Source organism: Pelecanus crispus, chromosome 1 (genome assembly GCF_030463565.1).
Source record: "Pelecanus crispus isolate bPelCri1 chromosome 1, bPelCri1.pri, whole genome shotgun sequence".
In the NCBI taxonomy this organism is placed as follows: Eukaryota; Metazoa; Chordata; class Aves; order Pelecaniformes; family Pelecanidae; genus Pelecanus; species Pelecanus crispus.
In genome coordinates, this window is record NC_134643.1 from 146,161,294 (window position 1) to 146,305,472 (window position 144,179).

The window sequence follows — 144,179 nt, forward strand, 5'->3', positions numbered from 1 at the left end:
CGCAACCCTCAAGAGATGGGTTTGCACACCATTACCTTACTCTTTCCTCACAGTTTTACACAGATTTGCACCTTTTTGTTTATGGCTCCAACTACGATCCAGCAATGGTATTATCCCTGTAAACCTCTACGCAGGCACGCAAAAGTTCTGCGAGGAAACGCTCTCTAAAACGTCAAAACGCGAGCAACTCCCCAGTCTCTCCCGCAAGCAGTACCGAGCGGGATTTAAAAAGAGAACTCCTCCACGAGAAGAGGCCCGCGAAAAGCGACTTTGCTTTAGAAATAAGGGACAACGAAACGCACACACCGCAAACGCTCCTCCGGCCGCCGGCCCGCCCCAGGCCGCTCCCGGCACGAACGGGGCCGCTCGCAGCCGCCTCACGGCTCCGGCCCCCCCGCGCCCGGCCCGGCCCGGCCTCGCCCCGCGGCGGCACCGCTCCCGCTCGGCCCCTGCCGCCGCGGCGGAGCGCGCTTGCGCCGCTGCCACACAGGGGCTGCCGGCTGCGCTGGCCTCGCCATGTCCGCTTCCTCCTCCGCGGCCGAGCTGCGGCCGGTCACCCACCTGATCTTTGACATGGACGGCCTCCTGCTGGGTGCGTAGCCTTCGCCCCTCTCCCCTGCCGCGGCCTGATCCCCACCCCGCGCTGGCCGGGCCCACTGCACCGCGGGGCCCGGACCGGCCCGGACCGGCCGTGGCTGGCGGCGAGGGGCCGTGGCTGGCGGCGGGCAGCCCCCTCCCCGCCCGGACGCGCCGCCCCTCCGCCGAGGCGCCTCCCGGGGCCGGCGGGAGCGGGCCGGGCCGCCTGCCTCCTGCGGCCGCTCCTTCGCGGTCTCCTCGCTCCGGGCGGGCAGCCAGGGAGCCCCGGGCGGCGTTGCTTAAACGCGGCTGAAGGGATTAAAACAACAGGAAACGATTTATATCTCTAGTTCTCCTCCTCCCGCCACCCCCTGCCTTTCGTGGGCAAATTTCGCCTGAATGAAAAGATCCGGGGCTGAGATTGAAAAGGGCGCTTGTCCTTAAGGGTGGAGGCCTGAAGGAGGTTAGGGCGGCTGTGGGGAGAGGGGTGAGGAGTAGATTGGGGTTACGAGCCAGGGAAAGCGGGTGCTTTCCCGCCAAAAAAAATGTGCTTCGCGTTTCCAGAGCTGGAGCCCGAGGGCCGCGATCCTCCCCCGGCGCCTGGAGGGCTGCAAGAGGCGGCCGAGAGCAGCCAGTCCCGTACCCTGGGGCTGCTTGTGCTGTGCAGGGTACAGGAGGGCATTTTTAAGCATTTCGAGTGGCAGTCTCCAGCTGAAAAGTCTCGAAGCTACCGTGGTAGCCATCTCCCAGTTTTTTATATCAGTGGACTCTCACCTTTGCAGGGTTATTCTGAAATCTGTCGGTCCTTCATGCTACAGCTAGATTGGATCTTGAGGTTTGAATAGTCCCTGTGACTAGAACAGTATCTGCTCTTAATTATTTGCTGAATCAGTGCCTTCTGCTGCCTGTCTCCTGTAGAATAATGGAGTATTTTTGTATGTGACTTGGTTTTTTAAATAGTCTGTGTGGACAATCGCACAGGAAGCAGCTTTGGCTGTGGGTGAATTCTTAAAAAGTGTGGACTTGAGGCACCTGCCTGCCTTCTGCAAAACTCAAATTGTTGTAGTTTCTGGAAATACTGCTGTGAAGTTTAATGAGTTACTCTGTTTCCAAGAAACAGGCACTTTTCCCTCCTTCATGCCTATAACAGGTGAAGACAATTCGGTTATCATGGTTTAAAACAAAACCGACTTTACTCACACTCTCACAAATAGTTTCTAGCATTTTAGAGCCTTTGGTTTCTGTTTCATCTGCACTCTTAATATGCTATGCAAAACAGTGATCCAGTGAGTTATTTCACTTTCGTTTTCAGTTTCACCACTGGAGTCTCAAATAGCCCGGGGTTATGTTTTGTTTTCTTTTGTTTTTTAAATCCAGAACCAATTATTTTAATTTCATTCTTATTTAGGAGTTTCAGGAAAGCTTCTTTAGTTACTGCTGCTTTTTAGCATAATTTGAAAATCTGCTTCACGCTGAATATTTACCTGAGCAGGACAGTCTAGGTGAACCAATATAAATATTTAGGCATTGATATGGATACGTAAGATTATGGATACGTAAGATTTCTGTATCAGTTTTAAGTGAATTTATTATGCACAGGTATTTACAGGATAAGTGCTTCAGGTTTGGACAGTATTCTAGGAACTAAAGACATTTTTCTCAGATGCTATCCTGTCTTATGTTTAGAAATTGCCTTTCTGTCACATTCCAAACAGGCAAAACCAATACCATTTGAGGTTCTGAGTCATGTGTAGTTCTCCAAACTCCTGGGCTTCGTACAGTGAAGAAACATTAAAAATACTCTAGATTATGAACTGTACCTCATACTGGGAAAGTAATTATAAAGGATCCATAATGCTTGGACCTAAGTTTGCCAAGATTGAGACACTCAAGATACAAACCTACTCCTTGCTGTTACATAAATTTATCTGTTGTAAAGTACAGCTCCAGAGAAATACTTTGTCACTTTCTGGATTCAAATAAAATAACAGACATAAATTATGGCATTTTGTGTGCCTATATATAAAATATACTTACAGTAAGAGTTTATGCATGCTAGTATAATTTATTTTTATCCCTATATATGAGGCATCCTTTGCACTGATAAATATTTGTTTTGTTGTGCTTCCATTCCCCTAGTTACAGTTATGCTACAACGTGGATGTGAGTTCTTCTATTTAAAAAAGTTGCACAGCAAGAATGTGTTGTATTTCAGTAATCTTTAAGCTGTGATGAAAGCCATAAATATGTATAAAATTAAACTGAAAATACTCTTAAGTATCTTCCAGTACAGAGGCATAAAAGGGATACCACCGTAATGATTTTCATAATGTACACTTCCTTTCAGAGGAGCTGTAGTATGTTTCAGCCTCTAAATACTTTGGGTTCTGTCACAACTTTAACCTAATTTTCGGTGACCCTGTTTGTTTCATGATGAGTTGTGACCTTTAGGAGGCAAAAAGGCAGTCAGGAGACTGGTTGGACTTCTCCAAGTTTCCTAAAAGTTTCAACAAATTTGGAATAATTTTTGGGAAGGAATTAAATAGGGGATGCACAGGTTAGATGCTTTCTGCCCAGCGTGTCTGCTGTAAATCTTCTGAATGAGACAAACGGTTATATTGATGTAAACCTACATAAGAAATAAGATCCTTATCTTTAATCTTCTTACAAAATATTTTGTGTGTCACATAGTGCTTATTGAAGATGATAAAATGAATTACATCCATATTTCTAGAAGCTATAGAAATCTGCATAAAATTACTTCTTTTGAAAGAGCACAAACAAAATTTTTGGTATTGGATATCTATAACTACACTTTTGTAACTTTTTAAAGTACCTCCATAGCTGGTTGCATTTTTCAGAATCTAAAGTGTTAGGTATTGCAATAATTTTCACAACAAGATAGTGTGTGAAAAACGTATGTGACTTGACTGGTTTTGGAAGTTTTCATCTAAACATTGCCGACTTTATAGAACAAATAATAATTGATCTATAAATGATGAAAAATTGAACATTAGGTTGATCTAATATAATGTACCCTGAACTTGCTTTCTATAGCTCACAGACTTGCTTCTGATTAAAGAAGATAGGATATCTTCTCATAGGAAGATTTGCAAAATATTCGTGAATACATCATAACTGTGAGTGTAAAATCCTTGTATGAGGTCTCGGGTTCTTGACTTTGGAACCTGCATCCATGTGCTGTAGTGGCTAACGCTAGGCTATGTGAAAGTGCTGCTGAGTCTGATCTTCTGTAACTTTATCTCCCTCATCTCTTTAATGTAATTGAGGTTGATTAAGTTGTCCTTGAGTCCCACCTTGATATACCTTCAGTAGGGAAGTTCTTGCCCCTGAACTGCCAGTGGAAGTATTTCATCCCTTTTATTTGGAGTCCTTCTGTATCATTATTTTAATTGTTATCTAACATCCTTTTTTCAGCATTTACAATCAATGCGGTTCACCCTTCTTCTGGAGTTTTCTTCTTTCGTATTACCTTCTCTTTCCCTTTGAGCTGTTGGATGAAATCTTAGGTTTTTTTGTCTGTCATTCCAATTGCCAGGAAGTTAGCACGCTGGAAAATAGTGCTCTCATTTAGTAAGTAAAATATATGAACAGCACCTTTAGACAGCTTGTTATTTAATAGGTAAAATTAATTGAAGGATTTCTTTTTGGTAGGAAACTCCAGCTGTAATAGAAAAAACAGCCTTTGTGCTGCTGTACTACAGTTACATCCTGCTTTTATACATATGCAGCAAGATTTAGTTAACATAGTTTATAAATGGTGCTCACTTCACTGTGCAGTATAACGCAGAGGAAAAGGAATAACTAAATTTTAATTTTTGGTGCACTGTTGTACTTTTAAAATGTATTTATTTATTTTTAAACCCAACACTTTCATAGTGTTAAATTTCTACTTTTTTCCTACAGCAAGTCCCCATGATAAATGATCAGAACTTGTACAGTAGATTGCTTTTTCTTAAAATGCTTTAGTCTTTTCCTACAGTAGACTACTGTTCTAACCGCTAGTATGTAGTATAATTAAAACTATTAAACCTACTTATGTGTGCACTTATCCGACACATACAGTACAGGGTTAGCTGACTAAAAGAAGAACAGAAGCTAGAGATCTTTGATACCTAAATAAATGTTATAGTTGTACTGTTTAATATCTGATCTGGGCTTTTTAGCATATTGGAAAAACATACAAAACCAATGCTGAGGATACAGAAGGAAAAATCTGTTGAATTTGTACAAACTATACAATTAGAGTAATGTCCCCTAGGATCTATCTTCTCAGTTTACTGCATAGGTTGTATTTTGAGCTATGACAAGTGGTTCTGCTACGTAATTGTAGCCAATAGCTGCCCTACCACCAGAACACAGATAGGATTGAATGTTGCCTTTGTTGATATGTGCCTAAACTTGTAGGGGGCTGAAAATACTTTAAATTAGAAATTATATTCTGTACAAGCTGTGTGTATAATATTAACGTTTCCTATCTGAAAAATTAACTTAGGAAATTTGCTGCAAAGATAAGATGGTTCTTAGCATTATGCTTAAAGCTGAACTAAAGCTAAATTGACATGCAGAGAACATGACACTTTAGTATAGAAAGTTTAGTCATGTATTTATTTTTGTTTACATTTTTGTTAGGAGTAGTGATTGTTTTATGCAAATTATTAACCTTTCCCGTGTCCCTTAGTATTGTGAAACACCATCTTTGCATAAGATAAGTCAGTATATTCAAGTAGATCTAAAAGAGAGATGGTTTCTAAAGCAGCTTAGATTTGCAAGATACCTTCACCATGACTCAAAGTCATGTTGGACTGTACAGGCACAGTTATGCCAGCTTGTTCTGACCATTTGCAGAGGGCCAAGAAGTAGTTTAGGCAACTGGGATCAGAAGTTGCTGCTTTTGCACCAGCTGTCTCCTTTGTATGGAGAAGACTGCTGGTTCTTGTGTGCCACTTCTAAGCAACTCCTGCACGGCTAGTCATACAGGTAATCTCTGGCCTATGCTATAGAAGAAATTAACTTGCAGTTAAATTCATTGCAGTGTTGTGAAATTCACAAGAGTTTTGGCATGTTTTCTTTCTCCCCAGTGCTACCTACCTGTTGTCATAAGGTCAGAAGTAAAAAATGCACTCTTACTTTCATTTCATTGCACAAGTTGCCTAGGAGATTGCTGTTACGAGAAAACTGGTAAGAGTTCTATGCTGGAGTTTGCTTATGTGCATGCTGTCTTTTATTTTACAGCGTGAATGGGAGGTTAAAACAGCTTCCTATTTCTTCTGCATCAGAGCAAATAGCACCAATTCAACTAAACATCAGTCCTCTCTAGATTGTCCTCTATTATGGCTTAAGTGCAGGAATTAATCTTCTTAGGCTATAAACTGGCAATCTTGTAAGCCTATTTTCTGCTTCTAGGTAGTGGAAGCTTACTTTCTTGTCATTCTCCATTTCTGTCTGATTTGGGGGAACAAAGAAGGAAACAAAAATGCTATCTTGCCTCTGCGTTCTGTACTTTTATCTTCTTGCAAAAACAAAGAGATTAAGGATATTATTAGATTAAAATACCTCATAGATGCTTCATGAGGAAATTTTGGAGATAAGTAAAAAAGCTCCTCATTAAGAATTAACTAACCATAAATAGAGTAAATAAGATTTGTCATATGCTTGAAAGCTAACATTTTAATTTAACAGCAAGGAAAATTTTGGCAAGGACATAACAAGCATACTAACCTTGAGTCTAACTTCTAATATTCCCATGACTGACTTGCAAATTGTCCACATGATTGCCTGTTGTTTGTGGTTAGAATAATCCAGAATTGGAGTTTAGTTCAGCATCTGTAGAACAGGGTTTTTTTTCATTTCTGTAATGGTTACCACATTTCAAAATGTCATGGGCAGCATTAGCAATGATCTTTTTTTCTCCCTGGGGAATTAACGGAGGAATGCTCCCAAGCTGAAAGATCCATGATTTGATTTTAATATTGCACATAAATTACACACAAATGCAATCCATTTTTGGTGCTTATTTATTTATTTATTAGTTGCACCAGACGCAAAGCATTTGGTTTTAAAAGAAAAAAAAAACCAAAACATGCTAAATAAATTAATCCCAAGAGATTTCAAATTTCCACTGTTAATAATGTGGCTTTTGTTTTCTGACTATTACACACATTCAGTTGTATAGAGGGCCTTTAGCAAGTGGAGAGGTATGTTTTGCAGGTGCTGGGAGTCTAAAGGTTCTGTTTAGTGATTTTAAAGACACACACAGCAGTTTGACTCTTTATAAAAATTAGTCTCTTTCTGTGCCTAAATGCAGATTTTCAAATCTATTGTAGATGATAAGGTTTTACATTTGTCAGCTACATACACTGTTTTGTGTATGAAGTTCCAATTATTTTGCTTTGAATGTAAATAATAAGGTGTTATAAATGGAACAGAATTTCACAGAAAGAAAAGATGCATAGAGTTTTCCCTTATAATAACACTATTTCCAGCTGCTGCATTCCAATTTTCTTTTTACTGAAGAAGAAAAACAACATTAACAACCCTGGATTTCTTATTCTGCATACTGGCAGTAGTTACACTATATGCCATCTTGGGCCCAATTCTGCATGTTCTGAGGAGTTGTAATCCATTCATGCAGCCTTGTTGTGAGTTGGGTAATTGAACTCTTGAAAGTGGAATTTTTACAGACACCTTAATTTGTCTGGGTAGGACAGTTTACCAGCTGAATTCTGCTCTGAGTTCTGCTGGTGTATTTTCTCCAAGAGACAATCTTATTCTTGAATACTGGCATTTATACTTCTAATGTTGGGGGGAGGGCTGTTGGTTGTTGTTATTATTTTTAACTAATTTTTTTCTTCTTGTATTTATTTATATTTATTGGCAACAGACCTTAATGATGATGATAATTTTCACAATATGATCATTGCTCTTTTGAAGACCAGGAACTATGTTAACTAACAACACAAAAGCAATTAAGCTAAATATCTTCTCCCTTCAAGCTTGATATCTGTTGCTTTCATTATGGGCAACTGATTTTCTTTTGCACAATGTAGAGACTGCTAGTGATTGTTGCTGCTTCTGTTATGTGTTTCCGTACCTCTCTGTATTGATCCTCATTTCTTTCACAAGATTACTGAGAAGTACTTAACCAAGATCATTTTTGTAACTTATAATGGTTCTGACAGAGACTCGTGACCTTGATTTATCCTTTTCTTCACCCTTAATAATAATAATAAAATCAGTGTTCTGACGTGAAGTTCACTCAGATACTGCCAACCTTTATCAAGATTTCTATTTATCTCACTTTTTATTTCCTTTCCTTCAATAACCAGTAGGGAATGATTGTCTCTGTTTCTTGTGGCTCTTTTTTGATGGCTAGCAACCTTTTTTTTTTTTTTTGGCAATATTTTGCTTCCTGAAGGGTTGCACACCTATTGGCAGTTATCAATGTTTGCTGTCTCTGTATGCTTTCTGTTCTCTTTTAATAATTTTTAATTCCTCTTACAATGAATACCATTTTCCATAGTAGTTTGGCAATAAATCTGATGTTGTAATTTGGAAAAACTTGCATCTAAGTCAACAATGCCTTTCCCAAGTATGGTTTTGCTGTTGTTATATATAATAGCTGGTTTCTTTTTAAAATGTATTCTTACTTATTTTCTTCCTTCCCTTTTGAGGTATATGAGGTATTTTTGTAAAAGTCATCAAATAAGTCCTACTTCTAGTAGATAGTGTGTCTCTGATGGAACAGGTTTAATTCTAGTTCTTGAAATCTTTCCTTTGGGCACCAGTTATGTATCAGCACTCCATATATTACTTTTCCCCTCTGCTGTTGTCATCTCTGCTGTGTGGTTCTTTTGGGCAAGTTTCATGTTGAGTTTGTCTCAGGATATCGCAAGACAACTGAGAGGAAAGCCCAGTTTATTATTTGTCAGCCCAGTCTTTCTGTCTAACATCTGTAGGAATTTACTCATGACCTCTGTCTTTGTAGAATATGTATGGCATTATACAGTGTCTCATTCTCACAGCTCATTAATACGTGTTCTCTGACCTGGTGTAACAGTTCCAGCAGCCCCTGTGTAACCTTTGCTCTTTGAAGGATAGATACGTGCTAGTCCTTCGCAGCAGTCCTGTGCTTGTGGGTGCTGAATGATTTGGTTTGCTGCCAAACAGCTTAGCCCTCTTGTTCACTCCTGGGCATTGATCGTCTGCTCTGCATAAATATTAGTTCATCCAGGTTCTCTTTCACAGTGTCACCATATACTGCAAATTGCCCGCTCATGTTAGGGCATCTTTTTGAATATTATGTCTTTAAAATTGTGTTCTGCTTTAGTTGGTCCATTTGGGTGTAATGTAAACTGCCACAGAGTTGTATGTAAACTAATAGACCCTTATTTGGTTACTGACCAGTCCTGAGGGGAAGTGTTTTTGTTAGATTGGGATGTTTTATGAGTTTGATGCTGGTACTGTTCATTTGGGAACATTCCTAAGGAAGAGGAAAGAATTTGCACTAATACTGGAAGAAGAATGGAATGAAAGATAATGTGTGTTTAATGAAAAAATTTGGATTACAGTGTATCAGAAGGGCTGCAGTGAGAGAAATTAATGGGTATAAAGTGGAGCATGAGTATTATGGAGACATTTAATTTGAATAAATTGTTCCATGGTAAAGATTTTTTTTGTTTGTTTTGTAATTTACATACAGAAAGCTCCTTTGACTTGTCTCTTCAGGGCAAAAGAGGAGACCCATGTATGTCTGTAAAGTGACATAACCTTGGATAATGTCATCATTCTGCTACAAGACCATTACTGCAAAAAATTACACCGTGTGAAATGGTGGGTCTTTTTATGCTAGGACTGAATCCTCTCTATAGCATTATATTATTATTGGACTAACAAAACATTCTTTGCTTTGTGGCTCAGGGGAGATGGAGCCACAAAGAACGTATCACAATGCAATAAATTTCTAGTCTTTAAAAATTAAAACCAGCCTTTCATAGGGAACATATCTCAGGAAAATGAAAATATGTTGGCCTCTAAGGTATTGTAGTATATCTAATTGCTACTCCACTGCCTAATAACTTGCATTGTTATTATTGTTGTAGATCATATTTTTATGATATTTATCCTTCTCCCATTTTTAATTTGAACATCTTCATGTTCCATGAATGAAGATATCTAAGAGTAAAGAGAAGGAATTAGTGTTGCTATTCTGGTTTTGTGTGTTCTAGAACTTTAAACTTTTTATGTAGCAGTTGATTGCAAATTGTACAGCATTGTAAAATTTAGTGTCTGAAAATGTCTGACTCACCGTTGACTTTGCATAGTTTACTGTTTATCATGGCTTTGCATTTTTCAAAAAGGAAGTGAACTATTCCCTTTCCCTCTTTTGGAACTTGTTACAAAGAGCAGGTAATTAGCATATGGACTTGGAAACACTGTAGAATAACAAGATAAAATTGAAGTTCTGGATTCTAAGGGTTAAGTTTAAAAAAAAAAAAAGTTTTGCATGTTTATACCACTTGTTACACTAATGCCAGTTCTACCATTTTTTTTCATCAAAAAGCCCTAGAGTTCTCTCTTACAGATGAAAAAAACAAAAGGTTTTGGTTTCACCTGCTAATTTTATTCAAAGTTTTGAAGAACTTTCGGCATGTTTTTTAGCTTCCTATTACCTGAGTCTTCATGCCTTCAGAAAAAGCTGCATCTCCTAAAAGCCTCACACTATACCACTGCAAAATTTCTGGGTGGCTGTGATCAGTCACACAAAACCTCCCCTGTCCATGCTAGTCCTTGAACTACCCTGAGAGGAGAGCTTTCTGGAGTCTGCTGTAGCACCATTACTGCTGTCCAGACCATTATTCTCCTGTGGAAAGCAGGATGGTGGAGAGAGGAGGCAGTGTACACATATGTTGGGACAAGATTTGAAATAACATACGGCCTGAGCGCTTCTAGGTTCCAGAGTTTAGAAATAGCCTATGATTTCCAAAATGTATACGTTGGACCTACAGAATTAACTGTACTTATTAATGGCAGTGTTAACAACAGGTAAGAGTTTATCCCAATACTTATGTGTATATGCAAATATACTTTGTATAGCAGTCTTCATGTGGCATCTTGGTCTCTGAGAAAATGTCTGAATTTTGGTGGCATCTTGGGAACTGTCATAGCATTAGGAATTTTAATCTTTTATGTTTATTTTTGTTGTTAAGGTTTTTCTAATAGTATGCTCTAAATTCTGCAGTTATTCCTTGGATATATTATGTTAGCATTGCTTTTATCTCAAATATATTTCAGAAACAGAAGAAAGTCTGTGAAGTGTTCATCATAGTATTAGGCTTTCTGTATATGCTTGCTTTTTTTTTTCCCCCCTAGGTATCTGTTTGTTTTACAGACTTCAGAATCTTTCAAATAATATTCTTTCAGTTTGGCAATTTCCAGTGCTTTACAAAACCCTACAATTCCTGGATAAAGCTTTAGAGATACAGGGGATGTCTTTTCATGTATGTGTATGTATGCAAAGGAGAGGATTTCTTCCATTTAAAATAACTATTAAGATAATGAGCAGCTTTTCTGTAACTCTGAAGTTGTCAAAGAAAAATGCCATAAAAATATGTAAAAATTTTTTTGAAGAAGTCCCTTTGCATAGCAGAGAGTTAACAATAAAAATGGATTATATGGTTTATGAATTAACTAGGCCTTGTTTTTCCCTAATCAAAGCTCTTGGCTTTAAGAGTTGGCATTTCAGGATTGTCCTGGTTTTGGCTGGGATAGTGTTAATTTTCTTCCTAGTAGCAGGCATAGTGCTGTGTTTTGGATTTAGTAGGAGAAGAATGTTGATAACACACTGATGGTTTAGTTGTTGCTAAGTACTGCTTATGCTGGTCAAGGACTTTTCAGCTTCCCATGCTCTGCCAGGTGCACAAGAAACTGGGAGGGGGCACAGCCAGGACAGCTGACCCAAACTGCCCCAAGGGCTATTCCATACCATATGACGTCATGCTCAGTATAGAAACTGGCGGGGGTTGGCCAGGGAGCAGCTATTGCTGCTCAGGAACTGTCTGGGTATCGGTCGGTGGGTGGTGAGCAGTTGCCTTGTGCATCACTTGCTTTATATATTATTATTATTATCATGATTATATTGTTATTATTATCATTACTATTTTACTTTATTTCAATTATTAAACTGTTCTTATCTCAACCCAGGAGTGTTTCTCACTCTTACTCCTCCAATTCTCTCCCCCATCCCATCGGGGTAGGGGGAGTGAGCGAGCGGCTGTGTGGTGCTTAGTTGCTGGCTGGGGCTAAACCACGAGAAGGATCTGTAGCTGGTACTTAATACCGGTTAAAGCTGCTCTCTACATAAATCTTTCTGTGTTTCCCCCCCGCCTCTCCCCCAGGCAATAATAAAAGATGATTGTGTGTTAACATGGTTTTTCTCTCCTCATTGCCCTGGTCAACTGACAAATGGCTATATGTTCTTAGAAGTTTCTACTAAGAGGGGGAAAAAGAAAAGCCATATTCTAAGATTTATAGCAAAACCATGGAAGTTATTCCCAGCTTCATCCATTCCCTTTTCTAATACTGTGGTTCAACATGGAATAGATTCATGTTTTCTTTTTCTTCTTCTTCCTTCTGTTATAATTGCAGCTTTCAGGGGACTAAAACAAATATTCCTGTTTGACCCAAATGTTTCTGTATTTGTATATAAAGAAAAGGAAGGCAGAAAACTATTTTTCCTCTGTGTACTCTTCAGCAGATATTTAGTTTACCTTTCTCTTCATAGGATCTTGCATACTGAAATTTTGAGCTTCAGTTCTCTACTTTATATTCTAATTGTATGTACAAGAAATTATGTTTCATCTAACACCATGATCTAACATTATTCCCTGGTGTATCTCAAAAGAGATACAATAAGAAAAATACTTCCAGTACCCATTCATTCTTTCTGGGTTGGATCCTACATTTACCTTTCTTCTCTCCTCCTATTTCTTTAAAGTAGTTGTCTTGTGCTGTGAATTAAAACCAGACTTGCTTTTGAAAAAAAGTACTCTGTAAGTTTAGGCCCAACTGAGATTTGATCTGATTTTCCTAGAAATTGTTCTCACTAAAGTCTTGAAATCCTCATCTTATCTGAGTCTTCTTGACTTGGCAGCTGATTTGATAGCTCTTATCAATAACTTTTCCCCAAAACCTTGTTCTTTCATGCCATTCTTTTTTTAGAGATGAGCGCAGCATGGAAACACATCATTCAGAAAGATGATATTTGTACTCATGAGTGGTTACAAGGTGCCCAATATATAGGTGTTGTACCATATCAGAGGTGTAATAAGGTACAGATATCACTCTTCCCTTGGATAGAAGTAAAGGAGTTGACACAGACGTTACAAAATCCTACAGTTCTGTTGAAATAACAGTACCTACTCCTTTCCTCCAAGCTATGAAAGTTGTTATCGATAATATAGACCCAGAAGCATAAATCAAATATTCAATGAAATCGTTTACAAAGATCAATGATTACAGGTATTGTATAACTGTACTTAATGGCAGTCTAAGTTTCAAAAATGTATTACCCACTTGAATAGTCTCTAGTGGAGCCTTTGAGACAATTATAGACTAGCAAGGAAATTATTTTTTTCACAGAGTGATGATGATGCATTTTAATGGCTTCAGTACTGACAATGTAGATGTTTCCCATTTCCCATTCAAGACCTACTTAAGCTCCTCTGACAGTCCATGGAAGGGAGTTAAATTCTCAAGAGACATGCTAGATTTTCTATAATCAATAATAATAATAAGGTACTGCCAGAAGAAATCCCTTTCCTGAAGAAAACAGCTTTAATTCTTGTATAATTTCATTTTATTTTTTTGTTACCGGTGAAGTTTTAAAGCTCTAGAAAATACAAGTTCATAACAGAAGTGATGACAGGCCGACAGCCCTGTAGCAATACCACCATGAACCGTGTCAACCTAACACAAGAAAAAAACCCTCCAACCTCTTTGCTTATGACAAGCTCAGTGACTAAAGTTGCCCTTTACATTTTAGAGGGTAGACTGCAGCCATGTTCAACAGTGTTCAGCTCTGTTTTCTTTGATTGCAACATTTCACACAATTGGATTCTTATATTAATCGTTAGATTTGCTCTTCAGACAACAGAAAAAAACAAAAGGCTCTTCAGCTTGTTGATGGAATATCACATTTGCATTTTTGTGCAAAGTTTTCAATCTCTTTGAAAACTCCTATCCAGAGGCTATTAGAAAGATGTGTTCTATGGTGCGTTTACCTCTTTTCAGAAGAGAAAGGCCTTTGGTGACCAGCTGTTTTATTATTATTGCAACTGGTATACGTTCTAATTCTCTTTTCTTTACATTTAGGAAGCATGTAAGTTACCCTGTTTAACTGGATATGCAGCTTTAGCTATATGCCTGGGACATGGTACTCCTAACAGTTTCAAAGCATAAGGGTCAAAAGGTATGGCCTTAGGACTTAATCTTTTTGTGTAAAAGTCATTTAAGTTCAAGTGGCTCAGTTCAGTGTATTCAACAAATGAAGCAGACACTTTATTTTGCTGATTGTAAGCTTGATTTTAGATCAAGCAAAAGGAAATTAACAGAATGGGGTCAGGGAAGCTATTGAACAGCATCTGTTACAAATGGCATTTTTCAGAGTTATTTCATATTCAGGTGTTAGTAACTTCTACTTCATTCTAGATTTTGTGTGTCAGATCTGTTTGGATACTGCTGAATATGGCTGTTCATAATCGTTTTCATAGTTACTATATATAGGGTTGCATAAGTGATGCTTATATTAGTGGTTTCTAGCTATTATTTTTGCCACACCTTGTCAGGTGTTAATCAGAGAGACTAATTATTTTCCTAATCTCCTCCTATCACCCCTTTCTAACTATGAAGCTGTCTGCAATGCACCTTCAAAAACAATTTTCCCATTTACAAGCAGAATGATAGCAAATTGTTGCTATGGAGCAAATACATTTTTGTTGTAAATCTAATTTCAGGTTAGTTACTGGGGAATTTGAAATGTGTACCTTCTGTCACGTACTTATATTCAGAAACTGTGAGCTTGATTGTCTCTTGCTTGTACCATTGTGACTTAATCGATTTCAGTAGATTTGTACCTAATTCTGAGTAGTGAGAGAAAGGCAACTGTATTTTTTATTTTTCTTCTTTAGTTTTTGGTTGGAGGGAAGGAAGTTGGGGCTGGTTTTGGAAATAAAGTAAAAACCCTCCTCTTATCTGCTTATTGAGCCCATACTTTGCCAGCCTGTCTTTTGCAAGTGCTGTTGCAGTAGAACTAAGCACACCCCGGCGAAGTAACTCCTGTGTCAGGCTTATTGATTCCAGCCACAGGAGAGTGAAGCTGCTTGTGTCTCAGGATGTAAACTTTGACCTTGGCTTGCAGAACTGAGGCAGAAGGGAAGAAAGATTGAGTGAAAGTAGAATGACTCCTAGTTCATTTCACAATATCTGTTTTTATTTTTAGCACATTAATCATACAGAAGAATGAAATGACGGACTAAAGTTTCTTGCACTCTTTGAGTCTCTGAACGCATATTTTTTATTTCATTTAGTAAGATACACAGCAGTGTTTCTTGTAACTCTAAGCTGTCATACTCAAAACAAAGTCATAACATAACATTTCCATTATGCCCAGAACCACTCTCTAGCAAAATAAGATTCAGCCTCTCCCCTTTGAGATAGCTGAAAATATAACCTTAATAGCTACCGTCAGAGAGACTTCTTCCAACTTTCTGTTTCTCCTGCAGTCCTCGTGTGAATTGGGTTCACTGATGTGTTAGTGAGATTCTCTGCCTGAAAGTTTTTGTAATCACTGTATTCTTCCAGGATTGTAGTATGGATAAGTTTTATGTCTCTTTATAAAACATTCCTGGTACTGTTTTGTTATTTCTCCCCTGTTTTAAACAAGAGATAATAGAATTTAGGTTAAGTGGATTTTGATGTTTGAAGACCTGATGCTAGTTTAGAATTATTATAATGTGCTAAAATAATACTAGGTCAGTTTGATCAAGCGCAGGACTTAAGAGGCAGATCTGTTCGCAATCACCTCCTCTCTGCCAGGGAGTGCCACTCTTAGAAAAGCTTTAAAAGCTAAAACATTTTACCTGAAAGTTGGGACTGGATCCAGTACATCTGCCTTTAGGTACCTGATGTGTGCCAAATTTTTAAGTGTTGTCTATAGCACTTCTACTAAAATGAAATAATTTTTGTGTGCAGTGAAGAGATTGATGCTTTTTTTTCCAGATGGAGGTCCCTGGAATGGTTTCAAACTGAGGTGGTTTGAAACCCTTTCACAGGTATATTGCATCAAATATTTAATTTTGAAATGTCTCCTCCACGTCTTACAGGAACTGTAGTAGTTGATGCCTCGTATTTACATTTCGTTTTGAGGCTTCCCAATCAGTCTGCATCTGCCAAATTAAGTAGAGGCTTTGTATGATGGGAGATAGCTTTCTTGGGCAGATCACACAACCTTGTACAACAATTTTCACAACAGAAGCCTAGCTCAAAATGTGCTGATAAGATTTTCTAGTTAATAAAGGCTAACATATTCTCTATTTTTAGTGTGATTGTATATACTAGTATTACTAGGTAGACTTCATCTTCTATGCAGAGAGGCCAAAGATTTTCAGCAAAATTTTAAATACGTACTGGGAGGAAAACTATACAGCTCTTCAGGAGCAGGACTGAGGATTAGTGTGTAAATATTCATGATGAAAATAAAAGGAATCCTGTTAACAACTGTTACTGCATACTGAATTCTGTAAGTGGCAGTTTATTGGGGTGTATAATACAGAGATCTAGTACTAATACAGTCCAACTGTAGTTGAGTAGCAGGCTGGCTTCATTTCTTGGGAATAGGAGAAGTTCCTTTTGCCATACGAGGTGTCCTCAGCACACAGGATCTGCTGTTCAGGTGCTGGAGTGCAAATGGTATTTGAGCTCAGAAGCACAGAAGCAGCATTGTGGGTTGGATGGTGCTTTGAACAACCTGATCTAGTGAAAGATGTCCCTGCCTGTGGCATGGGGGTTGGACTAGATGATCTTTAAAGGTTCCTTCCAACCCAAACCATTCTATGATTTAGGTGCCTATCTCTCAGTGGGTTCAGTGGGGCTTAGTTAAAAGCTTCTATGGCCGAGTATAAGTTTTTATTTCACCATGCCAATTACAAGCAAGCTGATTATAGTCTAAAACAAATTACAGTCTTCCAGTAGTTCTGTGCTTCTACCCACGGTGTTAGGAAACAAAAAGAGCTCATGTACAGTCAGTTGTGATAGTCCACTAACTTTGAGTGGTCCTGCTCTGGGCTGCAGGCTGTATTTGACCTAGGAGTCAGTGTCCTGGTTTCAGGTGGGATAGAGTTAATTTTCTTCCTAGCAGCAGGCATAGTGCTGTGTTTTGGATTTAGTAGGAGAAGAATGTTGATAACACACTGATGGTTTAGTTGTTGCTAAGTACTGCTTATGCTAGTCAAGGACTTTTCAGCTTCCCATGCTCTGCCAGGGGCACAAGAAACTGGGAGGGGGCACAGCCAGAAGAATTGATGCAAACTGACCAAAGGGCTATTCCACACCATATGACTTCATGCTCAGTATGTAAACGGGGGGAGGGTTGGCTGGGGGATAGCGATCAGTGCTCGGGAACTGTCTGGGTATCGGTTGGTGGGTGGTGAGCAATTGCATTGTGCATCACTTGCTTTATATATTATTATTATTATTATCATGATTATATTGTTATTATTATCATTACTATTTTACTTTATTTCAATTATTAAAGTGTTCTTATCTCAACCCAGGAGTGTTTCTCACTCTTACTCCTCCGATTTTCTCCCCCATCCCATCGGGGTAGGGGGAGTGAGCAAGCGGCTGCGTGGTGCTGAGCTGCTGGCTGGGGCTAAACCCCGACGGTCAGTCAGGACCTGCCTCTGGGTTACTGCTGAGTCTGGAGGTAGGACAGCTCTTGCTGTTGCCACATGAGGTTTTTCAGTGCTCTGTGAGAATAGCCCTCTACACTGATCCTCAGCCCCAGGTGGGAGGTGAGGGCTGTGGTCATGTGACTTCAGAGAAGCCTGTAGCTTGCCTGAGTAGAAGTCCACACTTACCACGTGGTGTTGGAAGTCCCTTAAATTCGTATCTATACCATGGTTTTGAGGTTTCATCTACAGTTTTTAAACAGTGATTACAGCTCATAAAATGTAATTTTCACTTTGCTGTATCACATTTGTCTCCTGAATCTCGAAGGTCTGATTCTTTTTGTATTTGAGATTGTAGTTAGGATTAGGGCGTCTTGGTATATGATTATTGAAGAGATACTGTGATGAGGTCTTGCAGTATTTCTGACACTTTCCCCTTGACTGTAGGCAGTCAGCCATGATGAAATGTCCTCTCTCTTGGAAAACCAAGTGTATTGATGATGTTTGGTTTTCTCCTCTTAGTGTTACCACCATGGAGAAATTACTCCATCAGCAGATTTACTTCAAAAATTTTAGGCACTCTTGAGTGGACAGAAGAGATTAGCTTTATTAATCTGTAGTTCTTTACGCTTCCTTTGTGGTAGTATGTTTGACATATTGCTGCAATTAAGTTTAGAACATTGTCCGAGGCCACACTGGAAAAATAATGTTTTTCTTTTCTGTTAAAGTCACTCTGTCTTTTGAAATGTTTCCACTGTTTAGGAAACTGACTTCTTGGACAGTATTACAGAAAGTGATTTAGAAACATGTAACACAAAGTCAAACAACTTGAATTTGCAGCTCACCTAAGTCTTTACAGCTGTGTAGTCTCCTGGGCAAGCAAAAGCTTTCTGAGAAAAAGGAAATTGGTATTAGAAGAGAACTGTGGCATGCTGAAGAGAATTTTCTCTTTGGTCTCAATTTGTTGTATTTTTTTTGAGGGAGGAATAAAGTTTTCTGACTCTCTTTACCCCTCTCCTGACTATTTTTTTTCCATTGTTGCTGTTTTAGGTTGTGGGTTAAACAGAACAGCTCTGGGATGTCTGTTCAGGGAAGGTTATGTTTTTTATAGCTTTTCCTGGAGAAAGTATATCTTAATTAAGAAGAAATATTTGGAGTTGTTCTGCTGACTTTGTTAACATAGTGACCCTTTTGGTTTCATCTACCTTGTGTGGTAATTTTAGCCAAGTGCCTTGGAACATCTCATTTCAAAACAACTTTTTAAACCCTGTTTTGCATTCCTGAGGTCAGTGAACTGCTGCTATGCGTTGTCAGCAATGTATCGAGAAGGAGAGATACCCCCTTGGTGAAAGGCTAACTTCCTTGTGAACATGCTATAATTGGTTCTTCCCAGAGCTAGCAATTGCTCCTCTGGGTGAGAACAGTCCTTGTATAATACTGTTGCCTTGTTATAGTAGCTCATATGCTAATGGCAGTGTAACTGTTACCTGACTTGGGCCTTGTCATACACATTTTAAGAAGCTGCGTCTCTGTTAGCCATAGGTTTCGTCCCAACAAGTGAGATGGTGTAGGCACCAGATCAACTCCTGTTTGCATAGTTCTATTTTTAATGGTTAAGGGCCTGCGTGAATGCCTAAGAAAGCATATCAGGCAGTTTCTATGAATCAGTAGCTTTTCTATTTTTAAACTGATGAGATGCTGTCACATAGTTGATGTTTAATAAGTACAGTTTTAGTATGTTTTGAATTAACTCATGTATATTCCCTGCTATTTCAAAGTTGGGTTCTCTCATGCTCCGGAATTGAGATACAGACTTCTCTTTACTTTTTCATGTGCTATTTTGTATTGGTGGTGGAGTATTTGTTTACAGCTCCACATCAGAAGAGTGTTTGCGTGGTTTCTTCACGAACTGTTTCTTTGACTTCCCTGTGACATTAAAAAGAAGGATAAGGTGTATATGTGAATACAAGATAGTGTTAAGATAAGTCTGCTGTATTAATGTAAACTAAAAGCCGTTTGAATTTGTTCAGAAGCTTCTTCCCCTCCCCACAGAAGCAAAATGTTTCTATGCATATAAAATGAGAAATTGGCTTTCTCTGTAGCTGCCATTGAAGAATTCTCCCAGTAATACAAGCCCAGAAGGGCAAATGTGTAATACTCATTTGGGAATAGTTGTATGCAGCTATTATTTTTTGGGCACCAAAATTACTTTCTTTTTAAGCCTGTTAGCAATAACTTCAATTCATGGTAGGATGTCTCATTTCAGAGAAGGGCAAACAGACAGACAGCGCTTTGAGTGAGTTAGCCAGTGGCAGTGTGTTTCTCTGGACTTAGTGAAGTAATCACTGTGTAGCATATTCATACATCTTGGAGTGTACATATATTCATATTCTAGTACAACAGAAAAAAAGAAATAGATTTGCAAAAATTAAAGCTCCGGAACAGCCTTCTACCTGCTTCCTACTAAAATGAATAATGGATTATTTCAGTGAATTTTTTTAAGCGCTAATCAAAAATATAATGATTTGCAAATCATTACTCAATTAAATTGGAAGCAGTAATTTTAATTTTCAGCAATTATAGTAATTATTTTTTCTTTATCTTTGGAAGTTACGGTTTATCAATCACATGAAATGGTTTACCAAATAACTTGCTCTTTATAATTAGCTTATGATTTTGAAGTAGCCGTTATTTGGTGCTTGCTATTTATTTTAATAGAGGCTTTACCTTCCTTTAACTTCCAGGTAACAGTAAGATGAACTTAAATAGTACTGGTTATGAGAGTAGATCAGTCGAAAGGTAGAAGACATGAATACTGCAGCAGCATTTCCTTTGGCTTGATGGGCCAGACTGTGTTTAGGTTCAGCCTGCCTGGTTGGGTACATCAGCACCACATGCCCTGAAATTTAGGCATGGCTCAGATATTTTGGTTGAGCATGCATAAAAACAGTGCTTATTTCCTCCTGTGACAGTGACTTAAGTGGGTGTCTCTGTAAGGTGATAAATTTAGATTTCATTTTTCTTCATAAGCAAGTTCATTTGGAAGGAATGGGGGAATACTACAGCAAAGAATAGGACATTTCTGTTTCTCACCTCCTCAGGAGGCCGCCTTTGCTAACGGGTTTGAACCAACATCCCTTCAATGAGCCCTTAAGTCAACAGGCTCCAGGTTGATTTGTATTCACTGGCTAGCATTCATCTGAGTTTTATTCTTTAAAAGGCAGCTTTTGCCATTAAAACACAATACTATACACACACACACACACAGAGTATATCTGTATATATATAAAAATGTTTATATGCTTTTTTATATATATATATACACAAGCACATAAATGGTTTATATGTATATATATGTATATAATATAATAGCATACAAAAACCTCACGGGATGTTAGAGAAGTAGGCTCAGGCCCTAAGGGTAGATTGAAAGGCTGAGTCTCCTTTTCTGGAATAGTGCTGTAACACTTAAGCTATTGGGCAAAAACTAATTTCTGTTGCCTGCCTTCCTCATCCCCACTCTTGCTAAGCTGCTGTAAGTGATTTTGAGGTCAGCTGTTAAACTGCTGGTTTTTCCTCCTCGTAGCCATCATGGGTATCCATAGACATGCATTTTTAAACTAGGTTTCACAGTAGTGAAAGTGTGAATGGAAGGATGTTGGGAGGGACCTGCAAGACCGACCTTTTGCCACAAATTACAAGATAGCTGTCTACTAAAAATCTTCTTTTTTTTAAAAATCTTCAAATTCTCCTTTCCCTTTTTCTGATTGTTTTGCTAACTTAGGAGCTTTCAGCTCTAACTCTTCAGTGGTTCTGCATGGTTTAAACTAATTTTTGCAATTTCAGACCTATTCCAGTGACAGTTGTATAGTTGCTAGTCTTTTGCATTGCTTATACTGGTTTTGTCTGTCTTGTTTGACTGCTGATATCTCAAGGGGAAAGTCTCAAACTCCCACTGAAAGAAATGGTAAGGATAGAAAAAGAATGGGGGATGAATTAAGCACCATGCCTTATTGAGTGGCATATTGGCATAGTCTGTTGCTCCCTCAGTGACTGTTTTTTGTAACACTGTTGTATTTTTGTGTTTCGGTAGTTTGTCATAATGTATTATTCCTTCTTTCTTTTTTTGAGATGGAGCTGTAATTGATAAACTGTGGATAGTAATATCTTGAATTATTCTTTGGGTCGAGAGGATGTTCCTTTTTCCATTCTAAGTTTGCTGTTCAGAGGCCATTGGTTTCCCACTCTTTTCTTCTTTCCTGCTTACCAAAACCATAAGCAGGATCTTGCAAGTTTTGTGGATAGTTATGTGGGTTTTATCTTGGCCATGGTGTTTCTGAAACTCTGTGATAGTCCACATACCATTTGGAAATACGGTGAACGTACCACTGTTTGATGTTTATGTCCTCAGTTACATGGATTTTTCAAGAAATGGTTCACTTCTGTAATCGGACAAGCTAAGAGCAATGTACTGCCTGTGGGGAGAGGTGTTGTAGAAGCGTGGGCTTAATGATGGGTCTCTTTAGAGCACAGAGCCTTACTGAGAGACATCCATACCCTGGGCTTCATGCAGTGTTGCAGCATTTGTTATACTCCTGAGTCTCATAGACTTGACACAACCGGTCAGTGAGCTGATTAGCTGTGTCTTTTGTATGCTGGAGACAGTGGGAAGGGAACCGTTGAGTTCATGGTTTTGCAGATGTTGGAGTAGGTGGGCATGAAGCTTGGAGGACCATTCGCTGAATTCTGCATGTGATATTCAAGACTTGACAAAGTTAGTCTTTCTGATGGGAAATCTGTCACTATTTTGTTTTTGCCCTTACCGTGTTTAAATCTTGTGTTCTTTAACACAGTTCAGTTGATACGGTGGGAGAATAAACATACAAAGGCCTGTGTTACACTTAAATTCAGAAATGAGAGAAAATGTAAATGTAATTAGCACTACTACAACTCCATGAGTAGAAGAAACATCTCATACTCCTGGAATGTTGATTGCCCCCACCATTTCAACAATTGCATAGATTTGTTTGCAACACTTTATGCTCTGCTAAATGCCACCAATTGAGTTGCAAAAAGCAAGGCAAAAATTTCCACTTCTGTAATTCTATGATAAGAAGAATGAATGGTTAAGATGAGATATGGCTAAGATGAGCTTTCATGCCTACTAACCTGACCTCCTTGATAAACTATAGATTATTTTAGAATTATAGTAAAATAATTTTAATAAATTCAGAAGGTGTATAACCTTCTGAAAAAAATCAAGTTCCATATTCATTCATGAAGTCATAATCTTCAGTCTTAGGCTGTCTTCATGTGTGAGTGGTTGACAAAGCTGAGGTTTAGATACTGCATTTATGCTTGCTATATCCCCAACCTGTATAGATCTGTGCTTCTAATTCTGACTCTCTAGTGATTTGAGCAGATCATACACTGCAGTTGTGCACTGTGGTCTCATGCCAAGTGACCTGCAGGTCAGCATATTTTTGGGCCAGATCACAAATTGAGTAATCCAGTCTTCTGTCATTCTTGTCACTTTATTTGTATGTATTGTGACTGGCTTTTACACACTGTAAACAGCACCAGTGGAGTGACTGTGCTTGTTATATAGAAGAAGGGTTGCTATAAAAATGACTAGAAGATGATATGTGGCTAGGGAATGAATATCACTCATTCCCAGTGAAGTGTAGTGCATGGATGGACAGTGCGTCATGCTGATAATGTCCATGTAAAAGATGTATCAAGGGATGAGAGCTAGAAAGATGAAGAGTATTTTGAAAGGCAGAGGAGAATGAAGCTGAGGTTATACATTTACTGCAAATTCCGGGAGCTAAGGAGTCTTGCTTTTCCTTACTGCTGTTAGAACAGGCCACTGCCACCTGTGTCCTGCTGTGTTCTTAGCTTGTATTCCTGATGGGAGTGAGCAGCTGGGGCTGGATTCACTTGCTGAAATGTATGTGTTTACTACCACTTGGGATGCTGCAGGGCATCTGGCTGCTCATGCAGTAAGGTTTGAGTCTCGCCCAGATTACTTTTTTTAATGTCAGCTGTGTGTGGATGTCTTGGATGTACTAGGGTGTCTAAGATACCAGTAAGTGCCTATAATTTGGCACTTGAACTTCTAGTTCCTCGCTTGTTTTATTTCATTGATGTGTTATATTCATGTGTGTGCATCAGATTTAATTTCTTATTGTATTGCAGATTTATAGTAGTTTGAAATTATGATTCTTTGCTATGCTTAAACTCTGATCAGTCAGTTATGCTATGGTTTATTTCTTGTTACAATGGTGAAAAAGCTAGCGTACCTTGTATTTGTTAAGCAAGTTTTTTGAGATTCCTCCATTTCAATGGGAATAAGAAATCTTGAAGTTGTATCGTTATTTAGTATTTATTTACTGCTAATTATAAGGGGGACATACAGATTTTCCTTTGTCTTCAATCAGAAGGAATGTATGTCCTTACCTGTTCCATATGCATGTAGGAAGTGCAGCTTTTTCAGCAATACTCTCCTCAAATTCTGATTGGAGATTTTGCTCTGTGTGTGTGTGTGTGCTCGTGTGTGTGTAATTTTTTTCCCCAGATTTCAGTTTTTATTCACGTGCTGTAGTGAAACGTGTCTGTTTGAGCCAGTAAAATGTCCACATCTGTTCTTTTGTCATCCAGTTATGAGAATTAAAATCATGTTGTTTCTCAAGAATTACAAATATGTAGAATATTACAAGAGGTAATGAATCTTGAGATGATAATAATTTTCATTGCAACCTGATGTCCAGGGTCCAAATGCTATGACTTCAGGCAGATTGAAAGTGATCTCTTTGAAAGAAAAGTTGAGGTTTTGTAAGCCAATTCTTTTGATGGATAATTAATGAGGAGAGGAAAGGAAGGCAGGCTTTCTGACATCCTGCTTAGTTAAGCATTTATGTTGCTTTAAACACTTGAGTACTATGTGAGTAACTCACATTTAAATTAAATGTATGCAGTGATCAGTTGTGGCGTGTTGACCAGTTTGAGGTTTGTTTTTTGTTTCTTTTGTGGTTTGTTTAGTTTTTTTTTTCCCCCTCAGCACTAAGAAAACTAAATTGTAACAAAATACGAATAACATAACAATTAACTGTTTTAATAGATTTGGCTCAAATGTGTTCATGAGTGCTCTTCGGTTGGCAAACTGCAACATAGCATAACATTATTTTTAGGTCCACAATTGGGACATTATTAAGCATTTCTTTTAGAAGAAAAAGAAAATTCCGTTCACAAGTATGGTGTGTGATATTTAAAAAGCAGGAGGCTATTAAAATTAGGTATCTTTAGCTATACAGTTGAGTCTTTCACTTTCAAATAGATTAACATGTAATTATCGTAGAGACCTCTAGGAAAATTTTCATATTCTACAATTATACTTTTTGATTCCTTGTTTTGTTTTATTTCTGCTTAGTTTGCTATGTATTACTTAATAGGGTGAGGATTAATTTTCAGTTTCAATTTTAAACTTAGGGTAATAATTTTATGTCCTTCACCTGCTGAGTCTGAGATATAGAATAAAAGTATCAGAAAAAAGGAAAGAGAGAACTGTGGAAATTTTAAACACTGTGTTCTTAATTCACCTTCTCAGCTCGCAGAGAGTACCACCTGGCAGTATCAAGCAAACTGGAGGATTTTTTTGTTGCTTTTTTTTTCCCCTGGTGTTAGCCAGATTAACACTTTCCAAAGCCCAATGGCTTGTCTTTCTGCTGTAATACCTTTCTTGTGTGTTTTACAGGTCTCCAGGTTTATTCAACTTTTTTCCATAAGTGTCATTGTTCAAGAAGCCTTTGCAAAGAGTAGTACAGGTGCTTTATTTTGTTTGTTTTCTTTCATTTTTAAGCTAAGAGGTTTTTGTGAACCATTTGCTGCCCTGTTAAGCAGTCCAGACAAGTAAGTAGGGTCTTTAGCTGATGTTATGGCTCAGCATCCCTTCTAGTTACTGAAGGGGAACATGGAGGAGAGTGTTCTGGCAGGTGGCAGAGCATGTCTTCTGCATCGCTGTGTGTTCACATGATGGTAGGTGCAATGATGGGAAACGGCCCCTATGTATCTCATTTGATTTCAGATCGGAATCATCTGCTGACCTCAGGACAAGCAGATTTCTGTGATTAAGTGGCAAGCATTTGTCAGACTGCAGGGGAGATCTTCACATACATTGTAGTCATGGGTTCTCCTTTCTTCAGTCTTTCTTCATAGTATCTATGTTAAAGCTTGAAGTTTAAACTCTGTTGCATACTTCTTACAAATTCAGAAAGTGAGGCTACAAATTCAGAAAGTGAGGCAATGTCTGCATGAATAATTTTGCTATTTTATTGTCACTATAAAGAATATTTTTACATGGCAAAGGACATGTTGATAAGTGAAGTCCCTAATTTCTCTTAATAAATCTCATAAGACCAACTACGTTCTTTCCTCACTTTAGCCTTTTGTTGCTAAACTAATAATAACAAACATACCTTTAGAGATATAGAAGGTAAAGACATGCATGAGAAGGAAATTAAGGCATGGTTAACAGCAGTAGCTAGCGTTTCAAAGGAGACTACTTAAAAAGATAAATAGACTGGTAGAAAAGCCTCTGTTCAAGATCTTTGCTGAAATGAAGCCAAGAGTTGAAAGGACTTTTCTCCCCCATTTTAGTGTTAGATTAAATGTTACTGACCTTCTTTTTTCAAATATTTGTCTGGGGGAAAGACAGGAAGGATTGTTTGTTTGTATTATAAAAAAAAAAAAAAAAAAATTAGCCTGAAAACTAAAACCACCTTTGACATAGAAGCTGATAGTTTCACTGGCAAAATTCAGCCTGAAGTTTACTCTTGCCAGAAACTCCCTGGAAATACAAGTGGGTGTGTTCTGCTTGAGTAATCACATGTAAATGCAGAGGTGCCAGCGGCACTATAATAATGACTATAGTGTCTTTGAAGGCACTCTGAAGTTTCTGTTCAAAGACACTCTTAAATAATTAAATCTTTTTTTTTTTTTTCCAATTTACATGGAATATGTAATGACATCCCCCAAGTACCAGATTTCCTTCCCTTCTTTTCTTTATCATGCAAAGAATAAATAGAGTATTTTAATTAAGACACTGCTTGCTAACCTGTATAGTAAAGAAAAGTGATGAAAGAGCAGGTCCAGGTAGGTCTCTGTTGTGACCCTCAGTAACCTTTTCTTAATACAGAAGTGACAGCTTGAAAAACCTAGGTACCTCTGAGGTGATCTTAGAAGTCTGGCTTCCCCTCTGCAAATAAAGAGAGGCAATTTTGTTAACTTTGATATGCCCTCTGGCAGTTCACTCTGTGACCATTTATGTGGTCCTCCTTGTAAGATTGGCTGCTCAGCTGGCTGTATATGGTTTTAATCTTTTTTTTTTTTTTTTGGCAGATACTGAGCATCTCTATACAGTAGTGTTTGAAGAGATCTGCGGGCGTTTTGGAAAGACCTATACCTGGGATGTGAAATCATTGGTCATGGGTAAAAAAGCTCTAGAAGGGGCACAGATTATTCGAGATGTTCTAGATCTTCCAATAACCAAAGAAGAGTTATTACATGAAAGTAAAATGAAGCAGGAGAAGATATTCCCTACTGCTGAACTGATGCCAGGTGTGTTTCTTTTCAGTATGTATAAACTGTTTATGGAATTACTTAAAGGCTAACCAAGGTCTAAATTTTTAATCTGCCTTCCACAAAAAACAATTTCTCTTACAGATTCAGTTTTGTCACTCTTGTTTTAGCAAGTTTTACTCAAATCTACCTGTTATTTACCTGTTAAAGAGATATTTTACCTGTTAAAGGTTACTGAAAACTTTTTTTTCTTGTTTACTTGGAGAATAACTTTTTTTTTCTATACATTTTAAAAGAAGGAAAAAGACTAGGTAAACATGCATCAATTCTGTTTTGTAAACCAGATATTCTTTATAACTGTTGTTGGCAGCTGTGTAACTCAACAAGTTAATTTTCTTTGGCTATGAGCGTAGTCCGACTTTGTTAAGCACAAATACACTTTTAAATGTGCAGGCAAATGTATGAGCCCCTGGGTTCTTTCAGCTGTGCTTCGTCTCGCCTAACCTGAACATTGAAACTTAAGCATGGTGTCTGAGCCATCTGTGTGTCAAAGGAGAGGGAGGGTTTCTCAGATTACCTGTCCTAAGACAGGAAAGTTTCATCACCTTCTGAAGATACATGTCTTACCAGTGATTGCACAGGAAGCCCAAATGAATAGCTTAAACCAGGTACCGCAAGATAAACAAGTGGATGAATCTCATCTGTGGTGTGAACTCATACTTTTATATTCCATTACATTTACATCTGGAATGCTTAGAGAAGAATCCTCAGCCATGCAAAGACAGGCAATACCTAAAGCTAGGATTGCTGTTAACTTTTTGTACGATGTTAAACTTCCTGGAGCAAATATCAATAATTTATGAAGGAAAAGAAAAAGAGGAGGAGGGAGGAGAGGGGGAGGAATAAAAAAAAAGTATTAAAAGTGAAATAACCACGTCACTGTAACAAGTCTAACTGTTATAATTTTTTCTCTTTGAATGTGTGCTTGTTTGTTCTGACAATCTCTACAGCGCATTAATGATGTTTTAATTTTTAGATGCTTTTTTTATACCTAGTTTCATAATGCATTAAAAGGATGAAAGTTAAAAATACGTGATATGTTAGGAATAAATAACAAGCAGCAAAAGTAAAAAGTGTCATTTTTTTAGGCAGCTTAAAAACTTGAGCATTTTGTGCAGCCAACTTAGTTATCTCTCTGATGTCTTTTATATGCAAGATTTTTCAGATTGCATCTTTCTCACTTATAGATCCCCCTAAAACTGTAAGCCTAGTTAAACTCTCCAGGAAAACAAGAATGATGGAGGCATGTCTTTTTCATTTTTCATGTCAAACTTCTGGGACTAACTTTGCAGCTATATTTTTTGCAAGACAAGCAAAAAAAAACATAGTCTGGTCTTAGAAAATGCCAGATGGACAGACTGGGTGAAATGTTACGAAGCACAGGGAAGAGTCGCTGTAATGTAACAGCACAGGTAATAGATGCCATTAAGTGGATATTCTGTGCCTGCTGAGGATTGTGATAATGTGGCTGAGCTGGCTTGAACAGAGTTGCAGAGAGGTGATGGAACAGATTAGCTGAAGGAAACACGAAGTTTTGCACTGTTCCTTTCTTCAAAAAGTGAATTCTGGGCTCACTGAAGCTGGGCTATTATACATGAAACAAGCAAAATTCTTACTGGGACAAGCAAGTAAACATTTTTATCATCACTAAAATTGTTCAACTGATTATCTTTTCAGTTAAACTAAATATATTAACTCTATCCCAGCCAAAACCAGGACAATGTGATAACTTTCTTCAGGCTATTTACTAAAGCAGAATTGATGTGAACTTAAATACCTCATGTTCACTGGCCATTGTGGGGAGGAAAGGCAGCCTTCGTCACTGAAGTAATAGGATCTGTGCTTTACTTGGTAGCAGCATATGAGATACAAGCTGAATTGCTATGAATTTTGAGAAAGCCGGGTTGATGTTTAATCTAGAAAGAAGTGGCTCCAGATACCTACTATTTAGTTTCTTTAAGGACTGATCTGTTCTTTAATCTGATAACCAGATTTTTTAATCTGATACTTTTCTTCTGTACTTTTGTATCTTCTGAGGATATTTATTAATGTAATCCTCATGGATTTTTTCTACAGCCTCTTCATGTTCTTTAATTAAGAATGGGCTTCATGCAGATGTTGTGTAAGATGTGAGACTGTGGTGACATTTTGAGTTTACACTGTTCTCTGACTAAACTGATCTTTGAGGTAGTTAGAGGTAAATGCAGGAAAGTGAAAGTTAATTGTAATATTTATTAACTGTGTAAGATGACACTGACATGCTGAGTCTCTCGCCATCTTTTGACAGTTAATAGGCAGGTGAGGTTCTATTTTTCAATCAATTTCTACAGTTTTTCCAAAAAGTAAGATTCAAATTTGGTTTGGTGGAGAGAAGTTCTGAATGATGACCAACGATATTTGAAAGTTACTCAAGCAAAGCAGCACTTGTTTTTGGACATAGAATGAGCTATGCACATGTTTTTGCCAGCAATGATGACTTTGTTGATTCCCAAATCAAGTAACTGACAGGTATGTCGGTGATGGTTAAGCACGGTGTGGAAGTCGTATGAATATACAATTGGCAAAGCAGTTCTTTGCCTGACAGGCTGTATCACAGCCATGGCACTTAGTGTATGACAGTTCTGAGACATTAGTGGCTGAAGATGGAATTTTGACTATTTCAGTATGGCTGAACTGACTGATAAGTTTCAATACATTGGGCTGTGGTCAAAATACAGATTTCATCTATGAAGAGGATATATCTATTTCTACAATGGAATTTTCCAGTAACTATTTGAGAGTTTTTCACAGATAGATTTATTTTCAGTTCTGAAAGAGTCTTAGGGAAGGCTAGTTTTGATTTGGTGGAGACAGGAATTAATCCAAGACAGTGCTGACAAAATGACAGGGCTGCCACTTGTGCTGCTTTTCTAAATATTTCTGTCAGAGAACAGACATTATCTGCAAGACTAACATAGTAGGCTTTCTGTTTCTGCAAATGCAGTACTACATTGCAGGGAAGTGGGTCTTCAGAAGAATAAGGAGTGCTGTTTACCTATGCATGTATAGGTGTGCTTTTGCTTAATATAAACCCACAATGTACACAGAGACAGAAACAGTTACACAGCTCCCAACGGTTACTGTAATCATGTCAAAGTTATAAAATTAATGTAATTCTTTCATAGCAGTCTCTGTTTCTTGGCTCATCATGTCACAAAACACAGATCCTTAAGGATTGTGTGGCTGTGTATGCCTTTCAGATGTTTTCCATTCCTGGGTCATTTTCATGATAACTGGGATTTCTTTGTTGCAGCTCCTGTTCAGCCAGTGCAGAATGTGATGTGCAAACTATTTTCCAGTTCAAGTACAGTTGACTGTCTCTTGCCAACATGAGGAGGTAGTTTCATATCTGAGTTTTAGTACCAAATGAAGCCAGTCAGAAATCAGAAGAAGAGAAGAAAGAAAAAGTTCAAGTTCCAATGGCAACTGACTCTAAAGTCATATATAATTTTTTCTTGAATGGTTCCATTCAACCAGCAGGCTAGTTTGCTTAGCTATTGTTTCCTTGATTCATGTTGTGCCCTTAACAGTTAAACAGACTTCCTGCCATGTTATCTTTTCTTTTCCTTGCTATTATTGTTTTAATGGTAGGAAAATCTAGTGAGTCCATGCTGGGCTCAGTGAGCCTGTAACCCCTAGAGATCAGTCAATTAGCTGCAAACTCAGAATGATGCTGTCTGTTTGGCTGATTTCAAACATTTGGCCTTTGCATTAAGTCCTAAAGGATTGCAACCCAAAAATGCTTCTACCAGGAAGTCAGCAACACAGTTTACAGAGGTTGTGAATTGTGTAAAATTTAGTACTCATATTTTTTCCATGGCCATGCATGTGTCAGTATATCCAGACTAAAATGAGATTATCGATTTGGTGAACAGGGAGTCTCTGCCACCAGAAGGAACTTTGGTACTTTTTGGAGAGCAATGAGATGAGAAGATAGAATTCTTTATTAATAGCCAATTACCTTCCAAATTTGGGAGTAGCTTATTAGTTTCCACCTCCACTTGTAACTCAGTGAAAGGATAACGTACCATTGCAGACAGCATTTTTCAACAATGTCTCAGAACTAAAAAGAAACGGGTGGATCTGAGAGTTATGTTTCCATAGTCTCATGAAATTCAGAAATAGAATAGAATAGACTATTTCAGTCGGAAGGGACCTACAGCAATCATCTAGTCCAACTGCCTGACCAATTCAGGGCTGACCAAGTTAAAGTATTCATGGCAATTACACCAAGTGGTGGATAGCTCCACCTCTGTCATGCTGTCACCTTCACAACAGCAATGCTGACTTCGCTTGAGGATTGAGAGCAAGTGCAGATAATGAATAGTGCTGTGCTGATGGGCTTGCAACTGTTGTAGCACACCAGACTACACAAAAAACATTTTTAAATCAGTTTGTAACTTAAGTGAGCAGACAGATGCTTCTTCTTCTAAGTGTGATTATTTTTTTTTCTTTCTTTCTTGGGTGCTTTTAGTGTTCAGAGGCTGCTGAGGTCTTTTACCATAGAATTCCTTTTATGAACTTGAAGGATTATCATCAAATTGGCTAGAAATCCAGCCAACTTGATAAAGTTCTGAGTGGTAATGTTAGCTTTTCTTTAATCAAAGAGAGTGATGAAATCTTGAAGAGCTTTAAGTTTGGTCTGATATCTCATTCAATGTAGGAACTGTAAATGATTTTGAAAAAGATGAGCATTCTTTTCATACAGAGGCTATATTTATCCTTAAGATTTCCATTTGTGCACAACTGGACATAAATCATGAAGACATGCATAATGCATATACACAGTTAATTTAAACAATGCATGGAGCACTTTGGTTTCCTTTAAGTCTTTTTTTCTCAGCAGTAAATCTTTTCTTCCAAATACACACTGAACGCTCTCCGACAGCTTGTTTTGTGTAACGTTACAGCAAAATGAAGTGGACTTGAATATGGGTGTCTGAAGAGCCTTGATTCTAGTGCCCCAGAGGTCAGGTGTCCTCTGTTCTTATGCTGTTACTGTGAGCAGGAAGCTAACTGTGTCTGTGCAGTGGTGAATGAAGAGCAGCACTGTGATAAACGTATATGAAGATCTTACAGGGAGTGCTGAAAGTCTGCAAAAAGAGTTCGAAGTTGTATTTGGGCTCATAATATATGTGCAAGCTATGTGAATAAAGACCATCATGATCAGTATAGTTCTTCCAACAAAAATTTCAGTGCACAGGGCAAAAGTCTGTTGATCAAGGCAGCGTTCTCTAAAAAAGTCTGTAGCCATGTTGTTTCTTCTGCAGAACGTGCTGCATCTCAGCTACAAGACTTAGCAAGTATAGTTATATTAGGACGGGCTACATAGTGTAGATGAGTTCCAAAAGCAGGGAAAGAGAAACAAAACATGCACATACACCAGTGAAGGAGAAGGGAAACAGGATAAAAGAGGTAGTAGATTAACTGACTAGTAAAACATGATACGAAAAGGAAAACAAAAATGAGTATTTTTTTTGACGAGCGTAAGTAGCCCAGATTAAATAAATAAATAAATAAATTGCTACTGTCACCCCCACCCCCCACCCCAAAAACTCAAGCACATATAGACACAACAAAAATACATAGGGAAAGATTTGGTTGCCCATGAAGTACAGGGGTTTTTCTCCATTAAAAAGAACTTTGTGGCATGTTTCAATACCCCATCCCATTTTTCAAAGAAGCACATTTCTTATAAAAAAATTTAGGGAGAGAATTGTTCCTTTGGCTTATAATTACAGTTGAGAATAACATAAATGAGACTAATAGTACTCATGATTAAATTGTCAAATGAGAGTGGCCTGTATAGCTTATTGAAGTAAGGAGAATGAGTGTCTTTTCAACAATTAAAATTAACTGGAGACCAAATTACATATTACGATTACAAAATACAGACAAAACATAAGAATAGCATAGGAATTTAACTGGGTAAATTATCAAATAAACAGTAACTAACTGGGGAGGGGGTAAGACAATTTAATAAGTAAAATGTCCTAAATAACTCACTTTTTCTAAAGTATTTCTGTAATCCCCAAAACTGTATCAAAGGATACACAGCAGTTGTAGATAGCAGTGATGATGTTACTATAATCATAATTATTTGAGGCCTATGTGAGAGAAGGTTTTAAATGAGAAGTAAAAGTAATATCTTTCATTAAATTAACTGAACTGTGGAGAATCTTTGGGGCATAGAAAGTCATCTTCATATCAGTTTTAAAATACCCATTTGCTATTTTGGGGTTTTTTAAGAGTTCACATGTGTTTGCTGTCTAAAAAAGCAACTATGAAGAGGAAGGCACAAAATAATCATTTTAAGTCTATCCGAAACTGTTATCATTTCCGTACATGTAGCTTTTAGCTTTCTGTAATAGTTTAGCTTGAACTTTCACTTGAATCTGAAAAGTGAATCTATGGAAACTCTACAATATAACCTGATTTCATTGGCTACTTGATGTTTGCATTTAATTAGTATAAAGACTATGCTGTATTTGTGGTGTTTTGTTTGTTTTGGGTTTTTTTCCCCATTATTTACTATCTTGAACTAAAGTAATCCTATGTTATACTATTTCTCTGATTATTAGATGTCCGACAGTGTAATTGTTTAAATAAGGACAACACTCATTTGGAAGAATATAAAGTATTAATGTATATGATAGCTCTCTGTTCCAGCCTGCTCAAAATGGTCTTAAATTGGTTAACACCATAGCTAAATTAGTTGGAAACTATAAAGGAATATTATCTATGATGCTTGGTGCAGAACTGAAACCCCTGTGAGCTGTTTGGGTTTTGTTTGAGGGTGGAAAAAATGGGGATGTGTCTGCTAAATGTCCTTCCTAGCAGAACATTTTAGCTTTCAAATAACAATTTTTTAAAAAGACATAACACACACACACTGTCTTCTCTACTGCCTGCTGATTTCCTGGTTCTCTTCCTGGGATTGCATAATGGTTAATGGTTAAAATACTATTAATTAGAAATTAGATGTAATTAGTACCTAGGTGGCACCCAAGGAAGGACTAAAGAAATGCAGGAGAGATATGGTACCCTGGATGTTCATGAAAGGATTTGCCACTGAAAATGCCACTGTTTGTTTATTTGAGGCCTTCTCAGCCAGGTAGGACCTCCTGTAATGTAATTTCATAAAAGCTACCTTGTAAATTTTAGGATACTAACTTCTGTGGTCCTATTTACAATGTATGCTTTTGCTTAAGAGAAGGCCTTGGGGAGTTCTGTTCATTTTTTAAGGCCTTTTTCTTAAATAGCTTATATTAATCTTTTTAGGATTGAAACAGACATTAGAAAAGACAGTGGGACTGTCTGTGTAGGCCTGGGCATTTATGTCACCTTGTTCCCGCACTCTGTGCTGGCAGTACACAAGCCAGCTGTGTTCCTGAAGCCGTAAGACTGCAGGACTTTGCCTGTGCTTATAAGACCATCAAACAGTGGATTTCCAGGTTAAGGTACTGGCAGAGTTTGGTGTGTGATTGTCTGCCTGATGGTGTGTTTATGCCTTCAAATGAATCAACTGCAAGCAGAAATATGAACACCAGAAATCATTCAACTGGTGAGCAGAGGAAACTGAAATTATGGTTCAGCGCTGAAGCGGCATGAATAATTCTCTTCCCTATCTCAGATGTTTGCCCAGTTTGTGATGGAGATCACTTTCTTTTGTATCTGAAAAACATTCTTATAGTCTACTAAAACATGTTCATAGAAACTTCACTTTAGGAAAAGAGAAAAATAAAAAAATGTTTTGTAAGACAAAAGTTTGGTCAGAGACCTATAGTAGAAAAAAAATAGAAGAGCTTTATATTATTTCCTTATTTGTCTGGAGGCATTTCACAAGAAATAGGTCTGGATCTGGAGTTCCAGAAGTGATATAAGTTAAGAACAGCATTCTCTTCGGTGGTAGACAAACACAAGAAAAGGGATGGTACAAAAATTTGAAAGTATATCAAATAAAATGTAGCACAAAGGTATGTGTTGTTCGCTGTTCTAAAGTATTCTGTGTGACACAGAGCTCATGTTTGTATAAAGCTAAAAGGAAAATAAAAATTCCCTTTGTTTTCCATTAATTTGAATTAGCTCTCAGGAGTTATTTCTTGTTAATTTTTACTTCATAATGAATAATGCATTTTGATTATAAAATGTGATAACTGAAAAAAAAATAATGTAGAAAACAGTGTTGTAGTAGCATATAAATAATTAGATAGGGACTATCATTAGATCATTTTAGCATAGCATTATTTGGTTTCCTGAAGTCTTGCTGTACATGTTTGTATTAGTCAATGAAAAGGAAAATGCAAGAGTTAGCCCAAGGGTTTTGTTGTTTGGTATAAATCTTAATTTTAGTTTGTCAGTTGATCCAATGTATTAGTCACCGTGGTTTCAGCTGAATCTAAGGAGAACAAACACCACATTGGGAGTCTAATAGAGGAATAATACTTCCTTTTAAAAAAAAAAATATATATATTATATATGTTTTTCTGCAATTTTCAGAATAAAAGTGCTGATCTCTTCCTTTAAAATATGTCTGTGGTTTCAGAAGAAATAACTCCTTTCTGTTGGTTTAGTTTTTTTCTTTTCCCAAAGTTGTCAACTTCATTGATGTTTGTGATTAATGAAGTTTTAAAGACGCTGACATTTAAAGTTGATCCTTCTTCTTTTCAGCTTCTGGAACTAAACCCAGCTTACAGTTCTTTTCACCTATTTTTCTTTCCAACAGTCACCGGTAGTTAACTATTACATTTAGAATATGGTAAGCTTCTGTGTCTCTTCTAAAACTTAACATTTAAAGAGAGAGGAAAGAAACAGTATTTACCTTTTTCATTATTTGAAATGAAAGAGTACATTTGGAAATAAAGCATAGCAATGTGCGATATTTGTTCCTGATTTTTTTTTATGATTACTTGAAGAATTTATGTTGTACTGCCTAAGATTGTTAATGCATGTGTACCACATTAGAAGTGTACCCTTATGCTGGAAAAACAGAGATCCTTATTTCTTTTGATCTTTTTTTTTTTTTTTTTAATCAAAGATGCTAAAAGAAAAAAAAAAGGAAAAAAAAAAAGAGAACTTGCTGCATGTGGCTACACTTTCAGTAGGACAGGTGGAAGATGGTCCCAGGAAGTCTAGCAGATAGGTCCCTCTGTGATGGATGGGCCTCGATCCCTTACATGGTAGCTACAAGTAAATTAGAAGTTAGCAAGTTCACAGGAATTTTCACCATACTTCTTCACAGCCATTGAGTTTTTAATTGGTTGGTTTCTGATGTATCTGAAGTCTTCATTTGGATTGAAAAATCTATGTAGCTATAGGGGATATAATAACAAAGGATATGGCAGGGGAAGTTCCTTACAGATCTTTAAAGCAGTTCCCCACTTCCCCTTCTGTTGACTTTTTCAAAAAAGCACAAGAAAGATACTAAGAAAGATATCTTCCTAATGAATAATCATATGCTGAATTAGTACAATAATTGTGTCAGTAATTTGATGTGGTGGCAAAGTGTCTAGAGCTATACTGGTGGTAATTGATGCAAACAAAAGTGGATTTTGTTGATCTATAGGTTTTACAAAGAAATAACAAACCTGGAATGAAAATGTTTTTTCAGCTGCTACTGTCTTTAGCTTGTTAAGCTATGCTAGCTATTCTTCTGTATGAAATTTAATTTTTTTCCATGCAGCTGAATTTCCCCTTGTTTTGTTTTTTTTTTTTCTCATCTATCTTGCTACATTTACTCATACACAAATAATAATTTTTTAAATGGCATATTTTTATTAAAGTGCATTTTCTGAATAATGTAAATCTTTGCTCTCTGGAGTTATTAGGGACAGCTGCATTTTAGCTCCCTCATAGCGAGGGGAGCCAAAAAGAGAAAGTAAACACACACATGCACACATTTACACACAGAAATCATGACGTGTGCTGGAGGAGTATAAGAGAGAACCCTGAAGAAATAATCTTTCTGCAATGGTGCTTTTCTGTGGCTGGCTACCTCCAATAGAAACATAGAATAAACATACCCTGTGACAGATGAACTGAAGCTGTGATGCAATGGGACTTAAGAAAATCAGCTATTTGAAAAGAGCATAACTTTAGAGAAAACTAACTATATCATAGCAAGGGCATAGGAGATAGGAAAAGTCTTCTTACTTGTGTATATTTAGACTTCTTTGTATTACTACACACATGATATGCTAGCCTTGCTAAATGTTGCAGATTATTTAGAATAAATTCATTTGAATGGATGCATTTTATTTTAAAAAAAGACATTTAGGCTACTGCTTGACATTAAGAGATCTTCATACTTCCATTATTTTAATAGGGACTTACTTCACATATTTCAGAATGAAGACATAATCTGTATCTGAAATAAAAAGTTACTTGTATTTAGCATCATATTTCAGTGAGAGGACAGAGTATAGCATCGTTTGGGAAAAAATGCACTTGCTTATTATTAGTATAACCGTTTAAGGGGGCATAGGAAGGCTTTTAAATGGGTGGTGCATTGACATTAGAGGAAGAGCAACACTTACTTCTGTCCAACTGGAAATCTAACATCACAGAAGTACATGCATTTATAGCTTAAAGGCTGTCTTCAAATACAAGCATGGTTCTGGAAATGACAGTTATTAATTGGTTGATTTGATTCTGGAGAATAGGGAAGAAATCTGCGGAGGGCCACATCTACAGGTCGTATTTCCAGATAGATGGGTTAGCTAATGCACCTCTTTACTATCTATGCACTTTATTATCAGTAGTAATTATAACTTCTCAAAGTTGGACATATGACTATACTTGGGAAAAATGTATTGCAGATAAGATTGTTGTTTATACCGTTGTCAAAATGGAGTAATGGAGCAGAAAGGCTGGATCACACTGAAATGCAAATCAGAGCTGCTGGGGTGGCAAAGGCAAGAATTAAATGGACATGAGGAGTAGGGATGTTTTGAGGGAGCAGGAACCAGACATAAGTATGACAGTGAATCGGGAGGAAGGCAATACGATTACTTTAGTATAGCCAGGTGTGAAAAGTAGAATAAGAATTCATGCAGTTGGAAGATGAAAACAAAGAATTGTTCTCAAGTTGGTTCAAAGAGCCAAAAGTCAACTGGAGGCTTATCTACCTGAAACAAATATCCTGTGTCCAGCACAGTTTGGATTCTTGCCAAGAAGCAGAACTGAAATGATTTTGCAGATATGGAGGGATTTTCATTTGTGTCTTGGTAAAGACTGGATGTCCACTCTGATTCACCATTAGACACTGCTAATTGTTTTGTCATTTAGAATGCTGCAGTGAAGAAGAATTGAAACCTCTGCATAGGAAACTTAAAACTTGCACTGAATAATGAAGTATGTTTCCCTCTTACACACTTACGCAGACTGCTGTGTTTTCACTGTTCCCTGCATTAACCTTCCCTAGAAGACTAGATCAGATTGGAGTTTCTACCCATTAGGCTCGAGGTGTTCATTACTCTGCGTTCACAGCATCAATAGATAAAGCTCTGGTATTGACAACTGTGACTGACAGCTCCCCTCCTCTGCCCAGTGTTGCTTGCTTTAGTAATTGCAAAAGAGAGAAACTGAGCTCTCTCAGGGGCTTGTTTAAGCCAGTTGGACACCTGCTTCAGAAATTAAAACTCTACCATTCAGTGAGAAGAGTATATTTCTTTGACTTTGATTCCCCCCACCCCCCCTCCCCAGGAGCATAAGTCTGTGTATAAAAGAAAATGTTCCCCTTTGTGCTTTTCTCTCACTTACAGAGAGTTTGAAATAATAAACATACATAATGTTGGGGACATTGCTTAATGAGTTTCTAGTGGGTGTACTTATGTGATGATGTTGAACCCATTTTTGGCATATTTTGAGAAAAGCATCATTTGATGGCAGAACAAGTATATACCTTGAGGAATGTTCCATGATTTTTGTGTGGAGAAGGAATGTTTCAGATATAGCAAGAATTTTCTTCTACACTAACTGATTGAAATAGGTTGCTATATTCCATAAGACAACATTGTTGAAAAACTGCTAAATATATTCTAAGTAATTGTAAGTAGGTATAAACCTTAATACATATACCTATATATTTACACATATATATAAAAAATAAAATATATATATATATTTGTCTTGCAGGGGTTGATAAGCTGATCCGTCATTTATACAAACACAACATACCCATAGCTGTTGCCACCAGCTCAGCTGAAGTGACATTTCAGATGAAAACAGCCAGACACAAAGACTTCTTTGGTCTTTTTCATCATATTGTGTTGGGAGATGACCCTGAGGTGAAGTGTGGCAAGCCACAGCCTGATGCATTTCTAGTTTGTGCAAAGAGATTTCAGCCTCCTGCACCTCCAGAAAAGGTAAGAAGGGGAGGGAACAAATTAACTGGAAAGGTAGGAGTATCCTGTTTGGGTATTTTTTTTTTTAATGTGATAAATACTTAGATTAAGATTCAATATAAACATAAAAATCAGCAACCTCTGTTTTCAAAGATGTTTATACTGTTGAAGCAAGAGGTTGTTGGAAAGCATCACTTCCCCCCACTACATATAATATTTGTAGTGCAGGTTGCTCTGATTTACTACAGGGTAGTGTGCAGTAAGAGGAAAGTGTAATGATTTTCCTCTCTACGCATAAATCTGCAAACTTAACTTCACTACTCAAAGTTTGGAAACAGTTATTTAAACATAGATCAGTTTGTTTTTCATACATTCATGGCTGATTTACCTCTTAAGTGTCTAAACACTAAAGATACTTCTTTGTAAAGAGGGCATATATTTTTCCTAAGCCATCTCTTTCCTCTTGCATTCTAAATCTCTGAAGTCATAATTCTTGTTTTCTGATTTAAAACCGATCAGTTTGAGCAATGTTTCTCAAATAGTAGAGGCGTTTAGTTTCTCTCTCTGATATATAATGTTCCAAACTTGATTCTGAAATAGAAATCTCTAGGTACAATATTTGAAAGATAAATTGAGAGTTAGTTAAAATAATGTTTTTGCTTTTATTTTAAATTAAATTGCCTTTCTCCTTAAAATACTTTTCTCACTTGTCCATCCTGTGTGGAACTTAAGTTCTGAAGTTTTGGAGTTTAATTACTGCAGAAAAATGCATTACATACTAATTTTTAAGGAACAACTTTAGGTGGATTAGACTGCGATTGCTGTTTTCTCAGCAGGATTATCAAGGAAAAAATGACTACACAAATACATTCAGAATGATTAGCTAAGATTCTTCAGCCTTTCATAATTCAAGTTCTCACCCAGAGTCTAAATGCTATTTGTGTTGCCTGGGGATACAAAATGAAATAAGTTTGATGCAATGTGGTATACTATGAACAGTGCTAACCAAACTGGTTTTGGTTTTTGTTTTTGTTTGGGTTTTTTTTCTGTTGCAAGTTCTCCTGACACTCTGTGTATGTGCGTCAACTTCATTTGGAAACATAGAAGTTCAGAAAAGATACACCAAATGTATGGTATGCATACATAATCATGTTCATGCAGATGGCAGTTGTATGGACATGTTAGGTACTTCTGTGAGTAGGCCTTGTATGTATGGTACGTTCCAAATGTTGAAGAGTCTGAGCAGCAAAGCTGTAAATCTCACCTTAAAGTCAAGTCATTATGAATTTTGAACATGTTAATACTCAGTTGAGAGCAAATATTGGAAAGCAGCCCAGGGTTTTGAAGGAATTAAGAGGAGAGTTGAAAACAAGCTTAAACCACAGCTTAATGTTGCTTTCATATAAAATTATTCTTTCTTGCTTGATTATACGTCTAGGGAACAAAAAATCAAGGTATGTTCCTATAATGTTGTATGGTGTGGTTTTTGTGAAACGGGATGAGAGGTATGTAACACATACTTTTCAATTGGATGGAGGTGTGGCTGTAAGCTGCTCTGCAATTCTGAAAGTAAAAGAGCATAAAGTATTGAGAATTTATATAAAGCTGGGTCATGACTGGTATTGTATCTGAAGGAGAGGTAAGGAAATTGAATGTCAGAAGTGTTAATGACAAATTAAACTATTATTTCGTGTGAGGAGCCTAATAGTAATATCCAGAGGGACAGCTTTGCCAAAGCTCTTAGTTTATTTGGCTCTATTTCATAAAAGTCACAAGGTGGTAATAATTAAAAAGGACAAAAACATTAAAAAACCAAACCAAAACCAAACAACAACCAATAAAACAGTGACACTGTGTTGTAGATACTTTTATTTATTCAGCAGTAAGTAGCCTTAGCTGTGTTAACAATGAAAAAATATTTGAAGATAATAGTAGCATCTGTATTACACCTAATAATTTTAAACTTTAAAGGTATGTTAGACAAACAAAATTTGAGTGTTCATCGTAGTTTTGTATAGTTATTTTCTTTAACCTTTCTTTGGAGAAGAGCATAAATGTTTGAACCCATGCTTTTCCTTTATATGAAGTTTAACAGCATTCAGAGTTCCCTTAGTGCAGATAATTCAGCTGAACTTTTTTTGTTGTTGCATCTACAAAAGTCACAAATGTCAAAGTGTGGGAATTTAGCACAAGCACAGAACTCCCAAGAAGAAGAAAATCAAAACAGTATATGTGAAACTATCTGAAACATTCAAGACCAATTGCAGTGTAGTGATGGCATCTGCAGTGTTTAGTCCCAAGTGGTGAACTAATAGAACTAAAAGTTTGGATTTCATGTTAAAAATCAGTAACATGCAAGTTTGCAGCAAAATATCAGGAGGCGTAGGCAATGTCTGCATAAGCAAGTAATTGGACTCAAGAGAAACAGATTATTAAAGCAATGTATTTGGTGCTTAGGCCCATACATCTATGCTATGTCTGATTTGAATGTTTTCTGTTGGATTAGATTTACTCTTATCCCTGGCTGAAAGCTGTATAAGGAGCTTTATGTCCACTTAAGCATTGGTTGATATGCACCTGGAGAGGACTTCCACTTTAGCATCCTGCTAAAGCAACCTGCTACACACCAGAACTACTTAGTAGCAACTGAGGACTGTTAGATTTGCTTCAAGACTTCACTGCTGCTTCAAGCAAAAAATACAGTGTAGCCATAGAAGGCCAAATGGAGAATTCACTGTAGTGGCCATTCCAGCCTAACTGTTGCTGTGCAGGCATACTTCTACAAATAGGCAGTTCTAAAAATGGATATGATGTCTGCTTTACTGTCATTGAAGGATGTCATAATTGTCCATCTGGGAATTTCTTAAGTGTTGACCTTTTGGTTTGCAGTCTTTGGTTAACTAGGAACTTAATAAGCATAATGCTGAAACCATAGCACAGGAATTTTGAGGAAGACACACCCTGCAAATTCAGCCTAGGTCTTACTGTCTGTGGTGCCTGAAGTTTCATATGAACTTCCAACACAATGACAATGCACTGTCATATGAGTAATTAATTAAATCATTCAGGTAATCAAAATGTGATCTGCAAATTAAATACTAGAAATTTGGTCTTTTACTAAAATTTTTATTTTTCTTTTTAAATATATGCCAATTTCTGCTCTGAAATACGCAGATGCAACTCATAAGAAAACCAGCTGGAGCTGTACATATGTAGAAACAATGTGTGTTTGAATATTGTAGAATTTTCAAGCCACAATGTTCAAAACACTGTGTTCTTTTCCATACATTTTATTTAAACAATTGAAAAAAAAATGTTTCAAAGCATTATTTTTATTTGGGATTTTTTATTATTTTCCTACCTTTATATGATCATAATTTTGAAAATAAATCATTCCATATTTTTCTAGAATTAGTTACTTAGCATTTTACGATATTTCAGATTTTCACAACAGGAGTTCCTTTTAGGGGAACCTTTAAAATGTGCTGCAGAGGCAAAATTAGAGTTTCATTAGTGACACTACTGTGAAATTTGATAAATTCAGCTATATGTGCCGAGGGATGTCAAAGGCAACAAGAAGGGCATCTACAAGTACACAGGAGACAAAAGGAAGACTAGGGAACATGTGGGCCCATTACTGAATGAGATGGGGGACTTGGTTACCCAGGACACGAAAAAAGCTGAAGTACTGAATGTAGCAAGTCAGGAATGCCAGGTCCCAGCGATGAGGGAGAAGGGTTGGAGCAAGGAAGATGTACCCTTGCTGGGAGAGGATCAGGTCAGGGAATATGTAAGCAAACTGGACATGAATAAGTCGATCGGCCCTGATGAGATACACCCACAAGTGCTGAGGGAGCTGGCAGATGTCATTGCGAGGCCACCTTTGATAATCTTTGATCGATCATGGCCACTGGGAGAAGTGCCTGAAAGGCACTGGAGGAAAGAAAATGTCACTGCTATCTTCAACAAGGGCATGAAGGAGGACTGAGAGAACTACAGAATGCTCAGCCTCACTTCAATCCCTGGGAAGGTGATGGAGCAACTAGTCCTGAAAACCATTTCCAGGCACAGTAAGGACAAGCAAATCATCCGGAGTAGTCAGCATGGCTTCACCAAGGGGAAGTCATGCTTGACCAGTTTGATAAATTTCTACGATGAAAGGCCTGGCAGATGAGGGGAGAGCAGTGCCTGTTGTCTACCTGGACTACAGTAAGGCCTTTGACACTCTCTCCCATAAGATCCTCATAGAGAAGCTGTTGATGTATGGGCCAGATGAGCAGTGAGGTGGGTTGAAAACTGTCTCAACAGCTGAGCCCAGAGGGTGGTAATCACCAGCACAAAGTCTAGTTGGATGCCAGTGACTAGCAGTATGCTCCAGGGGTAAATACTGAGTCCAGTCCTGTTTATCATCTTCATTAATGACCTGATTGATAGGACGCTTGGCTGATGAAGAGAAAAGAATGCTCAGGAGGATCTTACTAATGTATATACATACCTGAAGGGAGAGTGTAAAGAAGACAGAGACAGGCTTTTTTCAGTGGTGCTTAGTGACAGAAGGAGAGGTAATGGGCAGAAACACAGGAGGCTCTGAGCACAAGGAAACACTTTTTTACTGAGGGTGACTGAGCACTGGCAGAGGTTGCCCAGAGAGATGGTGGAGTCTCCCATGTTGGAGATATTCAAAAGCCATCTGGACATGGTCCTGGGCAACAACCTCCAAGTGTTCCTGCTTGAGCAGGGGGGTTGAACCAGATGAGCTCCAGAGGTCCCTTCCAACCTCAATCATCCTGTGATTCAGTGATACACTTCACAGATTTGATTTGAAAAGATTTGAAAGAAAAATAAGGAAACAAAAGTGCTTTTGCTAAACAATATTTTTCTGTTCCATTTTGATTTAAAGGGCTCAAATTATTTAAAATCATGCTTTTGGAATTTATAAATATGTATGTACAAGGTTTCAATAGCAGGGGGACTACAGGGGTGGCTTCTGTGAGAAGCTGCTAGAAGCTTCCCCTATGTCCAATAGAGCCAATGCCCGACAGCTCCAAGACAGGCCCGCTGCTGGCCAAGGCTGAGCCCGTCAGTGACAGCAGTATAAGATATTTAAGAAGGGGAAATGGGAAAAAAAAAACCCAAAACAACAGGACACAAACTGCAGCTGGAGTGAGGAGTAAGCATATGTGAGAGGAACGACTCTGCAGACACCAAGGTCAGTGAAGAAGGAGGGGGAGAAGGTGCTCCAGGCACCAGAGCAGAGATTCCCCTGCAGCCCCTGGTGAAGCCCATGGTGAGGCAGCTGTGCCCCTGCAGCCCATGGAGGTCCATGGTGGAGCAGATATCCACCTGCAGCCCGGGGGGGACCCCACACCAGAGCAGGTGGATGTGCCCAAAGGAGGCTGTGACCCCATGGGAAGCCCACACTGGAGCAGGCTCCTGGCAGGACCTGTGGACCCATGGAGAGAGGAGAGCCCACGCTGGAGCAGGTTTGCTGGCAGGGCTTGTGACTCCATGGGGGACCCACACTGGAGCAGTCTGCTCCTGAAGGGCTGCACCCCATGGAAGGCACCCATGCTGGAGCAGTTCATGAAGAACTGTAGCCCGTGGGAAGGGCCCACGTTGGAGGAGTTTGTGGAGGACTGTCTCCCATGGGAGGGACCTCACGCTGGAGCAGGGGAAGAGTGCGAGGAGTCCTCCCCTGAGGAGGAAGGAGCGGCAGAGACAACGTGTGATGAACTGACCACAACCCCCATTCCCCATCCCCTTGCACTGCTCAGGGGGAGGAGGTAGAGAAATCGGGAGTAAAGTTGAGCCCAGGAAGAAGGGAGGCGTGGGAGGCAGGTGTTTTAGGATTTGGGTTTATTTCTTATTACCCTACTCAGTTTTGATTGGGAATAAATTAAACTGATTTTCCCCAAATCAAGTCTGTTTTGCCCATGATGGTAATAGCTGAGTGATCTCCCTGTCCTTATCTCAACTCATGAACTTTTTCATTATATTTTCTCTCTCCTGTCCAGTTGAGAAGGAGAGTGACAGAGCGGCTATGTGGCATTTAGCTGCCTGCCGGGAGTCCAGCCAGGGTCAACCCACCACAAAATATTAGCATATTAATTTTTGCTTTAAAAGAGTTTGTAAAAACCTTGCTGTTTGTTTGTTTCTGTGTGTATTTGTATATAAGATATATATATCAACTATAACTTTTCAGTGTTATCTTGAAACAATTTTGTTTCATAGTAACAAAAATGTTATTCTACTAAATTTATTTCAAATATGGCTCTAACTCAGAGGGTTTCAGACATTCCCATGCAAACATTTATACATACTTCCAATATACTGATGTCATTATAACCACATTAATTAATTATTTACCTACCTGAGGATGTTGCAGGTCAAGGCCTTTCTTTCCAGTATTTTGGTTGTTTTGCCTATAGCTTTTCTGTAAAATAAAGGACCTTGCTAGCAGTGTAATATAAAAACAAACAAATACCATTTATATCTATTGTTTAAAAAGAGGAAGAGGTTGTAGTAATACAAATGTTCATAACTCTCTTATGAAGAATCAGTCTGTTCTATTTAAAAAGTTCCAAGTGATGTAAATCATTGCCTTAATTTAAAACACTATTTCTTCACAGTTTCTTCCATTTGTAATTAATTAATTGATCCCATAGTTACGAATAATCTCTGTACCAAATCTAGTGAGAGCTCATTAAAATTTTTCAGACTGATTAAATGGCATTAGGATTTATGAGTCTCAGGGGACTTTTTATGTCATAGAAAAGAGAAGTTCAAAGAGAAATTTTTTGAGACTTTTTTGCTACAAAAGATGTAGTGGAAGAGTAATAGAGATTCAGAACATTATGACCATTTTGTAAGTTCAGTCTATATTGTACAAGGAAAACAGGGTGAAGGAGGCTGATTTAGCACTTAATGTGGCCATCATTATTGTGAGCTTGTGTAAAAAGGATGCCAAAAATCTATTTTTTATTTCTCATCCCTTCTCATTTTTTTCCTTTTTCTACTTCCCCCCCTCAACTGCATGACTTTTAGTGTATGCATGTAGCGTATGTATTTCACTTGCCATGGTTTTCAGATAAACAGTTGTTTTACTAGTGATGTTTCTGTTATTCCTTACATATACGTGGAGGTTGAATTTATTAAGTGCTTTAAATAAGGTACAGAAATTACAAAGGCATGAACAGCCATTCTAGGTAGTGTATTGAGCTATAAATTGGAATCCCTGCTGTTGAAATCATGTATTTTAGTCATCATAAATCTGCCCTTTCTCCATTTTATTAAGAAATTGACTTGCACTCTTTCCTGAATGCTTACAATTCACAAATCAGACATTTCATTTTAGAAATAACAAAAGCATTAAATGTAAAAATGTATAGACATTTTTCAGCTTAGTTCAAACCTACATCAATGGCTGCCTTTTCAACCTTGGCTCTAGTCTGTCCTTTGAATAGGCCTACATTCCCAATTTTTTCTCAGCTGAAACACTCTTCTAAACAGCTGTTCATGGTATAAACCATTCTGATTTACCCATGCTCTACTGTCTTATCTCCTTGGACTCACAATTTTTACCCGTTATTGTAGCATATTGCTGGATACTTGCTTCTCCCAGTGGTATAGCCTGCAATCATAATGGTCATAGTACACCTGACTTTTAAAACGTTAGGCTGCATTCAGTGGGACACATGAAGTAGAGTTTGTAGTAGATCACTGTTGTTCACATACACTGCGGTCTGTATGCAAGCAGATACAGCACATGCGAGCGGCCACTTACTGTGTGAAAAGGGATCAGTGTCACTCCACGACTCTAGCTGCCCGTGTGTTTTGAGATAGAAGGCAGAATTTGGGCTTTGTTTTCGGAAGCCACTTGACTTTTCTTGTCTGTACTGGTGTAATTATGGTTCATTCATTAATTCAAATTAGGCAGTTGATGGGTTAGAGCCAAAAAAGAACTCCTGTGTCACCTGAGTTGTTGGTGCCAATGCCTGTATAGACAGGCAGTTAGTACACTGACTGAAGATCTGGGACGTTTGAGTGTTTCTGGTTTGTGTGCTTTCTTGTTGGGCTTTTTTGGAGATAATTTCCTTGCTGCTTGCACAGAGTGCGCCTTTGGAGTCCCTTATCTGCAAGGTTGTGCTCCCTCAGTGTTCCTGTTAGCCTCATATCCTGTGCTGCACAGTGGCCAACTTCCAAACAGAGCAGAGGAGACTCTCTCTTGGCAACAGTGTCTTGTGTGGTGGGGATGGTGCTCCCTGGGAGGTGGTGGGACTGCTGAGCAACTGGTTCAGTGCCACGAGAGCTTGAAACCACTGCTGCTGCATACACATGGTGTGCTTAAGTTTTCAGCAAAAGCAGAGTTCACTCACTTGATGAGTTTAGATTACATATGGCAGATTTTACTGCTACTGTACGTGGGGTGATTGGGAGGTGAATCAAGTATGTAGCGTCATTTGTGTGTACCTAGATTGGTTTCGTTGTTCCATGCAGACATCGCCTTAAGTGTTGAGAGTGGATAGCAAGTGAAATCTGAAAGGGTATATCTGTTGGCTTGAGAACAGGACATTTCCACTTGTCTGCCTTCTAACTGAGATGAGGTGCCAAATTCAGTAGGAACCTCCCTTTCTGACTTCATAGTTTTTTGACAAATTAGGTTTTTGCTTTCATGTGTGCATCCAAAATTGCCCAATCTCAACAGCTTGTGTCTATTTCTCAGGAACTAAACATCTCTTGCAGTTAATCTTTTGTAAAGCATAATTGGAAAAGTAGTCCCAGCACATTCCTAAAATGTCAAGAAAAATTGGCTCCATAGAGAATATAACAGCAACCTGGGACTTCTGTTTTCTTTTTAAAGCAGATCATAGAATCACAGAACCGTTTAGGTTGGAAAAGACCTTTAAGATCATCCAGGTCAACCATTAACTTACACTACCAAGTCCACACTAAACCAATTAAGGGTAGACTAAACTAAACCGTGTCCCAAAGTGCCATGTCTACCCGTTTTTTGAATGCTTCCAGGGATGGTGACTCCACCACCTCTCTGGGCAGTCTGTTCCAATGCTTGACTACCCTTTCCATGAAGAAATTTTTCCTAATATCCAATGTAAACCTCCCCTGGCGCAGAGAGAAGAGAGGGTTGTCCTTATCTTGTCCACTGTGTGGAATACTTCCTCAAAAAATTGGGGAAAACAGCTTTTTGAGCACTCTTCGACTTGAGGAGTGCAGTCTTCCAGTTTTTGGGTTTCCATGGGGATTGTCCTAGTTACCACACGGTACACTAGCTGTTTGCTCAGGAAGGTTCTTGACTAGAACTTTTTCCTGAATTCATAAAGGCTTTACTTTTCTTGTTCTACAATGTGACTGAAGACTTATTTCTAAGTGGCAAGTTGTGATTTGAATATTTACTATGTGTTTCTGGCCTAGCTCTTGAATTCCTGCTACTGTGGGGCAGCACAAAATAATGAACAGCATAACTTTTTCTTACATTTTTTTCCCCCCTGCTGGAGAAGCTATTGATTGCAGGCAGACACTGGAGAAATTTAAAGGAATAAATTATTAATAAGTTATACCTTTAAATTGCCTATTAGTCAATTTAAAGTAAGTAGGTATTGAACAATGTCTTATGTGTTAAGACCTCCATCTTGAGGTAGTGCTAGAAGCTTACAGCTTGGGATGCAAAGATCACAGCACTCTAATGGAATGTACTTTTTATGTGACATGCTGCTGGACAGTCTGTTGGCTGAATCCTACACTTTCCTCAGCTTCTACAGAGCCTAAGCAGGTAGCCCCTAGTTGTGTCTATCAGGCTGGATCATGAAGTCTATGATTATGAAGCTCAGCTTCCAGCTTTGTAAGTTTAATGGACATGGCTGTAGAGGGAAGAATGTGAGATATTTCACCAGATCTAGCAGTCCAGGACTTCTGAAGATCAGTGTATAGACATGTATAGACACATGTACCTTTTCCCTAAATCCATAGTAGGCCACTATTTTATATTTACAAGACAATTAAAGGAAGGAGACAGTTATAAAGTTGTTTGTTTTGTTTTGTTTTCAGTTATCGTGCTCTCAGTTTACATGGTTGATTTTCTTACTCCCTCTTCTCCTGAGGCATGTGTGCTTGCGTGTGCGCACTGTCCCCCCACCATACTGGCAGTCTTTATTATATATTTGTGGAAGAAAAATGAGATGTTGCATGGCTTGAAAGTAATTTAGCTCTTAAGTGTTCCAGACGTTGCCCTTGTTACTGCAGTGCATGTTTATTTATGGATGTATTTGTCTTACGGAGATGAAAAAAGTCATTGAAATTCCATGCAAAAAATAACCCGGTCAAGGTTTGCTTTCACTTAATGTATCTGATTGGAAGAGGAAAGAAGGATTATAATTGGTTCTTAGTCTTTGGGGTACCCTGCTTGGGGGGTGGGGAGGCAGGAATAATTTTTTTTCCCTTGCATTGGTCTTGATAATGTATCAAGTAGCTGCTAAGGGACTTGATGAAATGTGATGCAGAATAATAAATTATGTTCTGCAGCCGCCTTTGCTTCTACGTGAGGTGAGTTTGTAAGCACAAAGAGACTGGTACACCTCCAAATTCTAAAAGCATTATATTCAGATTAGGAGGTCACTGGAGATGCATTGCTAATTGTTTTAGGGAACTCATTATGGGTATTATCACATATTAATTATGCATGGTAAGTAGTAAAAAAGAGGGGGGAAAATCCTTCTTTTATGATAAATTGCTCACTGAGTTATCTTTTCTTTCTTTCAAGACCTTGAGCGTTTTTTGGAGATGCTAAACAGAGCAGTCATTGAATAATTAGATTTTAATTAACAAGAATTTTCACAAAAAAAAATGTTTTCAGTGTCTTTTGGGTTATAGCAAGCATGAATAAATCCTCTTTCAAAAAGATCTAGTGCACTGATCCTCTCTGTATCTCAAGTTACCTTTGTAATCACCCCAGAGCTTGTTGTAACAATGCTTTCAACAGTTTCAGGACAAAGAATGAAGGCTGAAACAAAGAATTGTGTTGTTAGCAGTATTTTTTGGTTGCTTCTTTGTAAATTATTGTCATGGGGAGACATCTGCAAACTTGTGAAAGACTAAGGTCGACTATATGTTGTTTTAATGCACTAAGGCTGGGGGAGGGAGAGTTCATTTGTTTGGGGTTTTTTTAAGTTACTTGCTATTTGTGGAGATGGGTTTGTAGGTAATTTTCAGAGAGCTGGTATTCATGGCAGGGTTCTGCTTATTCTGTTGTGTGGTAAAGAATTTGTAAGAGTCTGGGGTTTTTGCACAGTTGCAGAAAACCTACGTACAGGACCATCAATTAACACTGGCAAATTATTTATAGTCTCAACAGGGTAAGGGCTTTTGCTCAGACTGATTGGTGTATCACAAAATAAGCGCACTCACAAGATGATTACAAAGTGTACTGCATAAAGCAATGTTTGAGAATTTTTTTTATTATTATTGTGATAGACTGGTGGTATAAAGATAAAAGACCTTGTAGCACACACAAGAGCTGCAGAAGTGACAGCTTTATCTGCTAAAAAAGGATGCTCAACATTTCCATTCCAGCATCTCTTTATCTTAGAATAATAGCATGATTCAAAGCCAAGAAGGAAATGGTTCAAGTTAAGCTTCAGTAAGACTGAAGTGATTCTGATTTAAAGTAGAAAACAATTCCAAGCAGTGGCAGGAATGCTGTCCTCCTATTCCATCAAAGAAAGCTATTCTTTTTTGCCTAAATAGTACTGGATATAGGAATTATTGTTCATGCTCAAATTCAGTGTCCATCTTATTTGGTACCATCTCTGATGACAGCTAATACCACAGGCTTAATAATCCCCTTTTAGCTAGAGGGGGTTAACTTATCCACTTAAATTCTGTTGCTCCCATATCAAGTAATTGAAGGCTTTTTTTAAACAAAAAAAAAAAAAAGGCTTTAGTCACCCTTTCACAATATTTGTTTTTTTCTTGATGCTGATGACTACCTGGGACAGTGAATTCTGTAAATCTTTTGCGTGTGTTCTGAATTTCTCACCTTTTAACTTCTTTGACTGTCAGCTTTTTTTTTTTATTTTATTTTTATGAGTGAGAAAGATAAGAAGTAATTGATCTGCCACTCAGTATTTTAAGTACTACTCATCACATCCCTTTTTATTTCTCGCTCCGTAAGTAAAACATTTTATAGTCTGTTCAGACTCTCACCATCTGAAAGGGTTGTGTTTCGGATTTTTTTTTGGGGGGGTGAGAGTGCATGGTTCCCTGCCCCACCCCCCCCCCCCAAGCATTCTGATTGCATTTCTTCAGACTTTTCCTATTCAAAATATTTTAACGTGGAATAATGTCTGTGGCATACAGTACATAGGGTATACCAGATGAGACAGCATTATATATGTCTATGAATATATACAGTATCGCCCAAGCTCTGAGCTTTCACTGAGCTGTCTACAGTGATGTCCAGTACCTGTACATCTTGTAACATTTTCTCATTTATTTTTTTCCAGCTAATGTGTATTGCTTACATTTCTTGACCATTTTATTTTATTTGACACTTGACTGCCCAGTAGACTACCTTGTCTCTCCAGGTTTCTTACAGATGTGTCTTATCCCAGCTAACCTACATAACTTTGTGTCATCAGCAGATTTTACCAAGTATAGAGGTAAGGTTTACTAGTCAATAATTCCCTGAGTAACACCAGAATTCTTTTAAAATGCATCTACAACTACTTTCTAAAATAGTAGCATGGTAATGAGAAATGTTTTTAATGGTAGTAACTCCTTCACTTCATAGTTTAGTTGCTTCAAAACCTCAGGGTCTTGCTGACTAGCAAAGACTAGCTGATGAGATTTCATCCATTACTGAAAATATCTTCTGTTACAGAACATGTTTTCCTCCATTAGGAAATTGTCCTCTTTCTCCTGAACAGATACCTGGTCACAGTGATCCATTCAGTTGCTGTATCCAGAACACATTATTGTATCCTGCAGCTTTACACTAAAGAGTGGAAACATTAGAGGTTGCAGCCTATTGTCCTGAGCTTCAAAGCTATTACAGACTCAAAATATTACTGACACAAAAAAAGTGCTATGGGCAAAAAGCATAATAGTATGTAACTTATCTTACTGCTTTCCACTTTCATTAATGCAGTTATCCCAAGAGAATGCCAGCAGAACCTTTTATTCTATGAAGAGTGATCATGTATCTTAGGTAGAATGCATTTGCAGTTTTAAGATTAGCTCTGATATATTCTTTGAAGACTGCTTTCAGTTGTGAGTTTTTAACTTTTCAGGCCAAAAATTTTCATTGAGAAGGTTTTTTTTTTTCTTAAACTTCAGCAAAAAGTGTTTGCAATTGTTTTAACGTTTTCTTCAGAAGATAATAATATTTTCTAATTATAGTAATAACTGGTACGATGGTCATATGATAACTTCCATGAAAAGTTATATTGTGTAGAGCAGGTGTTTGAAGTTTGGGAAGCTGGGAGTCCTGCAGTCAGGTGTTCTAGGAGTCAGGAATAATGCTATGACTCTACTGTACTGTGACCATTACTAGACCTGGGAATGCTCCTGAGTTTCCTGATGTTTGCGTGCCATGGCTGCTCACTGTGTACATCATATTTATATTTAAGTACACATTAAACCCTGAGGGGAAAAAAAGCATCAAATCCATGTATGCTGGATGATGGGCATGGAGCCTGCTCTGGACAACTGTCAGAGCACTATGAAATATATATAAACATCTAAGACTGTAAAAAGTACAGACATAGCTTGTAGAAACTAATCACTCCTCCACACACACACACTGATTGGCATTTATTTAATGAATGTTGTGGCTTTTTAGTGAACGGGGTTCCAAGTTTCTATTTTAGATGACAAGCAAATATTTTCCCTCACTCTTCCTCAGAGTTAGAGTTAACAGAGGTCATTTCTGATAGAATTAAGAAGTGAATCAGCCAGCTCTGCTTTAGCTTTCAGCTGTATTCTCTGCTGTCCTGGTCCAGCGAGGAGCAAAAGTGGTTTAAGCAAGACAAATTTCAGTTAATAGCTCAGCAGCAAGAAGGGGAGGAAGAAGACAATGTACCAGTGATTCCTGAAAGAGTGTATTTTTAAAGATACTGCTGAAGAAGGGTGAAGAGTGTAGGCATGGAAATTGTACAAGGCACAGAGGTCGGCATGATATAAGACATACAGCTGAAAGTGGGAGAAAGAGATAAAGAACACAATTAAGTGAAAGGATAGAAGATGTCTAGGGAGTAGAAGGAAATAAAAGCAAGACACACAGTAATTGTGGGTAAGATAATATAAGGCCTTGAAGGTGAAAATGAAAACTTGAATTTGTGACTGCATTAAGTAATCTATAAAGCTTCATTATAAATTGTGAGGAGCTAATAGTGTGCAGTAGCCCATTTGTCCTTAACGCTTTCCCAAACATTTTTTACGGAGTGTAGATGAAGAGTGAGGAAACAGTAGATAAGTTAATGATGTATATACTGAAATAGTAAAAGCATTTACTTTTTTGAGGTTAAGCATTCTGTCTCAAGAGGATTGGTAGATGATGTGACAGGGCTAACATTGCAGCAAAAACTCTTCAAACATTTAGGTTGCTACATGTCTAAATTTAAAATCTCATTAAGATAGTGGAAAGAAGAGTCAGCTGCAAATATGTGCTTTGGCGTGTCTCTCAAAGTAAAGAGGTTTTCTTTAGAAACACTGATGTTGGAGTTTCCTCTTCTATTCTGTCTTGCATTAACCAGTAATTCTAAGGCATTTGGACAATTTATTACTGTCCCCTTCTCCTGTCACTTGATTTTTTTCTTATCATCTTAGCAATCAGTTGAAGAGCAAGTACACTTGAAAGATGATGGTTGACTTTGAGTAGGCTGGTGAAAGACTGTTTTACTGATATCTTAGTATTTACAGCTGCTCTTTGCAACTGTGGTGTTAGTACATGACAGCCTTAAATTCCTTTAAGATTATTAGTATTCAGTGGAATAAATTTCTTCTTGTTTCTCTGGTGGTTTTGGGAACTGATTTTGTTTTAATAATACAGTGTTAATGAAGGATGAATAAAATGTTCCATAAGTCAATTATTCAGAAAAGGCCTTCAGTGTAGTTTCTCTCAGAAATTTTGAAATGTATCCATTCTTTGCAGGAACAATTCAGTCCCACCAGCTTTCACACCATTTTTGAAAATCTGTGAATTAAGTCCTTAGCTCCTCTGTCTGAGTATGTGATCTGGCTTTGTGTAAAGTGATTACTAGTAAGAGCTTCAGGCTCAACATCAGTCCAAGGATGAAGAAATCCATCACAGAATGTTGTATTTTAATAAAAGGATTTCAGTTACTCGGCAGTATGAAGACATAATAATGCTTGTGACATGCTGTGCTGTATTGCTTTAGGATCAGACTGAACATTGGAATAATAGCAGCATCGAGAAGAAAGAAAAAATAGGATGTCTGATGTGAGCATCTCTTTTTCTCCTATTGATTTCTATATTTAGCGTAGTGTATGGTATGCCAGGCCCTAGTTATAAAGACCTGTGAAAGAAACTACTTGGATTCCTGGTCTTGCATGTTAAGAATCAAGCAGCATGTGATACATAAACTTGCATAGAACTGGATAGATCCTAAGGAAGTTCTGACACAGGATGCAGCTGTTAGGTTGTGTGATAAAAGCTCATCTGCACACCCATGAAGGAGCTCAGAGAGGTGATGGCAGGTGGGGGATCCTAAATCACACTCTGCCCAGCTCCTGCCAGGCCCACCACAGGAACCATCAGCCCATCAGAGGCCCATATCCACAAGGCCAGGGGAGCACAGAGTCCCAAAGGCAGATGGGAACCCAGATTAAGGACTCAAAAGGAGGGACAGCCTGTCCGGACCCCCCAGGGCTGTCCCAGGAGAGCCATCAAGGTGAATCATCCAGCCATGAGACCCGTCAAGGTGAATCAACACTGGATCCCCTTTTGGACTGAGGGGAGATGCTGCCTGGGGCATGACACACAGTATGGGATGCAGGGGAAGAACATTTTGGGATTGCTCAGGATTTATTACAGGGAAATAGAAGGATAAGGGGATAAAAAGGGATGGATGTGTGTAAATAGGTGACACACTTGTCTGGCCATGCCCTGGTCCTGACCAGCACAGTCTGTTCTAATCAGATTCCACCTCTAACTCTTTTCCTGGCTGAAGGGCATCTGGTCTGTGTGTCTGTCTGTGTGTGTCTGTGTGTGTGGCCAGCAACTGGAGTCAGACCCCAGGTGGAGGCCCGTGTGTCCATAGTGCCAGCAGCTGGAGCAAACAAGGGTCTGGGTGCCGGCAGCTGGGCAAAAACAAGTGCCAGCCCCCGGCATGGGACCGCAGGTCGCAGGGGCCCATGCATCTGCAGTGCCAGTGACCAGACTGAGTGCAGGCAAGTGCGTAAGTGCTAGTGAAGAGCCAGCTGAATGAGCCTGTAGGTTCATGTGAGTACTGAGTGTAACTGCATTGATCTGTGTGGCTAGCCGCGTATACATATATATCTATGTCTGTGTTTGTGCGCATGTGCCTGCTGGGGATACATGCTTGGCCTCGCTACTGTTTGGACCAAGGGGCATGGAGCTGTGGCTGCCTTTCCTCTGTCAAGCTACCAGATTAGGCCCTATTCCCAAATGGCAGTACCCCGTTCCCTAGGATCACGTTTCTCTCCATAAAGAGAGACTAGATAACCAGTTCAGGTGTAGGTGTTCCAGGTAGGTATCTTAGTCCTTCTGTTTCAGTCTTGGAATAAACCCCCTCCTTTCTAAACATGTCTTAGAGCCATTTGAGTTCTTCCACCCTAGTGTCCTAGTTTCTACTGTAGGATCTACAGTAGATCTACAGTATCTTATCTTCTCCCATATTTTCTATTGCAGCTCTGTTGGGACAAGGCTTGCCCCATTTGTTCCCATCTGGGAACATCACATTCTACCTACTTTCCCCTCCCCCGACTCAGGAAATGGGATGTCCTCATAGTCTAGACATAGACTAAGAGATCAAAATATGTCTAAACTTAATATTGATTATGTTATCATAGAATCAATTTATGGTAGGAAAAATCTTTCAGTTGTTCACATATCTGTTGAACTTGCTTTGTATTGCAAAGATGCCAGGAAATGGAGTGTATGAGAAAGAAAATATTTCCCTTTGGCCTGGCAGGCAGGGCTTCTTTCAGATAATGATTGCTCTAACATACAGTAGGTACAAAAGGTCAATATCCAGTGTACTGGTAGTATTCTATAAATTATTCTTAATGCCTTGAGGGATTGAAAACTGAAGCAGAGAAATCATTAATGATAATACATTCTTTTAACTCTTCTGTAGAGTCATTCTGGTTGGAATGAACCTTGCAAAGGAACTAATCCAACCTTCTGAGAGCAGGTCAATACTGAATTCAGACCAAGTTGCTCCAGGCTTGTCCAGTCAGGTCTTAAATGCCTCCGAGGGTAGAAACCACACAGCTTCTCTGGGCAGTATTTTCCAGTACTTAATTCTTGCTGTGACTTTTTGGGTTTTGGGGAAATTTTTGGGTTTTTTTTTCCTTCTCTCCTTATATCTAGTCAGACAGAACCTCTCCTATTTCAATTTAGGACCATCATCTCCTGTTCATAGTATGCACCTTGGTAAAGAGGCTGTCTCCATCTTTTCAGTAATGTCCTCAGAGATACTGGGCAGCTTCTGTTTGGCCCTCCTGAAGTCTTCTCTTGGCTGAACAAGCCAAGCTCTCCTTCAGCACTCCCTCACAGGGTAAGTTGCTACAACCCCAACCATCTTGGTGGCCCTCTGCTGGACTTCCTGAAGTTTATCATCATCCTTCTGTTTTCTTCTTTCCTAATTTTAATGAAAATAAATTTTCAAACATAATCCTAACATATTTGAGAATTATGATACTAAATAGTAACAGAATTTCCTAGTCAAGCTTCTGCTCAACAGATACTATTAACTTAAATTATGAGCCAAATAGCCTTCCACAATTACTTAGATTTCCTTGGAGTTGTCATTTTGTTCTGTTCAAAGATTTGAAGAGCATACAGAAACCTGACACTTTTTAGCTTTAACTCATGGCTAGGGAGTTGCATAGCACAAAATACATAAAGTAAACGTGGAGCTGTGGCCCTGTTCTGCTTCCCCTTCCCCTCTCAACCACATTGCCCAAATATGGGGGATGTTCTCCATCTTCTCCTGGGCCGAGGCCATCCTCCTTTCAGTATTGTGACCATCTTTAATTTAAACTGTTTCTCATTTCTGTGCCCCTATTTGATTTTGTTTGATCTAAATTACTGGCACCAAAGATTTTTTCCGTAGAGGTAGTCACTGTAAAAGTCCGTTTTAATTTCTAACTTTAGGCTTTTTATATCTTTGTGTAAATAAGTTCATGAATACTTCTTTCTCTTCCACTTAGAATTTCTTTCTCTGCCATGCCTTCCTTCTTGCTTGAAGGAGAAGAAAACAGACAGATTGTTTAAGGAGAATCTGGATTTTCTGTTTACAGAGCAATAAATGTTCTGAAATGAACTGCAATTGTATATGTTGTAAAATCGCTTTTGTTTGACAGGTTAATAAATCTCAATCAAAGGTGTGAATGACTAGAGATATTAAAAGCTTGTGTTGCTTTGACAAAAACAAACCAACCAACCACCTTTTTGCATTTCTTTATGAATACAGCAAAGGGCTCAGTACTATTCCAGTTGACTGTGGCTCTCATTTTATTTGCAAATGCCTTAATGCCTTTACGTAATGGTCTTCTGCATAGTTTGTTTGTTTTGTTGGTTTTCTTTTTTGTTTTTGTTTTTTTTTGTGGAGAGCATAAACAAAAATCACCTTAATTGGCAAAAAGTTAAAAAAGCTGTGGTTCTTCAACAAGTACACAAGTTCATGGTGCAGACAATGCAGTGACAAACCTTCTGTTGAACTTCATAAGCTTTTGCTAGTATCAATAAGCTTATGAATTTTAGGGAACTTAAAACTATGTTTTCAAACCTACACCTATGTTGATCTTGTGGATTCAAATGTTTTGTCACTTTCATGCACAGATATACGAGACAAATCTACCATATATTCCAACTGCAACAACAGTCAACTAGGATATCTTTTGATAAAAGGCTTGGGAAGCAGTATCATGAAAGTATTTAGGGCTTGGCTATTGATGTCATGATTAATTTAAAAAGTGGAAAATTATTTGTTAGTTGTTTAGAAACAGATTTTTAGTAGAATACAGAAGGACACTGGGATGAATAAAACCAAAAATCTGTCTTAATTTTTCCTGTGTGCCTTCTTTAGGTTCAGCAACACTTTCTGGGATGGAAGCAGTTAGAGAAAACAATAGGAAACTGGGTACAAGTATCAGTGGTATGCTGTACTGTGTCTGATACATAAATTTAGTTATGTTGGAGATACTTTAGTATCTACCAGCAATGTCACATGGAAGTATGGGATATGAATTACTGCTTATTTTGTTAAATCTGTTAGGAAGTTTAGCAAGAATCTCACCCACTGCATTTTCCAATTAGATACCATTCAGACAGGCAAAGTGTCATTGCATATGTTTGAATTAGATTGAACATATAATGACAATGAAATATCAGATAATGTAGAATTTAAGACTACTAACTTCGTTTTATCAGTGCCTTCCCAAAACATGTTTGATACCGTGCTGGTGGTACTTTTATATTGAATTGAAGAACATTTTTAGTTCCTGCCAAATCTCCATCATCCTGGGGGGTTTGGTTCAGTCCTGAGAAAGTATTGTGGAATTTGCCTTTTTCTCCCTAGCCCTTCCTGAGTAACTGTTCTTGACATTTTACTGCATTTGATGCTAGCTTTATAAATGCATGCAGTTCTATATCTGTATATATAGATACATATATATATGTATAAAGATATATGCAGATAAATATTTTGAACTATATATACTACATGTATGCATTTGTATATAACAAAGGTGTCGAATCCAGGAGCCTGATATCAGCAAGGCTGCTGCAGCTCCATGACCCCAAATCCTTTTTTAGTTGATAGGGACATAGGAGAACAATGTGGGAGTGAAGAACCTTGGCTGGCAGCCTGCAGCACTGCCACTGCTAAGCACAACATCTGATTGAGAAAAGTATTTAGACGGTCATGAGCAATGTCTTTGCTCTCCATCTAGATGCAAGATGCTGGTAATCTGAAGCAGCTCAAAATGACAATTGTCACTTGATTCTGTAAGATTTTCTTCCTGTTTCTTTTGGTAGCAAAGTTAAAACTTGACCTGGTTGAGATTATAACAACAGTAGTCCTAGGTAGAGTAATTGTTTCTTTCTGGTTTAAACCTATTATCTCTTGATATTCCATAGAACTACTTGTTAAATTACTACATTAATTGTCAATGAGCAGACTGTTCTCTGTGGCTTTGAAAGTATTGTTTTATCTACAGGTGCAGGGTTAATGGAGAAAACAGAAGTTTTAGTGTCTTTTCAACAGGCAAGTGCAGGTCAACCAGGGGATCAGGCCCAGCCAGCATGGGTTCATGAAAGGCAGGTCCTGCTTGACCAACCTGATCTCCTTTTATGACCTGGTGACCCACGTGGTAGATGATGGAAAGGCTGTGGATGTCATTTACCTGGACTTTAGCAAAGCTTTTGACACCGTCTCCCATAATATTCTCCTTGGGAAGCTGGTAGCTCATGGCTTGGACGGGCGTAGTCTTCACTGGGTAAAAAACTGGTTGGGTGGCTGAGCCCAGAGAGTAGTGGTGAATGGAGTTAAGTCCAGTTGGCAGCTGGTCACGAGCAGTATTCCCCAGGGTTCTGTTTTGGGGCCAGCCTTGTTTAATATCTTTATCGATGATCTGGATGAGGGGATTGAGTGCACCCTCAGTAAGTTTGCAGATGACACCAAACTGGGTGGGAGTGTCGATCTGCTGGAGGGTAGGATGGCCCTGCAGAGGGACCTGGACAGGCTGGATCAATGGGCCGAGGCCAACTGTATGAGGTTTAACAAGGCCAAGTGTCGGGTCCTGCACTTGGGTCACAACAACCCCATGCAATGCTACAGGCTTGGGGAAGAGTGGCTGGAAAGCTGCCTGGCTGAAAAGGACCTGGGGGTGTTGGTCGACAGCCGGCTGAACATGAGCCAGCAGTGTGCCCAGGCGGCCAAGAAGGCCAACAGCATCCTGGCTTGTATCAGGAATAGTGTGGCCAGCAGGAGCAGGGAGGTGATTGTTCCCCTGTACTCGGCACTGGTGAGGCCGCACCTGGAATACTGTGTCCAGTTTTGGGCCCCTCAATACAAGAAGGACATTGAGGTGCTGGAGCGTGTTCAGAGAAGGGCAACAAAGCTGGTGAAGGGTCTGGAGCACAGGCCTTATGAGGAGCGGCTGAGGGAACTGGGATTGTTTAGCCTGGAGAAGAGGAGGCTGAGGGGAGACCTTATCGCTGTCTACAACTACCTGAAAGGAGGTTGTAGTGAGGTGGGTGTTGGTCTCTTCTTCCATGTAGTTAGCGATAGGACGAGAGGAAATGGGCTCAAGCTGCGCCAGGGGAGGTTTAGGCTGGAAATTAGGAAAAATTTCTTTACAGAAAGGGTGGTCAAGCATTGGAACAGGCTGCCCGGAGAGGCGGTGGAGTCACCATTCCTGGAAATGTTCAAAAAACGGGTAGATGTGGCACTTGGGGACATGGTTTAGTCTAGTCTACCCTTGATTGGTTTAGAGTGGACTTGGTAGTGTAAGGTTAATGGTTGGACTGGATGATCTTAAAGGTCTTTTCCAACCTAAACGATTCTATGATTCTATAATTCTATGATTCTCACATTGTTTTCCTTGCTAAGAACTTCCAAACCTTTGAAGAATATGAAACAGATGTGTTTAGCTACACCTTCAAGACCTGCAAACCCAGAACATAAATCCCCAAGACAACCTTTATGTATGGATGAGAAATTTCAGTCCTCACTCTTTAGACATATTTGCCATCTGATTTAATTTTCTCTATTAAATAATGAAACTTACTTGTATCTCACTAGAAGTAGTTGAAATCAATTGGCAAAGTTTTTAAATATAATAGAGAGAAAACACTACAACTTATAATCAGAAAAAAATGGGGGGAATATTACTTGAGATATCTTCTGTATACTGTATGATGGTGTTTGAGATTCTCTTTTGCTTCTTCACCTGACAGGCTGTCCTTTTTTTTTTTCAGTCACAGCGTATTTTACCTGGTAGCCAGAACATACATTTCAGTGGATTGTGTGGCAGTGATACTTTGTCACCTTGACATACCTGCTGCAGTCTGGTTTCCCCAGGGAATCCTTATACACTGTGGGAGCTGAAGCTTCCAAGTTCTCAACAAAATGCTGCTCATAGCACTCAGCTGCCTGTCAATTTATCCAGATTCTTGGCAATACCTGTGGCAGCGTCTATTTCCGAACTGATTGTGTTGCTGTGTTAGAGGTGGTTTCTTTCAGGTCACATGTTGTGATGGTTAGAGCAATGTGAAAGCACTGTTGTGGTATGCCATGGTAGTCTTACTAATATATAAACACACAGAATTTGATTTCAAAAGGAAGAAAAGAGGGGTGGCCTGTACTTAGGCAGAGACGACTTAGATTTTTTTTGCAAAGTAAGTATGTGTTATAAGCACATTAACTCTCATTCAGGTGTTTCTTTTTAAGTTGACTGCAAGCATTTGTGGAGAAGGCTATTTGCCTTTGACTTAACTGTGAAGAAATGTGTTTATATCAGTATTGGGGTGACTGAGACACTTCCTAATGGAGTGGTTTATATTCTCATTGTAGGTTCTCTAATGGTCACTTAGCAATATGTTTTTTCTGTATTTTTTGCACATTTGTCATTCAGACCTTTAAATTTAGAAGTTCCATTACAGTGCCATCTGTCTCTGCACCCGTGAGTGTGGCTGCACACTTTTGAACCGGAGAGAAAAGCAAATTAATTTCATACTCTCAGAAAAAAAGAAAATTATGATGGCTGGTGGAAACCCAAGTTGACCATGAGCCAGAAATGTGCCATTGCAGCAAAGGCAGCTGAGGAGGAGGAGTGTTGCCAGCAGGTTGAGGGAGGTGATCCTGCCCCTCTACTTGGCACTGGCGAGGCCATACCTAGAGTACTGTGTCCAGTTCTGGACTCCCCAGTGTGAGAGGCATATAGAGCTACTGGAGGGAATCCAACAAAAGGCCACAGAGATTATTAAGGGACTGGAGCATCTCTTCTATGAGGAAAGGCTGAGTGAGCTGGGACTGTTCAGCTTGAAGAAGAGAAGGCTCGGGTGGGGGATCTTATTAACATGTGTAAATACCTGAACGGAGGATGCAAAGAAGATGGAGCCAGGCTCTTTTCAGTGGTGCCCAGTGACAGGACCAGAGGCAGTGGACACAAACTGAAACACAGGAGGTTCCCTCTGAACATCAGGAGACACTTTTTTACCGTGAGGGTGACCGGGCACTGGCACAGGTTGCCCAGAGAGGTGGTGGAGTCTCTGTCCTTGGAGACACTCAAACACTGTCTGGACATGGTCCTGGGCAACTGGCTGTAAGTATACCTGATTTAGCCAGGGGGTGTACCAGGTGACCTCCAGAGGTCCCTTCCAACCACAGTCATCCTGGGATCCTGTGATTCTGTGAGTCCATACAAGATTTATGTAGCATTTGCTTATTTTCTGTGTGAGCGTGTATGTATATTATGCATGGGCATCTGTAATCCATAACATAGTAGCGCAATAACATGGCAGCAAACTTTAGAGTAACAATTCCAACAGTCACAAGGAAATGGACACGTTTAGTTTAAATGGGAAATTAACCCTCGTCTGTTTTCCAAAGTCTCACTCAAACTGTTGACGGTCAGCAAACGCAGGATACTTCAGATCAGTGGATTCGTTTGGTAAGCGTTGATTCTTACTTTTAATATAAAATCATTATGGTGTTAGATGAGCAAGTAGTTTTCACTTAAGCATATGGCCTGTTGCAATGTTTTGAGGACATTGCCCATGAGAGGTCGATTTACAGGCAGATAGGTGGTAGTTTTCCTTTTAAATTAGCCTGCCATTTGTCAGCGTTATACTCTGTTGACATCTGGACATTGTTTCTGATTGAAATATACAGATAAGTGTTTTTTTAAAGAAAAATTATATTAAGAAAAAGCTGATGAGAACCCAGATAATGCTAAACTTGTTTTTTTGAAGAACTGAGTACCTGAAAGAACTTATTCATGGCAGAAGTTGTGTGACAAGCATAGCTAGTAGTTGCTGATACCATGGCTGGTTTTCCCAAACTAATGTTAATGTTAAGCCAGTGTCATGGCTGTGATAGTTACTAATCTGATGTATATTAAACTGAATAAGCCTTAGGCCACAGAGAAAGACACTATCTGTATAGAGACCATATGTATACCACGTATTTATACACATGCATACATACACAGACTTAAATAAGCACGTTTTTCTGTTTTTGTTCATTCTTTACTCTAAAACATTCACTTACATCTTACGCCCCTTAGTCCTTTCATTGAAAATAACCTGTTATTCTGCCTGTTAGCATGCTTGAGTCAAAATAAGAACTGATAGCCTTTGGTTGAGGTGACTAGGAGCATTCTCTTACATGGTAGAGTGCATCTAATAGAAAAATAGGCATAGCTTGATGACTGTGGGTCATCAATGCTTTGTAAAAAAAAGTGTTTCCGTGCAGTATTTTAAATAGCTGGATGATACTACTAGGGGAATTTCGACAGAAGTGTTTTGAAGTATATTGCAATGGGACATTAAAACTTAAATAACTTTCTACATGTGAATTCATTTTAAGACTGTATTAATTTTTATATTTATAGAAATATTGGAACTTGGAGTTTACAGTGGAAAGAAATTTTGTAGAGGAGTAGTCCATTTTAATGATTGATTCACATGAAACTGATTGATATTCACTGGCTTTCCATCTTAACAGTTTTCATACCTTGAAATACCTGGATAATTATTGCTTCCCTAAAATAAACAAAGCAAGCTGATAAAAACAAACTAGAGATTAATGTGAAAGAGATTACTTCTCTACTGAACTCTTAAAAAAATAATTTTGACATTTTCTTTTTAACTTTCCTCTTACTCTTAATACACTTTCTTTACCAATAATAATTGTATTGATCTAGTAGATCTTGCTGTGTACTTAAAGTTAATCCGTCATTCAGGGTTAGGAGAGTGATCTCCATTGAATTATTCTTTCTCATAATAAGTAGTTCAAAAGGGGTATATCATACTTAGTATATGTAGAAATACGGTGTTTATTATTAATTCTGTTACTTTTGGTGGTAGATTTCATGTTCTTTAGAAATACTGTATTTAGCACACAAATACTTTCTCAGGTAGAGAAAATGTTGTAAGAAATTTGGAGTTCTGAGCTCTGTTTGTCTGCACAGTCAAAGCAGCTTTGCCAGCTAAGAGGCTGAGAAGTCATTTTTTGAAATCATGAAGGCAGTTACTTAAATAGATCTGATTATTGACGTAATGAGGCATTTCATTTCAGATGTGATATTTTTAGATTGCTATGGCAGAATAAATTTTGGAATTGTGACGTTCATAACTATAATCCCATGCCCACAGTTGGGTTTGTGTTGAAAGAGCAGATTCTGCAAAACTTTGCACAACCATTTTGTGGTTTTACACATATGGTCTGCTTTAGGCAAATGCAAGGTATGCCAGGAATAAGACCATAGTTTGAAGTGATGAACCCCTCTGTGATTTAAACACTGCCCAAAATGGAGGATTTATATTCCTCTTCAGTCTTCCTGTTCACTCCCAGCTGTTACGTGGCTGTTCTCCAGTTTATGAACCTAATAGGAGAATAGTTTTCCATTAGGGTACAGAGTTGATTCACAGAAGGGCACACAAACACAACACCCATCACTAGGAGACAGATGGACGCATACACTGGTTAACAAGAGATTAAAGAAAGAGAAGGAAGAAACAACCTTTCATTGCAGCAAACCATTATTTGGCTCAGCTACTTTTGAAACTACCTCTGAGGAACAGGTTAGGAGCATGATTAGGAGAAAATTGTCTAATTTAGTCACTTTTGCTTTTGTCTTAAACATGCACATGGAATTTAATCTAATGGCATATGATGGAAATACATTAAATTGAAGCATATATTCTGCTTGCACAGATGTAACAGACTAATTTTATAACAATTACTGTTAATACTATTGCTATTTTACAAGTTCACATTTTAGTGGAAATAGTAGTTTGAATATCAATAAGTACAGAAAAAAACATTGAAGTAACCTCCCCTGAAAAGACCCAGAGTCAAACCTTCATACTATTGTGTTTCAAAATCTGAAGCTTTATAGGTTTGTATCTCTTTATGATGTTAATTTATTTCCTTTTTCAAAATACTGTGCTTATTTCAGATTCTAATGGTTCTTCCTGTTGTCAGTTATCTTAAGTTTATTCCTCTTCTTTGGCTCTTCCCTTTCTTTAACCCTCTTATGAGGTGTGACTCTCTCCAAGACACTACATTTTTTAAAGATTTTAGGAGTTATTCTTGGTTTTGGTTTGTACTGGAGTAAACCCAGCTTTTAATTTCCTGCTTTCATTTTCTGTTTTTTTGTGAAGCCGGTACTAAGTTATTCTTCCAAGCAATGTCATAAAAAATGGTTTATTTTTTTCTTTTAAAAGTTACAAAAGCCAATTTCCAACAGACGGTCTTTAAGATTCAGTTCAGGTGTTCACCCAAATTCAACAGATTAGGAGTTAATATTTTTTCCAACTTACTTTTGTACTTTGTTGTCCACCTTCCTCTTAGAAAATCTATATTGAGAGCAGAAAATTGCCATTTTTAATGTGAGTATTTGTTTCTTGTAGTTGAAATATGTAGAAAATTATAATTAGAATTTTGTTAGTGTTCTGTTTGTTTTACTTAAAGGTGCTAGTTTGTGACTTTGTGCTTGGAGTTTTATGCTATTAATCTCAAATATTCTCTAAAAGATAACTTTCAGCTGTTTCAAGTTTGAAAGAAAACCACTTTTGTCTTGATCATGAAGAGTTAGTGTAACACAGCTACATCTCACCAAGTCACTCCAGACCGGTGACACCGTGTCATGTACGGTTCAATGAGAAGCTTGTACTGCATAGAGAAAAAAAAGACCTTTTCCATGACTTCTTTTCACTCCCAATGAAAACCTGTTTAAAGGTGAATGCCTCTTCTCACCCTTTCTTTCTTTACTGAAGAAATTAGGAAATGACTTTGTGTCTGAAGCATATGTGGGTTGTTATTAACACTTCTGTCAAAGATTATACAATAATTAAGATGATGTTTAGATCAGATTAAGGTACATTTCAGTATGCAGGCTGGTCTTTCTGTGCAGGAAAATAAAACTGGTCAAGGAGACAGTATAGAACAAAAAAAAACTATTGCCAAAAAATTATGCCACTTGAAAAAATTGGATTGCTCCATGAGAATCAGCTGCCTTCCGCAGCACCTGCTGAGTTGGTTATAGGCAAGTGATGGTGTCCAGTTAAACACAACAGGCAGGGTACCTGCCATCGTCAGCCTGCTGTGCTGCACCTGTGGCTTTGTAGACATTCCCTGTGGCAAAAAACGTCATTGTATTTATTCAGGAAATACTTTTGATACCTACTTCCAGTTTCAGTCTGAGACTAAAATTTGGATTCATCAGAACAGCTCCTCCTTTGGATGTACCTGGTTGATATCTCTGATGTGTTTGCTCATGAGGTGGGGCCAGCCTCTTCTCCAAGGTGCAGAGTGATTGTGCAGTAGGCAACAGGCACAAGCTGGAACACAAGAAACTCCTGCTAGAAGCTTGGAAGACCATTTTCACTATAGGGGTGGTGAAATATTGGAACAGATTTCCCAGGAGGTATGTGGAATCTGCATCCTTGAAGATACTCAAAGCTCACCTGGTCTAAGGCCCTGCGCAGCCTGCTCTGGCTGGACATGTAGGGATAAGGGTGTTTCTAAATGGCCTCCAGGGATCCCTTCCAGTGTAAATTATCCTGTGGTTCTGAGTTCTGTATGCAAGGTGCAGTTACTTGAATGTATTGTGTATTACATGTCAAGGAATTCAGTGGGTTTAGTAAAGGTACTTCTGTGTGGAAGGGAAGAGAGCACAAATTAACTATTTCATTGCACAGAATTCCTTTTTAGGCCACTTTTAAAGACAAGTGTCATAAAAACCCAGCATGTTACACAGTATGAGTAGCCTCAGTATAGAGCATCTTGAGTGTTTGCCTTGTGTTCTCCATAAAAGAACGATACTCTTCTATAGCTAATCCAAGCTGCAGTTGATTGAGTTAGATTTCTGCTGCTGGGATAATTGGACACTGTTTCAGAAACGCCTGGGAACTTCTTGAGGCCTGTAACACAAGTTGCCATACAAAGTTCCCAGTGTGCTATCCTCTAAATACACAGTGCTCTGTGAAAAGAGTGCTCCAGCCATCCGGAATGATCAGAGTAACCCCTCATGTAAATGTGACCTTCTCCCTGCCTCACAGAGCCGCTGTGTCTGGGTCCGACTGTCACTCACAGGAACACTTTCTTTCACTTGATCAAGTCTTGAAAACAAGCAAGAAATTTGAAATTTCTCCTCCTTTTTCCCCATCCAAACCATTTTAGTCCTTCTGGCACACCTTAACATAACGTCCTGTGAATTAATTTGTGAGAGAGTAGCTGCTGGGTTGGGCTGAAATGTAAAGCAGCATTTATGCAAGAGCTGGAAATGCAGACTGATCTAATTATGTGCAGATGTAACACACTTCCTTTTTTTTCTTCTTTTTTAATTATGCTTATGATTTTTGGTTTTATCTTATAAGTCTTCTGATAAATAATTTGGTTCTTGTACTGGTCTGCAACGTACTCCTAGTAACAAGTTAATAAAAATCTGAATTGAAAAGCATATGTGCATATAATTTCCAAACAGTTCCTCATATGAATCATTGAATCATAAAGAATGGTGGCTGGTAGCCGGATTCTCTGGTATTCTGGATACTCTGATGCTTAATTCATTTGATTATAAGTTTCCAGCTTGTTTGTTCATTCATTATAACATTTAAAAACATCTTGGCTTACTCTTTATTTTCCTTAATGGAACTAAGTTGTGGGGCTGTAAGCTGCATGACTTTCTTAAACAGCATATTTAATATGGTTCTGTTATCCCTGGCCAGTCAAATTGGCGTATGTCCTTAAAATGAAATGTAATGTAATTCATTATTGCTACTGAGACTTTTCCCAAGTATTTCTGGAAAGAGTGTAAGTCCAAAGATTATGAGAGAAACATGAATCAAGTTATTTCATTATTGTTTTTTGTTAATTCTTCAGAGAGTTAACACAGTGGGAGGCCAAATTCGCAAATACTGTAGCTGCTTAAAATGCATTTATTCAATAATGTTTACGTAACTCTGGTGGTAAATGGGTCACCCAGAAATACATTGTCCCCTTGTTCCTAGATACTTTGTATATCAAAGCATAGGAAAGAAAGAAAACAAGTTACCTGAAAAATAGCCCAGCATCTGTGTTATGACATGTCAGTGAAGTTGTTGGTGTTTCCTCTCTCTGTTTGTGAATTTCCACCACCTCCCATAAATGATAAACAGCATCTTTACAGCATCTCAACATTTTGTAAGGGATATAGATGGGTCTGTGTTGTACTCTGAATTATATTTTGGTTCTTGAAAATTCCTGGGTCACTCACACTAGTAACACAGTTGGTCAGTAGTGGAATTATTTTGAAAATCTGAAAAAATTGAGTCAGCAAGGAAAAAGAGAGAAAAGTTGTTGAACAAAACAAAAACCGTGATTGCAGTAGTAGTATCTTTCAGGCTGGTAATTCATTTCTTAGATACTACTTAGTTTTTAATTACGACCACAGAGTATGAGCTAGTTTTTCACAATGAGGAAAGTAAAAATACTTTGGGAAATGAACAGTCAACAAGTTACCTGTAGAAGTGAAAGGCCTGACCACCTTCTGGTTCACAGAGATGAACAATGCTGTTCTGAAATCGTGGGCTGGCTGTACTTGGTAGTTTTCTTTCTGCAGCCTGTTTTGGGCCTCACTTTGATACCCATTGAAATCAATAGGGATTTTTTTAGTGATATGATGGAATTTGAATTAGTCCTTAAATGCTTATAGAAGACTGCATTGTGCGTGTATACGTAAATTAACGTATAAGGTTACCAAATGTTTCCAGAGTGCAGATTTTACAAATAACACATCACACCAGTTGATTTGGTCATGAAGGAGAGAAATCAATGATAAATAAAGAAGTTATAGAAGTATAATATGCGATCCATAAGAAGCCCCAAACATAATATGTCACATTCTGATACCAGATGTTTCTGTGTCATTTGAGGACAGAAGATACAATAATATTCTACTGTGTCTTCTCACCAACCACAGAAAAAGACTGGTTCTGTTCAGAAGCTGGAGAATGAACATTGGGATAACCTCTCAAAGGTCTTACCATCCCTTTTTGAAACTGTGATTTGAAACCTCAAAATTCTACTGTTTTCCTTTTTGGCTTTCATTCAGCAGGAGGGAGGCATAAAATTAATTATTATTATTTATTTTTTAACCACTTTCATCCACAGAATGCCTTTTTATTTTTTTGTTGGGGTTTTAGGGTTTTTTTAAGTCAGACTACATACATGCAGTGGTTCTGAAATGGGGTTTTATGCATGGTGGGAGAGGCATTCTGTCAGTAGTTCCTCAGAAGGCAGGGTAGTTTTAACTTAGTTCTGTGTAAGACTCAATAGGACTGAAGTTTTTTTAACTATATTTTACCCAGTGAAAGACTTAACCATGTTGGCTTCAGTTTGAACAGACCACAAAATAAATGTTACAGTGATAACAGAAAAAAAATTAAAACTGGATTTTAATATTTCCTCATAAATTCCATAGTAGCTGTTTCCCATGGAGCATATGGGGAATACAATGTAAAAATAATAATATATTAAAAGAAAATGTTTAGGGAAGAAAAGGAAGGAGTTAACAAGTACTCATTTCCTTTTCTTCTCACTCTTTTTATCAAAGGAATGAAACATTCTATACTCTTACCGGTAAGACTCTGGTTCAAAAACAAAGTGCTAAAATGTGTGGTTTAGTCCCTATGTCTGCAGATGTTTTCACTGAGACTAAAGGCCTAACCAGACCAGACAAGACACAGCAAACGGAAGATTTTTCTAATACAATGTGAAAGAATTTGAGGCTATATTTACACATTTTAAAGATGATGAAAATTTTATTTTCATTCTTTCTTTCTAGAACAATAGATGGTAGTGTTTATTTTGCAGACGAGTTCTACGTGTATAAATTATGCCATCTTTAGTCTCATTCTTCATCCTGCTTTAGAGTTGATACAGTACTGTCATATGTCGTCAAGGATATTTGTTCCATAAGCACTCCCCATGCATATATATTATCTTCACAGGATTTTCAAAATCTTAATTTCAAAACTGATTTTAATCTTTTATCCTTCCAGACTTCTTGGTTGTCACTAATAACAATAACACTTATGGATATCCCTGTTAGTTACATACATGTTCCATCCAGACATTTACAGTATCTAGGTTGGAGAGGGCCTGCTGTACATTCCAAGGGCCTAACTAAAACTCTTTTCCTATATTCTTAAATTTCATGTAGGAAGATGAGGTAATGAGGTGCTGCAGTATTTTATTATTTATTCCTTTGGTTAAGTGATTAATTTTTATTTTTCTAGATTAATGGAGTGAAATATAAATTAGTATGCTTTACTACTTTACTTTTTTAAGCATCTAGTTCATTCCAAAATGAAAACTGTCCTATATTAGTATGACCTTTTGAGACCTCTCATAGCAGTAGTATTGATCAGTGACATAAGTTTTAGAAATAAAGCAGAGAAGCAGCCAGAATCTCAGCTGAAGTCTGTATAAATCTCATCTGTCTCTCTCAGTTGGAGTGATGCTGATGTTGCAATACTTATGCAAAATTGGGAAGAACTTGGCTGCTTTCATATCTCTAAATGTGGTATGTGTGTGGGCCAGGACAGTGAACACTTTATAACATCTCTGCAGCAAAGTTAATAAATCCGTTTTGTATGTGAACTTCGGTAAACCTTTCATCATCCATTAAAAATGTTGCTGTGCTGTTGACAATAAGTGTCAGTAGCAAGAAAGACTGGAGGAAGACCTAGTACACTTATTTCCTGTAACATTAAAGCCACTGTAATTATGGGTCATTTGCCTGGCTTCTTTGGTAATTAAGAGTTTTAATTGCTTCTAGTTCCAGGGAATTAGTTAAGCTTTTCATTATGCATATTGCCTTCCATAATCATCAGCTCCTCTCGCACAGTAAGCTTAGTGACATCATGGAAGTCAATTAGGTCTTTCAAAGCAGAGCAGTGAAGTACATTTCTTTGCATGGGCTGGATTAGAAAAGGTTTCTGAAAGGCCTTGATAATGCTGTTCTGTGCAACATTTAAGCTTACTCTTCAAAAGGCAAAGCTTGTCAGGGTTTCGTTTACTGTCCTCAGAGTCCTCAGAGTGCTTAGGGTCACAAACTAAGGTATTGTTAAGAACAAAACCTATAGGCAGAACTGTGCTTCCGTTCTAATAGCAATTGTCCCAAACTTTGCGGGATCAGCTGGTTATGTATTTGTAGTCTGTAACAGTGATAATGATCAACATTTGAAAATACCACATTGTTCAAACTGGAATTCAGTGATTGTATAAAGGAAATGAGCACAAAAGAGATTGGTGTGATTCCATTACCTCACTGAAAGTCATTGAGTTTTACTTTATCACATGCAAGGTAGAAAGCACCTCTTACTTTCTCTTGGCAGAATCCAGGTGGTTGCTGACATGTTGGCAAGCAAGAATTAATATATTTTAAAAGAAATCAGGAGAGGGTTCATTCCTTCTTCCTATTCCACAGTCTGATACAGATGGGTGTATATAGTACAGGCATTTAATTCATGAAGTTCAACAAGGCCAAGTGCAAGGTCCTGCACATGGGTCAGGGCAATCCCAAGCACAAATACAAGCTGGGCAGAGAATAGATTGAGAGCAGGCCTGAGGAGAAGGACTTTGAGGTGTCGGTTGATGAGAAGCTCAACATGACCCAGCAATGAGCACTTGCAGCCCAGAAAGCCAACTGTATCCTGGGCTACATCAAAAGAAGCGTGACCAGCAGGTAGAGGGAGATGATTCTCCCCCTCTACTCCGCTCTCATGAGACCCCACCTGCAGTACTGCGTTCAGCTCTGGGGCCCCCAACACAAGAAGGACATGGACTTGTTAGAGCGAGTCCAGAGGAGGACCACAAAGATGATCGGGGGGTGGAACACCTCTAGTTACAGAGACAGGCTGAAAGAGTTGGGGTTGTTCAGCCTGGAGAAGAGAAGGCTTCGGCGAGACCTTATAAGCAGCCTTCCAGTACCTCAAGGGGGCCTACAAGAAAGCTGGAGAGGGACTTTTTACAAGGGCATGTAGTGATAGGACAAGGGGTAATGGCTTTATACTGAAAGAGGATAGATTTAGATTAGATATAAGGAAGAAATTCTTCACTATGATGATGGTGAGGCACTGAACCAGGTTGTCTAGAGAAGTTGTGGGTGCCCCCTCCCTGGAAGTGTTCAAGGTCAGGTTGGATGGGGCTTTGAGCAACCTGGTGTAGTGGAAGGTGTGCCTGCCCATGGCAGTGGGGTTGGAACTAGATGATCTTTAAGGTCCCTTCCAACCCAAACCATTCTATGATCCTATGATTCTACATCTTGCAAAAATGTTTTCTTTGAACATAATAAAGTTCTTGCAGGTTGCAAGTTGGTTCTCTTAGAGCACAGCCAGAACAGACAAACGTGCAACTCTAATCTTCCCTGGTGAAACAGTTGTGTGTTAGAGAGCCTAAAAGATGAAGTATGCTGTTGTATGTTCTCCCAGTGTGCCATATCTGGATTCTGTCAAAAGTTAAACTAGGTTTAGCAAATCATTACTCTTACCCATTCGGTATTAGTTGCCACAGTCTATTGTGTTGTGAAGAAAAGGATAAGAAAATCCATCCTGGGTATGTAGGAAGGGATTTGGTAGATCGGTGATGACTGCAGAGAAGGGCCTAATGCATGAGACAGAAATTTGTGATAAGGCAGAGTTGCACTGTCTGAAAGGTGTGGGGGAAAATTGCACTAACCATCCCAACATCTGTGTTGAATTACTGAAATTACTTGTGGCAGTAATTTTGGTGGTATTAGTAGTTGCAGTGCTAATAATATTGATAATAAATGCAGTGTGAATTGCAGAAGTGTTAGAAGCCGCCTGTCAGTGTAGGTCAGAATTTTTCTTATGGTTGGATGCCAAAGGTTGCTTTGGATTGTCCATGACCAAAAATTCAAACTCAAGACTGGGTAATATCAGGAAGAGATGCTTCATTATATACATTCTGGAATGAACTCCAGAAGCATTATCTTTTATTATAGAAAAGTTCAGACTCGATGATTTGTTATATATTTATTTATGTGACATATTTATTATTCAGTATTCTGATGTTAAATTAGAAAATTCACATAAATAGTGTATTGATTATTTTTAACAACTTTGCTTCCAAACTGCGATCTTGAATGATTATGACTATTGTAAGACATGGAACTTCTACCTGACTAAACTGTCTCTTCTCTAAAAGTAACCTTCCGATATAATGGCTGATTTTCTTTCTCACTGTTGCTTTGGAAGAATTAAGCAAATAGAGCATGAATTCAGCAGCATTATTCTGACAAGTGACTTCTGTCTTACTCTCCACTCATCCTCAGTAGTAATATTGACCTAGGTAGTGTAGTCTTTCCCCTCTTGTGTATGTAGGAAATGCCACACCTGTAAGTGAAAGCACTTTTGCCATTTTGCAGGTTGTAAAGTCAGTCTTGAAGAGTTAAATTGTCTGCTCATAAAGGTATTTAAGCACTTGATTAACTTTACTTTAAACTTGTGTTTAAACCCATCCCTATAAAACAAATCACTTGGAAACATCTGGATAACTAGTTGCTGGGATTTAAGTATGCATGTTGATGTTTTTTTTTTTTAATTGAAATGAATTTAAGGTTAATTACCATGCAGATGTTCAAACTGAGAGGTTTGTCCTTGTTCTAATTAGGGGTGTCAAAGCCAGGAACTGAATTTAGCTTTCCTAGTAAGTTTTATTCAGGATCATTCTTTTAAAGGAAAAGATTAAAAGTTCATAGTAATATTATTCTTCAATTTTTTTCCCCTCATCTCATTTCTCAGTGTCTTGTGTTTGAAGATTCACCCCTTGGAGTCAGAGGAGCTCTGGCAGCAGGAATGCAAGTGGTTATGATTCCAGATGAAAAATTAAATCCAGATCTTAAAAAGGAGGCAACACTACTGCTGAACTCCATGGAGGATTTCAAACCAGAACTGTTTGGTTTACCAGCATATGATTAATGCCTAATGTCTATGAACATGCACTTGACTGGAGATTGGGAAAGTTGAATGAAATTTTGTTACGGTGTTATGATTGTTTTGCATCTTTTCCTCAAAACTAGAGCACAAAAATCCTGTTAACACCAAGTCTTCCACACAGTATGTTTAAAAGTTGACTGGAATGTTTATGATTTGTCCTTGTGATAAATGCTAAATTAAAGCAGCATTTCATCTTATGAAGTGAATCCAGCCTTGTTCTCTACACATCATAATGTTTTCTGGGATTATTATGAAACTATTTAGATAATTTATTGTAGCTACATTGGAAGCTTCTTGTTCTGTTTCCACTTGAATGACTTACTGTTTAGATCTTAACCAGAAATCTGTTCTGGATTGGCTTTTATCCCACTACGCTGTTTTTGATACAGTTATCATCATCAGCATGTTTATCCATTTCCTTATCCTGTACTTGCCTATCTATTCCCCTTTGTTTTGTGTTGTCATTTTTTTTCAGTTATTTGCAGGGTTTTTGTTGTACTTTCTGTGTTGTTTATTTTGTTTTCTTCTTGGGGGTTGAATGAGACAACTTCCAGAGGTCCCTTACAACCTCCATTATTCTATAATTCTGTCATTATCTTTTTTGGCATGGTGATTGCCTGCTAGGAACTATACAAGGTTATGTGATCCTACAGTTTAAACAAAATGCTTTGCATCTTCCTTCTTTTATATCCTTATATTGTTCTCATTTTCCGTGTTGCCATGTAGCCTTCGCTTCCATTCTTGTGAAATGAATCGATCCTGTCTCCCTGCTTCAATTCTGATAAAGTTATGGCCTTACCTCCTTCATATCCAGATAGCTTTCTGTAGGCCATCCTTACTTTTCCATTCTTACCTCTTTCCTGAGCCCTTCTTTTGCCAAGCTCCCTGCAGAGAGTTTTGCTATCTATTTTTAAAATACACAAATTGTAGTTTTGGTTTACTTAAATACTTAAAATTTATTTTCCTGGCTACCATAATTTCCACAAAATGTTTATGTTGTCATCTGGCCCTCTTACTTCTCTCTGTTTCTGGCATCTCATCAGGACAAGGGTAAGAGTCTCTTTAGAAAATGTGGACAGGTTTTGGTGGAATACACAAGTACATGTATGACATGGTGGAAACTATGTTTTTTACTTTGTCTAAAGAAAGCTGTATTATGTAGGGTTTATGACTGTTTTATAAAATGAATGATTGTGTTCAGCATTTAAAAAACTAAATTTCTAGTTGAGTGTCCATAAGGTACTCCAAAATCTTGGTAAAATATCAAACTCCATAAAGACAAGGAACGTGAAATATGTCAAATAAGAGAGTTTCCATGTATTATGAGGAGACTTCTCTGACCTCATTTTTTTTAAATATCATCTGTTTTTCTATGATCTTCCTCACAAAAGTCTTTTCTAGGCATTTCTGGTGTTTAGCTGTTTTAGGTTTAAGGCTTTTTTTGTCAGGAATGAAACTTAATGAATCATAGACCCTTCAGTATTCAGGGTGAGTTTCCTTACATTTTTTTTCCCTCCTGGATTTAAAAACCCCAAATTTTTACATCTTTCATATAGACTGTTATTATTTTCTGTTACTGTAGTCTGTTCATACCTCAAAAAATTAAGAAAATTTTATTCCATGTGATCAAATATGACCTAGATTGTCCAGAAGATTTTTAGTGTATATTGTATAATGGTTTCCAGTTAAATGCTTTTCATCTAAGGATCTGGAAGCATTTTTTTGAAAAAAGGGTAAATATTGTTTCAGTGTAGGTATTTTGCATATTATGTTATTTCTTTAGGCCCATGGATATTGCAGTCATTAGTGTTTGTACAGTGACAACAACCCATGCCATCCAATATGAATTCCATTTCTGGTCTTTCCAGACAAGATAACAGAAATATTGCTGTATAATTCCTCCTTTGACTTATGTTACATAACACAAAGTGTTACTGTATTGCAATAATTCTGAGCTTTCCAGTGTAAAACAGGGGCCTGCTAGGATCCCCTTTGTTCATAATTACTGAATTCCAACAGGGAAGCTACTAGGTAAAACAAGCTTTAATAAGCTGTAATTAGTAACTTTTCCAAAGTTTTGCATATATTTAATTTAACTGGGGATTTTTACAAAAAATAAAAATGAAGCATGTCTTATTTACAGTTTACTTCGAAGGAACTGTCATCAGTCTTGAATTTTCTTTTTAAAGTTGTAGAGATATTAATAAATATATCACTGGCAAAATCAGAACTACTTCATGAGCTGGTTTTGGCTGGGATAGAGTTTTCTTCATAGTAGCTGGTATGGGCCTGTGTTTCGGATTTATGCTGGAAATGGTGTTGTTAATACAGGGATGCTTTCGTTATTGCTGAGCAGCACTTACCTGATGTCAAGCCCTCCTTCTCTGCCTCTCACCCCACCCCACCAGCGAGCAGGCTGGGGGTGCGCAAGAAGTTGGGAGGGGACACAGCTGGGACAGCTGACCCCAGCTGACCAAAGGGATATCCCACACGATATGACGTCATGCTCAGCATATAAAGCTGGGGGAAGAAGAAGGAAGTGGGGCATGTTCGGGGCTATGGCGCTTTGTCTTGGGAAGACAACCATTAGAATCATAGAATCGTTTAGGTTGGAAAAGACCTTTAAGATCATCCAATCAAACCATTAACCCAACATCACCAAGTCCACACTAAACCAATTAAGGTTAGACTAGACTAAACCATATCCCAAAGTGCCACGTCTGCCCGACGTATGATGGAGCCATGCATTCCTGGAGATGGCTGAACACCTGCCTGCTGATGGGAAGTAGTGAATGAATTCCTTGTGTTGCTTTGCTTATGTGCGTGGCTTTTGCTTTGCCTGTTAAACTGTCTTTATCTTAACCCATGAGTTTTCTCACCTTTAGTCATCGGCGGGGGAGTGAGCAATCGGCTGTGTGGTGCTTAGTTGCTGGCTGGGGTTAAACTTCATCATGACTGCTGTGATGAGGTCAGCATATCCTGCAATTCTAATTTAATAGCCTTATCTTTTGCTGAGAATTAATAGTCAGAAAACTATCACTTCTTAACTCAACAGTAAATCCTATCCCATACAATTATTATTCTATGCATGTAGTATCCCACCTGACACTTGTCAGTGAGATTATTGCCCCAAACTGAAATCTGTGAACCTAAGCCATATGGTATAACCTTCCCCTCCTTTTAGGAAAATGCCCTTCCATATACATTACTGCTTGCTGTTGGCCAACTTCCTGGTCCTGTGCTGAACCATTTAACTGTTATTAAAGTAAGTATCAGTGTTGTAGTTAGCTTTTCTCTTGACTGAATGAGAAATCAAAAGAGTACACAAAATTAAATTCTTCATCTACAGCAATCTTAAAAATCCTGTCTTCTCCATCTCAGCAAGCAGAGTTCAATCCCAACAAATACTTAAGTGCATGCTTAATTCATCTTTATTAAGCATAGAGAGTAAGCACCAGCTTAATTTTAAGGACACGTTTAGTTTTATTTGGCTTAATATAGAACATGTGCTTCGGGCATATCCTGAGAATTCCAGCCTCCACAAAATAAAGGCAAAACTTCATGACCAAGTTTTTACCATTGGAATATAGGATAAGTGCAGCAAGAAGGAGCTAAATTAATCCATGAAAATATATTAAAAAAAAAAAAGGCAGGTTAGTAATGTATGAAGTGTTGTACTGGAAATTAAACTCCTTTTTGCCTCACAAGTGATTTAGGTTTTACATTTTACTGGAACTCCGTTGGGATTAATCTTGGTAGAATTTCCAGGTTGCAAAGATATACATAAACAGGAGTTTCATTGAATATATTAAGGTGAAAATTCATTGCATTGGAGCAGGATTAATTTCAAAATGCTTCTATTAAGCTTGGCATTTGCCTTCTACAAGTAAAGATCAGAAAAAGCCGAGATGTTCATTCCTCATTTGGATTAGATGTCTTCTAAAGAATGCTATAGTTAAACCATAGAAACCTCTGCCCAGAATCAAGCTCATGTTGCATATATTCCGAAAAATGTCTTCAGCAGAAGCCAAACTAGATAAATCAGAAAAAATTGCAAGAAACTTCAAAGTAAGAAGAAATGAAATTATTTTCCACTGCATTAAAATTCATCCATATCTTTAACAAATAGAGAATGAAGCTTGGAATTTTCTGCTTTATTACTAGCTCTAGATACTGGTTATCCATACAGAAATCTTTTTTTTTTTTTTTTTAATCTTGATAAATTTAGACACCAAAACCACTAGCTAGGCACTAAATTCCACAATGCCATGGGCCATGTGAAATATTTTTGTTTCTAATATTTTAATATTAGAATAATATTAAACAAAAATTAAACAAAAATAGAAACTTTTTTCTCCCTAATTAATTTGTTTCCATTTATTTGTTTCTAATTTACCACTTTGTAACTTCACTGAACTTCCTGTGGTTTGACATTGAGAGGGTAGAACTGTTTTTTTGCCAAATTAGTGGAAGTAAGTGGAAAGACTGGAATGAGGAAAGGAGCGCTCTCAGAACACTTCTCTGTCCCAAGAGAAGCATGACTGTCATCAACACTTTATGTTAACCTTCCCTTTGGCTGACACTTCACAAATTGTGGGTCTGATCACCTTATTAAAGTGGAGAACAGAAGGAGGATAAGAACTCAAACTAAAGCCCATACCAGAACTGAGGAGCCTGCCCCAGCAGCAGGGCTCACTGAGTGTGCTGGTGGCTGTGTCTGCACCAGGTAGCTCAGTGCAACAACAAAAAAAAAAAAAATAGATTTTAGAGGGCAGGGGGTAGAATGAGAAAGGCTGTTGGTCTCTTCTGTTCTTCAGCCCTGTGACCTATGGGCTCTAAGCCATCATGTTCAAAATGTTAGGAGTTGGCTTGGTCTTGTAATTAAAACAGGCCTCAGCAGGGAGGAAGCATTTCAGCTTCAGCTCTCACCCCTCTCTTTATAGGTCTTTCCCCAGAATATCTGCAATGTGAAACTGAACATGAAGTGAAATATTAAGAGGATGGTTGTCAATATCCAAGGTTCCTTTGATTAAAAAAATAGCAGAGAGGGCATTATTTACTGGAGAAAAACAAAATGGTAGAAGAAAGGAGCTGGAGACAAGGAAGCAACCCATGGTATAAACCATCTAGAACCAAACACTTCAATGAGATGAAGGAAGAGGAAACAGAAGAGTCAAGTCTTCCACTTGTCCTTATCAACAATGTAAACCCAGTAATTATGGAGAGAAAATCTTTGCATTAACAGAAGCAAAACCCAGGTCAAAAACATATTCAAAGACATTGTGTTATGAGGCACCGAGATTTATGGAGATAAGAGTCAACCTCCTGAAGCACGTTTCTTAAAAGCAAGGTCCAAAGAAAATGAAGCAGTTGGAATCCAGAATCAAAGATGATGTGTAAATTGCCTTTGATGAGCATCAGAGCACAAATAAATGTAGAAAATACATCAGTAGATGCCTCAGTTCAGATGCTGGTAAGATTGTGAAATCAGTTCAGTTTTGACTTCAGATTTTTGGATTTGTTGAACAACTACAAAATGGAAGAGTATGTCATCAGCTTGAAGACAACTGAAAAAAACTGCTGCATACCATTTTTCTCCATCATCTTTAGCTCAAACTGCATACTGATGGAGTGAATTCTTCATTTCTTTGAAGTCAACACCCCTATGGCAACTAGAGCAATTTGCTTATAGAAATCATGGAAGTGATCAATTTGCTCATTTCCTTCATTCCACAGAAGGAAATGGACTTTTAACTGTCTTTCTGCCATGATATCAAGGTTACTTTAAAAAAGTGCATTGTGGCGGTGTCATTTACTCCTCATTTCACAAAGAGCAATAACACTATATACCCAGCAACTCCTCCTCATTTAGAGAACTTTGGAAGCTGGAAAACAGAGGTTTCATTAAGTTCCTGTAGATTTGACAAAGCAGTTTCCACTGTATCATCTGGATGTCTTGCTATTAATTTAGTTGATTACTTCAACCTACATACCTAGGGTGTGGCCAGTGTGTCTGATAGTAACAGCATGCAATCCAAATCACTTTATGACTGCAGGTAAAACTGCTCAAATGTGATAAAATCAAAGAATTAGGAACTTCAAACTAGAGGTTCATTGTCCAGATCATCCTCCTACTTCCTGTGAAAAGGAAGTGTTTAGTAGAGGATTATGTAGATTTACAACTTGTAGTCAGACAAACATGCTCTCCATGGGCTCCTCATACACAGATGCAGGTTGTTTGGGGAAGAATGTAAATATGATAGATCCACAAAATAGTTTTATACCTCATGACTTTTTCCAAAGACAGGGTAGAAATGTGCAGGGGCAAGAGGAAGACACACACAGATCAACCATTCTGAGCCTCCCTTGATTCTCCCAGAGGAGGTGCCCGAGACCAAGAAAAGGAGAGGAGTGCTTCTAGTTGTTAGCCAAAATATTGCCTTGGCATAAAAAATGCAGATACACAGATTTTATCTCTGTTCTCAGTTTTCTCTCTTGCCTATGAACTTTAGAGGTAAACAAAAATACGTGAAATGCAGTTAGGCTTCACTTGCAGAAAATTCTCTGTATACGTTGCCAGAAACGCAAACAAGCATCTCTCTGACGTACCAGTACAACTGCTGTTCTCAGTGTTTTCCCCAGCTGCAGCTTTTCATACTCTTTAGTTAGTCAGCTGAGATACTCAGCACTTCAAGCACCGAACCATGGTAGGTAAGCTCAAGAAAGAGAAGGTAAGTGCTACGCTGGGAAGGAATGTTAAAAAAAAAAAAAAAGGAATGTTTTACCTTTTCAGAAAATGCTGAAAATCATTCAGTAGTGTTGTACCTTGTGAAATGTCTTTTTGCTGTAGCAGAATATAATTTCAGCAAACAGTAGTTTTATCACACGTGAATATTTCACACATTTAAACTGCTGCAGAATATCCACAGAGACATGGATGTTGTAAGCCAGTTTTAAGTAGGGAGAGTGCAGTTTTCATTGCAGTACAAAAAAAGGGGGAGGAATAGGGTACACAGGATGGGGAAAACCAAGTGTTAATCTTTGCTAAAATACCATCTTGATTTAAAAATTGTGAAGACAGTGCAAACTGTATCGAATCATTTTACTACTGTGCCTTCATTGCTTGGATATGATCCAGAAGTGCTATATTTTACCTGAAAAATTGGAAAGCTGATTAAGTCAAAATGGATTTCCTGGTGGCCTATGACTGCAGCCTTGTAAACTTATCGATTATGCCCCTCAACATTGTTCTTATTGATGGCTGCATCTGAAACATTGTAAACCCCATGGTGTTCACTTTCTTCAGACCAAACACATTAGGAAAGTGCCTTTATGTTTTTCAGTGCAATATGAGGCAGGAAAACATGGTGGATTTTTTCCCCTCTCTAAAGCAAATCTTACTGTAAGGAAATTTATTAATCATATAATTTCATCCTGTCATATCTCCTTAGCCTATGTTATATAACTCTGCTTACTAATGATTTTATCAAAGTTACAGAGCACATGATGTAACTGAAATTTGTGGCTGGAAATGAATTTATTTTTCTGGAGTGCACTAAACACATTCCATGGCTATCTGATCAAATTAATTTTTTGTGGGTATGGTTGAATGAAGGTGGTTCATGAAATTGTATATGGGGCAGAGGTCCTTTCAGCTCTGATTTTCTAGTAAAGACTCAAGTGTAATAGGAACAGCTTATAAACCTCTTCTGATATGAAGGACTTTTTGACATCTGAATGAAAGGCGCTGATGCACAGCTGTCATCTGTGCTTCTTAAAACCATTTCTGTATCTGATATGAAATTAATACTCCTTATAAACTCAGCAGAGAGCTTTATCTTTAGTGAAGTTCACACCTGTGCAAAATTTTGCTGAAGGGAAGTGAACAGCCAAATCTAGCTCTACAAAGGAAGGGAGGAAGGAAAAGGAAGCAGCAGAACACTACGCCGCCCACTGAGTTGACTCCAAGCCTTCTCAGGCAAGTGAATCATCAGTCTGGATGTGGAAGACATTTATGATTGTGAGATCTGCTTGGCTTTTCTCCTTCCAAGCTGAGACTCCATGGGCTTAAAAAATACGGGATATTTTGCAATGATACTTACTTAGATTACCAACCTTCCCCAGGAAATGGAAGTAAACTCTTACCACCATAAATTCTGCTTTAAAGAGAGAGGCAGCTTAAAGGAATAAATACTATGAGCAACCCACAGGGAGGTTTACATTCCCTTTTCCAGTGGTACAGAACCAGGTGTAGACTACCTAGTCTGACGTTTAGCAAATAACAGCACCTAACGTGAAGCAGCCTTCTTTTCAGAGCAAGCTAACTACATAAATATTTACCTCACTTGTGGTCTAAGATGTACAACTACCTCTGTGCTTCTATGGTAGTATCTGTACCAGTCTAGCTATTCTGTAGATAATCTGGACATGTATTGTATCAGCTTCTAATTGCTCTGATGACCACACCAAAGACTGCACATTTAGGAGAGTATATCTGTGAGTGATTACATCCTGAGTATCTGAGAAACCCTCTCACAAATGTGACCGGGACAATCTGTTGGGAACTATCATAGTTATTTGTTCTAGTCTGCTTATGATTTTTATACAACTCCCTGCATTCTTATTTCAATAATTTACAAACCTTTCTGCTTACACCCTTCCTTCTATTAAGCTATCTGAAGTTGCTGCCACAGTATTGGCCTTGTTGGTTGTTATTAAGATGTCTTTTCACAAGAACAGTAGTTTTTTTTTGTTTGGGGTTTTTTTTTGGTTGGTTGGTTTTGGTTTTTGTAAAAGCTAAGTAACTGCAGAACGAATTAGTCACTTCAGAGAAGGGCCAGTAAAATGTATTTTCTCAAACATGCTGCTTCTAAGCCCCTGTTAGGGGCAAGTGAACATTAGAGACTAGACAAACCTCTGACTCCAGGGGGGTTGGCTTTTACTGGAAGACTTCCAACACTGCTTTGCACTGAATTTGTTCTACAGCTAAATGTCCAATCCACCTTGTGCTGTGATGCTAGGCAAACTTCATCAACACTTAATTGATGTAAATTAACATGTGCTGTATAATTGTTCAGACAAATCTATTGAAAATTTAAAAACAATAGTGCAGACTGTGATGATTTATGACAAATCATGATACTGTCTTCCTAACTGGTTCAGTGGTAGTGATAAGACTAAAAGGGTGCCACTCACATTTCTTGTTTGACTGTGATGGCTAGAATGAAAGAAAAATATCTCTCATGAGAGATACAGGTAATTGCAGCTCATAAAATCCTCTGTTAAATGGGCTATACATCACACAAGTATATGCAGGCAATTTCCTTTTAGCCCATGTCCCTCTCTCCCCTGTTGCCACCATCTTCCCCTCCCCCTGCCACACATAAACATTTGAGTTTAGCATGTGCTAAAAGTTAAATGCAAGGATTAACATATGTTTTAAATTCCTAACAGTAGATCAATAGTTTTGACATGATTGAACACTATGGCTCATATGAATTCATCTTTGAATGTAAGAAGTTATCATTGTATATGTGACTCATACTCGTGATTAAATGCCATCTTCCCTTCTGGGTTGCACAGCTGAGGTGGCATTCTTAGTATGGTATTTTTCAGTTTCGTTAGGTTTATATCAAAAGTATTAAGAGTAATGTTCTCTTCAAATGTATGGATGTTAATCTGGATAAATATCCTACCTGCCTTGATAATTAAAAAAACCTTCAACTATTCTTGCCAAATTATTCTTATTTTTTAATATTTGAGGTTTGTACCTGTATAAAAAGTAAAAATTCATTGTTCTTATCTGTTTTATTCAGAACCTCATCTCTTTGTAAGTAAAATGTCCAAAGAAATGTCTGAAAAGATTTTAGACATCCAAAACTAAAGATTCCGAGAATTCCAAGTAACCACAGTTTTTTGCAGTTATGCATTACACAGACTTTGCCTTTGATACCAGATTCTGACCTAAAGCACCCAGGGAAAACACACGCCATTTCAAATGTGAAAAGGGAAAAGGGTAAAATTTGTCACCTCATCAAGGGGTCTTTTGGGGAAACACTACCCAGATCTTTGTTTTACAGTGAATCTCATCCTCGGATTTCTCAGTTTACAGCCCAGCATGCTGTCACAGTTATCGCTAGTGATCTGAACACAAATCACTTTTGATGTTGGAGATTAAAACTAATACACTGGGACTCCTGGAAATACAAAACCAAACTGTTGCATGGGCCATACTTGCCGTGTGCAGTCAGGGTAAATAACCGGACTATCGTATGTTAGAAGAGCTTCTACATGATAAAATAGCTGCCATTAGTCATGTTTTCTGAAGGGAAAGACAGGAAAAAGGTATCAACAGCTATGAGCAAAATGTGCATACAATCAGTGATTGACTGATCACTACAGAGAAGCCAGATGGCAATTCAGACCTCACTGAATCCCCTTCCGTATCAGTAGCCACCTTCAGTGCACAGAGCTCCTTGTGCCAGAAAAGCAGCACTGTCTGTGTATCCAAAATGCTTGAAGTAAGAATTGTCACCGTTACAGTGTTATAGCCCTTTCTAAAGTCCAAAGCATAGCCGTGAACTCTTTGATTATAGTTCATTAATGGTAGCACAATACTTTTCCCCTCTTGTACTTGCAGGTTTTTTTGGAAGTGCATGTAAACTAGTTGAGTTATTCAACTCCTTTAGTTGGCTGATTGCACAGCTGATTACAGATGTAAACAATCAGCAGACATGAGCTTTGCAGATGCAAATAATCACAAATCACACACACAAAAATATAATTCTGCGTCATAAAAGTTAAAAACTTGTAAACCAGAATCCAAGCAGGGATTTGAAATATTGGGAAAATATTAGTGATGCATTTGGATTTTTTAACAGGAAATTTTCTTTAATTTATTATATACTAGTTTAAGTAAACAGTTTTTAATTACTTTTTTATAAGACCATTGCTGTCAGGAATATTGTAACTATAACTGCACAACTTAATCACCACTGAAAGGAAAATGTCAGATTTACCCAGGTGCTGTATTTTACCCATTTTCCAAATAATTTCCTGTTTTTAATTGTAGCTGTAAATTTTACAAAGACAAAATTCTGATTAAGATTAAAAACTAATGTAAAATAAAGTAAAACCTGTAACAGCAAACAAAAATGTCTTATAAATGTGGAATGCACACACGTAAATCCCCAGGTGCCCATTCTCTTTAGAAAGAGAAAAGACAGCTTTTATCCCTTTTTTCTTTATCCCTCTTTCTCTTTTATCCCTTCAGATATGGAGCTTAATCACCCAGGATTGCTATGTGTACTTCCTCTGATCAACACAATAAGAAGTTAGCATCTTGGAATAATAAAAAATGTTAAAGACTGAGGGGGGAAAAAAAATCTCTTTGCCTACATAAAACCACAGTAACTGGAAGCAATGCAGCTGAGCTGTCTTGCCACACTGTGGACAGGAGTAATGCATACTTCAGGTCTAGGGTGGATGGAGAAGGGTTAAGATAACCATTGAGTGGATTTCATTTAGATTGTTGATTCAGGTTCTTTTTCAGTTTTGGTCCAGTGCAAATAAGACCAACCACAGTGTAAAAGTAAAGAAATAATGAAGTCAGCTGAATGTAATTGCAACCCTTCAGCTGCTTAGTGAAATTCATGTTTCTGTGCTTTTCTCTCCTATATGTTGGCTGTGGGCTAATGAGACTGTGGAGCTTCAAGAGGCCTCCTGGGAATGCTCCCATCCATGCCCATCATTGGCAAAGATGTTTCAACACACTGTCCTAAGTCATGGACCCAAAGCTTCCAGGGTAGCAAATTGGCAAAGAAAATACGTGGTTAATTTTCTGTTTCGGTCATGGCTTCTTTGTGTTTGAACACAGAGTAAAATAAAATGTAATGAATCCACAATGATTGTCAAAGTAAAAGGTTTCCTTCTGTATTTCTGTTCTCTTTTAGGAAACATCCAGATAATATAGTCCCATCATAGTCAATGATAAAAAAAAATTCCATTACAAAAGTTACTCTGAAGGAGTAACTTTATCCTTCTCACTTGGATGTACCATCAGCATGTCTATGTAATTTGCATCAAAGAATTAAAACAGAAGTGGTCAGAGGAGTTCTCTACACTGTCAAGGATGATTTTCAACGTTACTGAAACATGGAGGACATTCAAGAAACATCTGGAAGAAAAATTAATCTTGTGCCAATATTTAAAACAGAATAAATAGAATAACCTATTTAGCTATAAGCTTGTCATCATAAAATCAGTCTGAGGAAAAAAAATGAAACACCTATAATGGGACTCAGTTTATAAACAATTAAAAGACAGTAATTTAATTAGTGCAAATCAACACTGGTATCTGGAAAATAGATCTTGTCAAAGTAACTTGAGGGCTTTTTTGACATTTACAAATTTGACTTGTAAAGGTACTGTTGCTGTAAGATTCTTGGATTTCTATTCTGACCTGATATCTTCATAAATAATGTGAAACAGTAAAAAAAAATCTGCATGCTATATATAAAGTCTATTAAAAGTTATCTAAATAATAGGTCAGTGTAATTATAAGCAGGACTCATTGTTAAGTGGCTATGGAGGTTGATTCACAGGGATCAGGTTTTGGCTCTTAAGCTATTTAACAAGGTTATGAATGTCTTGGGAGAAAATAATTACTGATACAGTCTTCAAATGGTGCACAAATTACAGAAGGAGGGGAACAAGCAGGTGGAGGCATCAGAATGGATATTGGTCAAGAACAATCTTCACAGGTTACTAACTGTGCCTCTCAGCAAAGTGTTAATGAATGCAGCCCATTCCCACAGGAACTGTCCCGGTAAGCCACAGCTCTGAAAACACTCAGGATCACACTGCATGGGTCCGCAGGAAATGGGTCTCCGGTGCAGCAGCAGACATATCGGTTAGGAGTTGCCAAATTTTGCAGTGGGGAGGTAGATGCCACTCCATGCCCCCAGGTCCAACCAGCAGTGAGGCCGAGCATGCAACAGGCACATGCCCACAGAGCACACGTATACACCACATACATTGTTCAGCACGGTGTAGTTCAGTAAATTGCCAGCCACACAGGTAACAGAGACAAACACACAGAGCGCTCACACAAACACAGGCAGCGCCCAAGGGACTCATCCTGTCCCCTTCTCTGCCCAAGTAGGGTGGAGGTTGGCCAGTGAGAATATATATGTACACATGTGCAATGTGGATTCCTCCAGCAGCTGGGCTCAGCCAGCCAGTCTGCCCAGAACAGTTTTTATTACACAACCAAACAATATCTGCACGCTGGGACCCAGCAACATGTTAATTTTCAAGCCAAAACTGGGAAAACACCATCTACCCCTCCATGTGATGCTGTTTACAGCAGAGGCATCCTTGGCCCCCCAGCTGGAAGGCACTTGCCACGCTGGCTCCCCCAGTCCAGAAGGGCACCCGTGCTCAAGGGGCTCCCTTCTGCACCTTTACCCTGCATGAGGGGCAGAGTCGCTGGGAGCAGAAAGGCTGAAGCCAGCTTTGCACATGTGCCCGGAGAAATGTCAAGCTGGAGCAGAGTAGCCTCTGGGTTAGATACTGATGCCACCACTATGAGAAAGGAACCTTTGAGAAGCTCTTCAGTTTAGCAGGGTTTTTGTAAGCTAGAAGGCTTAAATTTGGAGCTAGATAAACTAAGATTTAGAAAGTAGGCAAGTTTGGAACAGGATGATGTTGCTAGGACAACTTGTCAATTGATGTATTGAATTCACTATTTCTCAGAATGTTGAAAACAGAACTAGAAAGTTTTTTGGGTTTTCTTTTTGTTTGTTTTTTTTTCTTTCTTTTAAATTTATGCTTAATTCATGCAAAACTTAATTCAGGGAAATGTTTCATTGTCTGTCAAGGAGTAGGTTGGATCTAAAGACCATAAATTTACTTTGCCATATAATCTATGAAAATGGGCTTTAGGAGATGTTTAGTCCTTGCTGAAAAATGTCCCCAGTCTTTCATCCTATTAAAACATTGAGTTGAAACATCTCAGAATCATCACAGAATCATTTAAGTTGGAAAAGAACTTTAAGATCATCAAGTCCAGCCATTAACCTAGCACTGCCAACTCCATCACTAAACCATGTCCCTGAGCACCACATCTACACAGTCTGTTAAATACCTCCAGGGACAGTGACTCAATCACTTCCCTGGGAAGCCTGTTCCAATGCTTGGCAACCCTTTTGGAAAAGAAATTTTTCCTAATATCCAATCTAAACCTCCCCTGGCACAACTTGAGGCCATTTCTTCTTGTCTTATCACTTGTTACTTGGAAGAAGATACCAGCACCCGCCTTGCTACAAACTCCTTTCAGGTAGTTGTAGAGAGCGATAAGGTCTCCCCTCAGCCTCCTCTTCTCCAGGCTAAACAACCCCAGTTCCCTCAGCCGCTCCTCATAAGGCCTGTGCTCCAGACACTTCACCAGCTTTGTTGCTCTTCTCTGGACACGCTCCAGTACCTCTATGCCTTTCTTGTACTGAGGGGCCCAAAACTGAACAAAATATTCAAGATGTGGCCTCACCAGTGCCAAGTACGGGGGTCAATCACTTCCCTAGTCCTGCTGGGCACGCTATTCCTGATACCTTTTATATCATGTCCAGGTCTGCTAAGTGAAGTATTTTTACTAACAAAAACTAGCCAGACATAATCATTCATGCATTTTTAGTACCAGATATATGAATTAATCTCAAAAACAATTCAACAGTTTCTAAAAAGAATAGTATAGCTATCTGGACAACCATCATTATTTGTGGGCATGTATATGGCTGTACTGTGAAATTTTCACTATAAAATACAGTCTCATTTTCCAAATTAGATTCAGCTTTAAATCTCTTAAGGTAGAAAGGTATAATATATAAATATAGTATCTCAGGAAATGCCTTGACAAAGAATTTTCACGGGTTTGGGTTTTGTGGGGTTTTTTTTTGTCCAAATAGGCATTTCAGAAATGTCTCTGCTCGCAAGAATGCTGAGAACAGTGATGCCAATATCGCCATCAACTTTGCCTCCCTCAAGAAAAGACAAACCACCATTTGTTCAGTTTGGAGAAAGAAATAATGAGGTAAATGAAATGGTCACCCCCATAGTGATCTTATGCAAGCACTGACATAAAAGCTGTATGAAAATATTAATCTCTTTTCAGTTGCTTTTAATAAGATACTAACAAAAACAAAAAAGCGTGACCAGGGGGAGGGGAGGCAAGGATTCAAGGGATAATTTTCTCATTTTGCTTAAAAAAAAATCTCCCAAACCTCTTCTTTATTTCTATTAAAGTGCATATAATTAAAAAGAATTCATTAGATGGTCATACCAGAGTTCATGAGAAAGGGAATATATTTTGTCTAGCTCATCTGTAATGATATTTAAAAGTTTGTTTCTAAAGATTATCAAATTCACCATGTCATATTCAAATTAATCAGGTTAATACACCAGGTTTATTTTAAATAGTTCATAATTCAACATAAGTAATACTATGTATGTACTTGGGGTGGGGGGTGGGGGGAAGAGTTTTTGACCTTTGGAAGAAGGGGCCGGCCACTCAGGAGGACTACGAGAATGTCATGAGGTTATGCAGGGAGAAAATTAGAAGGGCCAAAGCCCGGCTAGAACTTTATCTGGCTACTGCCATAAAAGACAATGAAAAATGTTTCTATAAATACATTAGCAACATAAGGAGGGCTAAGGAGAATATCCATCCTTTATCGGATGGGGAGAGAAACATAGTGACAAAGGATGAGGAAAAGGCTGAGGTACTTAATGCCTTCTTGGCCTCAGTCTTTAATAATAAGACCAATTGTTCTTGGGGTACCCAGCCCCCTGAGCTGGAAGACAGGGACAAGGAGCAGAATGAAGCCCCTGTAATCCAAGGGGAAATGGTTAGTGACCTGCTGCACCACTTAGACACACACAGGTCTATGGAGCCAGATGGGATCCACCCAAGGGTACTGAGGGAGCTGGCAGAAGTGCTGACCAAGCCACTTTCAATCCTTTATCAGCAGTCTGGGCAAACTGGGGAGGTCCCAGTTGACTGGAGGTTAGCAAATGTGACACCCGTCTGCAAGAAGGGCTGGAAGGAGGATCTGGGGAAACTACAGGCCTGTCAGCCTGACCTCGGTGCCAGGGAAGGTTATGGAGCAGATCATTCTGAGTGCCATCACACAGCATGTCCAGGACAACCAGGTGACTGGGCCCAGTCAGCATGTGTTTTTGAAAGGCAGGTCCTGCTTGACTAACCTGATCTCCTTCTATGACAAGGTGACCTGCTTAGTGGATGAGAGAAAGGCTGTGGATGTTCTCTACCTAGACTTCAGTAAAGCCTTTGACACCGCTTCCCACAGCATTCTCCTGGAGAAACTGGCTGCTCATGGCTTGGATCTGTGGATGCTTCGCTGGGTAGAAAACTGTCTGGATGGCTGGGCCCAAAGAGTTGTGGTGAATGGAGTTAAATCCAGTTGGCGGCTGGTCACAAGTGGTGTTCCCCAGGGCTCAGTATTGGGGCCAGTTCTGTTTAATATCTTTATCAACAATCTGGACGAGGGGATCAAGTGCACCCTCAGTAATTTTGCAGACAACACCAAGTTCGGTGGGAGTGTTGATCTGCTTAAGGATAGGATGACCGTGCAGAGGGACCTGGACAGGCTGGATCGATGGGCTGAGGCCATTTGTGTGAGGTTCAACAAGGCCAAGTGCCGGGTCCTGCACTTGGGTCAAAACAACCCCACGCAACGCTACAGGCTTGGGGAAGAGTGGCTGGAAAGCTGCCTGGTGGAAAAGGATCTGTGAGTGTTTGTCCTGGTTTTGGCTGGGATAGAGTTAATTTTCTCCCTAGTAGCAGGCATAGTGCTGTGTTTTGGATTTAGTAGGAGAAGAATGTTGATAACACACTGATGTTTCAGTTGTTGCTAAGTAGTGTTTATACTAAGTGAAGGACTTTTCAGCTTCCCATGCTCTGCCAGGGGCACAAGAAACTGGGAGGGGGCACAGCCAGAAGAGTTGATGCAAACTGACCAAAGGGCTATTCCATACCATATGACGTCATGCTCAGTATATAAGCTGGGGGAGATTGGCTGGGGAGCAGCGATTGCTGCTCGGGAACTGTCTGGGTATCGGTCGGTGGGTGGTGAGCAATTGCATTGTGCATCACTTGCTTTGTATATTATTATTATTATTATTATTATTATTATTATTATTATTATTACATTGTTATTATTATAATTACTATTTTACTTTATTTCAATTATTAAACTGTTCTTATCTCAACCCAGGAGTGTTTCTCACTCTTACTCCTCCGATTCTCTCCCCCATCCCATCAGGGTAGGGGGAGTGAGCGAGCGGCTGCGTGGTGCTTAGTTGCTGGCTGGGGCTAAACCATGACAGTGTTGGTCGACAGCCAGCTGAATATGAGCCAGCAGTGTGCCCAGGTGGCCAGGAAGGCCAATAGCTTCCTGGCTTGTACCAGAAGTAGTGTGGCCAGCAGGAGCAGGGAGGTGATTGTCCCCCTATACTTGGCACTGGTGAGGTCGCACCTTGAATACTGTGTTCAGTTTTGGGCCCCTCAGTACAAGAAAGACATTGAGGTGCTGGAGCATGTCCAAAGAAGAGCAACAAAGCTGGTGAAGGGACTAGAGAACAAGTCTTATGAGGAGGAAAAATTTCTTTTCCAAAAGGGTTGTCAAGTATTGGAACAGGCTTCCCAGGGAAGTGATTGAGTCACCGTCGCTGGAGGTATTTAACAGACTGTGTAGATGTGGTGCTCAGGGACATGGTTTAGTGATGGAGTTGGCAGTGCTAGGTTAATGGCTGGACTTGATGATCTTAAAGTTCTTTTCCAACCTAAATGATTCTACGATTTTATGTATATATGTGTACATTATATACACGTGTGTTCATAATATAATGATTTTTGCATACAATTGTTTTTTGTAAGCGAAAGAAATATTTAATTTTTGAAAGTAAACTTTTCCTTCCACGTGTTTTTGAGTGCTAAAGACATTGACTTGAAAGAATGGAAATAATGTAGAGGACAAAACAGATTGTCTAGCAGAATAGTTCTAGACTGCTAGACCAAAATGACTTTTTGATAAAAAAGACACTTCTGTCCCCACCTCACCTGGATCTGAAAGATTTTAAGAGAATCACCTCTACTAACTTCTTAGTGCTATAGTGACATTCCTCTATTATTCCATCATACGTATATTATGCCCTTGAGTACATTCCTTCCTCATGTATTTTGATCTGTATATTGTGCTAATAGTGTAGCACAGATTTCCATAGAAAATGTCATACTCCTCCAAAGGGCCACGGACTCCAAAATATTCTGCTGAGGGATTTTTCTCCTCATTTTGATAAAACAGAAAGTATTGTTTCAGCCGTCACCAGCAGAAACTGAAAATGTAACCTTCTGTAGTGGATCTTCTAAGATCTACAGTTTTTCAGCTGATTGAATTTGCAGTTTGAATTTTCATAGATCCAAGGCAGTTACAGGGTCTTCACTGTTGGCAGCTCCCTAAGTTCAGAGATCTGAGATCTGAAGCTGTGGTTTGGGAATCATGTAAGTTACTCTACACAGGTGTGAGTACCCCAACTGTACCTTTGATCAGTAGGCGCTTTATCAACTCACTCCTCTGGGTTTATTTCATTCTCAGTGCTATACAAAAAATGGCCACAGACTACTGTCAAATATCTCTCTTTAGAGGCTTTTAATACTCATAATTACAGGGTTAATTTGGCAGCAAATCCCCTTATGTTTGCCTCTTGTTCGTTATTCTCTTTCCATACAAACATTATTTTGCTCATGTTCTTAGAGCATCCTAGCGACACTGCCACTAGATTCAACCTTGGTGCTGAAGGATATAGATCCTGATACCTCTGATTTAACTAAACCTTCCATTAAATCTCTCCTAGTTAGACAGTGATTCAGTGGTTAAAATAATTAGATCAGATCCTCATGTCACATTTACTAAGTAAACACACACCCCTTTATTGGAACGCTACTTGTTTTTTTAAAAAGTGAAGAAAGAGGAAAAAGAAGATCAATGTTATCATTAAAAGATATAGCAGCTGGTATAGCTATCATAATTTTCTACTCCTTAAAGGATTCATGAAAGTTAGTATCCTAAATTTTGATTGCTTTTTGTCTGGAGAATTATACAAGTACTTTATGAAAGAAACAATGCAGATTTACAATCAAATACATTTTATTGTAATTACATGAGCTTACATTTATAGTATCCTGCCCATTAAGCATTTAATTCATCAATGTTTTCTTCAAAAAGAGACTATATGGCCAAATTTGGTTGAAGAAGTAGACACTGAAAGAGGAAAAAAACCTGCTGTGAAACTTTTTTAATAATGTAAAAAAGATAAACCAGGGTTTGAGGTTTTAAGATAAAAATTTCCTTTTAGAATTTACAGCAATATCTTAACTAAGGCATTAAAACTTTAAAAAGTAATTTGACTGGAAAACTAAATGAAATCAGTTTTTCAATATGTCCAAGCTTAGAGAAGTGAAAAAAATAGAAATCTAAAATAAATTATAAGAGTATATTGGATTTGGAAAATATCTGGGAAAATATACTCTTCAATGCATAAAAGGGATGACTTTTGTTGGTAGAATGTATTGTTAGTGAGACAGATCAGGAGACATGCTTTTGTATACACACTACTTACCTTTAATGATAGTCTTTTAGTTTTCATGGTCCTTTTTCCCTTCACCACATGTCTGGAGCTGAAGTCAGGCATTGGACAAATGTGCAGTTCCATAGACTTGCCCATAATATTCTGTACATTTGTACATTTTATGCATTTGTGAAGACAGTAGTTACAAATCAGCTAACCATTGCTTGAAAAGACAAGAATCCTTCTCAATATGTAGTTAATTCTTTTTGACCTGAAAATGAATGTGACTGATTCACTTAAGAATATCATGCCTGCTAAAGATTTTGTACCCGTAAGTTTCCAGGCACTACTTAGGCTTTTTTGTTGGGTTAATCTGTGGATGAGGAGGTACAGCTTCCTCTGAGGTTAGAACATGCCATCCCTAAGCAAGGTATTTTTATGGTGCTCTTTTGGAAATATCACTTTTCCATAAAGACAGATGTTGTCTCTGTCACTTAGAGAAAGAAACTCTTCTCCATCTTTCTCTTTACTTTGCAGGAACAACGATTCACGAAGGCAGCAGAAGTGTAAATTATAATACATCCACTGATGTAGTCCTTGTAACTGACCTGCTCTGTCACATCAGCTGTGAGTGAGATCTGCAACTTTTTCATCAAGTGATTAACAGTAACATTGTAACTAAGCTGACAAAAATTCTCCTATGTGTCCAATTTGTAGCAATGAGAAGAATTGAAGGAAATGAGCCAATACACTTTGGAAGTTCACAGCAATATGTTTATTTTTTTGTGTGTCTTAGCATCGGGGCTCATTTTACTCTGCAAAATGTGTAAAAGCAGCACATTCCATTGCTGTGAATGAGACAAACACTCTTAAGTGTTGATACAATCTGAGTATGCCATACAGGATGTACAAACTTTGAATTTAAACAATGCACACTGAGAGAGTCAGGGCATGCTTATAAATTAGGCTTATAAAGTATTCATCAGATCACTTTTGTGCATTGAACGGATGCATATGCATTATACATTTACTTTCCCTTCTAAAACTCTCTTTCTTGATCCTTCCATATGCAGTTCATGCAAGCTTAGTCTCTCAAGTTCAGTTAGAATCAGTGGACAAATCTGGAGATGATAAGAATGCTGCAAGCTACATTTCCATGTGTACCTGTGATTTCAGTGTATGCCTGTGTCTCTGAAGGTTCAAAAATATAATTGTTTTCAAGCTTCATACGTCCACTATGGCACTGTTGTTATTTACAGTAGCTGAGGATAATGTCCTTGTGAATCTCCTTCACAAAGAGCAGTGCAGACAAGTCAAAAACACTAAAAGATTGCAAATTACACAGATTTAGAATAATTATAGCTTTGGTCTTATGACCATGAAGTTAAAAAAGTAAAATACAAACAGAAGTATATGTATTTTTGCTGGAGCATTTTTTGTTTCCCTTCTCATCTCCTCCTCCTATTTTCACATCCTCTGGAAAATGACTGGCAGATTTCACAACAAAAGGACATATAAACCTGAAGATGGTTCCTTCCACTCTGTTTCAAAGACCTTCTTTCTTTGACAGAGAATTTAAGGAATCAAGGTAATTGCTTCCACTCAAGAGATTCTAATCCAATTTAAGAAGAACAGTTGAGTGAAGTGTGGGAGTTGAAAATGGAACAAAAAGGTTATCTTACAATTGTGACCAGGACTGAAATAATAATAATAAAAAAGTTATGCTTACCGTGGTTATGCTGATTTAATTATCCAAAGAAGCCTACTTTCTAATTTTAGTCAATAGCTACCGTTTTAATGTGAGGTTTTATCCATAAATATATCTCTAAAAAGAAAAGCAAAAATTCTGATTAAGATAGCTACTCATACTTATAAAACAGAATGTATTTCCTGCATATTGTCTTTAGGGATTGCCACTTTACATGTATGCATCACATGCATGTGCATGTGTCAAGGAAGCAAAAGTATCACTGTCCTAAGTGCAAGAGGTATTACAGTTATGATAACAGATAGCAATCATGCATACATTTCAGTTCAAGGGAAATACAGAGAGATGCAACTGAATGAAATACTACATGCACACAAAACAAATGAACCATAGTACTAAAAACTTCACTGTTACAACAAAAATCATGAAAGATAAAATTCTCAGTGAGGACATATAACACACTGTCTATAAAGCAATGCATGGTAATGCACTGAATATTAACATCTCAATCTGAGAAGCAGGGAAAAATCATGTAAGAATAAATAGGTACGTATTTTACTAAACAGTAAGGACCCCAAAAGCTTTTACATTAGCCCACATGTCATAAAAGAAGTGTGAATCTAGTAAAGTTTATCTCCATTGGGACTGAAAAGAAAACAAACCAAAACCAAACCCACCTGTAAAGGAGTCAAAGTAGCTCTTGTTCACTGTACACCTGTGATAATAGCTCTATTAGATGAAATAAATTACATGCTACCAAGAGAATGTCTTCCTGCTCTGAAGACATAAGGGACATTTCAGTTCTGCTTGTGTGCTTGTATGGATGAGAAAAAGAGGGTGGGGCATGACTCATCCTGACAAACAAAGCCTATTCCCAGAATAAATGTGGAGACCCTAAAAATATCAAGGCAAACAAGCAAAACGCATAAAAGAGAAAGAGGAGAAAATATCTTACATAAATAAAGGAGGTGAAAGAACAGATACCCATCTGAGATATCAGTTAAATATAAAATAATGCATTGGTATGCAAGCAGGGAAAAGCAATCATTCAGAGCTTAATGTCTTATGCCATTAATATCATGTATGCATAAGTTGTCTCTTACAATATTGCTTCTAAAAATATCACATTTTCATCTTCCACAATTTAGAAAAAGAAGTGCACTTCACAACCATTAGCCGCATCTCATTTTTGTGATAGATTCTCACTTGATATAAACCACTGCGACTTCATCCGTGCCAGTGGAACTTTTTTGTATTAATTTAGGCTCTTCATCTTTTACTTAGATGTTCTGCACAGTGCAATTAACAATGTTATTGAACATAAAATGTTTTTAGCATCCATTAAAATCCAGATAATATTAAAAAAATAAGCTTCCACAATCACAGTATCTAAACACATGTCTATTTTATAGTTGTATGAGCAACCGTGGAAAAGGTCCTCCCTCATTTCTCTCTCTGGTATAACTCCCTTCAGGCAATGTATTACAATATCTATTTTTCATCCAACAACATACCTCAGTTCTTAGACTGGCCAGAGGATCATTAGTGGGGAGAAAAATTCATCTTTCACAGACATAATATAGTATTTATGTCTCATAAATCCTTGATTAGTTTAGAAGACCCAAAATCCTCTAGGGACCATAGCAAATTCAAAAGCTGTGCCTAAATGATAGAGTAGATGCTTGAGTTTCTGACCTGCCTAGCTATTAGGTAATAATAATAATAAAAAACAAAACAAAACAAAACAAAACAAAAAAAAACCCACAAAACAGGAGGACAACAGTTTGTTATATGGAACATATATTTGCCTACTCAACATCAGCACGCACCCAAACTTTGCACCTACAGTTTGCAAAATGTAATGCACCAGATGTCAGTTGGTGCAAATGGGCATAATACTGCCAAATCAGCACCTAGAGAATCTGTTTGGTTGCTCTTACAGGATTTTTTTGTGAGGACTAAGGTCTTGAAATCACTGAATAATAGTGGGTTTTTTTTAGATTAAGATTACAAGGGATCTTCATCTGTCTCTTGTTCTTCAGCAGTGCTTCAGAACATTTGAAAATGGCTCTGACAGTAAGAGAGTATTGAAAATGTACACAGGTAGAGACAATATACTCACAGATCAGATCAGATTTTTTTTTTTTTTTTTTTTTCCCCTGCATTGATAGTGATGCTGATTTCTACGTTTTGGAGGCAACTAGCATTTAGCAGTTTATTGGAAGATGGCCAAGGACTATTACAGTTTGATTTATTGTTTTAGAAGCAATGCCTTCGAATACAAATCTGATTTGGCTCTCAGATTAGGAGAGTGGTACTCAGTGAAAATACTAACTAGGCTCCTAGTGGCCACTTAACGTAGCAGTCCTCAGTTTCAAAGAGCAGTCCTTGATGTGCCAAAACGAGCTGCACCATCTCACAGTGGTACTATTCCTCTGAGATTTCCAGCAGCAGAATTGTATTAAAATATGGCTAAAAAATATGTTACTCTCCTAATATTAATTTTCCATGTAAGCAGTTGGTCTAGTTGCCATAAGAATGTTATATAATTGCATATTGATGGTAGGGTGGCTTATGTGATCATTGAGTAGGAAGAAGTCAACATTATGAAGTATTCAGAGGGCTTTTGGCAGACGTAAAGGAATTTTTCAAGCATGATATGGAACTGCTTGGAACAGCATAGAAATGTTTAGCAGCGGTTTCAAAATCTAGTTGTCAGGTATACATAATGCACAATGTCCTTATCGTAATGCATAAACTTCTTTTCTCCTGAAAAAGAAATAACCACCTCCCTATACTTTCATCCAGTTGTCACAGGCAACCTTGGGAGTGCTGTTATGTTCACATTATGGTAACTATACTGTGCCTTTTTGGCATGTAATTAATGCAGTCAAGCTGGCCTGGGTTGTTTGTGAAGAACTGTGAATGTGGAAACATGACTGATTTGTCAGACTTCAGAGTGCACTAAAGGATTTGGGATATGAATGCAACATCACCTTTTTAACAAAGGTCCCATGAAAACAGGGTCAAGCAGTAAATGCTTCCTGGGTAGCATAGAGGAGAGTGCCAATATTCAGTTAGTGGGATGAAATTTGAAAAATACAGACCTAGCCTTAGGTCCTGCTGTGAACCTCCTTTTCACCTGGTCTGAGTACTGAAAATTCATGACTGCTGAATTCTGTGATGCTGGAAATATGCATTTGCAGGTGGACAAGGATGTATCCCTACTTCTGCAACAGGAATTGTGGAAATCTGAGCCAAAACAAAGAAGTCATTGATCCCAGACCACCAAAGATGAGAAAAGTTGAAGGAAAATTAGATTTGTGACTCATTTTCCTAGTGACTATTAATGTACTAATATAAAAAACAAACAAACAAACAAAAAAAAAAAACCCCACGTCCTTTTCTGTGGCCCTGGTGAAGCACAGTTTATGTCTGTGCATCTACACTCTTGTCTTTCCACAGGGTCTGCTGTTTGCACATTGGGAAGCATCTCTGGCTTGTGCTATCTCTTGAAGAGGGTTCAGGTGGGAGTTATTTGGCACAAGCCACAGCCATGCCCGAAAGCAAGCTAACATCTGGATAGAAGAAATGCTGTCATGCCTGTACTTCAGACCATGGCTTAGCCAGATTTAATGTACTAGTATAGATGTAACTAACAATGAAGTGTGGTGACAGTGGGTTTCACCCATACACTGAAGGACTGGACTTTGCAAGAAAGAGCAAAACATAGGAACAGCAGGAATGATGGGGTTTTTGTTTTTTTTTTTTTTTTTGGGGGGGGGGGTGGGGAGGGGCAGGGATTAGACCTTTATGTCTCAGCTCTTCTTATCAGAGCAGATGCTGACGTGCTGCACTGACTGCAGCTCAGTATTGCCAACATCAGCCCCACCTGTTGAATCCTCTCAGCGGACCCTGCGTTTGGGCCAGGGAATGGGCTAGATGACATCCAAATATCTTTATTTACATGTTTTCTACAAATCTAAATAAACTACTGCTTCTGCCTAAGACAGCTTGAGTGGATCCTGAGCAATGCCTTGGTTCATCTTGAGTGCGCTCAACAGGCATGTGCAGGTCGACCAGGGGATCAGGCCCAGCCAGCATGGGTTCATGAAAGGCAGGTCCTGCTTGACCAACCTGATCTCCTTTTATGACCTGGTGACCCACCTGGTAGATGAAGGAAAGGCTGTGGATGTCATCTACCTGGACTTCAGTAAAGCCTTTGACACCATCTACCACAGCATTCTCCTAAGGAAGCTGGCAACTCATGGCTTGGACAGGCATACTCTTCACTGGATAAAAAAGTGGCTGGGTGGCCGAGCCCAGAGAATTGTGGTGAATGGAGTGAAATCCATTTGGTGACCAGTCACGAGCGGTGTTCCCAAGGGCTCAGTTTTGGGGCCAGTCTTGTTTAATATCTTTATCAACGATCTGGATGAGGGGATTGAGTGCACCCTCAGTAAGTTTGCAGATGACACCAAACTGGGTGGGAGTGTCGATCTCCTCAAGGATAAAATGGCCCTGCAGAGGGACCTGGACAGGCTGGATCGATGGGCTGAGACCAACTGTATGAGGTTCAACAAGACTGAGTGCCGGGTCCTGCACTTGGGTCACAACAACCCCATGCAATGCCACAGGCTTGGGGAAGAGTGGCTGGAGAGCTGCCTGGCTGAAAAGGACCTGGGGGTGTTGGTCGAGAGCCAGCTGAACATGAGCCAGCAGTGTGCCCAGGTGGCCAAGAAGGCCAACAGCATCCTGGCTTGTATCAGGAAGAGTGTGGCCAGCAGGAGCACAGACGTGATTGTCCCCCTGTACTCAACACAGTAACAAGTGATAGGATGGGAGGAAACGGGCTCAAGTTGCACCAGGGAAGGCTTAGATTGGATATTAGGAAAAATTTCTTCACAGAAAGAGTGTTCAAGCATTGGAACTGGCTGCCCAGAGAGGTGGTGGAGTCACCATCCCTGGAAGTGTTCAAAAAATGGGTAGACGTGGCACTTTGGGACATGGTTTAGCAGGCATGATGGTGTTGGGTTGATGGTTGGACCGATGATCTTAGAGGTCCTTTCCAACCTTCATGATTCCTAGTTTTTACTTTCATTAAAAAATAATCCAGCCACCAAGCCAGGAAGCATGAAATTACTACTCTACCTTGAACTGGTTTAGTGGTGGACTTGGTAATGTTAAGTTAATGGTTGGACTGGATAATCTTAAAGGTCTTTTCCAACCTAAACAATTCTATGATTTTATGATTCTATGATTCTGTGATTCTCTGTACAGTTGCATACGGTGTAGCAGGACATAGAAACAGGATAGCAACCTGAATAGTTTGGTGCCACGATCTTGGCCTCCTTGTTCTTTTAAGCATCCCTCTTCCTCCACCACAGACAGTTTTCCATTGCTACTGCTTCTCTAGTTACGTCAGCACACTGGACCTGCCAGACCCCCAGGTTAAAAGGAGATGGTAAGACTTAGCTGAATGAAAGTTTGGTTTTCAGGTTCAACAGTTCCTTCACTGTCTGTATGCTAAAAAGCCCCCTTCATCCCTCACATTCCCCAAGGAAGTTTGCATGGAAACTTATTGAGAGATGATCAGTATGCTGATGCTTTCTCAGCTTGGCTTTTCTGACCGGAACAACCAATTTTGACTGCAAACAGAATTGCAATGCCAGAGTTAACATTGCCTGTGTCACCAGCTTAATAAATAGAGCAAAGAAACCCTGGTACAATGCACAGCACAGAACTGGAGCAAAGTCACTGCTAGCTAATGACTCCAGTAATGGAAAATGCACTAATGATTTCCGGGTCTGTAGGTTTTTCCACTGGCTTTATTCCAGATGCTGGAATCCCAAGGATGATGCATGCAAGATCTCAATGACTTTGTGATAAAAATTGTGTGGATTTTTATGACGATAGGTTCCAATAGATACCCTGTCTGACAATTTCTTATGGGTGGTGCTTGTTTTAGATAGCATCTGTTGTATCTGTTTATCCATGCCTTGCATGTATTTTAGACTGTAGTATTTTGCAGAATCATCCATATAGAATAAGTGCTGTAGTCCAAGAAAGTTAATGTGGAAACAATGAAAGTAAAATTGCCTTCAAAAGATAAAAATGTCCAGTTTTTAATACTTCAGGCAGTAAGACTGATGCTTACATGAGGTCCTGAATGTGTCTCTTGAGTCTTCTTAAAACAGTATCCATATACTCATAGTGTATATATATTCTTAAATAAACCTTTCTGAAGATGCCAGAGAATAAAATCTATCTATCTATTTTAAATAACTATTTCAAAGCATTGAAATAATGTTCTTAAAGTACCAAAAGGGGGGGGAACCAAAACCAAAACAAACCAGCAACACCTCAACAACAGTTACATTGTACAGTTCTCTTATCTGAATATATGAACAGGGAGGAAATCTTCAGTGTTTCGCCTGATTTATGGCTGACACATTTTAATGTCCACTTTCAGGTAAGAAATGATGTGGAGCTTTGTCATACTAGTAACATTGGTAAGATATGAGCAAGCATGGGATATATGATGTAAACAAAGAAGATTATGTCCTCTAAATATTTCAATTTATTTGTTTCTTTTGCTGTCTTCCAAGCACTAAAGTTCACTGTTGACAAAGTGACTGAAGTGTTGTAAATAAATAATTTCACTTGCATGCAAAATATGACTCTGCTACAGGCATAGGAAAGCTCAGTGCAGTATACCAGTACATTTTGCAGGCAGAAAACTGCGAATTACAAACCTGAGATTTTAGAAGGTTATAATTAGTTTTTAATCTCTCAGAATAAAATATATTCACAAATTATTCACAATTTCAATTACTTATGGAAAAAAATTACTTGCAAAGTTACTTTTTTTTGTTATTGAGATTTTTCTTCTGCATTCAAATATAATTCAGTATTAACTGCCTGCAAGTCTAAAAGTTTCCTTACTGGAACCTTTTTTTTTTTTTTTTTTTTTAATTAGTGAAGGCAAAATGTGTAAAGCTTATGTCATGAATTAAACTTAAAAGCTGAATATTAAATTCTAAATTCATTGTACTGTTCTACTATGCCATCTGATATTTTTCTACAATGGAGATGGATTTTTGATTCTCTTGGGAAAGACAGGCAATTAGCAGGGAAAAAGAAATCCTAGAAAATGACCATAGCTATCTCCATACCCTGGACACTCGTTGCAGAACACAGAGACCTTCATCCTAAATTCAGCTATTTGAAATGCATAGAGATATTGATCAACACCATTTATTGGTGTTATATGCTTTTTGTCACTTGTTTATGTAGTATCATAGATATGTATTGGGACTTTACAAAGAACCACCTGTGCTTGTTACCTCTTTGGTTATCCAAAATATACCATGTATTTGTGATGTTAGGACAGCCCATAAAGGATAGATTATGAAGTACTTATGGAAAAAAATGTATCAGAGCAATTGGCAGCAATTAACCATTTTACTAACAAAGACATGAAGGAGGCTGAAATGGACTCTGTTTAAGAAATTTTTTTTAAAAAATGAGAGTGTCTTTGTCAGGGAAGAAGCCTTCTGACAAATCAGTAAGGAGGAATGTGCATAATTAATACCTACAGTATATTAATCCATTGAATCAGTCTGCAATGTTCAGGCATATCCTTGCATCTGTGGGTGAATAAACATCAAATTATTACTCCATTTTGCTAAGTCCTCATCTATGTTTTTAAATCACATGCAGTAATAAGATTTTCCACATGGCTGCATTCTTCTCTTAATCAACTCTGACTTGCTAGGATATGCTGTCTTCCCTCATGTGTCTAAAAACTTCAGAAGCCAGATGTGAATTACATTTTTAAGTAGTATCCCATACCATAAAGATTTCAAACCTCAAAGAAGGTGGTGAGAGAAAAGCCACCTCCTACTAGATTAAGCATTCATATTATTGAAAAATTTAACTGCATCTTCCATGTGTGGCTTTGAAGGGCATAAGACTGACGTACAGGATTTGATATTTTTATTTAATGAAAATGCTTGTTTTGAAGCTATATATTTGGTAGTATTTAGACTATTATCTTTGAACAGTCATAATTTCTTTGTTTTGTTAGTTTGATTCAAAGTATTTAAATATAACTTCTTTGGTAGAATTTTAAAAAAACTGTATAACTTTAGCTTTATATACATATAAGGAAAAAATAATTCTTATTTCCCTCCCTTCTACCAGAAGATAGTTCAATTTTCCTCACTTGTTAGTTACTAGTGGAATGAGAAAATAACAGATAAAGTAAGATTTTCTCTGTGGAAATGAACAGATATTATTCTTAAAAGTATTATGGAGTTTTTCATTTCTCACTGAAAAAGAAAATTAGTGGGAAAATTGATTAAAACAAAAAAGAAACATTGCCACAGACTTCTAAAATAAAACAAACCTGTGGAAAGTCACATTAAAATTCCAGTTAGAGACTGTCTGGGGAAGAGAGAAACTCCAAGAAATATTTGAGAGATCACAGTCTTCACCCTGCACAGCATTTGAGAAAGGCACAGTGCTCAACTTGTGTGGGAGCGAGCAGGGTTATAATGGAAGATGACTTACTAATAATATTCAATTGAGGTTCAGTCAACAGACAGTTACTCTCTTCTGTGAATACAGGCAACAAGTTGAATGAGAATGAATGGAGATTCATTGTTAAAAAAATACTTCCCCTTTCACTGTGACAATTAAAAAAACCGCAAAAAATTGCAACCAGCTATTTTCTTCAGATTTGCTTGTTTTATTTGGCTTTTATATCTTGTTACCTTCAAGTACTTTGGAACAGTATTTTTCCTTCCTGCTGCTTTTGCATTCCTGGAATATTTCCAATAAAAGTTTTCTTTCCTACTCTCATGCTAATTAATACATGGTAGAGTACTATGTTGTGCAGTGTATATGCACATTACCGCTACTAACGTTTTGCTACTTCTCTCAGTAATTAGCATGAGAGGATGAAAGGAGACATTTTTTGCTAATGAATGCTCATACAGCACTTTGAACATGTAAGGCCCTATAGAAAGATGAAGCGCAATGTTTCTGGTTCTTTCCCTGAAGCTTTAAGTCCATGTTTGGCTGGCTTCATCTTTTCTCCTGTGGCTAAAATCTTTCATTTACATGTTTAATTTCAGTGATGTTGCATGATAAAATGAAAAGATCGAGAATATGGAAAGATTACAGTTTGTATTTGCAGGATACACCTATATGAAAAAGCAACAATGGCACTGATTTCCTATCACACATTCCAGTTTACACTAAAATAGCTTGTGACAGGAGCAACAGTGGTGATCTAATCCTAGTACTAGGTAGAAAAAATAAAAACCACAAGTCTTTTAAGTACAATAATAAAATCACAAGTATTTTAAGTAGGGGGGAAAAAAAAAAAAAAAAAAAAAAAACCCAACAAGATTTCTTTGTTTAAATAGGTTTAAATTATTGCTTAGACCTGAGCTGGTGTAATTTGATGATACTCCTCTGATATCAAGCTAAGTTGATGAACTCAGCTTATATAGATGAAATGCTGTACTCTTTTGCAGATGTCCATGTGCATTTTTATATGACTTGTTTAAATGTGATGGGGAAAAGTGAAAGTTTTTCTGCAGAAAATATTTTTTTCAAAATTCAAAAGCAATTAGGATTCCTTGCTGCTCAGCTGAAGACATTTCATGTTCCAGAGAGTGCTGAGTACTTTTCTAGTGTAAAAAAATACTCTTTTTTTTTCCTCAATTTGGACAACCAAAAGTAGCTGTACAATTTTTTTCTTAGTTTCCTTCTCTCTTGCAGTTTACAGTAGCTGTCTCAGAGGATCTTGTTTCTTTATTATGCTTGTCCTGGTTTTTCTGCAGAACCAAAAATTTAGGCTCTCTCTATAGTTTCTTTTCCAAAACAATAAAAGAATGATGGATGTTAAAGTATAGGCACAGTTCCTTAAAATGTAATAGTTGTGGCACAATAAAAGGAAAGTCAGACCTGTGATAGGACAGAAACTTAAGCTGTTTTCTCTCTGAGAAGAAAATGTCATAGAGACTTTTTCAAGAAAATGTAGTTAAGTAAATCAGTTCAGTTTTTTTTGTTTTCATGCATTTTTATTGCAAAATATGAAACTTGAGCATTTCAGCAGTATGCACCTGTGAAAAAAATCAAAACAGATTCTTATTCAATGTTCCAGTACTGTGATTTAAAAGAAATTATTTATTCAGAAGTGGATTCTGGTACAGGGCTATCTACTTCCTTATAGTTACACTTGCCAATGTGATAGGGTATAACATTTAAAGTACGCATAAATTATCACAGTAATAACAATACCTGTCAGCTTAGGTTGTCTAGGTTCAGAGTTCTCTTGAACTCAAAATACTTGTGTGTGTCTATATTCAGTATTGTTTCACTAACTTCTCTGAATGCCAGTGTTCTCAGCAGTGTTCCACATGCCATAAGCTTTCTGCCAAATTTATTGACATCCTGACTTTCCAAATACAGAGTTTTCTGTTCCTGGCATAATGAAAAAACATTATTTTTTACACTGTAGCACATTTAAGTAATTTCTCAGCACAAGTAAGTTCTTAGAATATCCAGGTCAATTGTGAGGCTTTAACAGCAGAATATCTCCGTCATTATTAATGCAGGAAAATGAAAAGTGAATACAAAATTCCACATGAGGTTTTAGTAGTCTTCAGTAAGAGGAGAAAGGAGAATTAACACTGACTTCAGTTTATGCACTGTATAGCTGAATAGTATCAGTTATTTTCTCTGGTTTGGATAGTTTGGGGAAAATAGCATAGTTCATATATCCATGGAAGACACCAACTTTCTTCCCTACATTTGTGGTATTCTACTGATCTGCTCACATTGGAGATAATATGTGTTTTCATTTTTTTACCTTTCAGTTATTGTAATGCTGACTTCCATAAGCCTCATACTTAGAAATATCATCTGAACATTGTCTCTTTCTTTCATTACATTGACTAGACTTCCTTTCCTGAATACTCATTCCTATCTGAAGGGAATGAGCTAGAAATACGAGATAATTCTAACCTCACCACTGTGGCATTCTCCTGAGAGCCATTTCCTACTCAAATTTTATAATTTTTTTTATTGTTTTCACTGAATTTATGATTATTTCTTTCAGCTTTTACCTTCTGACAGTCATTCCACTTATCTTCTCTTTCAGCAGCCTAGTTTTACACAATTAATACAACTAACATGAGTTGTAGTATAGGTCTTCTGGAATAAGTCAGCCTTATATATATCAGAAGAGTAGACTGCAAAATTTTTCATTGCTATTGTATTATAAATACATTAGAATCTGGCTAAAACAACATTGTGACCTCAATAAGAAATATTTTATAAGTTTTAGTAAAGTAGCTAATCAATTTTTTTTCTTTGATTCATAGAAACTTAAAGAGGCAGTACCAATATTTTCTTGGACAAAATAATAACTTTTCTTCTGAGCTAGCAAGATCAACTAAGTTCTCTTATTACATGACCAAGCTGACATAGGGAAGTTTTATTGCTCAATTCCTATTCAGTTCAGTCTAAGCAATGCATTAATAAACTGTTTCCAAGATTTACAGGTGGATATGACATGCTCTTTTTCTGTGACCACGAAGCTCTGCTCTTCTGTTTTATCTCAGGAGATCTTTCTAAGTTATTGTCTTCTGCTGGACCCTTGCATTTGGAAGAACCTCTTTTTGCTGAAGCTGGATTGTTTTGGTCCTTTCATTATGGAAGAACCATAGTTTCTTCTCTATCTGCATTTTCTTATTGTGTCTCCTATAGCTTCAGCATGACCCACAGTTTAAGAAAGAATCACATGCAGTTCTAAAGCTTCTTTGTTTCCTTCTTGGATATGTCCTTCAGGTTTTGTTGATACCCTTCTGGCTACAGGATGTTCTGGCTACATAATTCCTCCTCGGGTAATGTTTCAAAGGCTGACGTCTTTTGTTCTGTAGTTTTTATAGGGTTTTTAAACAGTTTTCTAAAGCTTTTTCACTCAACCGTACATTACCTTTACATTAAGATTCACTTTAATGCTTCTAATATACTAGTAACTAGTAATTTTTTTCTCCATTTCTACAATTTATCTTTATCATCTGTATGCTTTATTTTAATATTTTTATTTAGAATCTTTCTAGGTATTAGTGATTACCAGTATCTGATGGAGCTGAAGCATGGTTTAACATGGCTTCATTCTTACTGCTGTGTCAAGAATAGCTAAGCAAGATAGGGGGAATTTTCTATAAGCCTAATAGCTCCCAGATTGCTTAATAAACTAGTTGTGATATTTTGAACCTGAAAAATCATCATGGGCTTGTGGGAAAAACAATGTTAAGCAGAGAAGTAAATTTTATCTGTTAAGAACAAACCTTCCTAAACAGGAAAAGCACAGTAATGGGAAAAAAAAAAAAAAAAACCAAACCCAAACCACCACCAAAAATCAAAAACCCAAGCCTCGCCTCAAAATATCACTTATCTCCGTGTTTTGAGATAATTCAAGTACAGCTAAGCTGCCCCTGAGAGAAGCTTGTATGACTTCTTTTAAAGCTTGAAATTATACTGTTTCTGCAGCCTCTTAAACAGCCTGTTCTGACTTTTAACTATCCTTATAGTTAGGAGTGTGGTTTCCTGATCTATCCAAAATTTTCTTTGCTGTAAATTAAGCTGAATACTTAATGTACTGCACTCAGGGAACATAAAGAACAGTTGATCATGTTCATTAATAGCAACCTTTTATATTGGAGAATTCAATCTTTTCTAATCACAGGCAAATTCCTTTAACCTGTCTTCACATTCAAATTTTCTAAATTTTTTAGTGATTTTGATGGTGTCATTTTGATTCTAAATTTTTCCTAAGTGCCATTGTGAAATCAATGTATAATACCCAGCAGAGGCCTTTCCCTTGCTACTAGTGCTTATTAGCTACCTCAGTGCAACCTGGCTCTCCTTTGCTTGTCTACCTAGTAAATACTGTCAATTTGGTATTATCATTAGTATCAGGACTTTACAACTGATGACCATTTAGAATTCTGAGGCTGTCTTCCAAAAGGCCTGAGTCCCCTTCCTGACCAATGTAATTTTAACATTTTCTCATCACTTTATTCCACTATCCTGGTTATTAATTGAAATACTGAACACTACCAGACCTAGAAAAGAAAGTATATCCATAGTCGTGCAGTAGCTAGATTCTGCTCTGCCACTTGGCTACAGATATTTACCACTTTTAGTAGATGTCATACTTGTTCTTAGCTAATTTCATCTACTTTCCCCCTTGCTTATGAGAACACTATAATTGTAATTAAAAAAAGAAAAAGAAAGAAAAAGACACAACTTGAAGCTTTACTGCTTCTTTCCTTCCCCTTATCATAGAATTGCATTGAGTTGCTACACATTGCTTAGAAAATGACCTTTTAATAGGCTTTCAATGGGGCTCCTCCTTAAGGCACCTTCTGCAGGCATCTGAGGTGTCACCTGGTCTGCATCAATTCTCAAAGACAAACCGTAACATTCAGTGCATGCTTCACGTTTTTCTTAGACCACATTTCATCATGCAATATCCTCACTGCTATGTTAGAAAAAAGCCAGTAAAAAATTCAGTCTGTACCCTTTGCTTTCTTCTGTAATGCCTAAAAGGGAGAAAAAACCCCTTTCCAGCAGTAACAAACACACTTGGAAATTGTTAGCATTATTATAATACTAGGTCAGTGTTAACTCGTACAATGAGTATAGCGAAAAGAACTTATCGTTTGGAGGGAAGCAGTATCTTAGACTACTTACCAAAATAAGGTGGTGTTGGATGGAGAGTTGTCATTCCCATCATCCATTCTGATTTTCCTGAGAGAGACTATCGTCTGTATGATAGGCCTCCGCAACTAGCTCAATAACTTCCCTGAACCCTACTTGATACATAAGTAGAAATTGGATACCGCTTAGGTTCCTTAGGACCTTCCCAGGCATTAATCAGTGAAAGAAAAACAAGCTTACATGTACTGAAGAATTCTGTAATGATTTATCCCAGTCTTCTGGCAAATTCACGCAAAATTTATGAACTGCCTGTAGGAACATGATAGGTACATAAAAGGACTTCTGAAGTAATTTCTGAGATAGAACTTTCCTATACCATGAACACTTGTCTAGGTTCCCACTCCATTAAGCAGGCAGAATAAGTCTGGATCACTGAGGTACTCTAAGGCACCCTCCTGCTTTGAGTTTTGGGCTTGTTTTTAAAAAGTTTGTCTGGTCATCATGCTCTCCTTGAATGAGATGCTGATTTTTTTGGCAGATAGCTTCAACCCAGGCAATGTCTTTTATTCCAGTTTCTGACATACCACACAACCCTATGAAAGTAAAACAGAAGCTGGCTTTTAAGTGATAGTATATAAAATGTATTTTAATGTCAGATCATGGCTAAAGGTAACATTTAAAAATGTTCCAGGCAGTTTTCAAATACAGTCTAAGAGGTGCCTTGTTCTGGATAAACATTTTTTTTATGGCTGCATTTAAATTAGTCACCTGGGTCAAACCCTTTTACAATAATAATATAGATATAGTTGCTGACTGTACAGGTAATAAGTGATTTACATGTCTTGGGGATACACTGATTTAGATGTTACTTAGCAAACCTAAATAAAGGTAGAAAGTAAAAAAACGTAGACCATGAAAACATACAAACCAAATGGCTAGAGATCCATTCCCTGCCACTGAAAAAAGGGATGCAAAATATGATCAGATTAGAGAAGGTACCTTTTGCAGACACTGTGTGGGAGCATAAATAACCATGCAGAAATGCAGAGTAATGCTGAATCAGCATACCCATGGTTAGCAGCCAAACATGGAAGAGAGGCAAGGATATGATGCACTCTGGCACATTATTCAGATTATATTCAAATCTGTTTATTTGTCACAACTTATAAAGGCTGCTGACTGGTCTGGTGCCTGACTGAGCTCAGCACATAGCTGACGAGGAGTTAATTGAAACTAAATTCAAGTAAGAAAGAGGTTATGCCTGCAGGCAGAAGAAAACCTCTAGGGAGCTTTCCATCATATTCACTTCTTCCTTTGAAGACATGTCTCACAAATCATCAAAACAGCCTTTGGTTTCTGGACTCCCCTCTGAACCTAGACTTATAAATAGCAACCTATACACAAACACCAGGACTAAGAGACTTATCACTTTTTGTTTGGTGATGAAATGACCCTAATCATGTATAGCTTCCTTATCTCATGAATTAATTATCATGATGAAGCTTACTGAAGCCTGAACACAAGTACCTACACCCACTGTTCTGCTCTTGGCACTAGCTGCTTATAGAAAGAACACTGAGTCACATTTAATGTTTCATCTAGTGTTTTCCAGTCTGTGACTGAGCAGGGCCAGGGTTACTCTGACCTTCAGAATTTGCCTGTCTAAGTCCATGAGACAGGAGGCAAGTCATCATATTTTTGGAGATTAGAATAAAATAGTGGAATTCACTGCCTGGAGAAACTAAGAAAGACCATAAGATTCACCACTTTCTAGCCAAATGCAAAGTGTAGCACTTTGAGGTCTCCTATGATAAAACAAGTTGAAGCTATATCAATGTTAAAGTAAAATTGACCTAAAAATATCAGATTTTTTATATGTTAATTTTATACAGGAAATTAATGGAATTTTTTTTTTCCCCTCTGGAAAATGAGAATGATGACTACTGGTGATATAATTAAGTTTGTGGTAAAAATTTTCAGGAAGACCTAAGAAGAATGAAAGGGGAGAAAAAAAGCCTGTTCAGGTGCACTCCAAACTTTGCTTCTTGATCATCAATTCATTTAAAAGCCAATGATTTATGGCAATTTCCCCTCCCCGCCCCCCCCCCCCCCCCCCCCCAGGCATTTCTAACAAAAGCAAAAGTTAGGTCCACATGGCTGTTTTAATGCTATAGACCCCATGCCACACCAGAAATATGGAGCTGATCTCCCTTTCCATTTCCAACCAAGTGGTTATCCTATTAGAATGAGATATTGGAGACCCAGTACAAAGCCTACATTTCTGTCTCATCTCTGAAGCTGCCTTCTTCCTTACAGCAACTACCAATTGGTCTGTAAGAGATACTGAGTTATTTGCATAGCTTATGTTGAAACTGATTTACTTCATATGAAGTTGTTTATAGAGTAATATTAAAATAAGTCATTGAGACAGTGAGGAAAATTGGTCAAAGGACCTCTTTTGAATTAGGTAAGTGGAGAAGATGAGACTAGATTGCTTAATTAGGTTTCCTAGGTATACTTTTGTTCATCAAAATAATTTCAGTTCTACATGAATGAAAAAGAGTGCTTTGGAACTACCAGAATGAACTATTTCAATATTTCATTTTTTACCCTTTTATTTTTTAGTCATCCAAAACTATTGCTTGAATTCCTCATAACCAGCAGTGTTGTGTTTTGGTTTGGTTTTTTAACCAGTTTTCCAGTATAAGCTCTGTCAACAAATAATTTGCTGATGACTATACTCAAGTGGCTTCTGAGTCTCAGTTCTAGTGGTTCTTCAGAGAGATAGATCTTCAAGATTTCTGAGGTGAGGACTTCCAAAATGCTACCCTGACCACTGTTTTCAACTGTGGAAGAGGTAAGTTAGCACCCCTGGTATTATGGTGTCAAGATCAAAAAAAGACAGCAAGATTTTGCTTCACTCATTTTCCAGCCATTTTTCTCCTCTAAAAAAAATGAAGATCATCATCAGTACATAGACAGTTTTACTTAAAAAGCATTGTCCAGACAGTTAGGTATCTTGATTTAGAGGCTCCAGGAACCTAAAATAGCTATAGGTAGATTTCAATTTTATTTATTGCCTGTCTGCCCCCGAAGCAGAGTTATTAAGGAAGGAATATCTCACAAGACCATCCACATACTTTCTCACATATCATGTGAGGCCGTGAGGGAATGAGAGGAGAGCTTGTGGTCATATTTTCACCAGCATCTTTTAAGAAACCTGAGGAAGTTAATGGACAAGGGAAGAAATGTCAATTTCCCAAGTGGAAAGGAAGCTTAACTTAAAAGGGGGCAAAAAGAAATGCTTTTAACTTTATCCTCACTGGAATCTGTAGAAGTCATGGAAACACCTGTGAGTAAAACCCTGCTCTTGCCCCCAGAAACAGAAGATAGCTGTGGGAAGCATGCCTGAGACATGAAGGCCCCAGTACTCACTTCAATCACAAATGGTCAGTTAATGCTCTTGGCAGTAATGTAGCAGTTGTTCCCTCTTGTTAGCCTTTTAAACCAGCCTTTGGGCAGGGGGGAAAAAAAAAAGAAAAAAAGAAATATGTCTAAGCCATTGCTACAGACCAAAATTCCAGCTTTTCAGGGAAGGAGAATGCCCTGGTATGGGAAAGGCACTGAATGCCATAAGCTTCAGGAAGCAGAGTTTTGTTAAAACAATTTGTGTATAGTAGGTAGTGTTGTAAAGGTTAACCAGCTCCCCTTTGACCTCTGTCTCTAGCTATTGCAAGAGCCGGTGTTCAGGTCACCTGTTTCTATCTCAGTCTTACTGAACCAGTTACCCACAAACCTAACACGTCCTCCAGGGTAAAAAATGCATGAGCTTGTTCTTTAATGCATGTCCTTAGGGTACACACTTATTTTAAGTCTCTCTGCTGCCTATTAACATTAACAAAGATTGCTATAGCTTTCCTCATTTAAAAAAAAAAAAAAAAAGAAGAAGAAAAATTGGACTAGAGTTGAGTGTAATGAAGACTTTATTATCCTGACACAGCAAAGTGTCCTTTTTGCTATTTTGCTTTAAAGAGTATAATCATGTGCAAGTAAAAGCATACAGATAATTAGTGCAGCTTTAATAATGTTTTAAGTTATTGAGAAGGTAAAATCCCACTGGATGCTCTGGGAATATCCACAACACACCCTGAGTTTGAAAGGTTTGGGACAGTTCTTGTGTTGGAATAGTTTATGTTGATTTCATTATGTCAAGAATCCCAACCATTCTGTGATTTTTTTTTTTTTTTAAACTTATAATCTATTTTATGAGTTACCTTGTTTTAATTTCTTTAATATCCTACATGAGTGTATGGTACTAGGAAGCATGCCAAATAACTTTCAAGTCAATTTCAGATGCTCTGCCTTGGAACTTACGATTTTCTGATCTTATCAGTCTGTTTAGTGAGTGTACTCTTCCATTCACCAAATCATTCTTTTGAGTCATCGTATCAAGTATATAACTGCAGTGAACAATCATTAAAGAATTCTGTGCAGTGCTTGAAGATGACTATGTGTCTTTAGAGACTTACATGTCCCCAGGTCCTGTCATTTTCAGGAGAGACTGCTGCTGTTTCAAAGTCACTGATTTGTACTTTCTGCCTGACTTAATTCATATGGAGACACTCACGCACACAATAAAACTCTTTCTGAGGACAAAACAAAAACAGGGGAACAAAGCTTATGTCCAAATACCTTAAAATCCAAGTAGCCCACATCATTTCATTTTGACACAAAGAAAGGCATCATGCTAAGTCAACCGAAGTATAAGGTTTATTGATGCCATTTTTTGCCAGCTCCAGGTAAATAGTACTGATCTACTTCTGAACTTAGGCTTTGTCCTGTTTATATTTGTTCACATTAAAGATTACAATTGACTTAGAGGTAGACTCTTTGGTTGCCAGAATTTAATAGCTGAGAGTGCTATTAAACACAGCATTAACAACCAAAATGTGCTTGGTTAACTTTGGCACTCCTCCACTCCCTCCTCTGATATTCTCTGTCTCTTTAAACCAGTATATTTTCATCCAGTTTTGAGGCAAAGTGTTTTTCAATTTGTTGCCAATGTTGCAAATAATTTTAAAAGAGGAATTCATTGATCATATAATACTGAAAATGGGATACAAACCCATGAAACAACGGTGCTTAATCAGATGAGATACAATTATCAGGTATTTAGTAAATTGAGAGCTTTCTACTCTGTAATTTAACCAGTTCCCAGCTGAAAAAAACTAGATTCCTAAAGGTTTTTTAAATATCCAGGATTCATGGAGGACATCTGCTAAGTTAAGACTATTTTAAGACTTGCTTGGAGAACAGCATTTTTTTCTGATCCAATCTCTTCTGGAAACTTATATATCCCATGACTTTATTAGCATATAGCATTTCCTAAAATGTCTCCTGCTTGATATGATGTATCTGTTTATTGACCAGCAGTTCCTGAGTTTCATCAGGGAGTGATGTATTAAAATGCAAGGTTTAAATGAAAAGAAAAATTTTAGTAGCTTGCAAGTTTCTGCCACATCTGGATTCATTGTGTATGTTGGAACCAATAGCCAGAACAGAGTAGAAAAGATGTATGATTGTCATTTCTTTTACAAAGGACAAACCTTTCTTTTAAACAAACAAAGCCCCTAAAACTGCAGATCTGTCAGAAAATAAGGTTCATTGCTTTCTCTATTGCCTGTAAAATGCCAGGAGAGTTTCAAACAAATAGCAATAAATGTGAAAAAGGGCCACTCTGTTCTCTTAACTGGAGTGCCACAATAACCTGCAGTATGTTTTAACATCAGAGTATACAAGTTTTATATTTGAGTAGAGGGGAAGTACCTTTGAACCAAAAGTTTGTAGACCTACCTTAATTGCAAAACTAAGTAGAATAATAGAGACTTTTAAAACATTTCAAATAAGTAGCTATTCCATTTGTCAGGCAGAGTGCAATTTATGACCAGTGTGTGTCACAGAACATATTTCTGAACCACATTTTGGAGCATATTGTAACAAAGGTCTCATGCATCAGAAACTTCAGTGGACATGGTAATTTCCTGTGCTCCCAAAGGAAGCTTTGAAATCCACTGAAACACCTATCTGAAGAAAGCAAGAGCTCTAGGAAAAATAAATTGTAGGTCCAGGTCCTGGAAGGCATTTTGGCTTTGCAATGCCCAATTCATAGGTGTCTTGTTGCCACCAGGTGAATGCCTTAGCCAAGATTTTTCAGAAGGCAACTGCCTTAGGCAAGCCAGGGTTGAACTGCAGGGAAAGAACAAGTCTGTGTCTTGTCTAGCTCTGGTTAGGCAGGAATCCTCACTTGTTTGTGCAATTACGGTGGAAAATTACTGTGTTTTAGTTATATAACTTTTCTGGGGTAATGTAATCAGATGTTTGGCAGTACTTTAGGAAGATTCTATCTTTAGGTGTATTTGATACCTGCATTGATTCAGGCCACTGGCAAGAGTAATTTGGAGGTCTGTCTAAGCTTTATGTTGAGCTGAGCTCTGAGAAGCTTACTGACTTGAAGGCAGCACTGACTTTGCATATGTCTGGCAGCAGAAACATGACTTTAAGGAGAAGTAGGTGGCACTGATTATAGGGATTGTAATGGAAACTTGATATTTAGATAGGCATATGCCTGAGTATGTCTGAGATTTTAGCCCACAGGGTTTATTTTTTCTGACTTGGTGCTTTTTGACACTTCTATTGACTTGAGTGAGATTGCTGTGGAGTCTGAGAGATTGTTGCCTTATTCAATGAGTATGTTGACTTAATCAATTTACTCAGGGTACAACGAAATATTTTATAGAGGAATTGGCTGCTTGTTTAACAGCCAGTTCTGCTGCCTTTATTGTAAAGTATAAACCTTTCATGAAATATGTACTTAGCAGACAAAAATAGTCAAACCAATTTAATATGCCAAAAGAATCCTTCTAATGCCACACATAAAAGTGAAAAGGGAAGGGAAGGGAAGTTGTGTGAAGTAGCAAACATTGACTATCAACACCTGGGAGAAAAACAAGATGTTTTCAGAGCTGGCTGATAAGCTTCAGGGACAGCTATCCAAAGACGAGGAACCTCACTGTGATCCTTGATGTTAGCACAGTGCTCATAAGCCCTGAAGCCCAGGATGTGGTTAGCTGGCTACACCTCCCAAATGCAGCTCATGATGAAAGTTTGCACAAGTTTTGTGCCTTAGTGCACTTTTCAGTCAAAAACGGCAGAAAAAAGACAATTGTGGGTTAAGCCAGTGATATCTTTAAAACACTTGGTTTCACACTTAGATACTTAAGAAGTGAGGGAATTTAACAGACATTTCTACATACTCTGAAAAGAAGCCTATAACTTTCTGCATTTTAGAAATATGTTTCAGAATATGCAAATAATTCCCATTGGATACCAAGCTTTTCTCTGCCAGTTCAAGACTAAGGAGTTTCCTGTCTCAATTTTTTCTCCAGGCAAGGGTTTTCTGACATACTCTATACAGGTGAATTGTTCCCCTAATCAAGAATCTCATTTGGTAATCAAACATCTGCTTCCAGCTATTGTCTCTCCCCAGGCCTGGGTTCATTTGGGTTTCTTTTGCCCTCCCTGAGGAACTTTGGTGGACTTATTGTTCCGGAAGCAGCCGGATCTATAATTCCAACAGGAATTTAGTCTAAGATTTCTAAATGTCACAATATCATGCTAACATACTTAGTGAAATATACAACTCTCAGTTAAGCTCATAGGATACACATGTAAGAGTGCAGCGAGGGCTGGCAGCTCCCTGAGGGACAGGGAGCCAGGGGATGAGAGTGACTCCATCACAGGTTGTGCCCTCTCCAAGGCAGGGCAGACCCACAGGGCTTGCATAGGATGGACAGCACCACGTGCTGGTTGTCATTGACAGCCCCAGACATGGCAAGTGATGAGCCAGGGCCAGAGGCCATCCTGGGGCACCAGCGAGGGGCAAAAGGAGGTGGGCATCTGAGGGTCTACCCAGGAGATGAGCTACCTGCAGAGAAGAGCCATGGTCCTTCTGGGAGGCAGGGCCAGAGAGAGGGCTGGAGACTGGCACTCCAGCCACATGGCTGGGGCAGGGACTGATGACCCTGGGGTGGGCTGAAACGGGGCTCCTGGGCCCATGGGCAGTGGGGTGGGGATCAGGTGGGGCCGGGCAGGGACAAAAAGACCTGGTAGTGCCCTCAAGGACTTGATGATATATGTATAAGGATATATGTGCAAGGACCATAAATGTATAGGGATACATGCTTTACAATCACAAGAGGAGGCAGACACCTAGATATAAGGCTTAGGTAAATCTATAAGCTCATTAGGAAGTCATGTAGGCTAACTACTAGGAAATATGATGGACAGAGGCTAAATGATTAAACCGGTAGCTTAACATTTAATTTTTAAAGAGAAGTCTTTCTGGCTGCATAACAGTATTCCCACTTTGGACATGGGATAGTCTTGCCAGACATTTCACCTAATAAAAATTTTGGTTTCCCATATTCTATTAATTTTAATCTTCATTTCAGCTATGGAAACATGCTTTTATGCATGAGTTGGCTCCATATGTCTCTTTGAGGTATATTACGGCGTGGCAAAGTCTCTCTTGTTAAAGTCCTCTGCAGTGAGGAGGGTGTTAATGAGGATCTGGAGCCCTGGTGATTGTGCTAATCATCTGTCCACAGAGTCATTGTTATTTTCTAGTGAAGCAAGTGTTTTAGTATGCATAAAGCAGACCAGAGTAAGAATAAATAAATTGCTGCCTGTGCTGCCTTACCTACAAGGAAGGAGGATGTGAGAAACTGAAGTACAAATTTATAATCCAGATCAAAGATTAAAGAAATAAATTTAATCTTATCTTCCATATTTCATATACAAACCCTAATTAATTATTAAGAAATAGTTTTGTGGCATTATTTATGCAGAGTCAGAAGCTCTGAGCATGCCTACTGAATCAGAGTATGTAGGTAAGTGAAATAATAAGAATGGTTGTTTTGCAAATCAGTCTCAAACTTAGCTGTAAACTGAGCATAAAATCTGCTCAATCATTCACTGCATGAACAGAAATTTAGGATTGTAGGTGGCAAATAAGTTGGATTTTTTACTTGTCAGTGATACTTAACAAGACAAATACACATCCAAGTCAACTTTGCAAATCTTGCCCTTTGTGCCTTTCTAGTTCTTCAGCATTGCCAGTGAAACAGTAGCTACTGTCACCAATCCAATTTATAATCAATCTAGTGGTGTAGATTTGCTTGAATGAACAAGAAGTTTAGTTTTAATCTGAAGTGAGACTAAAAATAGCAGCATAAGGTTGCTGCTAAATTGCCTCTACAACACCAATCAAATAAATGCAGTTAAAAATCCCCAACTTTTTAAAAAAGGCATTTGGAACCAGTTGGAGTGCACAGATGTGGAAGTCATACAATGTTGATCAGCTAGAACTTAGGCATTGAGGTTTAAAAGTGTAAAACCCTTTTGCTCTGAGTGATTATTGAACAATGCGTCTGGCTCCTTGAGAGAAAAGTTAAGTTTTATATAGTGCAAATGACATAATGGATTGCTATTAATTAGCTGCATTATTACTCAAGAGGCTGTAGTTATAGACTACAGTTCCTCTGTGCATTCTTCCAGACACACTAAAAATACAGAACAAATGCTACCATCTCTTCCCAAATAACTGACTCTCTGCATATATTGTAGCCAAAACAACTTCCTCACCTTGTCTGGAATTAGAAAGTGATCCTATTTGACACACAGTTAAAGGGAAAACTGATACAACTTTTCTTTAGGTTTTCAAGGTCAGCTACTGCAGCTGTTCAACTCTAAAATCAGTCTGAAGTGCATCATAAGGCACAGGAGGATACAGAAAGGTGAATTCTTTTACATTTGTAATTTTTAAACTCTTCCTCCATCAGTCTCTGTTTTTCTGTTCCTTATGTATAGCTTTTCCTCCTTCCCATTCCTAAGAACAGAGTTATTTTGGGGGTCATTCTCTACTGAAATTAATTTTATTAATTGCACAGATAGCAAAACGGTGTATACCTGAGTTAAGTCTTGCAAAGATGGGCCACTTTTGGAGCTATTAGTGTCACAGGAATAAACAGACCAGCAGGTACTCTTCTGTTCAGTACTAAGCTATTAAATCTTCTTGTACTTAGCAAAAAGGAGTTATGTGCTATTAGAGTTATGTTATCTGCTGATAAAGCAAGTGTGGAATCCTTGTTTCTAAGAGCCTCTAATAGCTCTTTCTTCTACAAATGCATTTTTTAAAATTTATACAAATTTTTGACATCCACGTATTCCTTTCTTCTACAAATGCATTTTTTAAAATTTATACAAATTTTTGACATCCACGTATTCCAATGGTTATGAGCTGCATGCTTCTTGTGCCTTATAGGTATGTCCTACATCTATTTCTGTTTGTTGCTATTCCAAAGACTTTTGGCTTCTAATTAGGAAAAGAAAATACCAAACCCCCCTATATTTTGTTAATGAATCTTATCACTTCAGCCAGTGAGCTAATTAGAAACATTTGCAGAATACAGAATAGAATGCATAGGGGGTTTGAAGCCATAATTGTATTTGTTTTTCAGTCACAGATGGGAAAAAATCTTTTTTGTTTGGCAAATGGAAAAAGAAAAAAGACTTTCTTGTGAGCATTAAAATGCAAGGAAAGAAGGAAGTTTCAGTGTGATGTAAAACATCTCACTCGTTTCTGGGAAGTTTTTACTGAAGAAGAAGTGAAAATGCTAGTTGAAAACTATTTTCTATTTTTCAGAAAGGAGGCATCAGATTTTTTTTGTAACTGTATTGGGTGTGGGTGTACAGGTCTTGGTAGTAGAGGGGGGGACTGCAGGGCTGATCTCTGTGAGAAAAGGCCAGGGACTGCCCCATGCCAGACACTCCAGCTGGTTCCATCAGTGATGCTAGTGGTACCTCCAGGAAAAAGGGCAAAATGCTGCACGACAGCTTGTGAGGGAAAAAAGTGAGGGAAAAACTGTGTGAGAAACAAGCCTGCATACACCATGGTCCATGAAGAAGGAGGGGGAGGAGGTGCTCCAGCCACCAGAGCCAATATTTTCCTGCAGCCCATGGGGAGGCCAAGGTGGAGGAGGTTGTCCCCCTGCAGCCCATGGAGGACTATGACAAGGCAGATAAGCACACTGCAGTCCATGGAGGTCCCCATGCTGCAACAGATGGATATTCCCTGAAGGAAGTTGCAGCCGGTGGAGAGCCCACACTGGAGCAGGCTCTTGGCAGGAGCTGCAGCTTGTGGAGAGGAGCTCATGCAGGAGCACGGAGAGAGTGTGAAGGAAGAAGGAGTGGCAGAGAGGAACAGTTATGAAATGACCGTAACCCCCATTCCCCTTGCGCTGCTCAGAATGGGGTGGGAATAGCCCACAGTCTGGTGGTCCTTTGGGACCACATGCTCTTCAGGCTGAACAAAACCTCATGCTCAAATTTTCCACTTCCTGTGTGGGAAATATCTAACAGCATCTAACCTCTCGGGCATTTCCCACAGGCTTCAGCAAAACTGGCTTATCTGTGCCCAGCAACAGGGAGGTAAATGCCTTTCTTCTCAGAGCAGGGGCACTCCCCTGAGTCTGCCTGGGTGACTGGTTCAGGGAAGTTTAGGTTAATTTGTGGTACCTAAAGAAATTAACATCCACAAGATGTGAACAGTCCTGGAAAATGGGAATAAATGGGGCCTAAGCACTCATACAGGGTAAGTATACACTAAGTTTGGAGGTGTTGCATCTGTATCACTTGGAATCCAAGAGACAATCTCAGCTTTATTTTATTTTACTGTGTTCTCAGAAAGTTCCCTTACAATTTTAATACTACATTTAATTTTGTCTCAAATGTTTTCTACTTCAAAAATTTTAAGTGCTTTCAGAAATGTCTTTCAATAATATTAGATACTCACATGTTTGTCAATATAGTGTCTCTTCTTTTACAAGAAAATCTATGCAAAAGATTTTTATCCTAAGTGTGAAACATAAGCAAAATTGTTTTAATCAATGTTTCCACCAGAGTAGAGTGGAGGTTGTTTGTCATTATAATTCATGAGGGAGCAGATTGTTTCCCAGTATTGAATGTTTGTCAATATTTTCCATGAGAAGTCAGCGAGTCTGTAACACTGTAAAAATGGTTATAATTATGGCTGGTACTCAAGAACTGCATAGAATGAAGGGCAAAATTAATTTCTGTGCAGTTTGATTTGGTTTTCATTCACCTGTGTAAAACAAGAACAAGTCATGTTGTTATTTGTTCTAAGTGAGATTGCATAACATCCCATGTATGCATCAGATGCTGTGTGTAAATATACAGGTTTGGCCACCTGGAATGTATTTGTTAAATTGCCTTGTGAACCTTGGGACAAGGCTGTAATTCCCTCAACAGACCTGTGCAGCAAAGCAGCTGAAGGAACTTGCTCTCCCCCTGACAGACTGGCCTGACTGCAGTTGCAACACAAACTGTGCTGAAAGCTGCTCCCTGGGGTGCTTATCGAGGTGGTGAGATTGTAGTTCCCTGCAGGTACATTGGGAAGTAAGTGGTACCAGGTTTACTCCTGCTGAACCAGGAATAACTGGAAACTAAACTGTGATTTTGTTCACAAACTCTATGCAGTGTGTTAAAACTGAAAATTGAGCCCTAAGCATTTAAAGAGTCAAATGCTGACTTTGAAGTTAAAGTCCTATTCAGATGAAAGACATTCACACCTCTGCAGGTGTTATATTGTCCAGTCTGTCTTGACTGCAGAGACAGAAATCTATTGATATAGGGAACGAAGGATATTTCCACAGCCAAAGGGTGTGAGAATTTATTTTTACATGAAAGCTTGCATTCTGAGGAAAACAGCAAAATCTGTGAAAAGATGTTTATGGAGTACAATACTGTTGCCTTCAGTGAATATTGACTTGGTATTCAGTGCTTTAAAATATAGGGTTTGTATAGGCTGTTTCAAAGGGTTCTGTGAAAGGAGATTGAGAAAATTTTTATAAATGTGATGCAATTTATGGACAGAACTTCTGAAATTGTCTACAACTCCACTGGGGGGGGAAAAAAGGGAGGGTAAACCAGAAATTGATAGGATTGAAAAACAGTCAATGGATCTTGAAACTGTGCTTAATTACCAGAATGAACAGCAATAGAGAAGTTCCTGGTACTGCATTTTTAGATGATTCTTACTTGAAGTCTAAGAGGTGAAATATTTTACCTCTTAACTAAGAGATAAACTTTACTTAACCTTACCTCTTTAATTAACTTTATCTCTTAACTAAGAGATAAAAGATTTTGGTTGTGTCAGTTGTGGGGAGCCTGGGGAAGTTTACAAACCACACGTTAAAGAGAAATCCTGGTGTATATGGCCCATGACTTTCTGAGAAACTGGCATTTTCAAAGCCAAATCAAACACTCAGAAGCATTAGTCATTATAAACAATTGTAGTCCTACTACTGATTTCTTGCAGTCTTAATTTTTTTCTCCTCTAGGCATAGTTCATCAGAGCATGGAACAATAGTTTCTTAAACTCCAGCACTTCTGATATTTGACAGCTGCACTTTCTGAACCAGAAGGAATTAAAAATATGGAATTCAAAAGTAACATTCTGGAAAATCAAAAACATTTCATTTGGCTTTATAAAAAGCTTCCACTTAGGTATATTTAAAATAGGTTTGTTTTGGTAAAGTTGAAATGTTTTGTTTTGATTTTATTGACACAACGATTGCATTATATTAATATAGAAGCCAAAATAACCTATTTCTTTGACCTTATTGAAATGAATCATTTCTACAGTTCTTCAATAGAAATGTCAATTGAATGGATATTCTTGTGGAATGAATTTATTTTGCTGAATTGGCATTTTCAAATGGAAAATATTACAACACACACAAAAAATCAGCCATTTCTCACTTCTGACACATGCTATTTGTAAAATTGTGTCATGTCCGTTCAGTGCATTAGTGTCTCAGTAGCAGTTTTTGCATTCTTAGTGACTGCCTATATCTCCCAACTGACTAAACCCCACAATGCAATATAGATGTGAACGATCATATTAAAAACTCTCTTTGCTCAAAAACCCCACGCTATCCTCATTACATTGAAGCTTTTGTCAAAATCTTGCAGTGACTGATGAGCTAAACATCTTAATTTCAGATGTTGTGCTTACTATATTATGATTCTCTATATTAGCGGAACCTTAGTTTAGTCATGTGTAAAAGTGTACTCCAGTAGTCTTCAGATAATGTCCACAGTGACTTTTTACTTTAGATATTATTAGACTTTAGACATTATTAGACATTTCCTTCTTTACTGTAGCTGGAATTAGGTAAATGTGGCTTTTATATTGTTACTTTGAATAATGGGTGGGCCTTCCATCAGCTGTTTAAAAATGTCATTTTAAATTAGATTGCTGTTATTAACGTGTTACTTATAGGCTAATTAAGAAATGTTATATTTAAGACAACTAGTAATTTTTGGATTGCTAAGTCAACCACACTCAAAAATAGCAACAAAACATTATTTTTATATATTCTATAAACAAAACACTATATAATGCAAATGTCCTCAAAGTTGTGTTATGAAATCATAGAATCATAGAATATCCCAAGTTGGAAGGGACCCGTAGGGATCATCAAGTCCAACTCCCAATGTTTTCTCTTTGCTGTTTTTTGGGAAACAAAAACAGATTTTGGAATTCAACTTTAAATTATATTTTAATTTGAGACCCAGTAGGTCTTAAACTCTTTGTAGCCATCTTAATTTCTCCTTTTCTTTTTGGTTTTCAAATGAAAATTATTCTTTTCTGAGTAAAAAATGCCTATTCGCCAAAAAGAAAGGACTAGTTTGCTGAAAAATATAACTTCAGCTAGAAATGTTAAAATAATGTTTTCCAAATAATTTATTCAAAGAATTAATTACTTTTTATTTAAGAAACAAATTTTCATGCTATATTATGTAATTATTCCAAGTTCTTATACAGCACTGCAGAGTGAAAACCAATTTTCCCTATCTAGTAATCAGATATGATGATAGGATTTACCGATGTACGGCATTCATCCAGCATTTTGCTCTATACAAGCCTTCTTCTGTATGAGGAAGCACTCAGAAGGTCTCAGAGCATTTTCAGTCCATTCAAGGCCCTCCGGAATCCTAGCTCAATGTCAGCACCAGCAAAGCAAAGGAGCACTGGGAGATGAATACTTTTGGAACCACAGATCACCCAGAAAACCTCAAACCCTTTGAATCCAGGCCCACAGGGTTCACCTGAGTGAATTATCACTTTAGGATTATCACCTTAGTGACAAAAATTAGAGGCCTTGGTAAACCTAATGCAGATCTGGGCTTCCACTACTTCTGCATTCCTTGCTGTACATCCAGGAACTGACACGTTGAAAATGCCAGAAATAGGCAGGACTGTCTTTATCCTAACCTCATGGTAAGATGAGATTTTACCCCACACTGTCCTCCTTTATTTCTGTAACCTGATTTCCTCAGAAAATCTGCTCTGGACATTAGCTGCCACATTCAGGCTAGGTCTCTGCTCCAGAGGGCTGGAGGCATGCTCTGGAGAGACACTTCCCGTGTGTGTGTGTGTGTGAGGCACAGGCTCACCATTTCTAGGCTATCTGGTGTTGACATGGAAATGGAGGCTGGTGCCAGCACAGCGAGGGGTTTCCAGCTGCCAGGCTCCCAGCTGTGCAGCCTTTGAAGGGCTCTGCACTGTGAAGCAAGGCAGAATCACAGACCAGGCGGGTTTGCTATAGAAAAGGGGGACAGGGAACAAGCTTGAACACACATGCACTGATCACCCACACAGCTCAGCTGTTGATTTGTTTCCTGTTTCTGTTTAGGCTTGCTCTGACTAGGTCTTGCTAATGCAATTCCTAGATGCGGTCCTGTGAGGCTGCACTCTGGGGACCTATGGTCAGGTAGCAGAGAGACCCTGCTGCTCTGCAAGGGAAATGGAATGGGGAGTAAAGGGTGACACCAAGGCAGATGGGGCAGTGGCCTCAGCAACAAGAGCCTACTCCCACAGTACCCATGCAAGAAAAGTAGGGCAATGATAAACAGGGCCAGCCACCATCCAGTGATTGCTAGACAAGACTGTAGCACAAGGCAAGTCCAAGGCTAAAGGATGTTGGGTTGGTGAGTCAGAGCAGCATTGGCAAGGTACAAGCATACGTACAACATAGCTAAGGTAAGCACCAGTGGCACGGGCCTGAGCTCAAATGCACCTCCTGAGCCAAGGTTCAGGGGCAAGCCCTGATGAGATGTCTCCAAGGACTTTCTGCCCCATCTCCATCCCAGCAGTCTGATCTCACGTTACCCAGCCAGGCAGCCAGAGCCTGAGGAGAGGGAAGGGTGGCAGAGCTGGGTGCTGTGTTCTTGGCCTTGACACATATCTCAAAAGGCAGTACTGACAAAACACCACCAGTCTGGGCTTTTTCTCCCTTAGACAGTCCTCCAGCTCTCTCTCAATAGCTTTGTATGCTCAAGAAACCCATAGAGCTTCATGGCCCACATTTCAAGGAAAAATACTAATTTTGTCAAATAGAGCACAAAGGACCCAGGGGAGATTCAAGGCAGAGTGCTTTTCAATACATACATGGGCAATTTGCTTTACACAAGACTAGCTTTAATGAACATGGATGGGAATCAGTTCTTGCCACTTGATTTTAGGGTCATGGATCAGTCCTCTTCTATTTAGTAGAATTGACTCAGTCTAGTTCTTTGGTGGTGTGGCACGTGAGCTGGCATGAAACCAGGAAAACCTTGGAATTAATTTTGCCTGTACTCCTTCAGAAGGTTTTCATAATTTATATTGTTGTGTCAAAATGTTTTAAATTAAAAAAATCTAATTCCTCAGAAAATTCAGACTGGCTGTAATTTTTACTCTTTTAATAATTGCAGATCTTCAGAGAAATCTGAAATTAGTTGTTTATCTATCATTACACCCACATGGCATAACTTCTCATAGCATGCACTTTCTTTAATTCATCTGCCTCTATGTGTTCACCAGGCTTCTTTTGCATCCATCTCCTGACAAGAGTGCATCTAAGCTGTTCTCCTTGTCGCAAGCCCAAAGACTTTATTGGTAATCATATTGACAGGGTAATTCTATTATTTTTACCAGCTTACGTCAGATAGAATGTGGATCATACAGTGAAAACATGTGAATTACTTGATGTGTATTACAAGGGCACTAGTCATTTTAATTACATTATTACTACATGTCTGGAACAGAACTACTTTTTGAGTGATGGGTACCCTTAAAACATAAATGGAAAGTTCAGTTTTCCAGGCCAGAGAAATCTATTGCATTCCAGAACAGATTATCTTGAAGTGAATGGAATAAGGTCATGTTTCTTTTTCTTTTTTCCTAATTCTTCTAACAGCTTGTATGGGCACATAAAGTAGCAGTTCCTTCATATTTCTGACTGCAAGAACTCAAATTGTCTCTGATTCTCAGTTTGCAGTCTGTAAGAATATGGTTGGAAGTCACTTCAGTTACAACAATTAAGTGTTTTGCGTTGCCCAAACACACTGAAACAACAAAATAAATTTCTAAGATACATTCCTTCCTAAATGTCTGATCACCTTTAATGAAACATTTTGTCATCTGAGAAAGGCATCAACTTCAGGTACACTCTTTCGCCCCCCCCGAAACATATGACAGTTGCATAAATCAGGCTGACATTCCCGTCTCCAACAATGGTGTCCTGGTTTCAGCTGGAATAGAGCTAATTTTCTTCCATACTGCTGTGTTTTGGATTTAGTAGGAGAAGAATGTTGATAACACACTGATGTTTCAGTTGTTGCTAAGTAGTGTTTATACTAAGTGAAGGACTTTTCAGCTTCCCATGCTCTGCCAAGTGCACAAGAAACTGGGAGGGGGCACAGCCAGAATAGTTGATTCAAACTGACCACAGGGCTATTCCATACCATATGACGTCATGCTCAGTATAGAAACTGGGGGGGGTTGGCTGGGGAGCAGCGATCGCTGCTCAGGAACTGTCTGTGTATCTCTCATCGGGTCGTGAGCAATTGCATTCTGCATTACTTGCTTTGTATGTTATTATTACTATTATCTCATTATTATTACTACAACTATTTTACTTTATTTTATTTCAATTATTATACTGTTCTTATCTCAACCCAGGAATTTTTCTCACTCTTACTCTTCTGATCCTCTTCCCCATCCCACCGGGGCAGGGGGAGTGAGTGAGTGGCTGCGTGGTGCTTAGCTGCTGGCTTGGGTTAAACCATGACAAATGGCCATATTAAATATTGGGAGAATAGTGTAGTGAGTTGTATAAGATCAGGACAATCAGATGATAATATTGTACTGAAATATTCTCTCAGACTTCAGCAATTTGTAACAGGTGTGAGAATGTACTTGAAGTGAGGGGTGTTGGTTTTGTGTTTAATAGTCCTGATGACTGTGAGTTTGTCCAGTCATAAAGATTTTGCTTCTGCAGCATCCCGTAGTAAAAATATAACTTAACTACTCATTGTGTGAAGAAATCATACTTTTTTCTTGTTTTAAACCTGAAATAAAATTGTTTAATTTGATATTTATGGATCTTTGATTAGAAAACACAGAGAACAATTGTTCCCTGTTGACTGTTTTCTCTGTGCTGCTCACCATACTATATTCTAAGTGCTCAGTATTGGTTTACTTCTATTCCTATTGAGACTACCAACAAAGGATTTGATGGAAATAGAATTAGGTCAAAACCAGGAACTTCTGAAATCTCAATTTTATTCTTAGTTCTTTTCTCTTCCCACTTTTGAAGGATGTATACTTTCAAACTTCTTTTTCACTCTGTCATCTTGCACACTAGCTCCCCTTCCCCTCTATTTTTTCTTCTTTAATGTTATGAATTGCCATAAACATATATTGAAGTGTGGCAGACACAACCAGGGACCTCTTCCATTTCCCAGGAGAAAGTTGTACCAAGAACATAATAACCATGACAATCAAAACTCTGCAGTCATTCCTTCTTATAAAGAACTCCATATGTTTGCCAGGTAACTTGGGACATATATAAAAGAAACACACGAAGTTTGTCTTTGTGTCTGCAATGACCAATGATTTTCAAGATGACAGAGATTGTTCATTTCTGTCTAGTGGCAAACAAAAGTAACAGTGGAATAAACTTCAAATTCCTGCTTCCTTTTCATAATATTTTACAGATGGCAGGATGATCTCTTATTTAGTATATTAGACATTGTCAGAAAAAAAAGGGTATGCATTCAAAACAAAACCAAGAACAAAAAGATTAATGAAATCCCTTATATAATGACCATTAAAGCAATTTATTTTCCCCTGAGATCATTCAATTTACTTTCTAGTGATTTGGCTTGCCTCTGGTTAAAAGTTTTTCCAATCATTGCAAATTTAATCTAACACTTCAGTGTTAGTTTAATCATTCATCAGTTAAAGATTATGAACTACCTCCTCATTTAATGAATATCAAACACCACTTAGCCATTGAGTGATACTACTTAAAGATTAGCATGTTTTTTCCTCTTGCAGCTCCTCTAGAATGACGCTTTTCATGTTACCGCCATTAACGGTAAAATATTCAGAAATTAGTTGTCCTTTTAAGTAAGCTTGATTCAACTTTGATTCCACTGATAACTTTTTCAGCTAGCTTTAAAAAGAAGTTAAAGGAGACTTTTCCTTCTTGGGAGAAAATAATTTGTAAAATAAAGAATTTTAATTTGTCTTTTAACATGAATCGGCAATATATGTGAGAGAGATAAAAATTGGGACATAGAAAGAAATTAAATAGAAATATGAACCAGTCCAATTATATGGTTAATGATACTTTAGGGATAGACTGTTCCTAGGTGCCTATAGGGACATTTAGTTTTGTATTTCCCTTGCATTCAGCTATGATAAGCATATGGACTACCATTTTAACTGGCTGTGCGAGCAAAGCAAACAAGACTACATGCATTTAACAGTAATGTGGGAAAAGGAAAAGAGATTTGCTATCTGATAGGCTTTAGTACATTAAAAGGGAGATCTTTCGAGTGTAGATAGCAGACAGCTGTCAGAATGAACCACTTACAAATGCTGACTTGTGCTTCAACAGTGATGAGCACCTCCTGCTCTCACTATTGCATTGTAATTAGCACTCCCTGAAATAGTTCACCAGAGATTTGAAGACTGCCAAGCTCTATACTTCTTGCCCTGGCCTAGTTTAGATAGCTTTTCAAGCCAATGATGGGGAAAGGTTAATGCAGAAGATTCTGCTCATTAGGAAGCCAGAAATATTAAGGGACTTCTTGTATTTTGTAGTACCCACTGTATCTATGAAGCAATGCATTCACACTGTTCTGTTTCAAAGTATGAACAACTTATGATGTTAAAAGAAAAAAAAGACTGAATTGAAAAAGTTGTTGTCCTATCAACTCTTTCATTAGCTATTGATTTTTTGGTTGTTTCAGGGTAGGAGGCTTGGTTTATATGTGAAGTCATGGTCTTTCAGGGTGATGGACAGGGTATAACCTTTCTCCAATACAGAGTCCCACTGGATCCTGTAAAAAAAAAAAGGCATGATCCAAACCATCTGTGTACGTAAATAAAAACATAGGAGTGATTGAAGAAAAATATATCAGCTAAAATCAAACAATAAACTTCTGGGATCTTCTAGGGACAAAATTAACAACTAAGGAGGCCTACATTTATCCTTTTCTTTGTCATGTGGTTCTTCAGAGGGATGGAGGATTTTCTGGAGTTTGCAGTTCTCTTTAAAAATATTGAGAAAATTTCTCCATCTAATCAGTGGGGAAGATTACTTACAAGTGTAAGAAAATTATCTATCTTCCTCTTTGGATAATGCATAAAGAAGAATTGAAATGCCCTGTTAGTTTCTGTTGACTCATCCCGCGCATTGGGCATGCCCAGAAGAACCGTACCTCACTGACAGGGCCCTGTGGGGCTGGTGGCTCCCTGGGGTCCAGGAGCACCAGGGGCTCCCCATGGCGGCTCAGGGCAGGGCCCGGCAGCCAGGGCCCGTCCCACCCCCAGCCAGGAGCCGGGCAGCCGGGGGGCCCTGCCCCAGGCATCAGGCCCTGCCCCAGGGATAGGTTTGGGCCAAGACTGGGCCAGGCTGTGGGCCCGCAGGTGGGCCTGGCCTGGTGGGGCCCATGGCCGGCCAGGGCAGGGCTGTGGGGAGCTGGAGACCGGCCCCGCTGCGGCGTCGCTGGGGCAGGAGCTGACAGCCCTGACATGGGGTCCTGGGCCCTGGGTGGGGTGGGGGAAGCACTGGTGGGGCTGGGCAGGGATGGTCAGGGCTGGTGGTGCCCTCAGGGACACAACACTCTCCTTGTAATAAAAACACAGGTTGAATCCAGTTGAAAGAAGCAAGAATTTAACATCATAATTCAGACCCTGCTGTAGAATGAAACTGCGGTTTGATAAATGCCCATCTGGTGTTGGGGCTGTGTGCCATAGTACATGAGAATCTTAAAGTCTAACTGCCTATGGTGACCATTTCTATTTGTTATCAACAAGTAAGATTATATAGCAATGCAAGTTTTAGGCCTGTTTAAACTTACTAATAAATATTCAAAGTGTTATATAACAGCGAACACAACCATGCATTTTAACTGTGCTTTTACTCATAACTAACTTTTTGTCACGTTTATCACCACTATCCTCAAAATGAAGAGCTGTGCGCTCCAAGAGGTATAATCTTTCCCTCCCTCCTGCACTGCCATCTAAAGCAGTGCTAATTGGGAAGACTTTCTTATCAGTTCTCAGGGAAGCATATTAACACTTGTCCTACTTAGGAAGCAGATTATGCTGGTAAGAAGGGAAAGTGGGTGGGGGCCTTCCCCATCAACCCTGAAGGGCAGACACCTCTAGCTCAGGCACAGTGATGGGGTAAGGCTACTGTTTGGCTGGAAGGATCCAGATGATTAGTCTCTGGGTAGCACTGAGTGGGTGAACCACGTTGATAAGTGTCTTACATGAGGAGCTCTGTATCACACTCCATTGTGTGAGGTATGTATTCCATAATTTAGAGGTTAAGTACTGTATGTTTCTATAGAATCATAGAATCATAGAATCGTTTAGGTTGGAAAAGACCTTTAAGATCATCCAGTCCAACCATCAACCTACACTACCAAGTCCACACTAAATCAATCAAGGGTAGACTAGACTAAACCATGTCCCAAAATGCCACATCTACCCATTTTTTGAACACTTCCAGGGATGGTGACTCCACCACCTCTCTGGGCAGCCTGTTCCAATTCTTGACCACCCTTTCCGTAAAGAAATTTTTCCTAATTTCCAACCTAAACCTCCCCTGGTGCAGCTTAAGCCCATATATTACTTTGAAAAGTTAGCTTGTATAAATATTTGTAGCTGTTTGTAGAAAAAGGAATTGGGGTTTAAGGTTGAGCACCACTGTTTGACTGGAAAGAGGGTTCAGATTATTTAAGACAAATAAACCTCTATTTTCAGACTCAAATTGTAAATTAGTCTAGACCAACCTGACTTACAAAGATGGAAGAAAATCCAGAATTGATGCCATATAAATAATTTGAAAAACTTTCTATAAATCCCAGTGTTATAAACAGTTACCTCACTTCAGGAGGGACAGGCCAAATGAAAAGTTGTGAGTCTTTCATAATACTAAAAAGGGGCAATTCTGAGACTTCCTGATAGTATCAGAGCATAATCTGTATTGCAAACAGGATGATAGTTTAACATAGAATAAAAACACTTGTACAGATTAATGTCAATTAATGTAAATCAATGCTCAAAGACGCAATGCCATTCAATCACAATTTGAGAAAGGCACCTCCCTTTGTTTAGGTTTTTGCATGTTTTTCTCTCTCCCCCTCCTTTCATACTGTATCCCACATGATGACAAACAAGCAAACCTTTAAAGTTGAAGTCAGCTTTAAAAGTAATCTTTCTTTTCAGGGGTTTAGATAAAAGGGGTGGGGTCAGAAGTGATTTATCTCCTTTTCTATTGGTCTTTCATGTGGTTTGTGGAATTGACTTACCAACAATTAGCAACCAAGATAACAGTTTTACTTAATGGCTACTATTCAGACATTGATTGACAAAGATGATCCATCTCCCCACCGTACTCTTTACTAGAGGGCTTCTGCTATATATGTGAAAAAAGAATAATTTCAGTTTAGTCCCTAGCTGATTCACTGAAAAAAAAATACTGCTTTTGTATGAGAGAACAGTAGGAAGCATTTTTCTTTCTCTCTGGAATGAGTTCACCTTTTTTATTTGCAGCAGCGTTAAATGTTGGGAAAAGGTCAGGAGCTACTTCTTTGGTGTTTTTTTTCCTCTCCTTTCCTTCATACTGCTTGAATATTGCATATACAAGATGGCATTATCTCAAAACCTTCTGAAACAAAGATGCCGGGGGCAAAAAGCAAAACTGAAAAAAGGGGAAAAAAATTAATTCACGTACATTTTCATGTATTAGCTTCTTGTTTAATACAGCCCTGATGGCCCTTCCAGGGAGTCCTTTTGACTTGGCAGAGCCCCTATGGCTTCACAGAGCCACTCTTTATGCATGTCCAGATTGACGCAGGTGCAGGTCTCAAAACCTTGGTGTTGTGTGGTGGGTAGGTGATTCCCAGTGGGAGCATTTTAATGGAGTGTCTAACCAAGTCAAATGGCAGTGATTATTTCTGACTCCTCCCAACATCATTGCAGTCTAATACTTAAGTTTCCCTAGTTACTGGAATCTAGTGCAGGCAGAACAGCTGCTGTACATTTGATATTTGCCTGATTTTGAATTTTTCAGCCAAAGGACCTGTCCTATTTATATTTCTGGAAAGTAGGATACAAGGCTATATAAGTGACAGAGCTGGTAGAAGATATTTAATGAAACAATTAGAAGATGTAAGTGTTCTTAATTCTGAAATCTTATCTCACTAAGAAACAGAAAAGCAAGAGTCATGTATTAATTTCTGGTGTATTGATTTTAAGTTTTGCTTCCTCTTTCTTTCTGACTACTTGCATACTTTCAGTAATGTCCTGGTTTCGGCTGGGATAGAGTTAATTTTCTTCCTAGTAGCAGGCATAGTGCTGTGTTTTGGATTTAGTAGGAGAAGAATGTTGATAACACACTGATGTTCGAGTTGTTGCTAAGTACTGCTTATGCTAGTCAAGGACTTTTCAGCTTCCCATGCTCTGCCAGGGGCACAAGAAACTGGGAGGGGGCACAGCCAGAATAGTTGATCCAAACTGACCAAAGGGCTATTCCATACCATATGACGTCATGCTCAGTATAGAAACTGGTGGGGGTTGGCCAGGGAGCAGCGATCGCTGCTCGGGAACTGTCTGGGTATCGGTCGGCGGGTGGTGAGCAATTGCATTGTGCATCACTTGCTTTGTATATCATTATCATGATTATAATGTTATTATTATCATTACTATTTTACTTTATTTCAATTATTAAAGTGTTCTTATCTCAACCCAGGAGTGTTTCTCACTTTTACTCCTCCGATTCTCTCCCCCATCCCATCGGGGTAGGGAGAGAGAGTGAGCAGCTGCGTGGTGCTTAGTTGCTGGCTGGGGCTAAATCACGGCAAGTAACAAAATGGAAAGAAAGCAAGAAGAATGAGAAATACCAAGGATCTGTATTGAAAATCAGTTTTCAGATAACATAATAGAGACTTTTCTGCCATGTTAAAAAATAGTTGCATAAGTTTTTTGTTGTTGTTTTCCCTAAACTATTTAAATATGAAATAGCAGTTGCAACTGACCAAAGTAATGCCTAAGAAGGTAAAAAACTAATTATAATATAGTTACTGATATACCTGCTCTCATGGTACAATTGTACAACATGCAAAATATTTTAGCCACAAAGCAAATGTGTTTCTTTGCACTGCATTTTCTCAGTATATACTGAGCTTCTATGTTACATGAAGGAAGAGCTTTAGCGGTCAGGATAAATCTTTTCAACACTAGAAATATGAGTAAGTACTACACTGTGTATGTAGAATATTGCACCAAATGAGTATGTGGTATATTTTCTCTCTACAACTAGCTCCAACTTTCCTGTCCTCCAGTTTTGTTTTTTAGTTTTGTTTTTTTTCTCTGGATTTCAAATTGTCCATTTAAAAGCACTACAAAGACTATAGCAGAAATTGCACTATTTTTTAAAAAATCACGTGCTGCCTGTACCTGCATGCTATTTCATGAGAAGTGGCAAAAGGAAAGAGCAGAATCATTCCAAGTACTGGGTGGAGAGTATTATGATGAAGACATTGAATGCTATAGTGATATCATGCAACTTGTGTGATTTGGACTTGACCTAGTTAATATTCTCTCCTGTGGATAATTAGAAAGTTTCCACTAGAATGTTAACGAGCCAGTGTTCTTCATCACCATTTAGTCACAAATTAATCCTATTTTGTCAAGAAATAGTTGGGGGTATGTGTGTGTGTGGTTTTTTTGGGTGGGTTTGTTGTTGGTTTTGTGGTTGGCTTTTGGGTTTTTTTGTTTTGTTTTTTTTTTTAAGAATTGAGATTTGCTAGCAAATATTCATCTTAACTATTGCCTGGTGCAAGCTGCAGTTGTTACAGGCAGGGGTGTGTTTTGATGGTTTTTTTGGGTGGTGTTTTGTTTTTTTTTTTTAATAGAGCTCCCACATTGCTGGTGATCACAAAGCAAACAGACATAGTCACAGGAAAAGATGATTGCTTTTCAATTTTGTTTTCATCTGAAACTGCTTTGCTCTTGGTGAATCCTCACATAATAGATCTGGTGGTTTCATGAATTCATTAAACAAGTTACTATGACTGCTTCAGTAATAAGTGCTGATGCAGCAGGCAGAACATGTCATAGGAATGAGATCTTGAGAATCTAGTGTCTGTCTATGATTGCAAGGTATTGACAAAAGACCCAGAGAACCTTAACGTGAAGCCTGCCATCTTTTCTGCAACCTTATTAATGCTGAATAAGGCACCTGAATGAAAACACTTTTCCCCATTATCTGTTAGGTTCTTTGAGATGATAACTTGATAAAATACATAGGACATAATTCACCTCCCATTAATTGACTTGGAATGTTTTTTTTCTTGCTTTTCAACAGGAATCAGATAAAATGTCTATGCAGTAAGTGCTAGTTCTAATTTTTTAAAATTAAATATATGTAAAAGAGAAAAATAAATTCTTTAGAACTTTGTAAGTTATTCTTACAAGTGCTGTGGAAGGAGGTATTTGCAAAGATACATGGAGCTGTGTTTTGTATGGTCAGCTCTTCTAAACCTGATTGTAGTACAGCTTTTTGACCTCAGCATTGAATCTTGGTATACAGTGATAACCTGATATGGTTCTGTAAGTTCTGCGTTAAAATAGGTTAAGATATTTGTTTGCTCCACCAAGTTTTGAGAGCTACTGTTCATCCTTTCAACCAAAATCTTTTCTTCATCTGTCTCCTTCTCATTTCACAGAAACACCACAATTTTGCCAGATATTTTTGATATGTTGTGTTGTTGATGTAATCTTTGGAAGAAAAAACAAACAGTTATTTCCTATACCTTTAATGAGAAACTTCTTGTATAACATCAAGACTAATTTGGACAAACACTGCAGGTACCCACAGAGCACAAGCAATATCTTTTGCAAAGAACTACCATAAAAAAGTCTTTGGGGAAGATACAATCTGCCTTGTACAGCAATAAAGCCAATTCTATTTCCCACTCTCCCTTAAATGTAAGCTGCTTAGTGGGGTATCTCAAAAAGAGGATAAAATCTAGAGATTAAAAAGTCATATGACACATAAATCAAAAGAACAGAAGGGGCTGAGAATGAGTTTGTAAAGAAGTAATTTTTAGCATTCACTATAATTGGTCTGCTCCAGTACTTATCCATTATCTGCTTTTTTTAGTTATCACCATTTTTCTGGAATATGATGGATAATTGTACTTAGGAATTTGAAAGTAAAATGTGGCATTTGCATAAAGAATTAATTTTTAACTCAGTTTCACCTTTACGCTTTTCAGCCTCATCTTGTTAGAAAAAGACACCTGAAAAGCAAAGTTAGTTTCCATAAAGGCATATCTTATATTGCTATAAATCATGGGACCTTTTGACTTTTGAAACATAGCTTCCTACTCTTTACAAGATTTCTGTCCTCTGTGTCACTGTGACAACAACCTCAATGTGATACTGTAATGTAACTGACTAAAGAAGATGGCACAGTATCTTTGAGGATTCAAAATGAAGGTAAAAAATATGACTTCAAGAATATGTTCAGTATTTCTAAAGAGAGTGAGGGAAGAAAGCAGAAAAAAATGTGCAAAACTTCATCCTTTAAATATTACAAACTGCTGAAATACAGACATCACACATTTAATCAACAATGGAGGCCCTTTTGGCAAGAGCAATTTATCATCAGATAGACATGGATTATGATAGATGATGGGACACAGGAGAGAGACTGTTTCTCTACATGAGTCTGAAGAGGTACCTGCTCACGTGAAACATTAAGGTTGTTATCTGGGAGAGTTAATAAGGGATTTAGTAGGGCATATCCATTCTTGGATTATGCTTCCCTTTCAAACATTTACATAAACAAGCACTCACAAATGTATGCCTGCTAAATGCTCTTGCCTCTACTCTTCCAACAAAGGTAGACAACTTTCTGGGCTAGTCCCGTTTTCCCACAGGCACCGTTCTGCTTTCCATTGTGCACCTTCATGTGCATCACTGTAGCATGTGCAATTTCTTCAGTATCAGTAAGAATTATTCAATTTTGATTTAACCTTTGAAAAGTAGTCCTTCCATGAAAATATCATAGCAACTGTGTACCAAATAAAAATAAAATTTAAATTTCCATGTAAATAATTGTCTTTCCATATCTCTTAGTTGATTCCCTTTTGTGTTGCTAGAATAATTTCTTTAGAATACATCACTAGCATCCTTTTCCTATGGTGCTTTGGATATGAATAAATTTTTGTTATGCTTAATTTTGCATGTTGTCTTTTTTTTTCCTTATGCTTATTTTTTTTTTACACCTTCCTCCTTCCTCCTATTGTAGGGCTGTAGAGACATCCTCAGCAGAGTTAAGTTGGAGTAGGTCTGCTGATCTCAAAAAAAGTAGGGCAGTTTACACACACAGAAAAAAGCAAAACTTTACCTCATTTTGCACCTAGACATAAGAATTGGGTTAACACATAACAACTCATGTCTCAAATGTAAAAAAACCCTCCAAAACCACAGAGAGAAACTGCTATAAGCCTTACATCAACAGTGAGAAATTTAACTAAAAATACATTTAGGCTAAATTTGCCATGTTTCAAATAACTTTCTCTAAATTCACTGGTATCTTGTTTGTACGCTCCTCTACAATGTATCTCATTTCAGGTTTATGCCTTCAGCTTTGCCTCTCATTCATGTTTTCATAGCTTTCAGCTTTTTTGTCGACCACTGCTGAAGTTATTGAGGTCTTGTTCTTCACATTAATTTAAAGATGTGTGGTGGGATTCATCTTGCCTAGTCTGGCTGCCCCAAGCTGAGATAGGTAAGTCTTAGTTGGTTTCTCAGACCCTCTTTATCAACAATTCAAAAAATAACTAGCTACACAGGATTACATTCATTTTCTTTTAATAAAGGACTAGTCATTCCTGTTAATTCACACCACAAATTATCAAGGAAATAAAGACACATTAACTTATACTCAGACATCCAGCTTTTAGAAGCTTCAGTGTCACAGATTTCACCTATAATTTCCATTTTTTTTCATTGTATATTTTTATACGCCACTTTAAAATGTCTTGCAGGTAACTTTGAGAGGTGAGGTATCAGTGCTACAAACACCGTTCTGCCTATGGCGAGAAGTTCCTTAGAAAGGTGTACGTTGTGTTGGTTTTGACTGGGATAGATTAATTTTTTCCACAGTAGCTAGTATGGGACTATGTTTTGGATTTGTGCTGAAAACAGTGCTGATAACACAGGGGTGTTTTAGTTATTGCTGAGCAGCGCTTACCCAATGTCAAGGCCTTTTCTGCCTGTCACACCACCCCACCAGCAAGCAGGCTGGGGATGTGCGAGAGCTGGGAAGGGACACAGCGGGGACAGCTGACCCCAACTGACCAAAGGGATATTCCACACCATATGACATCATGCTCAGCATATAAAGCTGGGGGAAGAAAGAGGAAGGGGGGACATTTGGAGTGACGATGTTTGTCTTCCCAAGTAACCATTACATGTGATGGAGCCCTGCTTTCCTGGAGATGGCTGAACACCTGCTTGCCAATGGGAAGTAGTGAATGAATTAATGGATTCCTTGTTTTGCTTTGCTTGCATGCACATCTTTTGCTTTACCTGTTAAACTGCCTTTATCTCGAACCGCGAGTTTTCTCACTTTTACTCTTCTGATTCTCTCCCCTAACCCACTGTGGGGGAGTCAGTGACCGGCTGTATGGTACTTAGTTGCTGGCTGGGGTTAACCCACAACAATGTAAAGTGAATCAGACTGCAATCTGTCCTCCATTTTTTTGGTAGTTGTTTTTCATAAATGTTTCCTTTTTTTGTCCCTAACTTCATGTTCTTTTCTCTTGATTCCAGAATTTGTATTGTCCCAGAAGAACACAGCTGTCAGTTTTCAAAGCAAAACTCAGTCTTTAACATAGTTATGTCTCAGTCCATTAATATGCATAACACTAAGAAAAAAGTGTTTCTCAATGAGAAGAACAATGAGCAACAATGCTCAAGATGTGGAGTGAATATGTACATACGCACATGTATCTATGTCTCCAGCAGTAAGAGGTTTGTGGGGGATTTTCAGCTGACTACTCTGACTTTCAAAAGGACTTGTCATGTAGATCCTCAGTCATCTGCAATACTTTTGAAAACACTTCATTCTTTTCCCCTGAAGCTTGCTCCCAAACTTTCATTCATCAGTGCCTTCTGGCACAAGCCTGTGTGGGAGCTGCAGTCCACTCAACCTACACAGCCAGAAAGCTTAACACGCATCAGGAGCAGAACATTTTGGAAATTGCCTATTCTCCTTTTCCCAGTAGAGTCAGTCTTTTATACATTTAGCTGCCACATTCAGAAGTCAAATGCCTTTATTATGATCATTCATTGCCAACAATGTGCTCTGCACTATGCAATATATAACACTGCAGGCAGGGTCTTCTCTAGGGACAAAGAATGTTGTTCTCTAGCTAATGGCAGGCAGTGAGACTGTAGGGGTTTTAAAGGCAAAATATCTTCTTGGGCTTTGCAGCTGCAACAATAAAAAGGTCAAAATCTTTTGAACCAGACAGTGCAATCCTCACACCTCCCTATTAGAGCAGGGTTTTTATTTGCTTTGGATGTGCTTATGTTGTGGACAACATTCTAGCCGCTCTCTAAAAAATGTCAATACTTACATTACAGTTTGCTATTGTTTGCTTGTTTACAGAGGAAGCCATTGTCTTTCTGTATATTTTAAGATGGGAAGTGCAGTTGCAGAGAAGGAGTAACATGTCCTTTATCATGCCATATGCTAGTGACAGAAACTACACTTTTACAGCACACTGTGTCCAGAAGCTACATCATTTCAAATGATGATGCTTTGGAAGCAATGTAAATGGAAGCAAGTTGTATAGCAGTAGAGTGTCATGCTAAAGGTGTACTGCACACATATTAATGCAACTACATCATGGCAGTGAACTCAAAAAGTCTACTGAACCTTGTGCTAAAAGGCATCAGTTGTATTGTCCATCATAAACCTCTGCAGATGACATTTGGAAGCATTTGCAAGAATCTGAGATTCCCAGTGCCACTTCTCCTTTTGGCTCATCAGTAACTATAGATTGACACACCAGTCACTTGTAAAGTACTTTCTCCTGTTGTTCTTTATAGGTAATGTACTTGTACTGAACTTTTGCACACTTGCTTCACTTTAATTCTCAGTATCATGGATTAGATTTTCTTCATTTAAAGGTAAGATATATGACAACATTCTGGAATAGCCACTGAAGAAGAGATGAAGGTTGAGTTTGACAAATATAAGATAGCTACTGTAACATCAGCTGGCAGTAAACACACTTCTCCTAGCAGATGAAAATAAGAATGTCTAAAGGTGCTATTTTCCAACACCACGAATGAAAAGGAAACTTAGAAATAGCTATTATTAATCCATTTAGTGATGGATGCTACTATTTTTCAACAGTGTTAAATTATTTTATAAGGGGCCATGGCTTCATAACAGTGAATTGCTACTTACCTGAGCAGCCCTAGTCACTCTGAAGGGGAAAAAACCCACAGTAATTGCCGTATTTGGTAAGAATGATATACTATCTAACACAGTGTATCATTTACAAATGCAGCCAGCACAAGATATTTCTGTCATGGCTTAACCCCAGTAAGCTACTAAGCACCACACAGCTGCTCGCTCACTCCCCCCTGCAGTAGGATGGGGGAGAGAATAAAAACAAAAGTAAAACCCTTGGGTTGAGATAAAGACAGTTTAATAGAAGAGGAAGAGAAAGTAATAATAATAATAATGAGAAAAGAATATACAAAACAAGTGATGCACAATGCAGCCTCTCACCCCCTGCTGACTGATGTCTAGCCAGTTCCTGAGCAGCGTTTGCTGCCCCCTGGCCAACTCCCTCCAGTTTCTATACTGAGCGTGATGTCATATGGTACGGAATAGCTCTTTGGTCAGTTTGGATCAACTCTTCTGGCTGTGCCCCCTCAGTTTCTTGTGCACCTGGCAGAGCATGGGAAGCTGAAAAGTCCTTGACCAGCATAAGCAGTACTTAGCAACAACTAAACCATCAGTGTGTTATCAACATTCTTCTCCTACTAAATCCAAAACACAGCACTATGCCTGCTACTAGGAAGAAAATTAACTCTATCCCAGCTGAAACCAGGACAATTCTTACAAAGACTAGGGAAATCATAGAATCATAGAATCGTTTAGGTTGGAAAAGACCTTTAAGATCATCCAGTCCAACCATTAACCTAACATCACCAAGTCCACCACTAAACAACACTAGGTATTTTACAAGAGGTTATTTGATGCAGGTTAAACAGTCTAGTGGCCAAAATATGAGAGGACAAAACTAAAAGTGTATTACAGTGATGTTAACACCAGTAAACATCATATGCATTAAATTTGCATTAGAAATACTGTTGGCTTTTGTATATGAGAACATGAGGATAACGCTAACCTAAGACAGTTGATTTTTTAAAAAATTACTTGCCCTAAGTTGCTAACCTAGCAACTCACTAATTTGGTTTTATCTATTATTAACATATTTTTTTCTTATTACAGTGAGATCACTATATCCTGCTCAACAAAGAAGTGATAATGTAAAAAGCATAGCAGGGTGAAAAGAAAAGTGGAAAACAGTTTTTAAAAGGATTTTGATCACCTCAGGCCAGGATTAGGACCAGAAACAAACATCCTAGACCATGGGCCACACTCCTCTGCAACAGCTGGTAATGATGTCAGATAATAGTCAATCATGCTCTTACCCTTTTCTGCTGCAATGCAATCATATTCCTTTGAGTTTTAAAGACCCCTATTGCTCTTTTCTTCTCTGGATCCAATTTTGGAGATGAGCCACTGGCACTGGCAGTAATACTAGGCTTAGTCAGAGCTTGTGCTTTGTTTGTAGAGAGATCCTTTTATTAGAGGTGGAGGATTAAACGTTAGTATCAGAAAAGAAAAAAAAACAAAACAAAACAAAACAAAAAAAAACCCAAAAAAACCAAAACCCACAGAGGAAGAAGATTAGGCTGCAAAGAGTTTATTTCACCACTGACAAATTTAGAGTTAGGTGCTAAGAGCTACTAGTACTGGATGGTGTTAAATCATCTGATTTGACTTGCAGCTTGCAAAGTTTTTCTTTCTTTTCTACACAATTACTTTACTAGAGCATCGCATTGCCATTCTTTTCTATTTCTTGCTTTCCCACCTGAACTGACATCTCTCTAGAGATGCCACCTTCATTGAGGAACTCTTTAACTAGTAACAATTCCAAGTGAGCTGTCAACAATATTGATTTATATTAAAGAAGTATGTGTGTTTTCCACCTGCATTTATTTTTCTAAATTAATTCTTCACATTTGCAAAATTTCAGCTACAGAAAATAGTCATTCAGTCTTACTGCGATATCTCCATGCCATACCCTTGCCAAGATATGATTGGTCTCAATAATGCAGTTTTCATTACATTGTCCAGTCCACTTTTTTAAACAAATAGTATCTTAATCTGCAAATAAGGTTTCCTATATAAACACATTGACTCATTTCCTACCTTTAAGGCTGGTGAAACTTGTGAATGTAAGACTTAATTTCTGAGGGAATTGATAATCCTAGGGGTGAAAGTTGCTATGTAACAGTGCTTGCAGGGAGAGACAGGACAGGAAATTTTTTTTCTCATGAGGGCTTATGAATACTCTTTTGGACTCTGATAGGTTAATTCCCTGTCAGCTTCCCCCAAATACTGTTGAATCTTAGAGCACAAGAGAACTTTTCTGTCCTATTTTCACTCTGTCTGCAATTTATGAATGTTTGTGCATGGGTTCAAAATGCATATGTGCAGCTGAAGAATTATTTGGTTTAGCTATGTTTTAGGTTAAGTAGCCAAAAAGAGGAGTCTGTTTTTACACACTATCCCCAAATTTCTGCCTAGTTGCTAAAACAAAATGACATAATTTCTAATCTACTCAATTAGAGAGAGCCTACTCCAAACTGTAGAAACATAAGATGTTTTTCTCTCATTGATTACAGCTAAACTTTTATTTCAACAGTATTTTGAACAGCACTGTTGTTTCAGGAGCTTAATCTCATTAATTTTATTCCAATATTGGTTTTTTAGATTTTTCTCTTCAAAGAAAATATCTTCAATTTGTCTTGAAAACTCTAGTCATAGCCAAATTACTTGCATTTTGTACGCAGTGAGGCTTATCTTCCAGCTTAGACAATTGCTTTGGGAGTTTGCATTGTGGGGTAATCTTCAGACCTTTTCTTCTTTCAGTATGGAAAGGAGGGAGAAGAAATTCACAGTCAAAATTATTCAACTGCAGAAACTTACACAATTGCAAATTTTATGGTGAATTTAACCTATGCTACATCT

At 38.3% G+C, this 144,179-nt stretch overlaps 1 protein-coding gene across 1 annotated transcript; it reads left to right on the forward strand.

Annotated features, from left to right (window-relative positions):
- Window positions 1-516: 516 nt before the first annotated feature.
- PUDP (pseudouridine 5'-phosphatase) lies at window positions 517-75,049 on the forward strand. Its single transcript, XM_075726869.1, is given in 5 exon segments — window positions 517-592; window positions 23,404-23,493; window positions 26,940-27,158; window positions 39,354-39,583; window positions 74,820-75,049. Coding segments are annotated over 5 exon segments (792 nt in total). The 3' UTR covers window positions 74,997-75,049.
- Window positions 75,050-144,179: the final 69,130 nt, after the last annotated feature.